This window comes from Vigna umbellata, chromosome 9, assembly GCF_029865625.1.
Source record: "Vigna umbellata cultivar VRB3 chromosome 9, Vumbellata_1.0, whole genome shotgun sequence".
NCBI classification, from domain to species: domain Eukaryota; kingdom Viridiplantae; phylum Streptophyta; class Magnoliopsida; order Fabales; family Fabaceae; genus Vigna; species Vigna umbellata.
This window is the reverse complement of record NC_142173.1, coordinates 46,691,994-46,816,240: the sequence shown is the minus strand read 5'-3', so window position 1 is coordinate 46,816,240 and position 124,247 is coordinate 46,691,994. Positions and strand designations below refer to the sequence as shown.

At 32.9% G+C, this 124,247-nt stretch overlaps 8 protein-coding genes and 1 pseudogene across 33 annotated transcripts; 4 read left to right on the top strand and 5 right to left on the bottom strand.

Moving 5' to 3' along the window:
• Positions 1-6,240: 6,240 nt before the first annotated feature.
• LOC124848948 (wax ester synthase/diacylglycerol acyltransferase 5-like) lies at positions 6,241-8,844 on the bottom strand. The gene is made up of 5 exons (XM_047326776.2): positions 8,601-8,844; positions 7,948-8,511; positions 7,514-7,867; positions 7,225-7,362; positions 6,241-6,671 (listed from the first exon to the last, which is right to left on the bottom strand). Exons 1-5 carry the CDS (start codon positions 8,784-8,786, stop codon positions 6,519-6,521), a joined length of 1,395 nt encoding a protein of 464 aa, XP_047182732.2. The 5' UTR covers positions 8,787-8,844; the 3' UTR covers positions 6,241-6,518.
• A 16,600-nt stretch (positions 8,845-25,444) lies between these two features.
• LOC124838528 (transmembrane E3 ubiquitin-protein ligase FLY1-like) lies at positions 25,445-35,184 on the top strand. 2 transcript variants are annotated; one of them, XM_047314155.2, is made up of 14 exons: positions 25,445-25,993; positions 27,001-27,073; positions 28,032-28,159; positions 29,118-29,233; positions 29,837-29,897; positions 30,732-30,798; positions 30,912-30,989; positions 31,388-31,545; positions 31,632-31,691; positions 31,892-31,985; positions 32,767-32,934; positions 33,683-34,011; positions 34,405-34,521; positions 34,781-35,184. In XM_047314155.2, the coding sequence occupies exons 1-14, from the start codon at positions 25,832-25,834 to the stop codon at positions 34,880-34,882; spliced, it is 1,713 nt and encodes a 570-aa protein (XP_047170111.1). In that variant the 5' UTR covers positions 25,445-25,831; the 3' UTR covers positions 34,883-35,184. The 2 variants fall into 2 exon arrangements, with proteins under 2 accessions (XP_047170111.1, XP_047170112.1); XM_047314156.2 differs by having other exon boundaries at positions 25,446-25,993; positions 27,004-27,073.
• A 1,573-nt stretch (positions 35,185-36,757) lies between these two features.
• On the bottom strand, positions 36,758-39,576 carry LOC124838527 (ADP/ATP translocase 3, mitochondrial-like). The gene is made up of 4 exons (XM_047314154.2): positions 39,448-39,576; positions 38,440-38,892; positions 37,555-37,926; positions 36,758-37,284 (listed from the first exon to the last, which is right to left on the bottom strand). The coding sequence occupies exons 2-4, from the start codon at positions 38,869-38,871 to the stop codon at positions 36,985-36,987; spliced, it is 1,104 nt and encodes a 367-aa protein (XP_047170110.1). The 5' UTR covers positions 38,872-38,892; positions 39,448-39,576; the 3' UTR covers positions 36,758-36,984.
• Positions 39,577-48,064: 8,488 nt separating this feature from the next.
• LOC148193704 (uncharacterized) lies at positions 48,065-49,430 on the bottom strand. The gene has a single exon (XM_088099801.1). It carries the CDS (start codon positions 49,428-49,430, stop codon positions 48,102-48,104), a length of 1,329 nt encoding a protein of 442 aa, XP_087955927.1. The 3' UTR covers positions 48,065-48,101.
• LOC124838880 (protein ANTAGONIST OF LIKE HETEROCHROMATIN PROTEIN 1-like) lies at positions 49,324-56,544 on the bottom strand. Of its 23 annotated transcripts, none has more exons than XM_088099807.1 (8): positions 56,530-56,544; positions 55,683-56,301; positions 55,249-55,385; positions 53,777-55,073; positions 52,881-53,284; positions 51,539-52,554; positions 51,221-51,446; positions 50,654-51,120 (listed from the first exon to the last, which is right to left on the bottom strand). In XM_088099807.1, the coding sequence occupies exons 6-8, from the start codon at positions 52,121-52,123 to the stop codon at positions 50,693-50,695; spliced, it is 1,239 nt and encodes a 412-aa protein (XP_087955933.1). In that variant the 5' UTR covers positions 52,124-52,554; positions 52,881-53,284; positions 53,777-55,073; positions 55,249-55,385; positions 55,683-56,301; positions 56,530-56,544; the 3' UTR covers positions 50,654-50,692. The 23 variants fall into 23 exon arrangements, with proteins under 23 accessions (XP_087955948.1, XP_087955949.1, XP_087955951.1 ...); XM_088099805.1 differs by lacking the exon at positions 56,530-56,544 and adding an exon at positions 56,382-56,453; XM_088099806.1 differs by lacking the exon at positions 56,530-56,544 and adding an exon at positions 56,412-56,428.
• Positions 56,545-57,073: 529 nt separating this feature from the next.
• LOC124838879 (squamosa promoter-binding-like protein 3) lies at positions 57,074-59,068 on the top strand. 2 transcript variants are annotated; one of them, XM_047314591.2, is made up of 2 exons: positions 57,074-57,523; positions 58,530-59,068. In XM_047314591.2, exons 1-2 carry the CDS (start codon positions 57,216-57,218, stop codon positions 58,768-58,770), a joined length of 549 nt encoding a protein of 182 aa, XP_047170547.1. In that variant the 5' UTR covers positions 57,074-57,215; the 3' UTR covers positions 58,771-59,068. The 2 variants fall into 2 exon arrangements, with proteins under 2 accessions (XP_047170547.1, XP_047170546.1); XM_047314590.2 differs by having other exon boundaries at positions 57,076-57,532.
• Positions 59,069-64,078: 5,010 nt separating this feature from the next.
• On the top strand, positions 64,079-78,800 carry LOC124838877 (putative E3 ubiquitin-protein ligase RING1b). The gene is made up of 10 exons (XM_047314586.2): positions 64,079-64,406; positions 64,563-64,605; positions 67,334-67,392; positions 76,532-76,613; positions 76,758-76,878; positions 76,978-77,019; positions 77,309-77,815; positions 77,922-78,029; positions 78,156-78,383; positions 78,462-78,800. The coding sequence occupies exons 1-10, from the start codon at positions 64,133-64,135 to the stop codon at positions 78,492-78,494; spliced, it is 1,497 nt and encodes a 498-aa protein (XP_047170542.1). The 5' UTR covers positions 64,079-64,132; the 3' UTR covers positions 78,495-78,800.
• Positions 78,801-82,733: 3,933 nt separating this feature from the next.
• LOC124838872 (zinc finger CCCH domain-containing protein 2 pseudogene) lies at positions 82,734-84,369 on the top strand (annotated as a pseudogene).
• Positions 84,370-87,444: 3,075 nt separating this feature from the next.
• Positions 87,445-117,531, bottom strand: ALA2 (aminophospholipid ATPase 2). Of its 2 annotated transcripts, none has more exons than XM_088099553.1 (25): positions 117,432-117,531; positions 115,728-115,950; positions 113,565-113,778; positions 111,928-112,044; positions 111,660-111,752; positions 105,893-106,067; positions 105,627-105,793; positions 104,856-104,960; positions 104,457-104,554; positions 100,439-100,581; positions 99,634-99,730; positions 99,386-99,495; positions 99,137-99,301; positions 93,780-93,934; positions 93,621-93,701; positions 93,333-93,453; positions 91,975-92,081; positions 91,538-91,669; positions 90,906-91,059; positions 90,444-90,561; positions 89,696-89,869; positions 89,524-89,575; positions 88,960-89,087; positions 88,535-88,685; positions 87,445-88,026 (listed from the first exon to the last, which is right to left on the bottom strand). In XM_088099553.1, the coding sequence occupies exons 2-25, from the start codon at positions 115,850-115,852 to the stop codon at positions 87,694-87,696; spliced, it is 3,315 nt and encodes a 1,104-aa protein (XP_087955679.1). In that variant the 5' UTR covers positions 115,853-115,950; positions 117,432-117,531; the 3' UTR covers positions 87,445-87,693. The 2 variants fall into 2 exon arrangements, with proteins under 2 accessions (XP_087955679.1, XP_087955680.1); XM_088099554.1 differs by lacking the exon at positions 117,432-117,531 and adding an exon at positions 117,283-117,425.
• Between the last annotated feature and the right edge of the window lie 6,716 nt (positions 117,532-124,247).

Sequence of the window (124,247 nt, the reverse complement as noted above, 5' to 3'; positions counted from 1 at the left end):
CAATATCTTCAGTAATTTTTTAATATATTAAGTAAATATTATAGGAAAACCTTTTAAAATGTGAAAAGTATCTAATGCTTTATTTATCTAAACAGTATAATGGGTGTTTAAAATCATTATCTTAAATTAAAAAATGTGTGTTGTGAAGCACGAACGAAATCTATATTGGATATCCATTTAAACTCGCCCAATCAATTTGAACAAAGGAAGTAGGAAAATCTTTTGGTGATATGCACAACAAGTAGTTTAACAGTTTAACAAGTAGTTTGTCAGATCTCCATTTTTTATTATTGTTTAGTTTTTATCAATTTTTTAATCAACAATAACTAATAAAAAGAATATATAAAATATAATAAATACATTAAAAATATAAATATAAAACATTCAAATACTAAATATTTTTTTCTAAAAGAAATCACATAAATAAACCCAATCCCCCTCCCCTTCAAGACAAAAGTATTTATGACCGACCTGAAATAATTAAAAAATGTTATTTATGCATATATTTTATCCAGTGACTAACTAATAACATTGAGTAGATTTAACATTCTATGAGCAGTATATTTTGGTAGTTGAAGTATAGGTTATGGTTTTAATTAAACCGCAATGCCTTTATAAAAATTGTAAAACTGTGATCATATTTTAATAGGTTACGTTTTTTATAAAATTATTTATCATATGAGTTTATGAAATGAATGGAAAGTATAGTTTTTTGTTGTAGTAGTTTTTCTCCAGGAAACAAGCATTAAGATGTGGTTAACATGATAAGATGACCAATGGTGTGTTAGTGTGGAGGTATTCAAACCTAAAGAAATATGTACGTTTCCCCCCTCAAAATGATGAAGGGTGAATTAGAGGGAATGGGGCATGCTAGAGAGTTTTTTTTTTGGTAATTTTGATGATGTTTAATGAAATAATATTTTATATATTATAAGAAGTTAAAGTTATATAAATTTTTCACTAATTTTTTTAAAATTTTATTATTAGTTGGATAAATATGATAAATAATTGAGTGAAGGATAAACAAGATAGTAGGAGATGAGAGAACTAGAACATTATTGACAGGGTGTATCATTTCTTGTATATATAGCACAAATTTATCCAAATTCCCCCAAATAGACTCACTATTCTTTTATCGTAGACTCAAAAAGACCTAGGTTTTCCTGTTCCTTTAATTCAGCTACCTCTTAAACACCACTCCAAACTTTTTGACTTTTATGTCAATTTCTTTGTTTTACATTTAAAACTTAGATAATTAAATACGTCACTCATGACATATTTCTGTTAGACATCCGATGATATATGAGTGTGTATAGCCATATTTCTATTAGACATATTTCCATTGATAATGATATGTAAGCTTGTATATACATATATATATGCAAAATCAACACAGTAACCCTTTTCAAATTAGTACACTAAAAGGTTTTGGTATTGATTATATTTTACATTATATTTCAATTTTTGAGTCAAAACATATTAAGGTACGATAAAATATGAGAGTTTTTTTTGTTTCGGTTATAAATCGAAATATAAACTTTGATATTAGACTTTTGTTATCTTAAGGTAGTTGGTGTATTGGAGAGGAAAAGGCTTCAAATAGATGTCTCTTCTAAAGAAGTTTCACTATATCATGGGAGAATCTTCATTATTAAAAAACAATATTTTTTTTCACCTTTTATATCAACTATATGTAAAAATTAATTATTAACGAGGTAAAAAGTAATATATAACATCGTTCAGAATATTAGAATACAAACTAGATAAATATAGAAATAAATTATACAAATATATGTGTATGTGTAAAACAATATTTTTTTTCACCTTTTATATCAACTAATATATAACATCGAAGTAATATATAGCATCGATCATAATATTAGAATACAAACTAGAGAAATATATAAATAAATTATGCCAATGCGTGTGAGTGTTTGTGTGATGATAGTATTATTCTAATATGATATATAGTCATTAAAAACTATTCTAATAAAGATTAATTAACCTTAAATTAACCTACTAATACAATAATAGATCCATTTGTATGATATTAACGCTATTTATAATACAAGTGGGTCATATATGACTCTTGAATTATTATAATCAACAATGAGCTAGGAATATATAGAGGATAAGGTAATGGAAGAAGCATGTATGCGTTTCGTTATACCGGGGGACTCAAGTGTTATTATGTTATTATTTTTATTTTGTAGATTAATTTGTTATTTTATGTATCCTACATTAAAAAATGTGTTAATAAATTAATATTTTGAGTAAAACATGCTTCTCGGTATTTTTAAATTATTTATATACTTAAATATTTAAATATTTTCTCTTAAAAATGATAAATCATGTTAGGAATATGAATGGAATATAAGGTCGACAATGTACATCAATAATGATTTTTATATGTGTCGATACAAAAGTATATATGGCCTAAAATCGTAGAGTGTAGACATGAATGTCCACACCTTTGTGAGGGGCCTAAAGATATATAGGAAAGTTTTTATACAAATTGTCTCTTCTTCAACATGTGACAGTTCCTTTTCATTATCTACGACCACGGTTAATTTTTTCACTGTAACTAAAGTGAAACGTGGCCTTTTATCACCTACTAGGATGATCACATTTCTGACATTAAAAAATTATAATACATTATTTTTTAAAAACAATATATTAAATTATATTTTTTTAGTAATTTAAATAGTGAATTATTTTTTTCTAAAATATTAATAATTAGCTAAAAACATTTAGAAAGAAAAAAGAAAAAACAAAACATGTAACATCAAAAATTTAAACTATCAATAATACTATCAATAATCCCATCGTCCAGGTCATTTCATTATCTTCCATTGCCTCCACCCTGCGGTACAATACACACTCATCAACAAACAACATAAAAAACACATAATTTTGGCACTGATTCATCCTTTTTGTTCAAAATAATGTTGGATACACACTGATTTCAAGTTCATACTGCAAAAGAGAACTAAGAGTGAAGAGAGAGGAGCATTTCCAGGTTTTTATTAAATTTTTAAACAGGACAAAACTAGGGTTTATGAGTTTCAGGGGGTGCAGGAAGAAAAAGAAAAATTCAAGAAGAAAGGGCTCCTTGTCATAATTTGGGTGAATCAGTCCATAAGAAATAGAAGCCCAAACTTAGATAATGAGCTAATCACACTGTCCCATTAGGCGTAATTAGTATTTGTAAATAGGAGCTTTGAAAACCGAAGTAAATAATAATAATAATAGTAGTAGTAGTAGTAAATAGCAATACATGTATTTAATGTCTGAAAGAGTAAGTGTAGAAGGTACAAGTAGTGAAATGTATGTTTTTTTTTAAAATTTGTGGAATCTAAAGTTCAATCTAAACCCTGGCTAATCCCAACTAAACACCAGATGTAAGGGCCAAGTAAATTTATAAAAAGGGCCATTGGGCCCTATGTGGGGTAGCTGGCCCATCTCTCTAAGTCAATCTGACCTTAGGAAAGAGCTCAGCAGATTCTAATTTTCTGAGCTTCTCTCTCTCTAAAAAATTCAAGCCCTAACTTTCTCTGCCTTCTCTCTACCAAATCTTGAAATTTGACCGGTGCATTGTCATTTAGGTGGTGATTCTGCGTTCCCGGAGTCGAGAGCTTCGACTTGAACCGATCGGTTTCGCATTCTATAGTGGGTAAGTGGTTTTGCCCTTTTCCTCCACTGTTCTTGAAATTAGGGCATGCGATTTTGCTCTTGCATGTCCCTTGTGTATTCTTCTTTTCATTCCTTGCCCTATTCTAGCTCTAAGAGTTGTTGGTTGTCACCAATGCGGTGATCTGTAGGTCCTGTTGGGTTCTCCGCTATGTGGGGTCCTGTTTAAAGTATTCTAGCAAGCTGTACTGCTCAACTTCCAGGTAAGGGGAGCTAGTTACAATTTTAGATGATATATGATATGCTTGTCTGATTTATTTTGCTTTTTACTGTTCTGTTATTTTGGTGATGAACATGTTTAAATTGTGTTGGTTGAAAATGAAGAAATTGTGTGATCATGCTGTACTGATGTTGATATGAACTGTGAATTGGATGATTAGGAACTGGTATTGATACAATGATGTGATAATTTTGAATGCTTAGAAGAAATGAATTTTGTTAAATAATTTATTAGGACATAACCATGTGAATCATTGAAGTTTATAACCTATGAAGAGAACTAAGGTAGTCACAATCTGAATTTTGTATTTCAAGTTGTTAGGATCAGTTTAGATAACTTGGGTAAGTTAATTGTGACTCATTAGGAGTGTTAAAAGTGTTAAAAATAATTTATAAGTGGTAGATTCAGAATTGAGTACCTAGGTTGATGAAATTGAGGGTTTAGAGTTTAAATCAACATTAAATCACTAGATAATAAGATTAGGAAGTATTAGAATCAGCTATACAAGTTTATTTCGTCATACGGATCAAGTTTGGAGTGTTAGAAACTCATTAAAGTGTCTAAGATGAACCAAAACCAGAAAAATCACGTTGCTGTCAAAAACTGATAAGAATAATCGATTATCTCACTTGATAATCAATTATTTTAGTCAGAGAGTTGTATCCTCTTCAAAGCTCTCGCAAATAATCGATTATCACATATGATAATCGATTATTGTCGTTGGAAAATCATCCAGGACAGTTTTGGGTGGTTTTTAGGGTTCTGGATGTGCGTTTTGGATGTTCTTTAGGTCGTTTTAGGGGTTTTGGACCTTTCCGGAACTGTTGGTCATGGTTTCAAAGTTGTTTTCCTTGTCTAAGTATAAGTTTAAGGGGTTTTGTGTTGTTTAGTGGTTCTTCTTGGACTGTTATTGCCTATTAATGTACATGGAATGGTTTCATGTGATTTTTGATGACTTATTAAGTTGTTTGTGGTCTTTTGAAGTATAATTAGTATTATATCTATGTTTGTATGCAATGTAAAAGTGAAAGTATGTGATTTTTGAAAAGTATGATGGATTGACGTAATTCCATGATCTTCAAGGAGAAGATTCATGGTGGTGCAGTAGTGTTTAGAATGATCTACAGGAAAGCTCAGTCTTGGGGGTTATCCTGACGCTCAAAATGGTCTTTCATTCTCAAGTAGAGAGGATTGAACCATGTGGTGAGGAGTAGCAGGAGGTCTTAGTCTTAGGGGCTTCCAGTATGCCTCAAGGCCCGGAACAGGCTAACCTCGTGAGTGTGGTAGGGTGGGGAACCCAAGTTTCATAAGCCACCACGAGTGCATGACCCGCCATAGCTCGGTAATCATTCTAAGTCCGGACGAGTCAGGTCTAGTTTATGACATGTTTCTTGGTATGATTTAACTTGCTTGGCTTAAAGTATGTATTTGATGAAATTGTTTATTTTAAAATGGTATGCCTGCTTGTAAAAACTAGCTCACCCTTGCTTGCTTGTGTTTGTGCATGTTGTATGTGTTTTCTTTTGCAATGATCATCCAATTGGATGTGAGCAGAGACGAATGAGGTGCCTCTAGAGCAGGCTTTGGAGGAAGACGATGTTGTTGCTTAGTCTCCTTAGAGTTCTATAATTGTTTCTTTTTTTGGTATTTGGAATTACTATTCAGTTGTTATGAATCCACCTGTGATTCTTACCCTTTTGAAATACTTCATTTGCTTAAGTTTTAAATTCTGCCTCGTTTTGGGATGACTGTAAGCTTAACTTTATTTACAGTCTACTCTACATGTTCTCTCTTATATAAATGTGGACTTACTATGTTATATTTTCATATATAATTTGGGATGTTACACCAGATGCGTGATTCAGAAATATTTCAAATAACATGTGTTGTGATATATAATTTGAAATTGATTATGAGGAAATTTATGAGATGAGAAAAAAAATAATTGAGTACAATTTGATATTCTTGAGTAGTGATAATTATAAATAACTTGTGGTCATCATTTTATTAGTTAAAGTACAATCTTTTTCTTATACCTATATTTTTTTATTTAATCAATATAGAAATTTATCATTCAAATTTGACATGTCAAGTACTTTTACAATAATATACAGCACATGTAAATATTCTAATATTTACACTTACATATATTGCTTGAAATTATAATTATACCTTTTCTTATTCCTTTAAACATTTTGTTTGCAGTTTGATTCGTATAAAAATATTATTTCAATCTTTTTTATTTTATTTTACTCATTTCACTATGGGCATTTTTATTTCTATAATATTTTTTTATTCTGTTAAAATAGAATAATAAAAACAAAATCATATAAAATATAAAACCAAACAAATTTATATAAAAACCAAAATCAAAATACAAATTTATCTCAAGGACAAACATAATTGATTCAAATATTTATTGTTACTTTACAATACAATACAAGTAACACAATACATCAACTACTACCAGTCATGCATCACCTTCCTTGGAGATTCTTTATTCATTTTATTGTTTATTTTTGCTTTAAACTGTCACACGTCACGCCACCTTCAAACTATGATACGAAACATTGTAGTACGACATAACTATGATGCTTCGATCTATAATCTACTTTTTAGGTAAATTTTTTGCTGCTTCCAATATCATCTGCAGAGATATCTCGAAACATGACTTGAGTTGGTATTCATCTATGAAGCCTTCTTCTACTCCAAATCCAACTCTTAAATATCCCATGTAGCTTGTTATAGTCACTGTCATACTCTGTAAATCCATCACAAAATATGTTTCACAACATTAGTACCAATTCACATAGGACTAAAATTTAGAGAATACAACATCCTCTTAATCATGCACCAAACTTTATATTATTATGTTCGAATAATTGATACTATTATATTTTATTTATTTTTATTTTTATTTTTTATAAAATTTTATTTAATTAATATTTAAAACAATTCGGAGAAGGATAAGTTATATACTTTTGTTTATAGAGATGAAAATCAGATAAAAGTTCAATCCTACTAAATCTGAATACGAAAATAAAAACAATTTTTTTCTTAAAAGATATAGTTCAAGTCATTTAGTATGGAGCAAGTATAAGATATTTGAATTAGTTTAGTGGATATATTAAATGCATCATCTAAAGAAAGATTGACCTAGCAAATAGTTAAAAGTTATATTTAATACCTACAATATTCACTACAATTTTTTATTTTGTCTTCCAAAATACCTTAGTTCATTTCTTAAAAGTAGGCCAATTTCAATCTTTTCATAATCAATTCTTTCTTATAGATTCAGTGTATGGGAGAGAGACCTGAGATAAACCAACAGTCATGAAGTAGAAGCCTTTGATTGGATGATTAGCCAAAGTCACTTTCTCTGCTGGCCCTACCATGTGTGATATGCTCAAACTTGCATTATTCATTATCTTATACATGTAGTTCGTAGCAGCCTACAACACCAAGTAATTAATACAAACAATTCTGTCATTACTAACTTTAACTAAATAAAATAAGACAACATTAAACTTGATTAATAATGCTCAAACTTACAATATTGATTAAAGAGAAATGATGCATTAATTAAACACGATTATTTCAAACCTGTGGTCCTTTGATTTGGTTCAACAAGCGTAAAAGCACACCAGTCATTGGTACTGCCAAAGAATTTCTCTGTCTGTTGATACTTTTCTTGGCATCTAACACAAACTCCAGTGGGTTCAATTCTTTCTTATCACTTATCATGGGCACTGGAACATGCATGAAGTGGAATCTGTTCCCCCAAGGTGCCTTAGAATTGGTAGCATGCATCTCCTTCGCTGATATGTAAGCCCTAATATTCCTGGTATTCAGCAGCACCAATGCTGTAGTCTCAGCAGTTCTTGATCTGTGATTCTTTGCCTTCATGTACAGTTGAATGCCAAAGAAAATTGCACCAACCAACACATCATTTACGCTCTACATGTGAAAAAAGAGAGTCAATGATATAATGAAACAAGATGAAAACAACACTTGAGAAACTATAAGTCTGAACTTACCACTTTGAGTTTATTTTTGACTTCTTTAATGTTGTCCAAAGAGAGGGAAACATTTACTATACTCATAGGGCGAAACCCTACATCTTCATGCCCTGACCTTAATGGTGTCTGTTCATCTGGTATCAGGCTGTTTTTCAACAAACTCCAGCCAAAATCAAATGCACTCTTGAACATAGAGGCAGTTTGAGATAACTGTTTTGGCATGGCATTGGTGCTTGTTGATGATTTGCTTGAAGGAAATTTTATTTGAACAGAAGGATTATCAGCACTTTCTACTATCGAAAGGAAAGTTGTCATGAAAGAGTAGCCATCTCCAAGTGCATGATGGAGCTTAAATATAAAAGTTCCTTCACATTTGCTCGTTGGATACTTAAATAAATGCAATTCCCAAAGTGGTTTATCTTCTGGAAACTGTTCCATAGCTATTTTTGACATGTATTCATCAAAACACTCGTCATATGATTTGAGTGTTCCGTTGGTGGACGTAAACTTAGGAATCTTGACGTGATCCTGTAGGTTAACATCAACTTGTTTCCAAACCTTTTTCCCATTCTTGTCAGCAACCTGTTCAAGTTATGCACTAATAATATCAGATGATATTTTTCTTTCATGTAATATATAGATATAGATACATAATAATAAATTATACGTACCATGATAGAAGAGAATCTGGAGCATATGGGAAGTAACTTGTTCTTAAGCAGAGGTTGAACTTTTGAGTCGTCAATTGGAATCTCAGATTCAGCAACAGCAATGACAAACACGTTTATCAGAGAGCTGCTGAAGTAATCTGCCATAGGGCTCAGAGGCACTGGAACATCTTCTTCAAAGCAGTTCATCTTTTTTTCTTATATTTTTGTTTTCTTTTGCAAACAAACCTAATGTTTCTGTAAAATAAACAAGGAAAGCACGAGTCTATTTCAGAGTCTCACGCAGTCCTATTTATAACCATGCACTGCATGCTATCAACAATGGAGCATACACCTATCAGCCATGCATTTAATGAATTTGGACTAATTTTGAAAAAAAATTCTTCTAATACAATTATATCATCTACCTAACAACATTCAAACCTTGAAAAACAATGTTCATGTATATATTAATACATAACTAATTTTTTTTAGAAAAAAAAGGAATTCACTGTGCTTTATTTGGCTAAAAACATTATATTATCAGAATAAATCTTTATTTGTAATTTTAAAGAGTTATATTATTGATTATAACCACTTTTTTATAATACTTTTACAAATTATTTTTTGTCAAGTCCTTTTATTTTACATGTTTTAACTTTTTAAAAAACCTTATATAATTTCATTGAATATTTCTCTAATATATATATATAACTGTTGGCACTTTTTTCTCCATGAAAGAACAGGACAGAAATTCCGTATCCATGTTTGGATGTTTGGACGTGTGGATGGATTAAGCTGAAGCGCACATGTATTTCAAATTTCATGTGAATCATCACATTCACATGTTAAGTAAAATTAAGGAACTCTAATTTTATTTGGTAGGTATGGAAACATTTTTTTTCATTGACTCATGTGTTTTTTTTTAGTCCACAAACTTAAGTAAAATTACAAGATAATATATTTATTTGAAAAAACATGTATGTATTGCAACAATTTCTCACTACCATATTTCATGTCAATTATTAGATAATCAATTTTGAAAATATGGTTGATTAATTTTAAATTGTTTATAAACTAGTGTGTATAGCCGGTGTTATGCACGAGATTTTTTTAATAAATCTGATTTTAAATTTTTTTTATTTAATCTTCTTTAATATTTTAGTATGATTTTGTAATTGTTTATAAAATATATATATATATATATATATATATATATATATATATATATATATATAATTATATGTAGAATTAAACTACTTTTTCTTTTTATAATTTATAAAAGAGGATAAACCTATTTGGTATACTACATCTATTTGGTATCTTTATTTTTTCAATTCCATCCTTTTAATTACTATATTTTAAATTTAAATAATTATTATGTGAGAATCATTAAAAACGCACCCAAACCCCTTTGAACGGACGTCAGGTGTCAAGCTGAGGGAAATCAGATAGTGGAATGCAGGTGTCAGCAGAGGAGCGGACATTCGTTTTAAACAAAACTGATTTTTCTGAAATTCGTGTCACACCCTCTGCATGCACTCTTCTTCTCCAAAACTCTGATCTTTCATTTTTCCTCCTTCTCTCTAAAAAGCTCTCCCTTCTCTCTACCAAAACTCACCATTTCTCTTCTCCGATCACCGTTCAGGCACCGTAGAAGCATTTCCGGCGTCCTGAGCTTCATTTTGAACCGAATAGTTTCGAGTTCTGAAACTGGTAAGTTTCCTTGTCTTTAGCCATTCGTTCTCTGGTACATGCAAACCAACTTTTGTTTGCATGTTGTCGTCTTGTCTGAGCCATTGTTGGTTTTTCTGTTGTTTGGTTAGATTGAAGAGTTGTTGAGCGTCGAGAGTAGAAGAATTGTAGTCAGCCGAACCATATTTTGTCTAGGACGATCGTTCACTCTCAGAGGTAAGGAAAGCTTATCTAATTTAATTGTATGTTTGTTTGCACGTTCGTTGATAATGAATGCATGTTGCTAAGTGGTTAAATGTATATAAAGTATGAATGCTGATATGCTTGTTTATATGGAATATGATTAATTAGTATGATATGGATTGTACAAGTATGAAAATTGATTATGATATGAATTTATAAAGTTACGAAATTTTGTATTAAGAAATGAGTTGGAGATAAATGAATCCTGGATATGAAATTTCCCTATAATAGTGTACGTTCGTCATTGAAATGTCATTGACCGTTCGGTAATATTAGTAACCTTAGTTAAAATTGGATTCTTTCATTTGGAAAGAATCCTATTTGAGGACGAGCGTCTTAGTGTGGTAATACTATGCTTGAGCGTTCGGTCAAGCGTAGTTGCATCTGAGTATTCTGTGATGAACTTAAATGTTGTAAATATATGTATTTGTATATTTTAGTTATTCTTAAACACTATTCCGATAAAATCTTATTATATTTATCAAGCTTTCTATTATAAGTCAGTAGTGTTTGGTCTCAGACCAAGCGCTCGTGCTGAGTATTGCTCGGTCTTACACCAAGCGTTCTGGCTCGCTTCTTTATAATCTATCTGGAGGAAAATAGTGTTCGTCCAACTTCAATAGAATTTCCCTCTACCGTGTTTGGTCATTGACTGGCATTAGGTTTCTATATGTGAATTATTCTAAGTATGGTTCTTTAAACGTCTTGACGTGTCTACATTCGTTGGTTCCGGTCTAAAGCTTTAGTACTTGACATGTTCTTTGAAGTGTTGGTTTGAGCTCACGAGAGTCAGTTCATTTAACTGATTCATGTTGTAAGTAACGTTCGTTCTTGGGTTATATAATTGTACTCGGTTTCTTTCTCAACCTGACAGTAACCCTCTCGGTCTTATTCTATTCTGGAACGGGAGACTTCTCGGTCTCGTTCCAAGTGTTCATCCTCGTTCTAAGTGAGGATTGAACGTTCGGTATTTGATGTCCTTAAAATCGGTGAACAAAGATGAAATTAAAATGATGGATAATGAAAGATGAAGAGAATATAATACAGTTGAAATGTGTCGAGTTATGGACGAGCGTTCCGGGGAGGAACGACTCATAAATGAATATTGGAATTTGTAATGTATGAATGTGGTTATGCTAAGCTGGCGGTTCATCCTGATGTTCCGTGAGTACTCGTCCTCACGTAGAGGGGAGTAGGTCATGTGTGGGAAGGGCAGGAGGTCCTAGTCCTTAGGGTTACTTTGGACAGATAGGACTAACCTCGGGTGGCAGTTGATGAGGGTATTCCAATTACTACATCACCCGGGTGCACGAACGTCGTAGCTACACAGATTTCATACAGTCTGGACAGTCAGTCTAGTATTAGGCCTTGCTTGAAACGTATGATGAAATATATCTTATGTGTTTGAATGTGAGAAATGTATGTTTATACTTGAATTAAATTATATAAGCTTACCCTGTGTTTTTCTGTCCTGTCTTGTTTGGTACGTCTGTCTTTGTCATTGCAATGATCATCCGTGTGGATGTGAGCAGAAGGAGACGAGCTGCTGGAAGAGGTACTGGAAGAAGAAAATTTGGTAAAAGTAGAAGTGAAGACTGAAGAGTAGGACGTTCGGTCAGTAGTTTAGTATAGTAAGGTGGTCGTTCGATCACCTCCCCTTTTGATTTTATTTTAACCGTTCGGTATAAGTTTTTGTAGACCGTTGGGTTAAACTTTCTTAACCTGTTTAGTTAATTTTGTAACTCTTTTATGTAAGGTCATTCGGCCATAAGCGTTCGCTCTACTCTAGTGTAAGACTGATCTGAATTATTATTGAATGTACCCCCTGTAACTTCTGAAATTCTCTGACTGGCAGAGAAGTTGAGACGTTACAGGGGTATATGCCGCGGTTCGCCAGAGAACCGCGGCATATACCCCCTGTAACTTTTCAAATTCTCTGACCCAGTCAGCACCTGCAATAAATTGGCAGGGTATATGCCGCGGTTGTGCAGAGAACCGCGGCATATACTCTGTTATTTAATTTTTTATTCATACGTGGCGTCAAAGGCAATGGTTGACTGGGGTATATGCCGCGGTTCCCAGTAGAACCGCGGCATATAGGTTCGTTTTATTTACAAAACTGCCACCGCGCACCATTATGCTGCGGTTTTCGTTGAACCGTGGCATAATGTGCGCTGTAAAAACCCGATTTTTTACTAGTGTGTGATTATTCTACTATATAGTTTTAAACTGTATTTTTGGGATGTTACATATTCATAATGAAATAAAGTACTTTTAAGTTTTAACATTTTAGTAACTACTCACTAATGATAAAAAATAAAATTTATAATGACTTATTAAGTCAAGTGTAATCCATAAATATATATATATATATATATATATATATATATATATATATATATATATATATATATTTGAATAAATATTTTACATAAAAAATCTTGGTCATCTTTGTCCTGACATAGAAGTTGTTAACAGGAATTTTAGCCTCTTTTTTTCAAACAAAATATATTCAAGAACTTACAAAGTACAAAAAAATTATGTAATTTTTGTTTTCAAATTTACTAAAATAGTGTAAATTTTTTAAAAAATTATAAAAATAGAGAAATCATGTCAATTTAGTACGATTTTATTATAAAAAAATTATATCAACTTGATATCACTTTGGTGTATTATTATTTTTTAAAATTTTAATTGAATATATAGATATAAACTAAAATCATGTTAACTTGATAGATTTGAATGTGTTATAATTAATTTTAATTTTAATTAAAATTGTGTCAGTTTGGTACAGTGATATAAATCATATGTTTCATAAGATAAAATTATATATATCTATGTTCCATAAAAAATTTGTTACAATCTATCCATAGCTATAATTTGAAGAAAAATGTCCCTATAACGTAACTTTAAATTAAAAATAAGAAAATATGTAAGTTTCTTTTAACAATTCATTAACATGTAAACTTTTACCCTGTCAGAAATATTCAATGTTAACTACATAGAAAAATCAAATTTTGCGTAATCACAATATAGTTGACATTAACCCATAAGGCATAATTAAAAAAAAAAAAAAAGCAACGAATATCAATGTAATTCTTAATTTCTTTTTAGTGTTTTTTTTTATAGAAGGTGGTGATAGTTTTAATTTAGAAAATATTTGTATTTTGACAAAATGTTTTTGTGATTCATATCTACTTGTACCTTTAAATGGGATTCTATATGCTGTCCACGTATATCTTACCTGTAACTAAATATTCGGTTAGCATTTGTTGGTGTACTATTGATGACTAATTAATGGTTTATGCATTTTATTCATGTTATTAATTATAGTGGACATGGCGTATGCATTATGTGTTCTTCTATGAGAAAAACTAATACAAATCACAACATACAATCTTATATTTTATTTTTAATGATGTTATTCCTATAATTGTATATTTATGTTTCAATTATTTTTTTCATTTATGCTGTTAACTTTTCTTTACTTAATTTATTTGACCAATTGAACATTAGAAAATTATTGTTTTATTTTTAAATTTAATTTACAAATCTCATTTTATTTTAAAACTTTTTATTACACTTTCTTTTTTAAAATTCAAGGGAAAAATATTATCATCATTGTTAATTAATTATCTATAAATAATTAATTTAAAAAATTAAATAATTTTTAAAAATATTATTTCTATTTGGTAGATTATTCTTGATTAAGATTACAAATATATTTAATTTTATTTCCTAATTGTACTCGCGTTTTCTTATTTTATTTCATTTTTCCTGTAATTCAAACCAAACTGTAGAGTTCTCAGGATTTTGTTATTTTGTAAGCCTTTAAAATTTGTATCTTTTAATTGGTTTTAATTTTGTTTTTTTATCTTTGTCAGTAAAAAATAGTGCTAATTGGTAGTGTGATAGACTGTAGAAATTTGATGACACAGACACATGCAATGTTTTTATAAACTGTATTTTAAGTTTCTCATTTGTTGATATCATCAATAGCATATTACTATGTTAGCGGTCATATAAACAGATAATAAATTTTTTTTTGTTAAAATAACATAAATATATATTAATAATCTGAATACAATTTTTAATATACAAATTTCACATTTGTTTCGTTAAAATTCATCCACTTAAAAGAAATGTTGACCAAAATTATAGCGGGAAAGAAACTTAGCTACCCTAAGTTTGTCTCATACACACACATCTATTTCATAATTAATTAATATTATTGAGAATGAGAGACGATAAAATAAAAAAAAAGAAAGGTACGATTCTAATATAAATAACTTTGAAATGTTCGTAGAGACGATAAATTTCATGATGAAAAATAATGATTGGGATCGAACTCTAAAACGCTAACATGTGAGAGTTTGTTTAAATTTAAAAAATAAAGTGTTTTAAGTTATAAAATGTTCAATAGTTTTTATTATATATTTATTTATGATCCTTTCGCTTTGTTTTTCTTTTTTTAATGAGGAGGTTTTGATTAGGAATGTTTTAAATGTTATTTATAAAAAAATTATGTTTTTTATGGTTGGTTTTAAGGTGATGTAATTTTTTTTTTCATATTCTCCATGATTAGGAATTTTCTTCATATTTGTTTTATGTAGAGAAAATATCAAAATTTTGTAATATTTAACATTTTTTTTAGTATTCAATATTCTTTGATCTAATGGGTCAGTCTTGTTAAAAATTAATTTTATATTGATGTTGTTTATTTTTTTTTTGAAAGACGTATAAATAGACTTTTTTCTTATAATCAATGAATTCTTCCTTTTACTTATTTAGATGTATCAATTTTTGTGGAAACTCCTAAAAACACATTTATTGTTCTCTGTTTGGTTGATAAGATTCATAATAAATTGTTTTTGAATTGTTTAGTATGATGGAAAAAATTCATGTATAATCAATTTGATGATTGTTGGTTTGTTGTATTATAGCTTTCAGGTTTATAAATAGCCTATAAAGTTTTTTCTTAAGATGGAATAATAGGTTCAAAATTTTGTTTATACTAGGGATACTAAGAAGCACGAACTGTTAAATGGTCTAACTTGTGTGGTTATAAGGTAAATGGTAGTTTCCAAATTACTAATATTCAAATGGAAAATAAAACTTATCTGTTACATTTAGCTTGGGAGTTTACTTATGAAAAAATAACTTAGATTGAACTACTATGTATTTGATTTCTTAAGTCTAAGTATCATAAATATATTCATATGTATATGATGTTGTTCATGAAATTACTTTTTAGACACTAGGTAAGGGTGAGTGCATTAATGTTTGGAATGATTCTTAGTGTTCTAACACACACACACACACACACACACACACACACACACACACACACATATATATATATATATATATATATATATATATATATATATATATATATATAAACTAGAATAGTAGTTGTAAAGGAAATTTATTAATTTTATAAGTTCTAAATATTAACATGATTATTGATATGTGAGATGGCTTAATTGGATTAGTTATTATGATTTGTGAGTTGAGTGGATTGAATTAGTTATTAGTTGTTTTATGTTTTGATGACGAATATATTACTATTGTGTGCATTGTATGAATATGATTATTTCTAAGGAGAAATGTCATATTGTTTGGTGTAGTGTATATATTGGTATAGAAATTTCGACATGAAGTCATCCTAACTCTATTAAATTCTCATACTCATAAAGAATAAGGTTTAGGTGGTGAGAGTCGAGAGAGATTCCTAGTCTCCAGAATCAATATGAAATGTTACTTGACTTATAGAATGAAATGAAACTAACTCTTTCATGATGGTTTTAGGATAAAGATGATTGTTTTGGGGTATGAGAAATGTTGTTGTTGATGTTGAATTTAATGTGGAGTAAATTTATGAAAGGTGCAAGGCTTCATATGAATATTGACACCAAATGTATACGTCTTCGAAAATCGAGTTTTATAGATTTATTCCCATCTAATGTTGCATGATGAGTTAAATAATAAATATATGATTGAAACTTCAATTATATAATATGAAATGCATTATAGAACTTCATAAAAATAAATAAATTTACCATTCATTTTTTATGGTGTATTGGTTTTTACCTCGAATAATCATAATATAATATATTATATTATATATATATATATATATATATATATATATATATATATATATATATTTCCTAAAATATTTATAATAAAAAATTAATATTTTGAAATTTTACATTAATCAAATTTAACTGAGTCATGTACATATTTGTATAAAGTTTCATTATTCTTTTCATAAAATATTTGGTGATTCATCAAAAAAAATTTAATTAAGATCTTAAAATACATATAATTAAGGGTAAACTCCCTTTGAAATATGTATTTGAGTTTTTTTTCTATTTATTAAAGTAGAATAATATTAGAAAATCCAACACCGAAATTGATTAAAAATCGATGTCAACATATTAAAAAAAACGCGTTCCAAATTATCGTTAGTTAACCATCAATTCGTTGGTCAGTCCAACGTTGGAAGCTAGCATTATTTTGGAAAAAAAAGTATGAAGTCAACAGTATTTAAAAATCAAACTGATTTTGGCCACGTAAAGATATCATTATTCTAAGAGATGCTTATTGTATATTTTTGTAAGTATCTATTTCAAATTTTACTACTATAATATAAAAAATACTGAACATGTAAATTAAAATCATAAAATATATATTCAAATCACACCAAGTTTTACATTTAAAACAAATAAAGGTAAGTTTTTATTGAAACACTAAATTTAGTAAAAGCATTTTAACATTGACGTATTTATTGTAGAAAAACCTTTAAATTACATATCTTATAGAACTGACATGAACCCATTCACCAAACCTCTTTTTGGAAAGAATAAGTCTCCAAACCGTATTGCTAAAAAAGGCAAATGGTTAGTTTAAAAATAATAACAAAGGTATGAAAATAATATATTTGATATATAAGTATAAAATGTGGGTAGACAAACATTTCTAGAAGATCCATAAATTCATGCCTTCTAACGTCGTAAAATATAAAAAAGGGTTAAATATGTTTTTAGTCCCTAAACTATTGGTCGTTTCTGGTTTTCGTCCTTCTTTTAAAGTAAGGTACAATTTGATCCTTATTCTTTTCGAAACGTTCGTTTTAGTCCTCGAAACTTTGGTTTTAGTCCTCATTTTGTTGCTAAATGAGGACCAAATTTTTAAACGGTGTTAGTTTTCGAGAACTAAAACGAACATTTTTTAAAAGAATGTGGACTAAATTGTACCTTACCTTGAAAGAGGAACGAAAACCAGTAGTTTAGGGACTAAAAACATATTTAACCCTATAAAAAAAATGTTTGCTTTAAAAATATTGCACATTAAAAATACATAAAACAAGTGAAAAGATGCGTTAGCAATGAATACATCGTACTGTTGATGTCATTTCAATGAGACATAAGACCCACATAGGAAAAGTCTATCACGTGATCAAGTTTTGATGTTATTAAAAAAAAACAAATTCTAAGTTTTTTATATTAAGTTTGTTCTTTTTGTTGTATTAAAAAATGAAATGTGACCATATTTATTATACTAAACCAACTTAGAAATATGAAAATATATGAACTTTGTTAAACAATTTATTAAAAACATTTAAACTTTTACCATATTAAAAATTATAAGTGTAAACAATTTATTAAGACTACTTTTTTAGTTATACTAAAAGTCAAATATGAGAATGTTAATTTTCTAAAACAATTATTTATCCTTAGAAATATGAAAATATATAAATTTTATTGAATAATTTATTAAAAAATATGTAAATTTTTATCATATTAAAAACACTCAATGTCAACAAAATAATAAAAAAGGTCTTTTAAACTCATAATCGTTAACATAAACTCATAAAAAGATAAACAATTTCATTGTCATGTGTTTGTTTATCGAAGGTGGTGATGGTATGTTTAATGCAGAAAACACTTGTATTATGGAAAACTCTTTGTGTGTTCAATTTATATCAGTATATCTACTGTGATTTCAACTAAACTTACATTTATTGTAGAGTTTCCTGCTATTACATTTGAGATTTATTTTTATTTTTTACATATGTAATTGTGTTTCCATCTCTCATTGATAAGAGTCATATCAGAATAGAAATTATTTAACATATGAAAAATAACATTTAGGTAGAGTTGAATATCCTCAATTATTTTAAATCATGAAAGATTCATGAAAAAAAAATCAGTACATGACTCTTATTACAAGTTCATAAGAAAAGTACGACTATAGAATAAGAACACTTGATAAAATAAACAAGAAGAATTTCATAACATAACAAGATGCAACAAGAAGTAAAAAATAATAATTATTTAAAAATGCATAGTAAATATATGAAATAAATAAATGATACATTTAAGAGGTAAAATGAATCTTTTTAATTTAACGAGTTATATATTTTTTTCCATAATTTTTCATCAATTTATTTAGATTTTATTATTATTCTTATCTATTCTTGAATATTTTATAAAATATCTACAGAAATTTTCATTGTTTACTTACAATATATATATATATATATATATATATATATATATATATATATAGATGAATTTAAAAATTACAGATATTTTAATTAATTTCAGTTTTTATTGTTCAAAATTAAAAATTTAAACGTGCGTGTAAATGTTATAAATTATATAGTTGAAATCAGGATAAATATATCACTCATTCCTTAACATGTTTGAGAAGATTTATTAAGTTGTAGGGCGATCATGGTGAAAAGAAAAAAAGAACTTATGAAACTCATTTATAGTACGTCCTGGGATCTTAGAGATTTTTACAATTTTTTTTTCAAAATAAGTAAATTTTAAAATTATGAATATGAATAAATTGTAATTTAAAACATTATTTTCGGTAAAAAGAAATATTTTAAAACATATAATTTCTAATAAAATTCACTATCATTAGTTCATGCAAGATCGCTCAACTAATCAATGCATGTGACGTAGGAAAGACCTTTGTGGTGGAAAAGTATTCAGTGAACAATTGGAAGCTTACAACTTCCTTTTCTTATTAATGAACAACTGTTACAACCAAAACCTTTTTGTCCTCACTTTCGAAAATGGAAATAATAATAATAGTAATAATATTTAATATTTTTCAGATAGAACCTGCACAGAAAAATACGTAAGCACCACAAAAATTTGAATTTGTTTAAGAAATATATATGTAATGTTACTTCTGTATACAATATTTTTAAATATATTTTGTTAAATGATAAAATCGTATAATATGAATACAACTAACTAAAATAAATTAAAAATTATTAAATTTGAATTTATTGTTGTGTGGTCACTCTAATCCAAAAGACAACAACCACAATTCCACCTTTGTGACGACTGGTCAAAATATCTGTTAGCAAGATAATAGACTATCCTGTTTAATTCAAACGAAATTAATTATCATGATATTTATAACTATGTCTTGTAAATATTAATATAGTGAATTATACATTAGATTTTAAATATATTAAGTGTTTTGTGAGAAAAAAAAATTGGTGTTTTGAAAAAATGTTTAGTCGAAGGCATCGCCGTGCACTAAAATGAAAATCAAAAACAAACTTTTAACTTCAGAAAAAAATATAGGGTGTTACTCCTTCCACCACCACACCTTTCTCCCTCCACCTCCCCAACTCTTTATAAAAAAATTTTAATTACAAAATTAACCTTTTTACTTTTTAACCTTATTTATTTACTATTCTAAAATACTAAATTTCTATTCATATTCACTCACTCATTTTCACTGCCATTTTCACTGCACACCCCATCCCTTTGCTCACTTTCTCTCAGATCCGTTTCCATCCCCTCCAAGATCCGTTCCTACCCTCCAACTCAAATTCGTTAAATCTATAATAATATGTTTACTATTGAATTCTACATATGTGTGTATGCATCCATATGTCCAACATCACCCGTTAAAAGAAAAAACAAGACAATACGGTGCCCAGCCAGAGCGGATATATCTGGGTTGGTTCAGGGTGATACTCGTGAGAATAGTGATATTTGTCAATGAGATTTGTGTACCTAATTTCTGACAATGATATTCATGAACAAATTGTTCTTGACCACTATGATGCAACCGCCTAAAAACTCCAGATTAATTATAATGATGCAATGACCAACTCATTTTAGAAGTTTCCTTTTTACATGGGCGATGCATGTTTAATAAAAAGTAGATTAAGCACATGTTCCCATATGCATACAACAAAAAGATTACCTATTTCCAGCTCCAGTTCCTGGTCTTCATTGTCCCTTCTTCAATAGCTGAACCATTTTCCAATGCCTCAGCAGGTTCTGTTTCTTCATATTCCTCGGTCCTAGAGTCCTATTTAAGCAAACAAACCAACCAAAAAGAGAAAATGAGGAAGAGAACATTTTAATCACCTGTGGGGAAAGATATGAATATTGATATGCTATTAAGTACAAATAATAATAAAAAAATGAGATATATGAGGAGTGCTAGCAACGTTTTATCCTATATTAGGAAAACTTTATTGAAAACTATAAAATATTGAGTGAGGTTCATTAAATACGGAGTGACCCACCTTAAACATTGTAATGACTGAGGAACCAAAACGGAAGTCCACATCCTTTTCACCTTAAACGAATGTCGATATCCGTTTCACCTTAAACGGATGTCGATATCCGTTTCACCTTAAACGGATGTCGATATCCGTTTCACCTTAAACGGATGTCGATATCCGTTTCACCTTAAACGGATGTTGACATCCGTTGACGGATGTTCATATCCGTTTAAGGGTTTTCACGTTAATTTAGGATTGATTACGTACGTCGACGTAGTGCATCTTCACCCCCTTTGCACTTTCAAACACCACTGAGACTGAACTTTGTCACTGTATAACACTTTCTTCCACCACCACCTGCAACCTCTCACTCACCACACTCTCGTACCACAAAGAAAGGAGAAAGAATTCACACAATAAAAAAGTAACAATGAGAGCACGAAAGTATAACGTAAAAGAGGATGAAGAGGTGTGTCGCTACATGTGCGTAGAGGATTAGAGTGGGTAAGAATTATAAAATATTAATCCTAAAAGTAAAATTTTAGTGAAGGATAAAGTAGGAATAGAGAGATAGAGTGAGGGGTAAAAGAGGAAGGGGGAGGTGGAGGGAGCCAGCGGTGGTGGTGGAGGAAGCAACACCCAAAAATATATAGTCAACAAAGTTCAAAACCCCAAACAAATTGAGGCCCATTAACAAGCAAACTAGCCCAAGATGCTGAAGAACAAGCCCACCCCAATGCTAACAACACCCAGACCGACACCAACCGAACTCCTAAAACTCGTGGCGCCCGAATGTTTGGGCGGATACGGCGCCGAAGACGTTGGGCCTGATGGGCTAATATCAGAGCTTGGATATGGCCCATTTTCTGCAGCTTCCGTCGGAGATGGTGTTGGTGCCGGAGAAAGCGAGTGAGTGAGTTTGTTATGTCTGACGGCCAAAACGATGGCGGTTAGCTTCTGACCACGTTGGCAGTTTTGAGCGTTGCCACTGATGAAGAAAAAAGGACCCGATTTCACAAAAGTAAACATTGAATCACCACCGTCCATCTCTTGCATGGCGTTGTTAGTGTTGCATGAATAGTAATCCTCCTTCTTTACCACCAACACTGAATCAGACCAACTTTTATACTTAAACACTGCATGTCACCACCACCAAAAAGAAAAAATTAAGATAAAAAAATGTAAAAAATAAAATATAAAAAACACCGGTAAATTCCATTATTTTTATATAACGTTGTACATATAATTTGTGTAGTGTTTTAGGATTGAAAAGAGAAGTAAGTTTGACTTACAAAGAGTGTCGTTGACTTGAAACCTGTTTCTCTGAGCCCAGTGAGTGTAATCTTCTGAAGGGTTGGGGACCCAACGAACTTCAAATAATGTGCATGCTGTTGGTGAAGAAAATAGAATGGAGATAGACATGAAGAAGAGAAAAAGCCCAAGAAAACCGTTATTAGCGTACCCCATTGCCATGTTTGAGATGTTCTTTGTAGCAGAAGAAATTAATCTGAGGAATGGAATGAAAGGTTTGCATATAAGGGATATTTAATCATGTGATCGTTATGAATATATAGATATATATATATATATATATATATATATATATATATATATATATATATATATATATATATATATATCAGCATTCAAATAAAATCTTAAGGATTATTTAACATATCAGATGGATTTACGTACACTAGTATAGGATAAAAATAAGATAAGTTAAAAATAAAATTAATTATATTCAATATTCAATGTATATCATGATAAATATTAAATAATAATAAGATGGGTAGCCACATTCATAATTATAATAGTAACAACGATTAACATAATAAAAGGATATAATAGAAAATGTTGCTAACCATAATAGTGAGATAAGTGATGATAACCATAATAGTTGAAATAAGATGGTAAATAGATATGAGAGTGATAACAACATTAATATAAGTGGTAATTATTATGACAACATTAATAATAATCATGACACTATAATAAAATACTGATATATATGTTATTGGCGACTCAACTTGAAAATAAAGATAATAGTGTCAAAATTAATCTAAATATTTCAAAACAAATTAGGTATATATATAATTTAAAAAACATTATGAGGGTCATGGTTACCTTTGACTCCAGCATAGATCAGTCATTATAGTTTGCCACTATCTTTCTTGATTTGTTAATATGGATATATATAGTGACATTATTATTATTATTATTATTATTATTATTATTATTATTATTATTAATAGCAGAAAAAGTTGTATGATGACAATTTATTGTGCAAATGATGGTATGACAAAAAAAGTTATAATAAAAGTAATGATAATACTAACCATTCTCCTAAAAAGAATGATAAATACAAAAGAACATACATTATAAGAAAGAAACAAAACAAATAATTATATACCATATAGAAAAAACAAATAATTAACTAAGTTATATTATTTATTATCATAACCAACAATTGAGTCATAAATTTTTTTTTTTCCATTTTTGTAAATATGTTACAACTGCTTTAATAACTATTTTTGTTATCATAAATATATTATATTTTACTTTTAACTTGTATATTTTGTTTTGATTATAGTTTTATCAAAGTATACAACTTTTATTTTTAATCTTGACGAAATCATTTTATATACTTTAATATGATATATCCTCACATTATATATTTATTTGATTTATCTCCACTGAGCTCATAATTGTTTGTTTTTTAACAATTATTCCCATGAACAGTGAACGTTGGGTTTGTTAGGCAATGATAGGAAGCTTGAATTCATTTAGATTATTTTCATTTTGTCTGGAAGATTAAATATAATTAAATAAAGTAATAGGTTGTTGAAACCCATATACATAATAAAAATATACAAAAAAAAAAACAAAAAAACAAACAAACTTATCTCTTTAACGAAAATTCTCCATATATATCTTTCGGTAAACAAACATATGTACTTTAATCTACAACTAATTTTGACAAAAAAAACTAAGTGAAGCATTTTGTTTAAAAAAAAAAGGCATTACAAGAATAGACTAATTTCTACACATTACAAAACCAATTCCAAAATCTAAAAATATATATAATGTTAACAAAAGTTACGATAAAGTTAAAGAGGATGATAGAGTCGTTAATTGGAAAACAATTTATTAATAAAAGGTAGAAAAACCATTCACACATTCACAAAACAAATGAAAGAAAGTTATAGTTCTACGAATTTCCAGATGAAAAGAAATATATCAAATTATATATTCATTCTCTTCTTAATTCCATCAGACAAGGACATACAAACAATCGAATTACCTGCCATATTGTTTGTTTCGTTTGGAATGATGAATATTAATGACAACACTTAAATCAAGCTTTGAAGTGAAGAATATCCCAACCTAGGTTAGTTAGAAAGTTAGGCCAATTATACTTTTTGCAATTTTTCCCCTTATCGTAATACTCAACAAGAAACAAAATTAATGTTGTACCTCAATTTTTATTGGGTAAGTGGCACATTGTATTAGTTCTAACCAAATCATCAAAAAACTATGTCTAGGGTTTATGTTGATCTAATAAGTACAAACTCATGTTTTTCTATTCATGTTTTCCTTTTTGGTATGAATCATTATTGGCACTATCCAGAAGCTGAACCAAGGAACCATTATTATATAAGAAACACAGACAGAGATAATTGAAGTATATAAAACTCTTTGATTAATTATGCAATCCATTTATTACAAATTTTGAATCCCATGTCATAAAAAAAATAACAACAAGGACGTGTATTATTGTATAATCATGGATTGCCAGATACATGCAAAGGTAGCATAACATTTTCTTCGGAATTTGTTTTTCAAATTACTGATTCCATAATTCAAATAATGATTGATTATGAACGGATTATGATCTATGACTTAACCTACCTTCACATGTGATAGCAATATTATTATATGAATATTTTATAATACGATATTATTCTAATTTGAGTTTGTTAGCAAGTAGTAAAAGATTATTCTAAATAAACAATTTCGGGTTTTAAAACCTGAATATTGAATTAAATTAAATACATATTCAATGGTATATTACATTGAGATCGGAGCAATCCACTATCCTTTTTTTTAATAGAGTAGTTATTTAAAAATACTGAGAGAGTTGAAAAAGATAATATAAATATTATTTTCAGTACAGAGTCTGAGAGAGGTGAAAAAAAAAACTTAACAAAATAAACTATTACTTAATAATAATAGTGATACTAAATAATAACCACCAGGAAAGTAAGTAATACTTTTTAGCGCGTGCAAGGAATCGCCTTAACAAAGAGCGTGATTGCTTCTGTTCTAGAGGACCGTGAGCCTTTTTTACTAAAAAACCAAAACCCAGAAAACTAGTTAACAACCAACTCTGGGACAATCTCTTAGAAGAAAAAATTTGCTCCAAACCCAAATCCCAAACCATAACTTTTTAATTTTTACTACTAGTGATTGTTGATTAGTACAACTTAAGTTAAATTTGGTGCAAAGCTGAGTAGTGAAGGCATCTTTTTTGCTTCAAAAATTGCATTTGGTGACCAATTAAGTCGTTGGTCTATCGTTTTCTCTATCTGATCAAGCTCCTCCTGACCCTTTTGACTTCTTCTGAAGCAACCCTTTTATTGTTGCCTCCTTTTTAAGCTATTTGCTATGGTGGGTCTTGGGTTTTTCCCCTGGGTTCCCTCTGTTCAGCTTCGACTGAAAAGTGGGTCCTTGAATTGGAGTTGAATTTTGGGGATTTGATATGGTTGCCACTCAAAGATTGGAGTTTTCTTTGTGCAAGAAGAGGAGGGGGCTTGAATTTTTGTTTCAGATTGCAGTTGGGTGGTGGGTGGTTCTACTGTTAGTTAATCCTGTGGCGGGTCTCAGACCCTTGAGGGAGAGAACTAGGTCCTGGGATGATGAGGTTTGTTTAGGAGCTTGTCTTTAATTTCAGTTTATTTTAATGAGTATGTTAATTAAACAATTAGGGTGCACGTGCATTTGATTTTTTTTTTTTTGAAGTTGTAATGTTGAAGATGTGTGCCTGCATTTTAATTGTTGTCAGTTGGAGATTGCATGTGCTTCTGTTGCTTTATGCAGTTGTGATTTGTGAATTAGACTAGACCCAAGGAACACGAAATTTGAAACTTTGGTTCTGTTAAAACTGATGTTAATTGAGCGTGTTTAGAATGTTTGAACCTGGGGAGAAGAACGATAGGTGTTTATTAAGTTTGTCAGAATGTTTATAGATGGTGTTGGAAGAGAATGTGTGAGGAGAATTATAAGGAAAGTGCTGCATTTGCAGGGTACTTAAGTTTTATTTATAGAATTGTATGCCAGTGTGTGCTTTATGTATGTTTTTTGGGGCTTTACATGGTACTCTTCTCAGAAAATGGTCATACGTTTGAATTTATCTTTCATATGTAACTCATAAGGTGTCCAGAGATGAAATCTTATCTCAAATATTATTATCCCCAAGACCATTAATTATTGTATCGATATATATGCTATTATAGATTTATATATTGGGCAATCAACAATCAGCAATCATAATTGGTATTGGGCATTTTTAAAATTTCTTTTTCTTTCCAGAATACTTTCTGCTCATTTTTGTAGTTAAACAATGTTTTCAGAACCTGTATAAAAGGTAGCTAAAGAACATTGAATCTTGAAATAAAAAATAAATAATGCATTTGCAATCAGGTTTATGGTAAAGAATGGAGGATATTGTTGTCACTTATTTATTTTTCATTACGTCCGAGGATTTTCACTCAATTGTTCTTTAGTTTTACTGATGTTAATTTTCCCAAACCCTGACTTAGGATTAAAAATGATTTGAATTGACAAATTGGGGTTTTTATGATCGAGTCAAAATCTGATTGAAGGTGAACTCACTTCATTTGTATGTTATTGACATGTTACCTTTCTCAGCAGCTGTTTACAAGAAAGGACGAGAGCAACTTAGGTCCTTTTTCACAATGGAACATAACGGGAACTTACAAAGGTTTGTATTCATTACTAACCTTAGTGTATGTGTGGTTTTCTGTTATATTCGAGTTGTAGCTTTGGTCGGTTCATGTTTCATGTAAGTACCATGCTGAACATATGTTTCACTGATGTCTGTTCAGAGGATTTATGATTGGATAACGAACTAACTCTAAGCTATCAAGAAGTTACTAGTTTATAATATCAGAATTAAATATATTTTTGGTCCCTTAACTTTTAATAAAAATTGGAATTAGTCTCTCTTTGAAACTTTGAAACAATTTAGTCTTCCATCTTTAGTACGGTGTGAATTTATTTCTTTTAACCAAATTTTGTTAACTTTATTTGATGTTTCAAATGCATTCCTCAGTTAACATTAAAGCAAAAATGTCAAATGGTCGAAACAACTCAAATGTTATCCTGAAACGCGCTTGAAACATCAAATAAACCTAACAAAATTTAAAAAGACTAAATTCACACATTTATAAAGTTAGGGGACTAAATTAGGCCAAAGTTTTGAAGAAGGACTAATTTCAATTTTCACTGGAAGTTAAGGGACAAAAAGATATTTAACCCATAATATTATTGACCTTTAGAAAACCTTATCTGTGTCTGCTTTATATTTTGAATGAGTTCATACTTTAATTGTCTTTATTTTGGGGTGCAAGCATGTTGCTAAATGATATGGTTACCTTTATGCCTGTCTTTTACATGTTCTTAATCTGCTACCATTGGACACAGTATAATAAAGGCAGAGGAGGCAGCATCCATGCTAAAACTAGGGTGCCTGTTGCCTCAAATTAACTAAATGAATTTAAGGCATTTGAAAAGTAATTATGTGAAATTTACTGAAATATGCCTCATTTCTAAAAGGTGTCATTTGATTTAATTTCCTTTGTCCATTGTCTTTTTGTGGGATAAATTTATAAGTTTATTGAAGTCTGAGGATGTTTGTATGTTGACCACTTGAAATGCAGGGACTTGGAAATTTTTGGATACCACAAATGGCTCTTCCAGATTTCCAGACATCAGAAAAACAAAGGGCAATTCTGTAATTGAGTTAGTTAGTACTCCGACAAAGATAAGTGGAGTGCATTACGTTCAGGTGAAATGTTGAACTATATTGCTAATTTCACAGGAATTTGCCTTTCATATGTTGTATATTTTCTTATTTGTTCTACTACTTGAAACTGTATTAATTTATTATTCATTTATTTGAAGTATTAATGGCTTTTGCATTACGCTTGAAGTTATTAAAGTTCCTGTGTATCTTATCATTTTGTAATTCTGAAGAACTAAAAACTCTTCACTCTTATATTATTTCATTTAGTAAACTGTAGTTTCTGCCATTGTGAGGTCAGCTTTTTGTGTTTTTATTAGGTTGTCCTTCTATGGTTGCTTAAGTGTTTTTATTGAATGGAGAGGGAGTGTTATAAATTTATAACACATGATAGACACACTTCCTTAATAAGTCAAACATGGAAAAGGCTGACCTCGATTAGAGTAACTATCTATATGTTTTCTTAATGCAGCAGTTCTGATGATAATGAACTTTGTACACTAGTTTGTTTGAAAATGTGAGTGTGTGACATTTGATTATTAGTAAAACTACATCTCTGATTTTGTCTATACCTTTTAGGTTTTCATCTTTTGCTTTCTCTTTCCCTAGTTTCATCTTTTCATTTAACATCACATCTCTAATTTTGTCATTATAGTGTGTTTTACACTTTTTTGGACAAGTATCTGTATTCATATTTAATAGAGGTTAATAATCTGTAGAGATCTTAGCTATCATTTTGTTTACTGTGTCAGTCTCAGTTGCTGAGCCAAGTGTATTTTTTCATACTTCTGATACATACACAAACACATGCACAATAATCTAGCCTGATCTCTATATTTTGAATATCTTAGAGCAAACAATTGACCCTTTCATCTCATTATACAATAATATTGTTATTTTGTGCAGAATTAGAGTTTCAATCATGTCTTTATTACTGTTTCTGTAGAATAGTCCTTGTTCTTCTGTAACAGTCTATTATTTTCTTTCGTTTGTTTTTCATTAGGGGGTGGTTATATTCCATGATGTGTTTGACAATGAATACGATGTCAGTGGTGCCCAAGTCAGAATAGAAGGTGTATACATATGGCCTTTTAGACAGCTTCGAATGGTTGCCAACAGGTAAATTTCATGGATATCATCAATGTGATATGCAGACCAAATTTATATTGAGCTCAAATTGGTTTATAAATTTATATTGTCTCGATTGTTTAAACTTAAAACTTCTTGTTGTCCAAATTTGACATTTCATTTTGAATCAGTTTTTGTGTTTTGTTATACTTGTTTAATTTTTTTATTTATTTGATAGACAAATTATGTTTGCAACGAAATTGATAGGCCCAGTTCTGTTGAACCTGCTGAGGGAGATGGCCTGAGGCCATTGAAGGTTTTGTTAGAAAAAAATGTAGGCTAAGCAGTTACATTTTATGGTGTGACACTTATCATGTTATATAGGTGATATGACAGACCTGCAGGAGGTAGTTGATTGATGTGTCTGTTTGTTATTTGTGGAAATTTAGGAGGAAATTCCTCATTAGGAGGAAACTCTTTGTAGTTGATGTACTTTTCTCCAAATCTGATCTATAAACCATTTTATGGCAGTAAAATATAACTATTTCTGTGTGTTAAGTCCTTGGGTCTAACTGAAATGCCTATATTTCCATACAGTAAAACTTACAATATCTGAATGTGCTGAAGAATATATCTTGTTTCCTCATGTTGCAGTGGAAAAGAAGGGGAGTTGAATCAGAATGAAGATTACATTTTATCTAATCCATATCATCTGGTAACAATGTTATTTCTTGCATCCTTGATCTTTTAAATTTTATAATCTGATTGCATTACATGGCTTACAATAATCCTAACAGTACTTCACTTTTGGTGATCAGTATCTGTTCCTGTTTTTAGATATTTTTTAACTCTTTTCATTGATATTTCCAAGTCCTAGATTTCAAGGACAATGGATAGGTTCAATCCAAATTTTTTAATCATTTTCACGGGCTTGATTTTTTGTCATAAGCTTGCCAGTTAATGATGATCTTTTCTTTGTTGGATTACTCATTTTCTGTCAAACATTTGATGCTGGAATGGAAATCAAAATATCTATAATATATCCATCTCAATACCCTAATAAGATTATCTTCATATAAAGTGCAACCTTGCAGTTTAAAATTTCCAATAGCAACATTATTTAAAATTTCCAAATGTTAGAATCCTTTATCGTCTTAAAACCTTGCTTAAGAATTAGGACCATATTTGGGTTCTTTAAACTGGACATGAATGATATATTTTATGTTGTACAGCTTTTCTTCATTTAAACAATTTCATTTGAAGAGAGTAACTGGTTGTGAATCCTTAATATTTTTATGTGAATTTGAACAAAAATGGTCTTTCATAGTGGGGCTTTCATAACAATATGCAAACAGATTGACCAGATTTGCTCCATTGATGTTGTCCTTTTCACTATTACTTTGTGTGTCCTTTTTTTTGTATGGAGGATTTCCCTTATCCTTCAAATTACTTGTACTTTTCCATCTTTGACTAAACATTTGTCTTTTATTATAAAAAAAGTTAGCAGTCAGAAATACTTATTTGCTTCGTATATGCCTTTTGTACACAGCTTGGAGTTTTCTCATCTCAGGTACTGCAAGATTCTTCAAGAGATAAAATGTGGAGAAGAAAACATTGTAATTTTTCTTAATACCAGTATGCCTTGAAGGCGAACCCACCCCACTTCTTTTTTATTTATTTATAGCTGTAGTTATACTATTGACTTGCTATTTTCCCGTATTTACTGCAGCTCTGATTCATGATGCGGAGAAACATTGTAATATCGAAATTGCTGCTCAGGTTTCACGCTTGCCATCATCAAATAACGGTACTTGTGTTCTCCCTGCCTATGAATACTTTCTTCTATAATAGTAAGGAGACTGTCATATACATGGATTAGGGATCTCTTTTACACGAACAATTTTCCTTTTTTGTATTCTTTATCTTGTTTAGAAGGTTTTCTTATCATCTTCGTAAATACTTTTTTCCATTTCTAATAGAATAACTTCTATTATAACCAATTTTGGTCTCCATAGTATGAGTGTAACACTATTATGAAACACGTTACCAGATTTAATATTACCAACTGCTACGTATATGAATGTAAAATTATATGTACATTACTTAGTTTTAACCACTTTGTATCCATTGAGTACATTCTTCTTGTGGATTAATTCTTTTATATGGTTCATTTGATTTACTAAATTTCTACTTTATTTCCTACAGAAGTTGAACATGATCATTTTCATTTAGAAGGGTTAATGGAGAGCCCCTCCGCGGATGATGATGGGGACTGCTTCTCACCATTACTGCTAAATGCAACGTCTGTCAAAATTGAGGTCTACTATAACAAAGCAGTGAACTATACCTTGATGGTTACTTTTGTATCCTTCAATCATGAATATTCTTACAGCTTTATGTCTCTGTCACAATCCATTATGGCGTGAGCTCCTTAATATACATATATCAGGTTTCTTTCTTGCAAGTCCTTCTATTAATTCGTCAAATGGAGCATAGCAGCACTCAATCTGTAAGAATTTGCTTTGGATTTCTTCTGAAATTTCACCTGCCGTAGGTTTAATATTTAATGGAATCAATATAAAATTTTTCAATAGTTGAGATGAACGTACCAAACAATATTTGAAAGTTTACATGCCATAGATTTCATAAATTTGTAATTATGTACATGTGATTGTAGAAGATGAATATGATTCACATATACCTTTACAGGGTGCTGCTAAGGTTTCAATACTAATGATTGGTCAGCAAGCAATTATGGATGCCTATCTTTGCCTTTTACATCTCACTGCAGGAATACTAGTTGGTAAGTTATGAATTTCACAACTTGAGGTTGTTCTCCAGACTATTCCCTCTCTCCCCTATCAAACATATTGAAGATCCTTTCTAAATGGAAAAGGGCTCTTAGTATCTTTACTGTGCCCTTAATTTTGTTGACTTAACCAGCAGGCTCTAAAAGTAATTTACCTTGTGGATACTCATTAGTGTAAGCATCCCAAACATTCATACCTGAAAACTGGTCAATTCCCCATGCAAAGAAGATTCTAGTTTGAACAATCCAATGCCTCCACTTTGTTATACCATATTTGCACCTTGTAACTAATAGAATAAAGAGAAACTATATTGAATTATTGAAAAACTGAAATGTAGCTAATCTAAAGAGACTAACAAACTGTAACTTACAAGGAGATAGTTACAGAGTATAACTGTCAATAGTCTTACAGAAATATAGACGTTATATTTACAAATACTCCAATCTTGACCAGATCTTATTACTCGTTCTTCAGTCCCTATTCCGACATTTAGTTGTAGTTTACACATTACCGTATACAGCATCTAAAATTAATTATTGTATGTTCCATTTTAAAAGTTCAACAATTTTTAGGGGTGGGGGGACAGGGATTGTTCATGGTATGGGAAGAAGATTATTGATGCAAGTTGAGTAAGTTGTGCTGTGTTGCATTGGTGGTTGTAATATGTAATGTCCTAGTACAATTAATTGTCATTGTTCATTAGTGATTGATTATCCTTCTTTTGTAATAGTAAGATTGTTTGCTGAATGGTTGTTGCTGCCTCCTGCACTGCAGAATCCTTGTTTAATGCTTTTGCAACTGCTGCATTTTTCAAGTTTGTAGTCTTCTCAATATTTGAGATGAGATATCTCCTTGCAATCTGGAAGGCAGGTAGGCCTTTGAGTAATGGTGAAGGTTGGGAAACAATGAGGCGAGAACTTTCAGTTTTATACAGTCGTTTCTGTAAGTACTCATCTAGAATTAAATTTTCTGTCCTGCTAAATAGTTGTCTGATCTCCTCAACTTGAGTTTTCCTTTGTGATATTAGCTTCCTGGGATGCATAATCAAGTTTTTCTGTTTCCTGGGTTGTTGAGCGTTGATAGCCACTCTACTTACAGCCAGTCAGCTCTAAGTTAAACTACTTTTATTGCTGTTTTACTGATCAAGATTCAGTTACAGCTTTAGTTTATTTTTGACACCGGAATAGAAAAACTATGATGCTTGCTTAAAATTATAATAATTTCATGTTTTTTTTTTCATTTGAATTGCTCTTTAAAATGTCATTAAATAAGCAATAAATTTAATGTATTTTCATACTATTTATTTGGGCCAACATAAGTATTGAGAAGCTATGGGTCACCAAGCACTATTTTAGCTAAGTAATGGCAAATATCTCTCATAGTGCAGCATATACTTTTTTTTATTCAAATTAATCTTATTTATACCTTAGATTCTTGGTGTTCTCATAACCAAGTTTCTCCAACATATTCTTTGTATTAATATCTCTGAACTTTCGGTTTTTTACCGAGCCAAATGATGTCATGCAGTCTATGTAACCGATCTCACCTACTTTGTTCTTGTTGGTTGTATATTCCACTGTAGAAGAATGCCTAAGAAATCTAGCTATTTGTTTCTTGTTGTTTCAACTAATGGAGATAATTTCTTATGAAAAAGAGGGCCTCAAATTTAACAGTTTAATTTCTTCTGCAGATGGGATCTTGTTGGGAGGCATTCTACTCATGTATGAGTTCCATAATTATTTGAGACCTATTCTTCTTCTTATGTACTCTTTCTGGATACCTCAGATAATCACCAATGTTATTCGCGATTCGCGTAAACCCTTGCATCCTCATTATATCTTAGGGATAACCGTCACTAGGCTGGCAATCCCATTATATATCTTTGGTTGCCCTAACAACTTCATGCGCATAGAACCAGACAAGAGCTGGTGTGTTTGTTTGGCTGTATTTATTGGACTTCAAGCTGCAATTCTCCTACTTCAGCACTATCTTGGGTCACGTTGGTTCATTCCTCGTCAGGTTAGGCTCAACTACCTCTTTTGAATACTTTTATAACCAATTAACCATTAACGCACTCGCAATTCTTAATCATAGTTGCCTCTTCTAGAAGTCTGATCTTAAACCGAGCATAGCATAGCATCATTTGCTTCATGTGCCAAGCCCCATTGGGAAAATTCCTGTTATTATATACTTTAGCTGTAACCGAGGTTTTGGTTAATAATTTGAAGCATTTCATAGACATCCTTGACCCTAAGCATGATTATGTTGCAACCAGTAAGAACATTGTATTATCCTCATCATATAGGAATCTGGTTCTAGGCTTTCCTGAGTGAATTTAAATCATCATCCAGTATTTTGTTTTCTCTTTTTCATTCTGAATTTGCATGAATGTTTTATCTTCATGGCTTGCAGATTCTCCCTGAGAAATACAGCTATTATAGGAGGTTTGATCAGGAAACAAGACAGGCTACAGACTGTGTGATTTGCATGACAGCCATTGATCTTTCCCAGCGATCTAATGATTGCATGGTAAGTGATTATAAATATAAAGAATAAATTACTCAGACACTTCCTCTGGTTTCTTAATATTGCATTCCATATCTTTTTAACCCTTATAGTAACCCTTTTGAAATACATTACACTACACTTCATGTTATCCAAAAAAACATTAAATCCTGTAACACTAGACAACTAGTGTGCAATCTCAAGAAACATGAGGAGTGTATATAATATAACCATAATTTTGTCAATTCAAATAAAACTTTTACTAATTGAGAGTGTTACACAGGTGACACCTTGTGATCATTTCTTCCACTTTGGCTGTTTGCAAAGATGGATGGATATAAAGATGGAGTGTCCAACATGCCGGCGCCCATTACCCCCTGCCTAGAGACCTTTCTTCACTCTCTATGTCAATAGGATCAACTGACCCTGCTCAACTTCATAGTCTAGTATATCTTTAAGTCACAAAGTTTTACATTTAATATCACCACACAACTGAAATCACACGGCCTTTGGTGCTCAACCTTTTTTCTTCTCATGTTCAGGACTCAATGTTTCTTCTGCTCATACAAATTTTGTAATTTGATTTTGCCACCTTATCCCAGATGCCGAATGCATGTAAATAATTTGGAAGGGCCTTGAACATTAATTGTATTTTTTTATCAATACAAAAATTTATTTTTATTCTTCCTTTGTGATTGTCCAACGTTAAGTTAAGGTGGTTTTTCAGTCGTTTGTCGTGTCTTTTTAGTCCATTGGCAATCCTCAAATTGTTTCCACTTGAGTGCATGATTGCATCATAAATAAATACATGATTAGTTTTCCTTGGACAGAATCCAGAGTGTAATTAAACCATGTGGCTGAATCAAGACATCCATAAACTGTATAAGAGCATTTTCAATAGAATTTTTTTATGACGTTTCTTTATTAATAAAAATATTATATTAATATGGATCCAATAAACAAATTCTTTAAAATAAAGAAATTTTCTTATATAAATAATTCTTTTTCGTTATAAGGAAATCATATTTCATGAGATCCATATTAAAATATGTTTATTGATAAAGTTTTTATTAGAAAATTTTATTAGATATGCTTTCACATTGGTTTGAAGTTTAATATTTCAGTATTTTTTTTTTAATGCTTATGTATGATCTATATTAATAAAGTTGTAATAAAAAAATGAATGTAACAAGCTAACTGGTGATAATCTATTTAATTTCATCCTTAGTTACTCGTCATATATCTTTCTTTTTTTCTGTTGTCTTTTGTATAGACACTTTGTAATGATATCTACAGGACAAGTCTTTATCATAATGTTGTTTCTCGTAGTTTACATCTAAATAACGTTTACCCTTAAACACTTTATTACACTTCCTTTTTGGTGATAACTCTCCGTTAGTTAAATCTCTAAGTTGTTAAACATTCAAACATTGGGGAATCTACCATAAAAAACTAATCTTTTAAGGGTGGGTTACTCAAGTGCTTCTACGCTTATCAATTAGTACCAGAATTGGTTGTTGATATCTTGCAAAACATGACCTTGGAGGATAATCATTAGTGGATGGTTTTGAGCAATGAGAGGTGAGTGAAGTGTCACCAAGCAGCATTAAATGAAAAATTGTCAAGACTTTGACTCCCAAGAATAGTGCTAAAATTTTACAAGTAATCTTAATTTACTATATTTACTCCCAAGAATATAATTTACTATGTTTGATGGATTATTTAAGTGTTTTACTATCTCACTTGATAGCTAATTTTTGTAGATAGTATTAGAAATACAGTTGCAATTATAACTCATTCTGAAGCTTATATTCAATTATAGTTTTAAGTCCTTCGTATGACTTCATTGTTAATCTTCTCTTATTTATGAAAAGTAAATTAACTATATACGAATTAATAAGGGAAGCTAAAAATATAATTGAAAATATAATCAACTTAATTTTGAAGTTTTATCTTTCAAAATTAAACAGATAAAATATATGAATAATACAAAAAGAAAGAAAAGGCAGAAGATTTTCCCACGGAAGTAATCAAAGAAGGCTTCTCAATTCCTCAACAATTGTTCACTGATAGTAATATTTCCCCATTTTGACAGAAGAAACTCACATAATCCAAATGAGGAAGGAAATGCTGCAGGATTGTATTGTAGGGGTTAAATTTGTAGAACCAAAGCCACTGTAAGATAAAAACGCAAATAAATTTGAAGGTGCCAAAGACATGCAACTTCAATTAGACCCTTAAAACCTTCAACACAAACATGAACAAATAAAACAGTAGACTTCAACTGCATCAACCAAAATGTCTGAAAAAAATTACACGGATTATAAGCTTAACACGTAATATCCAACTAAAATTCAAGTTTGCAGGACTAATTTAAAGGCCCTACATTCGGGGAAAATTCAAAACCGTTTTTCATCGAAGTTATTCAAATGCAAAAGGGAAACGACATCACTGCTCCAGATCGTTATTGTCGTCATTATCTGTATCTTAACCTCCACCTCCAGAACCATATTTCTTTCCGAACACGATGAGCTGAAGCTTATCATAACCAGCAAGCACTCCGGCACCTGCAACAGCGCGTAATATGTTTGCACCGGCACCTTTAAAGAGTGACTTCGTACCCTCTTTTGCGATAATTATCTTGAATGCTTCCAAAGAACTCTTGTATTTTACAGCTTCTCCAGATGTCATCATCATCCTTCTACGCACCGTATCAATGGGGTAAGAGGCCAAACCAGCACCTATAGTGATTCCCCATCCCAGAAGAAAACTTGCAAAGAAGCTATCCTGTTAACCAGAAGAATAACTAACGTAAGTAAACATAAGAACATGTAGAATTGCATCATTAGGAAACTGTTTAAACCAAATCTGGTTAGGCATATCAACAAATATCAAGGAACCAGAAAACTATCAGCATATCTGTAGCAAGAACATTTAACTCAGTTGCTTGTATCACAAAATAAAACTGAAAAACATAAATCTATACAAAACTGAAATGAAGTATTTTTACCCAGGTAATAAAACAGACGAGATTTCAATTTCAAATTTTATATTTACCTGCAGTCCACCGACCAAGACAACTGGTTTCAAAGAATCATACATTCCAAAGTAAAGACCACGGTACACTATGATTCCAACACACGAGATGTTGAAACCACGGTAAAGGCCAGCAACACCATCAGACTTGATGGTTTTCCTGTAAACATCAACCAAACCATTGAACTGCCTCTCACCACCCTTCTTTGCAGCCTTTGCATCATTTGCCAGACGAGTTCGAGCATAATCCAGCGAATAGACAAACAAGAGGGAGGAAGCCCCAGCAGCCCCACCGGACGCTAGATTCCCAGCAAACCACTTCCAGTAGCCATCTTTATCCTTTTTGAAGTTGAAAAGCCTCTTGAAATAATCCTTAAAAGCAAAGTTCAGAGCCTGAAAAAAAAATAACAAAAGAAAGCATTACCGATACAGTAATAACAAATAGATACTGCAGACTAAACAGCAAAATGTCAAACATAAATTTGCATCCATCACATCAAAATCAAATAAAAGTAACAGGAGGGATGCAAATTAAAGAGAGCTAGGACTAGAAGTATATTCTAAAATCCTTTCCCACAAAGCATAAACTACTCTGAAAACAGAATGACACTATGAACAACACTTCAGAAGGACAGTGTGAAGAACAAATATGCAGAGCCACTGGGTTTAATGTGAAGTTCAAAAAAAATTTCTATCCTGCATAGATCCAGGAAAAATATACTGGCACATATGTAGGTATGAGTTTTGTAAATGTGAAACAAAAGGAAAATAAAGACACTACAGAAGTACAACATCATAGACAGTGTGAACAATATATCAGATGTCCCATGCTTAATATTAAAAAATAAATAAGTAAAAATCAAACAACCTAACCTACATTCCAACTTCACAGGAAAGAAAAGTCACCTGAGTAGGGAAGTATCTGATAACATTAGCCGTGTTTCCTCTCCAAAGAGCAATCATCCCTTCATCCTTCATGGTTCGGGAGAAACAATCACCAATTCCCTTGTATGGTTCAGACAACCGACCACTCTTGATCATTTCATCCTGGTTTTGGATGAGTAACTTGACTCGCTCGATTGGAGCTGCAGCCGTCTTGGACACAGCAGCTGACACTCCTCCCATGAGGAAATCCACCAAAAATCCAGACACCCCTTTCTCAGCTGGCGCATGTGCTGTGACTGGAACCAAACCCAGAGACTGCACGCCTCCATTGAAGTAACTACCACTGGTAGAAATGTTTCCGGAGTGATTAGGAGCAAGCCTGGACATAAAGTAAGACTGTCCAGATAACTTCTGAACTACAGATGGATGCCGTGAATGCAATCCATCCGCCATCGCTGCACTTCAAACGGTTACCTATCAACATTTAAACAAAAATCACATCAGCAGTGACAGAAATTAGAAAGAAAAAAAAAACTCGGGTACGGTTGATTCCCTTCTCATTTCTCAGATTTCAAAAGTGTTCTCCGATACAATTTAATGTACTCAGCAAATCCCATCCAAAAATCTATCAAGATCTTAAAATTGTTTCCAAAAAAGATTTCTAAAAGAAAATAGAGATCAAACAAACGATTGTCCTTTCTAGCAGCCTTGCTATGATTCATTCACTTAACCTACACATCCAAGATCTACAGATACAGACAGATAAATTCTACATCTATAAAGAAGATCAGAAGCAAAAGAAACAAAATCCGGAACAATTTTAAGTTCAGAGTGAGACACTGGTACTTCAAACCGAAATGATTGGTTATAGCTTACTATCTAAGCGAACATAACGAAAATTATAGAAAGATAAACAAAAAAGAGGGAATTATTAAGCTTAATAATAAAACATAAAATAGATCGAAAATAAAAGAATGCAGATCTTAAAGAGGAAGGGGAAAATGAAGTAGAAAATGGAAAGAGAAATACCCAGAGAAGGGTTTGGAAGGAGGCTTCGTGTCTTCCTCTGATCGTCAGCGAATGGAAGGAGACCACACTCACCACCGAATAAATGGGAGTTGTATTAGGGTTTTATTTAATGACTATTTTACCCTTCCCACCCTTCAGTATCAAGATAATATTTTTTTTCCAGTTTTTAGATTAACTTTTATATATAATAAATATTAAAAAAATCCAAAATTCTAACAACACAAAGAAAATAGGTGAAAAATGAGTACAAATAAATTTTATTTAGTTTAAAATAAATAAGTATGGAAACAATTAAAATTGAGACTGTCTTTATATATTAGTAAAAACATATGGGTTATATGTGTTATTTTTTTTATAATAATAAAAAATAAAATAAAATTATTATTATTGTTAATTTTATAATTATAAAATTTAGTATAAGTAATTTTTGTTTTTTTAGATAATTTTTTAATTAAAAAATATTAAATCGAAAAAGAAAATTAAATATATAAAAATGGAATAAAATTTGAAGATAAATATAGATAAATTTATTATTAATTATGCATATATCGTTATTTTAAAAATTATTATGTAAAAGATTATAATTGATTATATTAACAGCATAGTTTTTTTTTGTCTTTGTATTTAAATATAATTTTTTATTTTGGACAACATAAATAATAAAAATATAAAAAAGAAGACTATGCTTAAGAATAAAAACACATAATTAATTATTTTCCCAACCAATCAATAATTTTGCAAACAAGTATATTATGTTACATTTTCAATCATTTTTTAATATTTTTTTCTCCTCATTTTTATGTGGAATTTTTTATTTACAAGCTATCTTGAAATGTTGCAAACATAGTCTTAAAAATGTTAGATACATTTGTTGCAAGGTTTTAATGTAAACTGAAAAAAAAATCACTGTAAATATAATTTTCAAAGTTTTTATTATACGGTTTATTGATAAATGTAATAAAAACTGTTAAATTTTAAAATACTTATCAACTAATTATATTTGTGTGTATGTTTAGATAATTTATGATGAAAAACTCCAATGAAAAAGTGTGGACAAGTTAAACTTAAACTATTTAAATAAAATATTTCATTTATATGACATTGGTATATATAGACATACACCAAAGATAGTAATTATTATGCGTTGCGTTGTTTCACAGCACTGCTGAACTTTTCCTCAAGTGAAGTCTACTCTCTTTCTCAAGTGAAGTCTACTCGCTTGTGACAGAGAATTCAGCAACCCAAATATAAGTTATTTTGTTTTAGGCGTGGTAAGGTTTAAAATCGAGAATTTTTAATTTTTTAATAAATTTGTGTGATTTATTAAGTATTTAATAATTTTATATATTTTAATTAGATTTTTTTTATATTTTTTTATTAATTTCCTAATGTGACTATTAAATTATTAATGTAGTTGTTATCTTATCGTAACAACCTTGTCATTCTATTTATTTTATTATTTTATAATTTTATAATTTATATTTTTATAATTTTATAATCTTATAATCTTTTATTTTATTATAAAATTTAAAAATAATAAAATAATATGTGATGACAATTTAGTAAGACCACATGACAAGATAATAATAACTCACTTACATTATGGTTAATAGAAATTTTAATAGTAAGATTTAATGGAAAAATATAAATTTATTAAATATTCAATAGATTGTAAAAATGTATTAGAGAATGATTTGAAAGTTATAAAATTATAATTTTGGAGCAATCAAAAATAAGATTAATTATGCTTTTGTTCCCTAAATTATTAAGTCTTTTTTTTAGTTCTTTTTTCAAATTTTTTATGTGGTAAATGACGTGTCACGTCTCCAACCTATTTAAAACATGTGTATTATTAATATTGACACGTGAAAAATAAAAAATTGAAACAATAACATAGTTGTTGAAATTATGATTGTTTTGAATCAGATTTAGGAAATTTTAAAGAGATTGTCCAAGGTCATTCAAAAATTTGCATGGTTGTTTACACAAAAGGGATTTAACATTTGAAAATTAATGAAAACGATGAAGAGAAAAAGATGTAATTTCTGGAGTTCGTACTGGGGAAGAAATGTAAGTTCATTCTTTTGTCTTTATGAGAATGGAGGGTGGGATTGGGGATCTAGGGTTTATGCATGTAGGATTTTTCATTGTTGTGAGATTGTGGTTGAATTATGTGATTAATTGGTAATTTAATTTGCAAATCAGTTTTGTAATGTGATGAAATATGAGAGTAGAAGATTTGGTTCTACGTGGAGGAGCATTGGTTCGAGAATGTCGCAAACATGTGATCTTATTCACAATTAACATCAAACGTTTGTGTCTAGGTGAACCAGCGATAACGGAAAGAATCTAGGCAAGTTTCACTCCCTCATTGGTCGTGTCGATCTCCAAGCCATCGAAAAAGAAACTAGTAACCCCAATATGAGCGACCTTATTCTTATCTACATTGGTCGCATTATTAGAAGAGACAAATCTTAATGTCAACAAGGATGAGGCATCACCATCATATCCCCAACTGCCCTTTCTCGAAGACTCCTCAAACTATTACAAGTTGACGGTCGACATTATTACCTAAAAAGAAGATGAACGCTCGGTTAGCAAAGAAGATTGAGGAAAATGGTGAAAATGGTAGGGAAGGCCCACCCTTATTTATAGCAAAACGACCTCCCTCCCGTCGAACGATATTGACCGTTGGATCAAGCCAATATCCTATAATCCAGGTTATGTGACCCTGCGGATTCCCTCAGGCACGAACCATGAAACGTTACACACCTTTTTTCTAACAGTCATTTTTTTCCAATTGTTTAGAGATTCCTGGACGGTGGAGAACGAACAGTCTTAGGTGTCATTGATACCTACTAGACTGAGCAACCACCGTTGCATGTTCAATCACAAACCCTTTCACCAGTTATCGCAGGCTCTGGTTGGGGTGCTTGTGTACCATATGATCGTCTAGTTAGCAGTTGACCAAGTGGTCAACCCTAACATCTTAAAGCAGTTCACCTAGAAACTGAACATTCATTAGCTAAGGGAGCAAATCGAATGGTAATTCACCTAATGACGATCAAACTCAGATAAAGTATGTTTACAGGTAAAATATATTTATCAAATGATTGGGTCGTAATTAGGTCAATGCTAACTAAAAGCTTATTTTGAAACCTATAAATACAAGTTTAATGTAAGGAGATAGGTAATTGCATCTATTGCATTGTCAAGAATTAACTCTGCTTATCGAACAATCATCTACTTACTTAAGCATCGAAGTACCTTTTGTAGGTAATTCCGTCGCACGGTCCAAAGGAGTAAAGGAGCAAAAATTGTGATTGCAAAGTAGTTTAGAGGTTATTTAGAGCTTAATGTACAAGACATTAGACATCAACTTCGCTCTCGAAACAATGCATGTTACCATTTCCTTCATTCTAACATGGAGTTGCATTAAATTGGCTCGTAATCAAATTGCTTGATCAAATTGCTTGATCAAATCACTAAATTTTACACAGGTAGCTTTGCGACTTGATGAGTTTTATCACAAGTTCATTAAATTTGCTTCATTTATTTACATCATGAGATAACGAAAATAAGATATTTAATGATGTTTTGTTGATTTAATGATGGATCCATATTATGCAACCTTCTTACATACTTTCATTAAATTTATTTATACCTTTTGTAAGGCAGAGGCAAAAAAGTGAAGAAAAGGTTTGCATTTTTGAAAAAGAGATCAAATCAAATGAAGAAAATAATAGAGAAAGAGTAAAGGAAGCGATGGAAGAGGTATATAAATATTTACTGATTAATTATTTATAATATGAAATATTTTTATTATTTTATTTGAAATTTATTATTTAATTTTTTTAAGTTTCGGAGATATGAGATTGAAGACTAAATTGATGAATTTGGTTAAAACTTTTCCTAATCCAAAAAGGCTAAAAATTGTACGGCATAATAAGTTACGTATAATAATAAACTTGTCTTTTACCGTTATTTTGTAAGTGTTTACTCTCTGAAAACAAGTATACAACTTAAAATAAGTACTCAAAAGAATTTACACATAATCGAAATTTACAGAGAACCTTTGTGTTAACTTTTTGGCAAGTATACCAAATCGTTCCAAGTAATATAGAGTAAGTTCAGAGCATCGTTATCCCAAATGACTTGTACAACACATGACAATTCTTCCTTTTATAACTCAATTAGACATCAAAATGCACAAAACAACACAAGAAACTTTTTTTGATATTTTATCAAACAGTTGGTGTGCAAAGAATTTATATTTAAAAGAAACTTCGTTGGAATTGGGTTTCATGAATCATATGAAGATAAAACTATGTACAATATATTATTATTTCTTCAAACATTCACATCAAGGCATACTAGTCTTAATCCCTTAGCAACTAGTCTAAATTTATATATCAAAATGTTAATCTCTCAGTCAATTTAACATACAATTTGCAATAAGTCTGATGCTAAGAATGACCAAGTTATTGATTCTATCCCTAGATCCCAAATCACTTAGGTGCTTTATCTATGTCAATGTTCAAAATTACTTTCCAGTAATCAGAAACATTCAAATAACATTATATTTCCATACAATGATAGTAAATTCAAGAAAGAGCATATGAACGAACAACGGTATATTTAACAGGAAAATTACATAGTGAGTTCATTACATCCAATTCCAACGAAAGAAAAATTTTACTACTTCATTACTCTGTCCGAAACTTCCCCCTTCTCTCTTTTTGTCTGTCTAGAACTTAAAAGCCAATTCTGATTTAATTAATTTGCTCAGCGCACAATTAATATGCGTTGAGTGAATAATCAACTACATATTCTTTAATTGTCCATAATTCACTCAGCGAATTATTTTGGTGCGCTGAGCGAATAATCATCTTTTTAGCTGAGCGATTTAATGTTGGCTTAGCGAGAAACATCTGACAACACTCCACTTTAATGTATACATTCCTGTACAATTTACTACACACTTTCCTACTTCCTATTACAACTTTTTCTTTGAGAAAACACATTATTTCATGAATAAATACAAATTTTGAGTTAATTAATAAGTCTGAAAACATGTATTTTTCATACTTAAAACTTCGCTATGTGCTTTGGGTCATCAGAGTTTATGGGAGTAAAGGTTTGAAACATAAAAGCACATTAAAAGAACGGTGGAAATGGCTAGAGGTTAGTTATTATTATTTTTTTGCATTAGTTTTACATTTGGTGTTAGACCTAATATTTTCGGGGTTTGAGATGTCGACATTAATGAGATGTTGGGCATTGTTTTTAACGGTACAAAAGTTCGAGGAGCATTGACACTACGGCCCTTTGAGACTTTGCTGAAATCGCAAGTTAATATTTGTTTTTTTTACTCACATAGTGCAAAACAAATAATTATGGTTGGACATAATTAAAATGAATAGTAACCACTATTTCATTTTTTAAACCTTTTTTGTTTTTTCTTGTACAACCAGTTCGCTTTTTCTTTTTCAGAGCAACCTGATTTGACTAATAGTCTTACCATAGAAAGAAGGTCAACCTGACCCCAGGTAATCACAGCTTTCTTCCCCTCAGGTCAAAGAGTAAGAACTCGCTTTCGAGCTAACCTTACATGGAGCTACCTGCCAACAAGAGTTCTCATTCACGGCTAACTAAGCATTCGTTCGGAGTTGACAAGGGAGAGGGTTTCCTATATTATGTTGTGATGGATAGGCTGGCTGCACTCCCTTTGAGGTAAGAACAGTTCCTTTTGATTCAATTTTTTATCCTCTCAGTATAGTAAAGAATTGATATGATATTCTCTAAAAAGAACAATATCATGGACAATATTTAATTTGTAATGTCCAATGTAGGGTTGATCTTGTACGAGGACCAAGACCAAAAAATTATTGGAGTACATAGTAGTATATTAGTGCATATATAATTCACAATTCACAAAATAGATCTTGTTTTCAAATTTAAATGAGATGTGCATGTTGATTTAATGATGGATCCAAATTATGCAACCTTTGTACAAATTGTAAATAAATTTATCGATACTCCTTTGTGACAAAGGCAAAGAAATATAATAGAGAAAATATTCACTATTAGAAAGAGTTCAAAACAAGAAAAGAAAATGATGAATCTTATTGGAAAGAGTTAAGATGAGATGTATCACTAGGGAGACACAACACCAATAAAACTTGACAAATTAACATCACTCTCTACCTAAAACCTTAAAGCAATGGGCTAATCGGTCTTTTAAATTATATAGTGTTCCATTTTCTCATTTCTATCCAATGTGGGACTTAAACTTGCACTTAGATTCTCACCCTCTAGAGGAAGCATTTCCAACCATGAGTACTCCTTTATATTGCCTTTCATCTCAACAGGACATGCTTACCTGAAATTTTTGTTAGGAAGATTTTCGATAGAGAGATCATATTGTACTCGTGTGAGCTAGTTATCAAAGACTAATCTGACTCTAATACTATGCTAAATATAGTGAAAAACTATCTATGAGATTAATCCCTTATGTTAAATATAAACATAGGGTACTCTATTTATAATAGAAGAAATATAGACTAAACTCAAAATACAAATAAAAAATAATATTAAACTAACTTAAAATAAATTATGGTTAGTATAAATTTATATTTATTACAAAACAAATAATTATGGTTCTATACAAATAAATTTAGATGATTATAAACTTAAAATAAATTATGGTTAGTATAAATTTATATTTATTACAAAACAAATAATTATGGTTCTATACAAATAAATTTAGATGATTATAAAGATACTTATATTTAAATTAATTGTTCTTGTTTATTAAACATATAAATTAATTGTTGTTGTTTATTAAATATATATAAATTAATTGTTCTTGTCTATTAAATATATATAAATTAATTGTTCTTGTTTATTAAATATATATAAATTCATTTTTTTTGTTTATTAAATATGTGATTCTTCTATAATAGTATTAAAACTAGGGTTAAATATGTTTTTGGTCCCTTAACTTTCAGCGAAAATTAGAATTAGTCCCTCTTCAAAACTTTGGACTAATTTAGTCCCCAAACTCTAAAAATGTGTGAATTTAGTCCTTTTAACCAAATTTTGTTAACTTTATTTGATGTTTCAAGTGCGTTTCATGATAGCATTTGAGTTGTTTACACTGTTTGGCACATTTTTGCTTCAACGTTCACTGATAAATGCATTTGAAACATCAAATAAAGTTAACAAAATTTGGTTAAAAGGACTAAATTCACACATTTTTAAAGTTTGGGGACTAAATTAGTCCAAAGTTTTGAAGAGGGACTAATTCCAATTTTCGCTGAAAGTTAAGGGACCAAAAACATATTTAACCCTTAAAACTATTAAAATGAGATGTTATATATATAAATTAATTGTTTTTGTTTATTAAATATGTGATTCTTCTATGATAGTGTTAAAACTATTAAAATGAGATATTATATATATAAATTAAGTGTTTTTGTTTATTAAATATGTGATTCTTCTATGATAGTGTTAAAACTATTAAAATGAAATGTTATATATATAAATTAAGTGTTTTTGTTTATTAAATATGTGATTCTTCTATGATAGTGTTAAAACTATTAAAATGAGATGTTATATATATATATATATATATATATATGAAATATATATTAAACAATATATAAAAAATAATATGATGATGTATTTGTTAATAATTTATATTCAATGTATGATTTTAATAAAAAAAAATTATTTTCATTTTTTAATTGTCAGACGTCAGAAATATAAACAAGAGACTATACGAAGTATGTAAGCATATGCATTAACTTTAATATATATCTTTCAATAAAATGTTTTCAGTGAATTTGAATTCTCTAGTAAGAGTTTTTTGTTATTCTTATAAAAGAAACTTATTAGAATTATATGTCAGAATAAATTATAAAAAAAAAACTTGAGATTAAAAAAGAATATAAAGAATTATTAAAAACATAGAAAATACTATAAACAAAAAGGGTTATAGAACTATAGATACAAAAACTTTAATTTCTTCTAGGCTTTGTTCTCTTTAGGTTAATTGGGGGAGATGATTTGGGGGAGATGATTTGGGTGGATTTGAGGGTAATTTTGTAGTTGTTTTTTTGAGTGGATTTGTGGGTAATTGAGAGTGGATTTGGAAGTAAAGTTTGTGAGAATTAGTGTAGGATTTGATTGATGTGATAGATTTAAAAAAATAGTTTAATTGTTAGAAATGAAAGATTACCAAAATGTCCCTAGGTATAAATATAATATAAAATGTAATTTATTAATGTTATATTTATTTGTAAAAATGTTTATATAGAGACAAAAAATATAAATAATTTATAAAATAATTAAAAATTAAATTATATAAATTATAATGCAGTATAAAATGAATTTATTTTTTCAAAATTTAGTATTTGTTTGTAATATAATTTACTACCAAATCGTAAAAAAAAATTTCGAAAGGTAAGTGAGAGTGATTAATGTTAAAGAAACAAATAATTAAATGAAGTTATAATATTCAAGTACGTCAAATAAGTGGCAACAATTTAACATACAAATATATGGAGTAATAGGTAAGGTAATATATCAAACACACAATTCAATTTAAGGGAAATTAAGTAATGTAATACATAATCGGAATAAAAATTAACTTAGTCATCGAAACGGTGAAGAATCTTGTTAACATTGTGATTGAGGTTAGCAAATTGACGGTTCATGTCCAAAGAAAGGTTTGCCAAGTTATCTTCAATATGTTGAACCCGGACCTGCATTTGTTCCATACCCTGCATTCGATGTTGCAAGTCTTGTACACCTTGCCACATTTGAGTCATCATATTAGGATTTGCTGGAAGTGGAAGAGGCTGCACAGGGTATTCATGATGGTATGTTTGGTCTTCTTCTTCATCATCAGCATGATCGTGTTGCCAAACACCGTTGACATTAACAATATGCATCCTCTTCAAAGAATTGATTGAAAAGTGATGTCGGGACCCTATCTGAGTGCACGCGTCGACATCAACATGAACTCCACAATATTGCAAGATCCGTGTGATAAGGACACCGTATGGGAGGGGTGTGTCACTGGCCTTGCATTTAAGCATATGCTGCATGATGTGATGAGGCCAATTGATAGCTATATTATTTTTAAGCACCCATATCATAAAAATATCTTCCTGCAATAACCTAGCAAAATTCCCAGGTCGTGGAGTCAACATATGCACAATAACATAATGCAGAAGCCTGTCATTCATATTCAAACAACCAACTGTTAAAACACCTTGACCACCCTCCAAATCTGGTATAACCATAGTAGCTAATGCCATGTCACGATCATATGGAAAGTCCTCTGGGATATTTGAATAACACAGTTTCTTACCTTGGTACTTCAAGTTAGCTACATTCAACCAATCAGCAGGTTTCAATCTAATTCTTTTCTTGTTCACCTCACTGATCAAATATCCATTTCCAGATATCTTCATATTGGAATAAAATACTTTGATTAAATCTGGATAGTAGGGTCCCTGCAATGTAAGCAAATCCACCACCCCTTGAAATAGAAGATGCTGTTGAAAATATAACCCTGAACCGGTAAATGATTCAAAATTCATTATCTTGGGAACAACTATACTCCTTGTATAGAAATCTGCTGCATAGTTTTCCATTTGATGACTGTGCGTGAAGAAACGACTCTGATCTAATTGTTCCTGAACTGATGGTCTTACATGGGCTGCATCTTGTGCCTCAGTGAGGGTTTCTTTTCCCTTACGACTTTTTCTTGGCCTTTTGGTTGATGATGAGGCCATTTCAAAGGTTCTTGAACAAAGTAATACATGAGACAACAACAAAGTTAGCTTATATTTAACAATAAGAGTGAATAAGAACAAATCATTACATCGTAACCATAAACATAATTTTAAAATCACAGATGGATAAAATAAAGATAATTCAACACTTAAGGTGACTAAGACATCAGTACACATAATGATAATAATAGTAGTGATATACGCCTTCCTAACAGTCACCGCCCGATATCATTTTACATAATTTATTTCACCGCTTGTGTGGTGGAAGTTCCATCAACCTCTTTGTACATGTGGGGTTTCCACATAAGAAATCATAACATTGCTCCAGCAAATTTTCATCAGCAATGTTCATAGCACTAAGCATTTCATAAATGTCCGCCTCTATATATGTGTAATTGGAGTTGCGACGGAGTATTTGATTTCTGTCTTCCATAGCTGTTACTTGACGCACGGCTGCATCAGAGATCACACCAAAATGAACATTTGATGAGCTAAGCACACCAGCAAAACCATTCAGGCTGGTCGTCAACTTATCAAATTGAGAATCAATAACATCGACCATAGGTTCCTTTCTTTTTGAGCCGCGTGAAGATGAAGTACCACCGGATGGGACAGAAGGCACAGATTGAGTCTGTCCTGGACTATATTCATCTACAGATGGAGGAGGAGATGGTGGGGTTGGGTCTCTATACCTCGTCCAATCAGGCTGCTCTGGAGTGTACTCAATATTTTGGTTCAAATCAACACTTACACGAGGCCCAACTCGCTGTCTTCGTGCTTGACGAGCCGTTCGGACACCAGAACCTGTAGCTCGATCAGCTGCCCATAACTCAACCATTAAATCATAGTGTTTTATGCTATTAACTCTCCACTTTGCCGCAGTTGACCTGGACTGAAACATGTACAACAAACAAACTATGAAGATATGACTTTTAATAAAAAACGACATAAATGTTAGTGTTGGTATAAATACCTGAATCAGGTCCATCCAAACTTCGTCCTCAGCATGAAATTTCATACTAATCGGGTTCCACGCAAATCCACTTAATCCAGAAAACAAGTCATGTACCTCACGCCATTTATCTTTCAAGACTTTCTGATGATTTTTTACATTATTTTTCGTAACTGCGACATACCCAGAGCTATGAAGATGATCAACTATGTTGCTATATGCCTGGGATGTCCAGCTACCGTCAACCCTATTACCGATTCGTGATTCCTCAATCATACAGTGTAGAAGATGTGCGTCCATATCCTCTGTCCACTTCATGAACTCTCTAATAGGAGCAGAGGACTCCATGGCGGCTGCCTTACCTCTATTCATTTTAAACCTATTTCAAGAACAAATTTATAAGAAGTTAAATAGAAACATCCTTAATATAATGTTGTTCTCATACACATAACATGAAATAGTCATACAATGCATTAAAATACAATAACTACGAGTTTGAATAATCTCGCCACATATGGTCGGCTATAGAATCCCTAATATTACTACCAATCCTATGGTCCTCTTCTCTATCTTGAGATGATGAAACATTATGGTCTTCCATTTCATTCAACTCATTATCAACTTCATCAAGTAATGAGTCATCGTTATCCACGCCACGAAGGAAGTTGTGTAATATACAACAAGCTAGTATGATGTCTGTCATTGTCTCCAACCCATAGTGTGGTTCAGTGCCACTTGCAATGATAGGGAATCGTTTTTTCAAAACACCAAAAGTTCTTTCGATAACATTTCGCAGAGATGAATGCCGGTGATTAAACAACTCCCTTGCATTTTGGGGTCCTCTGCGTGTATATTCTTTGAGGTGATATCTTACGCCTCTATACGGAGTCAAAATTGTGGTTTTCAACATGAATCCTGCATCACCGAGGTAGTATTTTCGTACAATTTTATATAGAGAAAGATAATTAGTCACTCATACAAATAAAATCCTCGACATCGCTATGTAAACACTGACCTTGCGGGATAACCAATGGGTCATCTCGATCAAGAGCATTTTTTAAAATTCTTGAATCAGATGCAGTGCCTTCCCACCCAGCAAGAACGTATGTGAATTTCATGTCAAAATCACACGCCGCAAACACATGTTGTGTTGGCCAATCTTTTCTTCCTCGAAATCTCGCAGCTTCACTTCTTGGCACCTTAACCCTAACATGAGTACCGTCTATGGCCCCTAGACAATCCTAAACAAAAAAATCAGAACTAATCATTTCATAACATGAAATTTTTACCATCCTTGGTTCAAATAACTTTTACAATCACAGGGAATAAGTACCTTAAAGTAAGGATAAAATCGATTGTTGTTCAACACATGTGGATGTACCTCATTTCCTGATGGTTGAATTAGAAATTCAGATTCTAAACTTAAGACAGCGTCTAGGACATTGTGAAAGTGTCTGCTAACCGTCGAGCCTGACCGATGCCAGAAAAATGCAACACTTCGATTCTTAACATTATGGCCAATTATATGAAGAAATTCAGCAACTTGTTGTTCCACGGTCGAACGAATGGCATCCTTAACTAACTCTGTTGATCTTAGTCTCTCACAGAGATTAATAAATGCCTCTGGACCCATCCTAATAATGTCGCGGCATCGATTAGTGTGAACAAGATATGACATTAATTGCTCCCTACGACGATCTCTATCAGGTAGGTAATTGCTTACACTATTGCAATAAGTAGAGTACATATTCAAGATACTCAACGCGTGTGTAACAATGCATAACATTGTTAATGCCGCCAATGAAGTGATTATTTGCAAGTGTTGACGAATCATTGCTATAATATTGAAGTTTACACCAACCACATCGTCATCTACCTCTTCACGGTCCAAATATGATAAATCTATAATTTCTTCCATCTAAATTAACTTAAACAATTAAACATACTACAATAAAAGTTTAAAATTCATATATTAATTAAATAAAATACAAATATACATTAATACATTAAACAAATGATTATAAAAAAAAATTAAATAACATAATACCACAAAAACATTTTATATCTTTCTTATTAACTAGGTACGTATACGTATAACAAATTAAATTATTATTTGAAATATTAATACGTTAATATATTTAATAAAATACAAATATAAACGAACATAAAATATATCAAATAAATAATCTTATACTCCTAAGGTACACATGTCCATAACTCAATGAATCATTCAAATAATTATATTATAACCAAATGTAAAATACTTATAACCTCTTCAACACGTTCAACACCTATATCAGCACACTTGAAGATGCTTTCAGCAACAACTAAGCAACCACAGAGGCACCTCTTTCCAATGAAAGCAAGTAAAAGAAAATTGGGTCAATAAATCATACTTCTCCTATCCAACTCATGACACTTTGCTTTCATTTTTAACAAAGAAAACCAAACCAGCAATTCATTTAATTTATTTCATGCAATAAATTTGAAAACGTGAAATCAACATTGTCAAAGATTCACGTAGCATACTCTTTTAATATTTGTTTAAGAAAACATGCTCGGGAGTTCTAGCCTTTTGGTGTCAGTTTTTTGTTAGATCCTTACAAACAATATGCTTTTTTGGGAATGATTTTGATAAGTGGTAAACAGTAGTACATGGCAAGGAACATACTCACATACAACTTCTTTTTTTCTTTCACACAAACTCAGAACACCCTGCTGAAGGTATGCTGCAAAATTTACACATCACAGATCCTTCAACAACATCATAAAATATAGGTACTCACTCCCACAGTCAAATCTTTGGAGGTTTTGTAAGTTTTAACATAACAATCTTAAAAAAAGTTTGTTAAGCATAACATAAAGCATACATGATAAGCAATACAAGGATTGATGCAGCTTGGTATGAGATTGTATCCACTAAAAAACGCCTTCAGTTCTCGCTTCCAAGACACCAGGCCCTCGATTTGTTCGCCCCCAATACCCCAGAGGCTTTTAATACCACATACAGTTTGATCGATACAGAGGAACACTGGCACTTCCTAGGTCCTGCTTTTGCTTTTTTCAACAGCCCTGGGAGCTGCAAGTTGGCACAAAAAAATGTAAATTCAAACAAGATATGAATAGACTAAATTTTCTAGTACGTGTAACTCAGGGACATTAACAGAAGTTGAAATCAGATTTCAAACAATTGTGACAGTAAAATGAATTCAACTTGTGTTTCTATGATTATCTACTGATTCACAACTTTTATAGTTCACATTCATTATTTTTTATAATCATTTTCGTAAAATTTGAAAAAATTGCTCACTTCTAACCATATCTGGATTCTGAACATGTTCAAGCATTTTTGACATCAATGCAAAATAAACACATTGGGTAGAAGCTATTTGTTTTCAAACTTTATTTGAACTAGAAGTCTTAGGACTGTAGGTGTAGCCATAAGACTACTTTATTACTAACATTATAGATATAACTTCTTGTATTCTTGCTACCACCACTGCACAATTAATTTCATTATTTCATGCAATACAAAAAGATGTTGTGCCTTCACCTCCACCACATTTCGTACCTTTGACTTCCAAATCTCCACCACCTTCACGCTTCTTGCTCCACCACGATAAACACCTCAATTCCCAGTGAACACCTGCATCAGAAACCCACTGTCAGACCAAGATAGATCACCCAGTACCATCCAATCCTCATATAATCAGTGCATATGGTTGCTTCTCCACCATTGTTTCAACACAACTCTATCTTCCCTCTCCACCTTCTTATCTCTCACATGGCCTCCGCCACCCTCACCTCCTCCATAACTCCCTGCAATGCCAATCAATAACAACCATTACAACATAACTCTTGTTAACCACTCAAAACCACTCACCACTACCATACCTGTCCACTCCGGTTAATCATCTCCTCCTCAGTGGCGTCGAACAACAACCGTCGTGCACCCCATAACCTGCTCCAGACACCGGCCAAGCACCCAACACAATATCACTCATTTTTCAGTCAACAGTGTAACCGGTTAACTGTGCCTGTAACCGATTACATGACGCAGTGTAATTTTCTCATACAGACGTAACCGATTACGTCTAGCGTGTAACCGGTTACGAAGCCTCCACGTCCACTGTTCATCATCTTCTCCGCCTCTCACGCACGACTTTCGTCTTCTTCTTCAACCCTTTGCTTCTTCTTCACATCACCACACACTTTCTGATTCTTCGTCCCATTCTACACACCTACTAATGCAAACGAACACATACATGATAATGGCTTGAACTTACCTCACCACCCTCTTCCTCGTCTCAGCAAATCGCAAGATACTTTGAACACCAGCGACCACTCTCCACACATTCGCAGATACCTCTCAAACTTGCAACCAATTTATTATGCTTCTCCTCCCTCAATAAATACAACCACACCTACCCACTACCATGCGCGTATGAGGTCCTATGGTCAATGTAGCTTTCATATTCAACACTGCACTTTGACTCTGATGCAGTGCAGGAATCTTTGCTGTTCATTGCTTTTAGAACGCAAGGTAACATCACTGAGCCTGTGTAAAGCACACGAATATTTCTAAAACCACGCCAAGCCATGCACTCTCGTGGTTCAACAGTGTTTGATCTGCAGTTTCTGAGCAACGTACACGCTTGGAATTTAATTGATGTCTGAAGGGCACACTGGACTTTTTACATTCAATCCACGCAAATCTCTCCAATTTTACGAGTGATGAAAACGGGGTGTATCCCGCAAATCCGTCCGTGAACATCCTTCCATTTCAGCTCAAAGGAACAACACATCAGCCGCAAATCGTCGCTCTCAAATTCGCATGAACAGTAATTTCTCTTCATGCGAACACAGGCCTAGTGACACACGAAGCCCAAAGTGTTGGACAAAAGAGACAAAACAAGGTTTAAGAAATATGTGATGAAAAGACTAATTATTAATATATATTAATCTCTTCCTTCAGCAACAAAATGATCATCATGACCGACCCAAATCATGATGGTTCATGATATTGAAACACTCTTCAATTACCTGATTAAGCATCCACTTGAAGCCCATAACTCTTCAACAAGGTCTCAAACCATCCACTAACATTGATATTTGCATTGTCAGTATGCAAAAAAATCCGATAGGTTGTGAGTAGTGCAAGTAGGGTGCTTTCCATTCTTCTACACTAGAAATATGACATGAGTGTTGATGACTCTCTTTTCCAATAACTTGGTATTTACACAAACTCTTATTGGTTTCTCTAAATTAACTAAACAAATGTATAGTCCACATGTTGCAGCCATGACTAAAAGTACCAACCTCAATGTTGATGGAAAATTCTTAGTATGTCCATGGAATCCTCAAAAATGAAGTAGTCACCACATGTCACAATGAAATTGTAAGCTAATGTGATTAAGATTCAAGACAGAGAAAAAAAAATGATGATAGCAATGATTGATACTGCCTAGTTTTCTCACCTTCTCCAGGACAAATAATTGTTGAATCATGTTTGGAATGAAGACAACAACAAATATCCCTCTTCTTGAGCTGACAAAAGTTAATTCGAGAGCTGAGCAGTGGCGAAGAGCGAAATCTAGAGCGGAGAAGAACGGAACTGAATCCGGGCGGAGCAAACACGCTGTATTTCGAACCCTAGCTGAGGCGCCACAAGGAGGTGCTCGCGGCGGCTACTACGGAGAAGGAATGGCCAGCGACTGTCGCGCGGCGGTTTTGTCGACGCTGATGGTGGACGAGGCGTGGCATCTCTCGACGCTGAAGGCCTGGTTCACGAGGGTTTGGAAGTGGTGGAGCACGCAGTAGTGGCCCGTCGATGCAGGCAGCGGTGGGATCTCCGGAAATGACATCTTAGAGTTTAAGTGTTGCGTTGAGCGCGAGAGAGAAAGGGATGGAGGAGCAAGCTATTCTGAGCAGGCGCACAGTGGCCGTGACGAGGCTCGCCGGAATCTTCGCCAGCGTTTGAGCGCAGTGAGGGGTAAAGGAGGAAGCCTGATGCGTTTGTTGTATGGAGTAGAAGAGACCGAGTGTTCTGTTCTGTGTTGGCTTTTGTGTGTAATGATTGCGGAGAAGAAGAATAACCTGAAATTGGGAGAGAAGAGACAATCAAATTTTTGGAGGAACGGTTGAAAAAAATGAAAATTAGCTTTTAGATAATTCACCAGGTTCATCTAAATCATGTTAAGTTGTACCAGGTTTTTATAATTTCTGCAAAATAACTCTTATTAAATATTTTTTTTATCGAAATATCATTCTCCGGAATATGATATGATATGCACTTGTCTGGGGAAAGATTTAGAATATTATCACCTTAAAAATATAAATTTTGTGATCAGCAATTTTAAGTGTGTAATTGGTGAGATTGTTGCAGTTGATTTTCTGACAGATAATTATATATACATGTGCATCTTCACTTATGCTGTAACTACGTTTTTAGCATGAGTATTCCTATGTAATCTTGAATACACCTGTCGCTATCATTATATATCTTTATTTTCGTGAGAAAAAAAATTGTTTTTCTGGTGTAACATAACATGTGTTCATTGATATCTCATCATTCATATATATGTGTTTGTGTATGCATTTGAATGAAGATTTTTAACGTGAAAAGACTTGTTTATTTTACTGACAGGACGTGTTGAGGCTCAATGAACCACACAAGAACATCATCGTCTATTCTTCTGTCACAACTGTCACGATCCCGCCACTTTACCACAATTCTCACACTCCATCTCCTTCATTCAATGATTCCACTTGGTTTCAAAGTGAACATAGAAAAAAAAAAGATTCATTTGGTTTGAGTCTCTTTCACTTTTACACCCCTCACCGTCTTCTAGTTCCATGTAACACCACGTCGCAAGAAAACAAAACCAATAAGGGAGGTGGTGAGGAAAATATGGAGCACTTTGTTGTGGTGGTCCTCAGTTCTCTCTCTCTAACACTTTCCTCCTTTATATAATTCCTTTGCCATCACCCTATTGCAGCCATTCTTCCATATGGAGGGGTTGGAGCCAAAGGTGGTGATGAGGGGTGAGAGGTTGAAGAGGGATATGGTAGATTGTGGTGATAACCAAAAAGGGTACGTGGAGCTTCGGCAGGAGAAGAAGAAGAAGAAGAAAGGCGAGGAAGGGAAGAAAGGGTGTGTTAATGGTGGCATGCTGTGTTGTCAAGCGGAGAAGTGCAACGCAGATCTGCATGAGGCCAAGCAATACCACCGGAGGCACAAGGTGTGTGAGTGTCATGCCAAGGCTCAGGTTGTGCTTGTTCATGGCACCAAACAACGGTTCTGTCAGCAATGTAGCAGGTTTGGGAGGTTCGACTTTTGTGTTTTTAACCTTTTCTCTCTTTGTAAAAAGTCTAATCACGTCAATCAGAAGCTAAGTATTTCTGCTTCTGTGTATTCATGCATCAAACGTTGAGAGAACGTCGGATCCACGTTTTTCTAACCTGTTACAAACACCTATTAGGTTTGCTTTTCCTGTTTCATGGAGGTGTTTTGTTCTTGCTAAGTTCTTTTGATGAAAAGAAAAGACAAAACTTACTGCTTATATGAGTTTACATCAAATACTTTAATTAGTATTAAGATGGAATTCTATATCTCTGGTAAGAGAATACCAAAATAACCAGAAAACTGGATCTGAATTTTGTTTTAGAGGGAGTCGTCTTGAAATTCAAGGTGCATGAACTGTTTCCATCTTTTAAGTTGGATAGTTTGGAGATATTGGAAGCAAATCGAGTTTGAGTAGAATTTGTCGTTTTAATGATTTTTGAAGTTGTATGTGTTGAACTCAAATGATGATCTAAAAATTATTTAGTCACACTGGAATCAAAGACTTGAGTGTGTGGTGTTAGAGGACTGTTCCCTTTCTATTATGTTGAATTTAATGTAACTTCAGTTATCAAGATATAGACTGATTCTGTCATGTTGAAATTGTAATCAAACTCATCTTACTCTGTGAAGTGATTGTTTGATGTCTTCTGAAAGACAAGCTTTTGCATGAGCCTACTGAGATGTTTTACTTTATGGAATCATGAAGTTCAGAAAAGGATAATAATTTGGATATGTTAATATGCAAAGTCAAGGATACTGAAGTTTATATTTGGCATATGTGAATCTGTACGGTGTGTTTGGAGCAATAACAGTCTTCTTTTTCCTCTTCTGAGGTAAAAGAAGAAGACAATTCTGCTACCAGAATTTCGCTATAATCTTATTTGTTCTTTCTCCCTATTTGGCATGTCAAAATTGGCTAGCAAGATCATGTTGATGTTGTGTTTATGTATCTGATCTGAAATAAGAAATTGTTATGCAGATTCCACGAGTTGTCAGAATTTGATGATGCAAAAAGAAGTTGCCGCAGGCGTTTGGCTGTACACAATGAACGGAGGAGAAAGAACTCTTCTGATCAATCTCAAGCAGAAGGGTCAAGCCACCACAAAGGGTCAGAGGTCCCTCAAATGAAGGACATTGCTTGTGGTCAGGCTAATGATAGGGGAAGAACTCATATAACGATACAAGAAAATTCTGCTTACAAAAAGTTTCAAATTAGATAAGATCTGCTTTTGTCCTTAAGTTGCTCTCTCTCTTCTGTCATCTTGGTGATGGATTGGTGAAACAGTTTCTGTGTCACATTCACGCTGAAGATTGCATTTAGATAAATAACTTCAAAAATAAAACTAACATAATGGTGTTGCAGTAAATTATGCACTTCTTCCCATTATGTTCAACCATTATGCTTGACATATCTTAACATAATACTCTATGGTTTGTGCTGCATGCCTTGCATTATGTGCTAAGCAGCGAAATTTTTTATTTGGTTATATTACAAATTACAATAACTGATACTACTAACATTGGTTCTTTTGGTTAGAGAAAATAAAGGTACATAACATGTTTTGTCACCTAAATATAGCTTTGGCCTACACTAGGTCAAGTTGGCTATGAGAATCCCTTTTGTCAATTTGCTATGGGATAAGATATGTGCCGAACGCACAATGAGATCAATTGCTTTTGCATGCTGAAAGAACAAAGGAAAAAGATGGCCATACTATAGAATAATGCCCTTTTTATTTCCCCCTATTGATTGATTCCTTTTATCCCAAAACTGTTGATACAAGCAAAAATAGAACTGTACAATCATTTTTGTTGTTGATTAAAATCAAACTATTTTTTATTCTAGGAGAGAGAGTTTCATATAAAGTTAAAGCATTTTCTTTTCCTTAACAGAATGAGCTTAGTGAAGGAGAATTCCATGTGCAGTCTCCAACTTTGAGAATCCAATCCAGGGAAATAACCTAAGTGCAGATAACATATTCCATTTATTGTGGGTGAAAAAGTGACTTCAATCAAACGATAATTGGTACATAAATAGTATCACTATTATGAAAATGATGTTTCAAAATTGACGTAACCCAAATGGCTGAAACTTGTAGCAACTGAATTTCTCCTATCTCATTGTATTGATTACTTTTTCAAATTAGGGAAGAAATTCACATGGTGTTGGTCGTGAAAATTTGAACCCCAAAACTTCCATTCCAACACCACCACCAGAGTCCCCATTGTTATGTTGAATTATATTATATATATAAGAATATTTATACTATATATACTATTTATAACTTAAAATTTTGTTCTAAATATAAACCCAAAATATTAATATATAATCATTTCATTTATTAATATTAATTTTAGCAATATCAGTATTACGTACACTGATTTTTGTAAATAATACCGTGTAATGGATGTTAAGGTAGAAACAATTAATATAATATAATAAATACTTTTTATAGTAATATATTAATTATAATAACAATCTATGGTAATATAGTATTATATTATTACTGCTATTATTGTTATTAAAATAAATATTATTACTAATAATAATTGTATTGTTATAAGAATAATAATATTGTTTATATTAATTTTATTATTATAATTATTATAGCTAACATATAATTAGTTTTTTAATTTAATTACTAAGATGAGGCTTTCCTACCAAGACTAGAGAAGCCGACCACTAGACCCTAACCAACTTTTGCCACACCATCTGCACTGTTTACCAGTTAAAAAAGCATTATAATTATATAAAACAAGGTGCTGGCATGTGTAATCCTCCGTCAACATGGCATGGTGTAATCTCCACCGATAGTAAAACTGAATTTCATTCAATGAAAATCGGTTATATACTATGTCGTTTACTTGACATGGATATAAAAAGTGTTGTAGTACATATGGATAAAAATAAACCAGCAAAAAAACAATGATGTGTTCAGAAACAGTATGACGATGAAACGTGTAATGTGAAATATTTCCTTTTATTTGTATTTGATTTTATTTTAATTCTAATATTTCTTTAAATTGAAATAATTTCATTCATCTCTAAATTAAAATCAAATTTAACTTTTATATACACCTACCATTTTATAAACATCTACGGTGATATCACAAGTTAAAATAAATATATTTAAAATTTAAATAAAATTCATTGTAAAATTTTAATTTAAATAAACTTAATCTAATTAAAAATATTTTTAACAGTATTAAATATATTTAAATTTATATTTTACATTAAATTTTATTTAAACAGGTTAGATTGACCTGCTATATTTATTATAATGATATTTTTAATAAGATTAAGTTTATTTAAATTAATATTTTACATTAAATTTTATTTAAATTTTGTTTTTAAATTTTAAATATATTTATTTTAATTTGTTATAAAAATATTTTAAAATTTTATATTTGAATTTATAATATTGTCATTTTTTAAACCAACTCTAAATTATTAATATATAAATATTTGAAACAAAATTTAAATAATTTTCAATGTATATATATTATATAAAAGTTAAATTTGGTTTTAATTTGAAAAAAGATGAAATTGTTCCAATTTAAAGGACTAAAATGAGACCAAATACAAATAAAATGATTAAATTAATATTTTTCACATTACATGTGTCATTGTCATTGATACATCACAGTATCTCTTTCGTGTCACACTGTTTCTGACAGGATCTTCATTTGACATATGACAATTTTCTTTTTTAAATAAAAATGAAAAAAAATTTTAGTTAAAGTCGTCAGTTTTGTATTAACGAAAATGACAAAATTCCATCACATTTAAAAAATGAGGTTCAATTAAAACAACTTAAAATTTAATTATTGAATTGAAATTCCTCTGTGATATAAACTCATCAAAACATAATCTTTAAGTTAGTTTAAAATTGTATTAAAATATAATATAAAATCACAAAATGACACGTAAATAGTATTAAAATATTATAAAAAAAATGTTGTCAAAGTATCATTATTTCTGTATACCTAGAACTGCAATAAGTACGCATAAGCCATTATTCATTCAAAATCACAATTGCAAATACTGAAATTTGTGAGAACTTAGCATGATAGATCAACATCTATTCATGATTTTTTTTTTATATATAGAAGTACCGGATGTGATGTTTAATTTATACCTTTTCCTTTATATAAGTGGCTGATTTGAGGATAACACTTTTAGAATTTTTTAATTTTGTTTATAGTAGTTGAATGGATTCAAATTGATTTATTAAATAATAATTAGTAATTCAATAATTAACATTAAATGGTGAATCAAAATTTATCAATTAATTTATTTTATTAATTAAAAAATGATATATTAAAAAGGTAATTAATGAAAGAATTAATCATACAGTTTAATTTGTATAACCGGTACCATACTGTTAACATTAATAATAATAAAAATATACCAAATGCTAATTAATTATTACAACACTTTTTTTTTTCAGTAAATAGAAATATAAATTCGTAAATACAAATTTTTAATTCAATCAAAACGTTATGTTTCAAAATAGATGCTAAGATATCATTGATTGTTAATATACATACATAGTACATGGTATATAATATATAATATACATATTATATTGTTTGTGTAAATATGTATAATTTCTATAAATATCTAACACACATATATATATATATATATATATATATATTATAATCAAAAAATTCATTAAGAAGTAATTATTTCTTTAATTAATATTAATTGTTGCGTCAAATATTAATATATATATATATATATATATATCAATTAATATGTAAATTATTAAGATTAAATAATACATTTTTTGACTTTAAAAATGTAATTAAATTCAATTGAAATAATTAAATTTACAATTAAATATACAAATTAATTTAAATTAAAATGGTCTGATGCAAGTGTTCATAATTGATCTCCAGCTGAAAGAAACAACAAAATATTTTTCAACAGAACATATGATAAATCCAAGAACAAAATACATGTAGTAAGTAGATAGATTAATGTAAATTAATATTCTTAAATACTCTCAAGATAGTTATGACCTTCCTAAAATAGTTATGAGCTGAAACCAATTACTTCTCAATTTATATGTTTTTTGTTTTCATTCTCTTTAGTATGAATATAGATTCCATATTTTTTCTTTAACATTGTTTTAATTCAAAGATTACACATTAAATATATATGATTTTAGTTAAATAAATATATGCAATTAAAATTAATATAGACATTAAATTTTAACTTATTAAAAAAAATAATAAAAAAAAATAGAAAAGACTCCTGTATGCACTAATATATGAAATAATGGTAATTTAAACTCTTTGTATATTATCAATAATCAATGTTAGTATGTCTTATTAATATGACATACAAAATTTATTTTAACAATTTATTTTCCTTTACATCATAAATTGCACTAACATAAACAAAACTTAACACCCAAGATTTGTTGGATGCACATGCCATGCTTTTCAGAGTAAGGTTTATATATATATATATATATATATATATATATATATATATATATATATATATATATATATATATATATATATATATATATATATATATATATATTTGATTAACTATATCTCAAGTATAATTGTGAAAATATTTTTCAAGTTAAAAGTTGATAATTAAATAATTTTCTCCCTAAGCAAATTTTTTTTATTTGGTTTAAAGTCACGACACTAAAACTTAATATCAATGTTAAATGAAAAACACGACGATTTTATAGTTCACCGTCACCAATCTCAAACCACTATAGAGGGTCTTTTTTAGAGTAAACTAAATATAATTGACCTCTCCCAATAAAATATTAATATTTTAACGCATACAATTAATAATTAAATCTTAATGAAAAACATGTTTGAGAGATTTATTATTATTATTACTTTTAAATGAATCATTATTGAGTTAGCTTTGTATCATTCTAACATTAAATTAAAATAACTCACATTCTCCAAACCTAATCTTTTACTTTCAATACAAAAAGTGCATTATTCTTTCCAAACCAAGAAATCAAGCTTCCATGGCCTAATAAATCCGGATCCAAACCAAAACAAAAATATATTATCAACTTTTGAAATAATGATTTAAACAAGTCAACCAATGTAAATTTAAAATTAATAACAGTATATAAGTCCATTACATAGTTAATTTATACATTATTTACTTAAATAAACAATAAATGTTACTCTTTCTCCTAAATAGTCTCCCAAATAAAAATATAAATTTTTTCAATGTTAAGTATTCTTTAAAATATTGAAAAACCTTTTGAATTAGATAATTTTATTAAACATTACTTATCTAATTAAATAATTTTATTATTTTTCTTGTAGATAAATAGAAAAATTAGAGAGGTAGAGAGAGTAATGTACATGGGAGAAAACTGATGGTGCATTTAATATTAATAAATAAATAAATAAATGCTATTATTAAATAATAATAATAATAATAATAATAATAATAATAATAATAATAATAATAATAATAATAATAATAATACAAGACAAGCAAAATCTCAATCTCATTCTTCTTGTTCTTCTTCGGCAGCACACATAGCAAGCATTTGCGAATCCCTCTGTCTTCAACCAGCAATGCCTGCCCAGAAGCGCTCCCTACCCGACTCCCTCGACGAAGGGGACACTTCGCACCACAACCTCTTCCATTCTCGACATGCGAAGCAACAACTGCAACAACATCAGGACCAGTCGCACGAGCACGACGCGGATCACCACCATGAAGAGGAGGAACAAGAGGAAGAAGAAGAAGGGGACGGAGAAGGAGAAGAAGATGATGACGAGGAAGAAGAAGAAGACGAAGAAGTAGAAGAAGCGGCGCATGATAACGACGGCAAGGAAACGCCACAGGGTTACGTGTCGTTCTCGTCCTTTTTCTTTTCGCTCCGTTTCTTCGTGTCTTCGTACTATTTTTGGTTCCTCAATTGGCTTTTCTCAACTGGGTTGCGCTTTGTTTCGCCTCTGCAGTTCTTCACGTTCTCAAGTTTTTTTCTTTTCTCTTTCGCAGATTCCGACGAAACCCCATCTTCTGGCTCTGAAGAAAAACCTGAGTACTCATTCGTTCTCTCTCATACGACCTCTCTCACGTGCATTGCTTTGAGGCTTCTGTTATGTGTTTCGTTGCCTATTTTTTTTAGATTCACGTTTTTATTCCATGCTTCTGTTTCCGGATCGTGGCAGCATGTCAATTTTGCCTTTTCTATGTTTCTTCCTTTGAATTTGAACTTTTGTGTTATGGGATGTTATGGGTTTGCTTTGACGGTGTAAAGGGGTGATACTTGTTCCTGTTGTTTGAGTTGGGGTGTCTGAAATTTTCTGAACTCTCCCATTTGATTTTTTGTTGTTCGTTTGCATGTTTGGATTTTTGTTTTGTTTACGTTTGAAACTTGCTCGCTGCTTGCCTGCTCAAATGATGTAATTGTTTTAGCGTAGTTTTTTGTTATTGGATATATGATTCCTTGGTGTCATTTTTCATAGCGTCGGGTTAAACATCAATCAGCACCTACAATTATTTGTCATTATTGCTACAGTTGCTGCTTTGGAACTTTATTGTTTTTTTCCCAGAAGCATAGAGTACTGTTTAAGTCATGCCCATCAGAATGTTCTAAGTAGCCATATATAAACTACTATTGCGTTGATTTGTCCGTCAAGAGTTCAAAGTCAAAACTGTTTGAGGCATTGTCATGGTACCAGTGGTCAACTTTTGAATATCATAGGTCAGGTTTTATTCGTGGTTGTAGTTCCATTGTGATCCTTGACATTATTGGAAATTGCATACGAATTGAATCATGGAGGGTCCAAAAACCAAGATGTTTTCATCATAGACTATCTCTTACAATCTTGATAAAGACCTGCGTTTGGTTAGTAATTGTTGCTTCCCAGTAGCTGTATTTCATAGTTAGTCGTGTTGCTTAAAGTGATTGACTTGTCCTCTGCATCTCTTCAATGTTTATCCAAGTTGCCAAAGGTTAAAGGCACCACACAACGGGGCCTTGAGGCAAGATTGGCTAAAGTTACTATGTTTCACCAAAGATAGGCACCAATATCTAGCATTATTTTTTCATTTAAATTAACACCAACCTGTTTGTTGCTCATGACTAATAGCCCGAGATTCTTACAAGTGACAGACAACTGGTTATATTTTAACGTTCTGGCAATGGTACCCCACTCCTTAAGCATAACATTTTGGAAGCTAGATTGTTGGTATACTCTGATTTTTCTCCCTTGTTAGTTATTAATAAAGTGCTAAAGGTGTGTTGGTATGAAAAGGTGTGTCCAAAGCGTGACACAAACAAAAAAAGGCCGACTCCTCTGTATCTTGATTTAGTTCCTTATATAGAACACATCTTTGCCATGTGCCTTTTGTAGCAGGATTACATTGTTTTTCTTCCAGAAAACTATTGGAATTCTTATTAGTTTGATCCTTTATCATATGGTTGACTGATGGCATATTCTTGATTTTGTGGAGCATTTTAGGATGACTTCTTTGTTTGGATTAAATTGTTCTCAGCATTGTCAATAATATGTTTTTTTTTTTCAGTTTTCATGAAGTTTTTGTATGGATGACTTGAGTACACCAGATAAAAAGAAAGATTTGGTTATTTTATATAGGGATTGATTTAATACTTGTTCTATTGCAGTTAATCATCTCTAAAGTATCTGTGCATAAAGTAAGTCTCTATATGTTAAGTGAATTTACTTGGAAACACACTAATTTTGTCAAAAAAAAAATTACATTTTGATCATATCTTAATTTCCATATAATTGGAAATAACTGTTTTGTTATAATTGCTTTTACATCCAAAGTGATTTTTAATTGACTAAGTATAAAAGTGTTTCAATTACGCAAGTGTTATTTAAATAGCCACTATAGTGCTATCGCATGGTTGAATATTTGAATCTGCAATTGCAACTCTGGCTACTATTGCTGCTGTAATTGTTGTGGTTGTGACATATGTCCTGCATCCTCTTGTCATCTTTGATAAGTCTTCAACTAATTAAACTTTTGAGTCAATATAATGCCAATTTTTATGTATTTTTGTTTTTCCTTGTATACTTAATATTAGTGCATATATATTTGATATATATACCATACATATAAACTGTTATGTGACTTCTGCCATATGCCTGCAATGTTATCTGCTGTATGATATATTGGATTATCAGCTTTCTGTCATTTCTCGCAGTCTGCAATTGATGACATTGGTTTACACTAACAGTGTAACCAATTAAACTCTATATTAAATTCTTAGTTGCAATGGCATTAGTGTTGCTCTTCCAATTCAAGTGTGTGGAAAATACAATGGTACTGTGTTTTTTTTCCTTGAAGAATCATTTCATTTATAAGTTCATTGGAATATAAAAGTTACTTTGAGTTAGGTCTAAATCCAATTTCTAAGATGGTACCATCATGTCCTAGCAAGTTTTGTTAGGTTTATCATGTTACCCACTATTGAGTTGCTATTGGACTACTCACAAATATCTAGTATCATGCTTGGGATGTCCAATCATTGGCCTGAGAGTGTGTGTTGGAGATCTTACATCAATAAGAGATATGGTCAAATTATAGTATATGTATGAGTGTAAATCTCACTTTACAAGTTGATTTTCAGATGTTAAATTAAGCTTAAATCCACTTTCTAAGGATTTTCTGGGTCACTAGGGATTTGAGATTTTTTTAACTACCCTACTTTTAGGTGTATGTTACGTTAAATTGTTCTTTCTATCATGTTTATGTTAATATATGCTTATTTTCTTGTACTCTTCTTTTGTTTGCAGATTTGTGTATGTAGAACTTTTGGAAATACGTAAAGATGTCCAATGTCCAATTTGCCTTGGTATGCTTTTTGTTTTCCCTTTCAAGATGACATAATTAGGCTATTAATTAGTTGTGATTTTGCATTTGCTTAGAGATATTTGGTAGGATATACTTACCATTATCAGTTTTTTGCAGTAATGATACATTGTGAGTTGGAAGTAGTTAATGTTTATTAAAAGATCCTAATGTGTGGTGGAGAGTCTTTTATACTAATGCTACTTATATGTTTTGTTAGGAGGAGAGAGTTGGGGTAAGAGTATTACATAGGTTATTTTTCATACAAGACACTTGGAGATTTCTCATTGTTCTTAATGGATTATTGGGTGATTTTGAAACTACTATTGGTCCTTAATAGTTTGGTATTGTTAAAATCTTGTATATATGTTAACATCCTATAGATATAGTAACTGTAAATAAATATCAGGATCAATTAGACTAATTATATATTTATGTTTTTAACCCAAAATAGGGTGAAATGAATATCCTCTAATTATGTTTTCTCCCCTATAAATTGAATAGTTCCATTATGGTCTAAACATACGAAATTCATCATATGCCTTGCCTTCTCAGTTTCTCTCTTCTCATTATGATCCATTGCTTACAAGAGTAATTTTTTTAGTAACTATGTATGCTTGGATCGTGTTGTCAAGAGCCACTAACTGTTTGTATTTGACCATCATCCAAAATAGGCAAATGAGAATGAATCAGCGCATCATAAATAAATTGAAGGGCACTCATCTTGGTCTAAAAGAGCATTGAGGCCAAAGCATTCTATGTTTCATCAATTGAAACTGAATCGTCAACAATTCCCTTTTTAAATTAAGATCTGCACCTATAACCTGGTTGACCAGTCTTGCTATTTCAAAATTCATAGGCATTTCAAATTCTATTGTTCCTAATCGGGTCTATATAGTTAATTCATGAATCCTTTTGGACATAAGAACATTGTAACTATTAACATCAATATTCTTAAACAAAAATGGAAATCATGTACCAACTGTTACCAGGATCTTTGGGCATTTCTGCTCCTCCAAACTACGAGTCTCATCTCTGTAGTATAAGATTTGCAGCATTAATCGTTATAATGTATGTAGTGGCACCATTTGCTGATGAAATTTGGATAATGTAAATGCCTTGTAGATAAGGGAAAATCATTGGGATGTGGTTGATAACAATTGCAATCTATCATGTTGGTTGTGGTCATGTACCTAGAGGATACATTCATAGACACATGATCATTGTATTCTGCATTGAAGTTTATAGCGAGTGATTGTCCCCTGGATAATTTGTTTAGTTGGTCCGAGCTTTTCGTGAAATTGTTGCTCTTAATGTGGCTGATCAAATTGCAATGGTTGTGTTTGACCATCATTCAAAATAGATGAGTGAGGATGATTGGTGTTCCATAAACCAAAAGGCACTCATCTTGGTTCAGGAGAGTATTAAGACCAAATAACCATATACAACTTCCTTTCGGTCTCTCTGTTTTGTCAATTAAAGCATAACAACCAACAATTCCCTCTTCAAATCACGATCTACACCTATAACTTGATTCGTCATTCTTGTTGTCTCCATAATCTTAGGCATTTTAGGTTCCAATACCCTCCACCACACCACCAGTGCCATGGAAAATCCCTAGAATGACAGTTCTGATAAACCATTACAATTTAATCAACCGGTTTTAGAGTGATAGGTTTGCAAAAGGCTTGGACCAACTGAACAAGTGCTCAACAAATAATACTTGTTATAAACTTCATAATAGAATACAACGACCATGTGCACATGGGCGTATCCTCCAGGTACATTGCCATGACATGATAGATTGCTATGTCTATCTACCATATCCCAATAATATTGTCTCAGCTAAGAGGGCATTGTCTCAGCTAAGAGGGCATTCACATTATTCCAATTTTATATGGCAAACAACATCACCAAGGAGATTATAGGGACGGTTGTTGTGAATCTTGTTTGTGTAATTTTTCCAAATATGGTGAAGATAGTTACTAGTTATTGAACAATTATCACAATCATTTGGTTGATATCGCTCAAAAGAACATAATACAAAGATGAGATTCTTCAATTGGTGGCACAGAGACGACCATAGAGCTTGATAACACTTGGTTGTCTGATTATCATTGTTTAAAAATATTGACACTAACAATTACAGTGCTTCTGTGTCCTATAGGATTTGGGTGTTAACTGTGAAAGCTGGCTTTGAATCATTGAAACATGAAATGTATGTGAATTTTGAAATAGCAAGACTAATCAATCAAGATGTGGGTGCAAATATTGATTTGAAGAGGTAACTGTTGATAATTCTGCTTCAATTGATGAAATAGAGAGACCGAATGGAAGTTGTATGTGGATTTATGGTCTCAATACTCTCCTAGACAGAGACGAGTGCCTTTCAGTTTATTTATGATTCACTAGTTAATCCTCACTCACTTGTTTTGGATGATGGTAGTTAGTGGCTCTTAACTACCTTTTCCAAGCCATAATTAGTTGCACACACCTATAATTTTTTTTAGGTTCTTTTATATGGTTCCACTAGAACGTTTAAGGTTCCCCATCCCACTTGTAGTCACTTAGAAGATCAAGAGAGCTGGGAATCAATCAACCAATCTCAAATCTACCGCCACCTCATGGGACAACCTAATTGTACAAAGGCTCATAGATCTCCATAGAGAGGCAACAAACAACAATGATTTACACCTTCTGTTAGGTCCTGGGTTTGAAACCTAACAAGAACACAAACAGTAGGTAGAAAATGTAATGGAAGAATGGGTTCTATTATCGACAGCGATAGAAATCTCTGTACAAAGAAGGGTTGGGAGCATAACGTCCCTGGATTGGGAGCATAACCTCCCTCTTCTGGTAAAAGTCCAGACTTTACAAAAGAATACTCAATGATCCCATACAGAGTTTGCAGGAGTCTATTTATAGCTCTAACCGCTTTGACCCACTCCCCCTTACAACAGAAACCCTTCCCAAACCGAAACCAAACAATTCCCCTGTTAAACCCGTTTGGTATGCCCCTGTTACCGTTCGGCTCCCAACCTAAACTCCTTGTTAAACACGTTCGGCATCCTAAACCCCCTTCTATCCTATCATCCTATGTCCTAACACCTTCTTAGTGCACTCTCAACAGCTAGGTTGAGGGATATTTGGAGACCTCATATTTGCTTAACATACCATAACAAGCGTCAAGTAGGGAGATAGTTGTAGTGATGGTTGTGTCATTTTTTCTCTTGTTGAATGTACTAAAGACGTAACTTTTTGCATAGTAATTAGTAGGATTGGTAGATTTTTGCAACTGAAATGCTGAGATTGCAGGAGGATTTGTTACTGACAAATCCAGTTTTGTAACAAATATGCTTTTAACCTAATTGGTTACCATGGAAAAATAATTGTTGGAGATCTCATATTGACTTGAGATCTGACCAAATTATATCATATAATTGGGGCACAAGCAAAGACAATGAACAATGCACACTACCACCTCCTCTCGATCTCCTTCACATTTTGGTACCATGATAAATACAACCTCCTCTTACTATTGGTAGTAAAAGATTTTTGCATTAAATATGTTTTTGGTCCCTTAACTTTCAGTGAAAATTGGAATTAGTCTATCTTTGGAATTTTGACCCAATTTAGTTCCTTAACTTTAGAAATGTGTGGATTTAGTCTTTTTAACCAAATTTTGTTAAGTTTATTTCACGTTTCAAATGCATTTGAGTTGTTTACACTGTTTGACATTTTTTATTCAATGTTAGTTGAGAAACGCTTTTAAAACCTTAAATAAACTTAACAAAATCTGGTTAAAAGGACTAAATTCACACAGTTCTAAAGCTGAGGAACTAAATTAGTCCAAAGTTTCAAAGAGAGACTAATTTCAATTTTCATTGAAAGTTAAGGGACCAAAATCATATTTAACCCAAGTTTTTTTAGTTCAAGTTCTTTGTGTTGAACAATTTTCTCAAAGTTAGGCACACATAGGGGTTATTATTGGCTATCATCCTAGAGTGTAGCAAATACATGTGACACAAAGATAGATTTATATTTGACTTTGATACTATCTTAAAAACATGTTTTATGTCCTACATCTATCTCACACAATCAACATGTTTTATGACCTACCCAAGGTTTATAATCTTTATGTAAGTCATATATCTGATCAACGTGAGATTAAACCACCACCTTTGAGGTTACAATTAAGATAACTCCTAAAGAGGCTGCGATTAAGGCAAGTCAAGGGTGTCCATAATTAAGGTAGCTTTTCAACAAGTTGGTTACTTATATTTGTTGTGAGGTCACACAAAATATCTATTAATTTGTTTTTCAACTTTAATTGCCAAATTAAATGCATTGGTCATGATCCATATTCCTTTAAGTTTCAACAAATCTTTAATGACCATCCTAGAACCTCTAATTATTTGGTTTTGTCTTGTATAAATTAACCTGGGCATTGAACAAAAGTATTCCATGTACTCTCACTCATTGTGTTCTTTGCTCTCCTGTTGACAATCCCAATATTTTGGTACAATGTTTTGTCATAGTTTGGACGTAGGAATTGTTGAAGTAACTACTAACTACTTCACAATTTCCCAAGTTTTAACATGTTGCGATTTTTTACATTGTTGATAATATGGTAATTGCTACCACCGTTGTTAGGGAGTTGATTGTATATAGGAGGAGGGGTAAAGTTACAGAGCCTAACTGCCAAGGCAGTTAGGAATAGTTCTGTTAAGTGCTGTTAGTAAGTGATATAAAAGGGGGATTAGTGGTTGGTTGGGATTAGTTTTGAAGTGTTATTGTTTGGCGGGAACTCTGATAGTTCTTTGGAGGGAGGTTAAGCTCTCGGGTTACGTTGTATCACCATTCTTGTGATTCTTTTCAATAAAAGGAGGGCTGTATAATTCAGATAAATTGTCTTTGTGTGTTCTTGAGTGTCTTTCCATAGGTTCTTGATCCCAAGAACCTATCATTTGATCCCAGACCAAATGATAGGTTCTTGGGATCAAGAACCTATGGAAAGACACTCAAGAACACACAAAGACAATTTATCTGAATTATACAGCCCTCCTTTTATTGAAAAGAATCACAAGAATGGTGATACAACGTAACCCGAGAGCTTAACCTCCCTCCAAAGAACTATCAGAGTTCCCGCCAAACAAGCACCGCATACCATCCTGAGTCGGATGGCCAGACTGAAGTGGTGAACAGAATTTTGGAGGGATATTTGAGGTGTTTTTGCTCAGAGCAGCCGAGGAGTTGGAAGTTGATGCTTCCTTGGGCTGAGTACTGGTATAATACCAGTTATCAAAGTGCAGCCAGGTGTTCCCCTTTTGAAATAGTTTATGGAAGAGCACCTCCAGCTTTGAGTCGGTTTATTCCTGGGGAGACAGCGGTGGAGTCGGTTGTTCAAGATTTGATGACAAGGGATGAAGCTTTGAAACAGCTTAAAATGCATTTAAGGCAAGCACAAGAGGCGATGAGTAATCAGGCAAATAAAAAAAGGAAAGAATCAGACATTAAGATAGGCGATTGGGTCTATTTAAAGATTAGACCCCATAGACAATCATCCATGCCAACTCGCTTACATCCGAAGCTATCGGCAAGGTATTATGGACCCTTTGAGGTATTACAGCAGATAGGGAAAGTTGCGTTTAGGTTGCAATTACCAGAGGCAGCCAGAATCCATCCCATATTCCACGTTTCCCAACTGAAGAAAGCTGTGGGGGAGAAGAAAGTGGAAAAAGAGCTTCCAGCTGAGTTACAAGCAGATGGACCAATGTTTAGACCAGCCAAGGTGCTGGACAGGAGAACTCGACAACTGGGAGCAGAGGAAATACCACAAGTTTTAATAGAATGGCAAGAAGGGGGACAAGAGAGTGCTACATGGGAAGATGAGGTGACTATACAAGAGCAATACCCGGAGTTCAACCTTGGGGACAAGGTTGTTGGAGGAGAGGGGAGTAATGTTAGGGAGTTGATTGTATATAGGAGGAGGGGTAAAGTTACAGAGCCTAACTGCCAAGGCAGTTAGGAATAGTTCTGTTAAGTGCTGTTAGTAAGTGATATAAAAGGGGGATTAGTGGTTGGTTGGGATTAGTTTTGAAGTGTTATTGTTTGGCGGGAACTCTGATAGTTCTTTGGAGGGAGGTTAAGCTCTCGGGTTACGTTGTATCACCATTCTTGTGATTCTTTTCAATAAAAGGAGGGCTGTATAATTCAGATAAATTGTCTTTGTGTGTTCTTGAGTGTCTTTCCATAGGTTCTTGATCCCAAGAACCTATCAACCGTGTTGATGCCCCTTTCAATTTATGTTCCAATAACTTAATTGGTTGAGATATTATGGAATTTCTATGTAATAAAAAATGTTCTCAACATTATGAATGCAATAAGAAAATTTCTAGTGTATAATTGCACATGGAAGCATAACAAGTTGGTAGTCAATCGATAGTCATTTGCTTAAGAGCAATAATCCAAATTTGGTGGTATCCTTTGATGAAAGTCTCTCTGTTGTGGTTGTTTATGATTGCCACATTGGTTAAACAAAAAAAGGACATCACCATTGTGGTGGGGGCTTAGGTATTATAGTTGCCTTAAATACTGCATTGAGTAGTATGAGATGCTTAGTTGAGTACTGAAGTGGCTCAGTTCTTCCATTTAAACAAAGCTTTTAAAGGGGTTCTACATTCCTTATCAACTATTATTTATGTTGGTTGCTAGAGTCTCAAAGTCTTACAAAGTGGTTTAGGTCCAACTCAACCTTATAAATTTAACCTGGAAGGTGAAATTTGCATTTACTTATATAATCTTTTTTGTGACGAGGAAAAGACTAGGATGGAAGAACATCAAGAGTCCTTACAAGAAACATGGCCGGAAGAGAAAGAGGAGGAAGAGTTAGAAAGAGCCTATGAAGGAAGAAAGATAAGAGCAAGACTAAGAGAACTGGAGATGGAGATTGGAAAATATAGTATAGAATATGTAAATTTCTTTTGTGAAAATGAAACTCTCCCACGGTTTAAAATACTTTGGAATTAAAAGTTTCCCTTAAAAGGATCTTTCTAGAATATTCCCAAAGAATATTCTAAAAATGGTCCTTGAATATTGTGATTAAAATTCTTCTAAAGAAATGCTCCTTGTAGAAAGTTCTAGAAGCTTCTAACATATTCTAGAGCAAAGTAGTTAAGTGCCATAAACTAACTTCAAATACTAGTAGTTAGAGCTAGATTATGCACCTAACCATCTCATGATTACAACCAAGGAGTTGCAGCTCCTAACCTTAGTTGTTCTTAGGAAGCCAAGAAAAACTAGATGAACCACCCTAGGTTTGTTGTTAACTTGCTTTGTACACTTAGCTCTCTTTTGTACATTTTTGTTAGCTTCATAAGCACACTTGTCTAGGTTCTTAAGCATGCTTGTGGTCCTTATAAATAGAAGGCTCCTCTATTGTATTAAGATACATGAATATGATGTTTTCATTAAATTGTGTAGCATGAGTTTTTGATTCTCTTGGCTTAGGTTCTTTTCATGGAGAACTTCTTCAAGTGGTGAATCAACCAACAATGCACTTAGCTTTGGTGTCTTCACTATAGTTGTCATGATTTGCCACTCTCTTTCCTTTCCATGTTTGTCTTATTTCTTCTTTGTTCTTCATGACTATCGAAACCACCATGGATCCATTCCATGAGTTGTTCAGTGGTTCAAATCCTAGGATGATCTTATCATTTTAGTAGTGTCTCTAGTTAATGTGAGACTTGGGTTTTTTTCCAATACATCCCCTCCTATCCAACACTATTCCAACAATGCACTTAGCTTTGGTGTCTTCACTATAGTTGTCATGATTTGCCACTATCTTTCCTTTCCATGTTTGTCTTATTTCTTCTTTGTTCTTCATGACTATCGAAACCACCATGGATCCATTCCATGAGTTGTTCAGTGGTTCAAATCCTAGGATGATCTTATCATTTTAGTAGTGTCTCTAGTTAATGTGAGACTTGGGTTTTTTTCCAATACATCCCCTCCTATCCAACACTATTGGGCTTGGCATGAGTATAGCACAGTGAGTGACCCATATAATGGATCTAGAGTAGACTTTGATACCATCTTACAACGTGGTTTATGCTTAACTGAATCCTACAAAGCTAGCTTGTAAGATGAGTATATTATATATATATATATATATATATATATATATATATATATATATTCTCATGTCAAACACTATTAGACTTGCTAAGTGTATAACATGGTGGTGGACCCTTTAAATGAATAAGACTATGATATCTTCTTACCAAATAGTTTTAAGCCTAATGAACCCTATATTATCAACTTGTAAGGCAGGAATTGTTCCAACTTATATATTGTATTTTGATATTATTTCCATTGATGTGAGACTTGGGTTCTTTACCAATAGAAATGGTTACTTACAAAGGGGCCGACCGAAAAAACTGAGTGGAGTGTAGTGGATTGAAGTTGCTGAGATGCAACTGACAAGGGTGGTGTTGTGATGAAGATTTGGGTATTATGAAAAGTCGAAGTTCCCCATTCTGTTATATGAGATGCTCAATTAAGTAATTAAAGTAAGGACATATTTGATGATGAATCAAAAGATATTCATTTTATGGCCAAACAATTACACCTCAAATGCTTTTAATAGAATGCATTATAATAGGGAAACTAAACTTAATGAGGAAAACTAGTAACGTAATCTGAAAATAAAATCAAAACAGAAAACTAGGAAACTAACCTGATTTTACAATTCTTGGACCTGTGTTGCCGTGTTAAATTTAGGTATACAAGTTTCACAGCTCTACTCCGTAAGTGATTCTTTGAGCTCTTAGTTTGTACACTGATTTGGTAATTCCTAGAAGCATGCATTGCTGTGTAAAATGTTTTGCTCGAAAAGAAAAACTGTCAAGATAAAAAAGTAAATCTCAGATTGACTGAAAAGATCATATATTTTATGTACTGTACTTTCACTGGATGTGGTTTTTTCATGCACTAGGTGTTTTTTCTTCAAGTTAACCAAGTTATGATTGGCTATTGATTTGAGCACTTGTAGTCCTGGATTTCATTATGAAAAGTGTTTTTGAAACTTTCAGATCACTTCATATCTTGCTTGTTTGCTGAAGAACTAACCACTGCTTGAACAGGCATTATCAAGAAGACAAGAACTGTCATGGAATGCTTGCACCGCTTTTGCAGGGAATGCATTGACAAATCAATGCGACTGGGGTAGGCTCCATGAATCCATTCCAGGCGTTTTATTTATTTATTTAATATGCCGCCGATAATTTCTGGCTAAGTCCTTTATGATGCTCATCAGAAAAACACCTTATACTCTCTGTAGCCACATTCATCATTTATGTATTGTCTTAGGAATAATGAATGTCCGGCCTGCCGCACACATTGTGCCAGTCGCCGTTCGCTGAGAGATGATCCAAATTATGATGCCCTTATTGCTGCTTTATATCCAGATATTGAGAAGTACGAAGAAGAGGTATAAGTTGACCAGTTTATTACTTCATTTTCTACTTTGATCACATAAAGGTAAAGCTTTCACATTCCACTAATGATACTGTTCACTATCCCATTACAGGAGCTAGAATTTCGTGAAGAGGAGAAGAACCGCAATAAGCAGGTGAATATTTATTGATTAAACAAATATAAATTAAGCATAATTTCAATATTCAAATGTGTGTAAAATACTTAAACTAGTGATAAATCGCAACACTTTTACTGATTGATGTTGAGTGATTGACAATCTGTATGACTGCCACGAGCCCATGACATATTAACTCCTAAATATATATCTTATCAATGATCATTATTAAAGGTTTATTCTTGTGCCTTACTAATTTTAAATCTTATCATTGGTCTGTCAACATTATCTCAATTGTCAAATCTCAGCATTCTAGCTTTTCTGACAGATTCAAGCTTCAATAGCAAAAGTAGTTCAACGACAATCAGAAGCACTTGTTAAGAGACGGAAAGATACACCAGGAGTATTTCTAACAAGATCACAGCGTAATCAACGAAACATTCATTCTAGGAGACAAAGTCAAACAATTGAAGGATCGGAAGACAATGAGGAGGACAACGACAATAATGAAAAGGATTCATCTTCAGCCGATGAACGAAGTACAGAACACAGGCAGAAAAGGCGAAAGAGATGGGCTAGAGTTCGCCCCTCTCAACCCTCATCATCTATGGCAAGTCCAGATGGAGGCAATGATAGTGACATGGATATAAGTAGAGAAAATCGTGGAATTTCAAGGCAGGTGTCAAAACATAGAAAGCTTACTTGGGGAAGAGGTGGTTTCAGAAGTCACACACGACATGGCAGTGGTGGTGGTAGCAATAGCAAAAGTTCTCGCAGTAGTCGATTGTCTAAGTTTGTTGATCATCTAAGAAGCTTGGATGAAAACACTAATGAGGTATAGGTTCTTACCTCATTCCCTCGTGTAATAGGTGACAGATATTACTGTTGAATGCTTCAATTCTTATTTCAGTTGAATATAAAGATGCTATATTTTTTCACAGTTTGACGTCCGTCTCATGCTTGTTTCTCTTGATCATCAAAATACACCAAGTTTGCCACAACCTTACCTTTGCTGTCGACCAACTTTGTCTGTGGAGCACCTTTACGAAGTAAGATCCTCTGTCCCGTGTTGATAAAAAATAAAAATGATTGCATAGTATGCTTCTGTTGATGAGCCAGTGTTAGTTTTCTTGTAAGAATGATAATTGTCTAACATTTTTATGTATTATACATAGTATGTTGCTCGTCAGACACCTTTTCCAGTTGAAGGAATCGAGATACTGGCAGTCAAAGGATGCCACAGCACAAATCGTGACAAGTCAGCTGATGAGAATTCAGCCCTCATATATGATGAGCTATCGACGCTGGTTATAGAGCCACACAAAGATGAACTGGAAATTTTACAAGAACACGAGACTCTGGCAGGGCTTAGATCCAAATGCATATCCAAGATGGGGCATTTGGTGAGTGTTAAGGTGGTTTTCTCCCTTAATATTACTTTAGGTAACAACTTAATTTCACACATTTTTCTGCTGTTTCAGATTCTTGCATACAGGCGGAAGGAAGTATCATAGTCTTGGCTTGATTGGCGGACATTTGACATTAACAGTGTCATAAATTTCTTGAGTATGTACATAAAAAGATGAGTTCCCTGTTGCATCCTAAGAAAAGAACAAAAATAATCTTTAGCATACTAATTATAAGAACCTTCCAAAAGGTTATGCAAGCATTGCGATATCTTTTGTAGTCTAGATTTACTTTCTAAAATACTAGTTAGGTTTCCTGCTTTACTTCATGTCCTGATCTATCAATCAGTGTGTATCCAATCTGTCATTGTGAGAACTATCATAGTCTTAAGAAGTAGTATTTATGGTGGCAAATTCCGTCTTCATTGTGGAAAATGAACATTTTATCCAATGATTGGTTTTGTTAAATAAAACATTAAGTCATATATCACAAACTGGTTTGGATACAGAAGTAAAATAAGAATGCCAACTTCAATGAAAAAAATGACGTTCACAAAATGAGACTAAGTTGTTTCAGTGCCTTCTATTCCTCTATGTTGATGTTTTCATCTATATTACTGTCATGGCTTAAACACAATCAAATGTTCACCATCAAAAGTTGTGTCTATCTACATCGCTTGTAAATTGAATATATGATGACAGTCAATGATATGAGTAGTAATTCTTATTTTTGGTTCGTAAAACACAGCAGAGATAATTGACTCCAAAAATTTTGTTTAGAATAACGCCAACTATAAATAGATTATGAAAAAGAAGCATACGTGAAATGATGTTTTTGTTTCAACCTTGTGCTCCTACAAATATAGCAGTGGGATGGGAGCCTATGTCCTTGAAAAGAAATTAAAACTTTCAAGGGGAAAGTCAAAACATGGAACAAATAGTGTTTTGGTGGTGGAGAGGAGGTACAAGGAAGTAAAATATGAACTAAATGAGATGAATAAGAAGGTTTGAGTATGAATGCACGAAGAGAAAGGAGTCACAAGACAAATTGAAGCATGTGGCCATGCATTGAGAATCTCTGTGTAGACAAAAATATAGAAACAAATAGATTATGGATGGTGATAGAAACTCTAAACATAGTAACATAAAGTGGCAATGAAGGCTGAAGAAGGTGATAATAACAAATACATATTTTTTTAACTGATGTAATTCTATATAGTTAATTCAGTTTGAAATTTATCATTTAAAATTCTTTAAGATTTATGACTATTTTAAAATATAAATACATATTTTATGATGATATATTAAATTATATATAACATTTTTTTATAGTTATAAATAATACAAATATAAAACATCACATACAAAGAGAGTTTAATAACTTTATGCAAATTAAATTTTGTTACTTTAATGGTGAGATGGGTTAAAATTTAAAAATAAAAAGGGTTTGGAAAAATACAAGAAAATGTACAATTCTTTTTGACATGAAAAAATGTTGTATTTGAGTTTCTCCAGCTAATTATTTCTGGGTAGATTCCTGAACAACCACACTGCTCTGCAAATTTCTTCTGACATGCCATGGAAGAAAACCTTATTCTCAGGTGATGCCAAATCCAAATTATTTAAATATTCTCCTTCAGACTAATAGACAAACATTTTCATACTAAACTTTTAGTTCTTCTCTCACTATGGTTTTCAATTTTCTTCTCAAAAAAATAATAACTCATGTTACACCAATTTTCACTGTACAAATTAGAACATCCTTCAGCACTGTTATTATTAGATGCTCAAATTCTTTCTCCATCATCCTCTATGATTCCTCAAAAATAAATTGGGAGCAAATGGTATGGTAAATTACTTTATCGGATTTTACATGTTTAATAAACTGATTATTTTACAAGCTAATTGCTAAATGTAGAATGATACAAATGTATGCAATAAGTAAGGTTTATTGTATAAATAAAATTTATAAAAATGTGTTATTATGTACTTATTATTTTATATTCATTAAAAAAATAATTAAAATTTTTAGTGTTTTTCTTTTTGATTGTATATAACTTTTCTTATATTTTTATTTAAACTAGTTGAACTAACGAGTATTAATCAAATTTGATTTTCATTAATTTTTAAAAGTTCAAATTTTTACTTTAACCATAAAAGTAAATATTAGTTGCTTTAATATATAATTTTTATTATATGTAAACAACTCTACTAATTTTACTTTCTACTGAACAATTCTAGAACCCTTCATAAATAGACTCCATTATTGACCTGACTCTTTTATATTTAATTATTTTTTTCATATTCATTTCAATTTAATATATTTGTAATGAATTGTTATGTTTTCTACTATCATAAATACACTGTTACCCGTTCTACTTTCTCCATTGTTTTATTGGAGATGACGTTATTTGCAATCAATGAAATGAATGAGCTTCAACTTCTCATAACGTCAGTTTCAAACTATTGACTCTAATAACATGTTAACAAGTCAACAATGACATACTAATTTATCACTAACATCAGTTAAATAATATTAAAAATTTAAATACAAGACGTGAAAAGAGATTTATCAGCTTAAGATAAGTAAATTTTAATTGGAGATTCACAGGTTGTGTGAAGATTCTATTTAATACTAAGTCTTCTAAAATGAAATATAGTTAGCATTAATTATAGAGATATTGTTAATTTGAGAAATGATGTGTTTAATCACAATTTTTCTTTCTAAAAGGTATTTTATAAGCTAAAAGAGAACAATTTTTTTGTATTAATCCTTAAATAATGTGGGATTTTTAATTTATTATTTCTTAATTAACCTAATATGTCTTTAAGGATAAACTGGTGAAGGAAGCACTGGATTCCAAAAGTTATTGATATGTATAAGTAAAGTATTTTGAAGTGATATTTTTAAATTTACAAAGAAAAAACAACTTACTGACAATTTAATATATTACTATTTTAAATATATATATTTTTAATTTTAAATTATTAAAGGTAAAAACTATACGTATAATTTTTTTAATAAAAAAAGAATGAAAAGAATCAATATTTGACTACATAAGTTTAAAAAATGATGACTTTTCTTCCAAAAAAATCAATTGTGTTTATATTTTCCAACATGAATAATGACAGTCTTAGTTAAATAGATAATATTACTAATATTCCTGAACAAATTAGAACAATGTTAGAAATGAATCAAACTGCTTGAACCCTTCTCCTGAAACCATTCCAACATAAAACAAGGGAGAATTATTAATTCATGAATTTAACATGTATTGTGAGTTTTGAGGGAGTGGTTGAGAAATCAAAAGCTTTCATTATATCTAATTCATCTTGTGTATATACTGATTTCCTAAACTTCAGGTTTTGAACTTTTAGTTTAGGAAGTGTCAGTTATGGTTTCATCAATTATGTGGATTGATTATTCTTTATTGAAAAAGAAAGTGCAGAAATTTTTTAAAGCAGAAATAGGCATTAAAGTTTGGTCTCCTTTTTTTCCTCAAATTCTAACTCCCAGATGACCAGGGAAACTCAAAAGTTGTTTGCATTCATACAATTCAACAGCTCAACAATGATGACAAAAACCCAATTTTCAATTTTCTAGGATAGACATGGATACCTCAGAAACCAGTGCTTGTATATGCTTTCTCTATTAATTATCAGTTTTTGTGTTAATTTTCTGGTCATTATTAGTATGAAATGATGAAGAAATGAGGCTTTGTGTCCATAGGAAGAGATAAAACCAATGACATGCTACTGTTTCTGGTATGAGCATAAAACCATGACACTATGGTAATAACATGATGATGGTAAAAAATGGTAGCAAGATTTTGTAATTTATTCAAACAGTTTAATTTTCAATAGGTGCAGTGAATTGCATTGCAGGGTCTAACCAGTACAATTCACGGTTTCCCATCCGTCATATATATGTTATCACATCTCTTTTAAGGTTCAACCACTTCCCTTCTTCAGTAGTTGAACCATTATTTTACGGAGAGAACGTGAATTTTCTTTGTATCTCTCTTTTGTTACTATGTCAGACTCATAATCACACTTTTATTAAGTGTTATGGGAGTGCTAAAACCTCTAATGAAATGTTATGCATTGCTTGGTTCTTCCGAAGAGACAATTGGTCAAAAATTTTATGAACACTTCTTTTGAGTCAAAGGAGAAAGAATAAAGAGAAACAAATGCAATGAAAGAAGAAGTGGAAGAAAGTGAGGTAGATGGAGCCCTCTTAACGTGATCTAGAATTTTCATGTTAGATGTGATGACAGCATCTCAAAATGGGATGAGATATCAGTAACTGAGAGAAGCTGTAAGAGAATTACACATAGCTAAAATTGGTGTTCCCAATGAATTATGAAACTGCCACATACCCTCTTTTGCATGTTCATCCCAAATGCTACAATGCCACGCACCTCCTTCACTGTCCCTACATTCCATCCTTCTTACCTTTTCTCTCTCTTCTCACTTTCTCCCTCTGCATCTACCCTATATAACTCACAACACCCTTTTCTTTCCCTCAACATTCACTCACTCTTTCTTTCTTCTTATTCCCTTTCTCTTTCATCATTCAAGGTTCTCAAAATGAGCAGTGTCTGTTCCGACCAGCACAAGTTTCACCCCTCTCGTCAATTCCTCTCTCCCAACAAAACCCCCAGAGAGATTGACGTCCCTCCAAGGAAGCTCCTCACTTGCCGTGCTGCTGCTGCATGCGGTGGCTCTGAGTTGTTTTCTGACGACACCATGCTGCAAAAGTTCCTTCCTTCCAACAACCTTGATGACTCCGATGAGGATGACCCTTACTCCGCCGACCACTTCAGGATGTTTGAGTTCAAGGTCCGCCGGTGCACTCGCAGCAGGAGTCATGACTGGACTGACTGCCCTTTTGCTCATCCCGGAGAAAAGGCTCGCCGCCGTGACCCTCGGCGGTATCACTACTCGGGAACTGTGTGTCCTGAATATCGTCGTGGAGGGTGCAATCGTGGTGATGCATGTGAATTCGCTCATGGAGTATTTGAATGCTGGCTGCACCCTGCAAGATACAGGACAGAGGCCTGTAAGGATGGAAAGAACTGCAAGAGAAAGGTTTGTTTCTTTGCACACACACCTCGCCAGCTGAGAATTTTACCGGTAACTTCTCCTTCTTCGAATGACATTTCATGCAAGAAGAACATTAACAATCTCTTCAACCATGCTTCAAGATCCAACAACAACGGCTGTTGTGTTTTTTGCCATTGTGTTTCTTCTTCCTCTTCTTCTTCCACCGCTTCTCCAACTTCAACCCTCTTCAACATGTCTCATTACTCGCCACCGCTATCTCCATCCTCCTCCTCCTCCTCACCACCTCCTTCTCCCTTGAAACCCCGAAAAGGGGTTTCTGTTTCTCCAATTTCCCTATATGGTGCTGCGAATGTAAACCCTCGTCATGGGGTGGTGAGTTACAAAGAAGCCTTCGCTGAATTTGTGAACTCCTTGGAGGGGTTGAGTTTGAACGAGGGTTCTCCTGTTTCTGGTGCCAAAACATTGAACTTGCCTTGGATTGATGTTTCTCTGAACTGTGAGGAACAACAGCGACAACCGCTCATTGCTTCTTCTTTTGGCTGCGAAGATCAGCAGAAGTTTATTTTTTCACCATCCTCCACTCAGACACCCACAAATGTTGCGTTTTGCAGCAACAGATTCACAGGCAACAACAACAACAACGTTGTCGGTGCTGACTCAAATGTCCCAGATCTTGCGTGGGTAAACGAGTTGCTGATGTAGAAGGTGAAGATGGTGACGAAATTGGTAGTGAGATGACTCCTGATACAGTGAATGAAACTGTAAATACCGCGGAGAAACATAATGTGTCTCTGGAGTCTATTGTTATTATTAATTATTGTTGCAGTTCATTGCTTTCTGAATTTGTTAAGTTTGTCACAAATTATGTAATTTGGATTTCATCTTGTTCAATGCATAAGGGAATATTTTGGGTAATTGGTTTTGTCTTTCAAAAATGAAAAATTCTTTAGCTTTATTTTCACCACCGAGTAGTGAGAATTACGTGGTAAACCTACCCTCAACAAGCTAAATCTTTGGGATGGGAAATCATGATATTTTTGATGTTATGTTGGCCTTTACAAGTGCAGAAAGTGGATTCCAAGACATGGCAAACATGCAATCTTTGTCGTGGCAACACATCATCAAATAGAAACAATATTATAATGATCGATTGATGGATAATGATAAATCTGGGAAATTTTATATTCTTTGATCATTTGTTTTTTAAGTAGATGATGGACTTTGAGTTGGTGAGGCGAAAAACTGTTAATTGGTGAAGTCGATTGAAAAATAAATTTGAGATGCAGAAAAGGGAAATGAAAGTATCTTTACAGTTGTAAATTTAAACATTGGCGTCCTTTATTTAGTAAAGATATTAAATCTCTTTGATGGTCTTGTCCTTTAGCAAGGGAAAAGGGAAGAAATAGAAAACCAACTAAAAGCTAAAATCTAACAAGTTTTGCTATTTTATTGCTCATTAATTGCTTAATAAATTACTTTTATTTGTTAAACTTCTAACCCTTGTGTAATATATGAAAGGTTAATTACGTTGTTAATAACAATCAAGTTTATGGATAAGCGAAAAGTTACAAATAGCAAACAGATTCATCTCTATTCGTCTTCCATAACTCATTTGAATCGAATTAAAATGTACTACTTAGAATTGTACATGTTATAATTTCGATAGACTCTGTATACCTTAAATATGACAGAGAAAAATCCGCATACGTAATTATTTTTTATCTAGTCTGTTTTTTCATCTGTGTTCATTTACAGACAAAAGACTTTATAATTCAAATAATAAAGTCATTAACTGTAACTCGATTAATTTTTTCGGAGTTTCGGATCAGGTAAGCTTTTGATGAGTTTATATTGACATTTGTAGTAGTATTTAAATGTTTTGAAACATTTAGATGAACCTAGAAAACAATGCAATAAAAGAGATACATTTATGTATCTACGTTGTCCAGCCATATTTCATCCAAAAGAAGTTATTCTATTTTATACAAAAATTACGCTACCTTCTGGTTAAGTAATATTTACCTCAATCTGTATTTTTTTTTTATTTCTCTTTCAATTAAAGAAAACGTTAAGAAACACGGGTAGGAAAAACTAATTTTAAGAGAGAAGATTTAACCATTTGAAAGGATGTGATCTCGCAGGTTTTTTCCATTTGAGTAATAAAGGTGTTGAAGACTGTTTCATGATTTGACATGGTCATGCAGCGGAGGTACCTTCCGTACAATATATTTGTAGCTACCTAAGATGCATCTGTGTTCCCTCACACTAGTCTGGAAGATCTAAATTGTGAATAATTCTTCAAATCCATTTCTTAATCACTGACAGAAATTGGTTAATTATTGTTCTGATGCGGATTTGGATTTTAGAGAATGCAGGTTTCTAGATGAATTAAATTTTGAAAGAGATACCTGGGAAATGAATAAAGTGAGAAAGCAATTCAAAATTCACATAAAAATATAAAAGTAATTTCAAGTTCAGATTATGAAAGAAACAAGAAAGATAAATATATTGCGAAATATTTGAAAGTTTTTTATTATTATAATTCATTTGTGTTTAAGGGGTGGTCTTGGATTACTTTTGGACGCCATACCTGCACTGATCTACCATGCTGGTCCCACTGATAAAAAATGGCAGAGATGCTTTAAAAACCCTTTAATACTTCAGTTAATTTCATAGTGAAATAAGATAAAGATGCAGACAAAAATGTTAAAAGTAAAAGCCTGCTACGCTGAGGTGAGACCCCTAAAATGGAGATGAGATGAATCAAGTGAAGGCAGTGTGACATAGGTAGTAGGGTGGCACTTATGAAATTCAATTTCATGACTATAATTTTGAGATCCAAAATGCAGGCAATTAATACATTATAAGCCTTGTTAACTAGCTATTTTTCATGCTAAAGAAAAAGGACACTGATTCATAGTGGAAACTTGGACAGCATAGCATTTGTTGATAGCGTCTTAGGATGCAACCATGCAGACTTGTTCGAAAGACAGCTAGGGTAGGGTTATGGGTAAGGATTCATAGTGTTTTGTTTGGAATAACTCTTATGGCGGGATTTGCTGGTTTGTAAGCTTATGTTAGGTGGTGATGCATAAACTTACACCACCATATGGTATAATAAAAGGAAACAACCCATGTTAAAACGACATTATAATCTTTGAAATTTATAATAGTCTTTGCTTTCTTTGTCAATTTTTAATTATAGAAGACATTAAACGAGCGAGTATAAGACTATTATAACTCATGTCATGCATGCAGTTTTCTTGACCCACAGAATTGTTGGTATCTTGTAAATGAGTGCTGTTTTGGTGATGGAGCAATTTTATGCATACAAAATGTTTAAGTTACTGAGTTTGACATGCACTTTGATTTACTTGAATAATGTATTCAATTGAAATAATATTTCAAACTGTAAATAAAAAGGTTACCCCCAATTTCTATAATGTCAAACAATTTAGTTCCAGAAAGTTAACAATCATTGCCAACTTGATGTAATGGATTTCTCGATTACCAATTGATTTAATCCCCAACATTTAAAACTAAATTAACTGATGCTCAAAAGACATTATCAAGAGTATTAATTTCATTATTTCATGGACAACAACAACGAGTAATTGTAATTGCAGAGACTAATTAATTGTTTACTCTATTATAATCATCGCTTACTCGCCAATAGCCATGCAATTTGCAGCAGGGTTCTGACAACGGTTGGTGAGGAGCATACTTTAGAGGATTAAGTTCTCCTGAGGTAAGCATTAAAACTGTCACTACTTCTATTCATCTGCAACCTGCATATCAACATTTAACCTCAACGAATTATCATTTTCCAGATGCTTCCACTAAGGAAAAAAAAACTACGAATTTAGCATTCATTGACCTGCCCACTTTCTTGATAGCCACCAGTTGTATTACTCTTTAATAAATGCAATATAACCCCCTAACTGGAGAATATAAAGTGCAGAATGTACTTCAGTGACGAAGAAATCAAATATGTCTCCAACCAGAAGTTGGGGAAAAATAAATAATAGTAATATAAAAACAATCAGATAATCTATTGAATCTTGAAAATTCATTTCCTTTTCGCTTTATATCGACAATTATCTAATGGCACTTCAGAGGTGCCCAATTTACAAAATAACATTAGTATACACGTAACTGACAATGTACTTGGTTAATTTTGATCGAAAGGGATATACAACTAAGATGCGGCATCTGGTGCTCATCCAGTTGCTCCTTAATCTCAGTTGTCCTTTCTTGTGTAGTTAGACAGAGATGATCTTGATTGTGACTGGAAAAAATCAAATGGTGTTCCTGATCCGAAAGATCTTCTGGTAGCATTCGGGGAATCTGACAACAGTGGTTCATACACAGGATTTCTGTTTTTGGGTTGTGTTATTGACAAGGTAGAAACATCTTTCTCTATAGATCTCGGCTGAGGCTCAATGGGGCCAAGAGACAAAATTGGCCCGCCCACACGTTCAGCTTGCTGCAATGTATTGATTTTGCTCGGTCTATATGTATATCGGAAGTACTTGATAGCTAGAATGGGACCCATCCCTGCCGCAACCATGAGCTGTATGGAATAATAGTTTCTATCAAACCATAATCAACGTATTTTAGCAAAAAGAAAATGTGAATGAATTTGGCTCCTCGCTAGGGCCATCGAACCTACGTCGATTTATTTCACAGGCAAAGAAATAGATGTGTGAACTTTATTAAGAAAAATAAAGGAGCTCAATGCATATAACGTTAATGAATTTGGCTTCTTGCGAGAGCCATGCAATCTATGTTAATTTATTTTACAGGCAAGAAATATACGTGAATTTTATCAGGAAAATATAGAACTCAATGCCGTACAGATTTGGGACAAGATTCCTGTAGAATGTTAAATTTCGTGATCTAACACTGCTGGAAAGGAGAACATGGAAATAGCATGGACGTGTTTAATTTGTTTTACTCGAAATAAAAAATAGAAAAACAAAATCTTGAATGCAATCCTGATGAGAATAGAAAGGAAAGAGAAAGAGCAAAATTGAGAGTGAACAACTTCATTAAGGTGCAAGAAATGAGAAGCTACTTACAGATACTGTTATCCAATATGACGGCTGATGACACAACTTGAACATAATTGTATACATCCCTGATGAAGGAAGAGCGCTGAAGATCCAGTTAATGACATAAAAGGCAGCCAAATTACCCCATATAGCCATATGTTGCAATATAGTAAAGGAACTGTAGGCATAAAAAATAAGAGTCAGGTAATCAAACCAGAAAAACTTCTCCAACGAGTTGAAGCAAAATGCTTTGAACTATAAAACGACTTTTTTCCGGAATTTCTATGCCAACCAAACATTTGCAACCAAGCCAAAAAAGCAATATTCCTCCCCACCAACTCCAGCACCACCAAAAATTATACACAAGATAGTCCTTTCAGTTCATTACAAACAGCATAGCACTCTAAGTCGAGGTAACAGTTGTATCAATGGCTACCAATATTAAAGCTTACTTGGTCTCCATTGTCACTACAAAAGCCTGTAACCATATGCAACCCGAAAGTGCAACCATTGAAACCTCTTCCATTTCACTTTTATCATAAGCATAGGCATGTATGCTTATCACAAATACAACTATTGCCTGCAAATTACAATCAATACCAATGATAAATGACCAGACACATATACTAAATAATTTTGAAGTAGAGATAAATAATTAATAGAATTGAAAGTTAAACAGCAGAATAAATATTTATACTGCTTTTTTATTTTTTCCTTTTTCAATTATTTTTGTTATTCACTTTAATATTTATACATCCTTTTTTAATATGTGACACTCTTTTTAAATTTTTATTATTCTTTATCAATTTAATAGCTGCTTTAACACCTAATTACTATACATTTATATTAATTTTCTCTTTTCCACCTTGCTCATGCATAGGCTGCTAAACCATCCACCGTATGCATATGGCAGAATTCTGGCCCAGCGATAACAACACTGGTTACGACTCATGATTATAAGCTTCCTATAAACTCATCATCTTATAAACAATTGATTAATATCAAATAAAACTCACATGGAACAGAGATCGCCCAAACCATCCAGCAAATGTACTAGGATTCAGAAGCCTGTTTCAACATTTCTAGTCAAATGCTTACCCAATGAAATGGCCATAAAAAATTTTCCTTTTCCGGTTAATTGAAGGGATATCCAGTTGTAATACAACAAAAAGCAGCACAATTACAAACCTTCCCGCTTGGCAGTAAAATAAAATTTGCGGATGTTGCATTACAGTTTCCTCACTAAGATCTTTGTCAAGCACGCTGACTAGAACAGGGACACTGGTGTAGAAAACATTGTAAGCCATCAAGCTAACAGAATTGAAGAGGCTAGTTCCAGAGACACCTGAAATAAATGAAAAACTGGAGATGCAACCATCAGTACCTTAAAAATTTGAGAATAGATCAATATAAAGAAGATTGGAATGTATTTCATGCATCACAACATTTTAATAGGGACTTATATTATGGGATGTCTAAGTCCCACAGTGAGTAATATGAAATGTTTGGTGGAGTCTGTTTGGTTCTCCACCCCCCTTAACAGTTTAAGTGGGTTCCTCAAATGTTTGACTGCTTAATAATTTGGTATTAGAATTAATTGTTGATATTTTGAAAATGATGGGACTTGGGTACTGAGTTACCTAAATCTTACATCCAATAATGAGATGTTTAGTGGAATATATAAGTATTTGATTTGTGTCCCTTAAAAACTAGCTTTTAAGGGTAGATTCCTGAAATGCTTGGGTGATTATCATAGTCATAATAACCACAAGAAATAGAATGGAAAAACAAAAGACATTGTTTTCCTTTTTTTCTGGGCTAGCTGTGGGTGTTTCTGTGAAACTTACTGTATACAGCTACCCAGCTCATACTGGCTGGGGACATATGTAATGTTTGTTAGGAAAAAAAAATTCAAGAGCTTGTCAAAGAAACTCACAAGATTTGGATGAAGCAAATCAGTAGGGACTTGTAGAATGAATATTGAGAAAGAAATGCTGTGCGGTTGTATGAGTAGCGGCCATGGACCAGAATCAATCTCTTCAGGAATCTAAACTCTGAAAATGAACAGAATAACCATAACATCAAAGAGATGAAATCTTGTAGTCATAAGCAACTAGAAAGAATGAGAAACAGTAATCTGCCCTGTCTTATTCTTATTCCAACCACTAAAAAATATTAATTAGTAGAAGAGCTTTGAATCAAATTATAGTCAAGAATAATAAAGAAAAGTCATTGATATAGGTTTATATACAGAACAGCGTCAGAAATTGAACCATATGTGTGAAAATAAATATCTAGCAAATTCAAAATACAAGAAACAGACGGTAACTGGGGAACTGTGTTGAAGAACAGTATACATATCATATGATTGCACCAGCAAAGGAGTAAAATGGCTTACTTCCAATACTGTAATCAGCTGCTCTTGCTGCCTGCAATCCTTCTCTGCCACTGATACCCACACCAATATCAGCTTGTTGTATCATCCTTACATCATTTCCACCATCACCAATAGCCAATGTTCGATAATCACATGATTTTAAGATCTGAACAAGCTGCAACAAGAAATAGTATACAAGACAAATCAGAGTCATTACTTTCTGATAAAGTAGAATTGAATAATACAAATAGAAGTACCATGTTCCCATTAGAGAAAAACATAAGATACTGGTCATCTCAGCCCCCGTCTTATTGCAATAGGTTAGTTAATTAAAAGGAGCCCAGACACCCCTTATTAACATGGATGGCAACTAAAAATGAAGGAATGCAAGGCTTAGCCCTTTTTTTTTTATCGGCAATGTTAGTTGTTAGTATTTGTTACCGGGGGAATTGTATCCATAACCTCTCCCACCCTCCGTTCCTTCCAAGCCCTTCAAACCAACCTTATATCTCCAAATTGTTGGGGGAGTTGAATCCACAACCTCTCCCACCCTCTCTTCCAACTTTACCACTAAGTCATCCTTATAAAGCTTAGCCTTACAAAAACAGAAGCAACATATTATTGTAAGCAGATAAAATGGTGAAAACAAAAACCTGTGCTTTTTGTGATGGTGTCACACGACAACATATAGCGGTCCTCGACAAAACTGCCAGCTCAGTGAAAGCTTTACGGTAGTGAGTAAGTGCAATCTCAAGTGCCCAACCATCAACAACAAAAGCCACATCCTGTTTGAGAAAAGAATGATCAGATGAATTCCAAAACCTTTCAAATTATCTTGATCTCACCATATGCTTGCAAAAATGAGTTCCTAGTTAGATTACCTGATGTGTCCGTACAAGTTGCTCATAACTCGATTTATTTTATTTTAGATATGAAAAGAAATTTGTTGGACAAAAGAAAGGGATAGAAAAGGTGCAAGAGCAAATAATAAGATATCCTTCAAAATAGAAACCACACAATAAAAAAATGAACGGTAAAGAAAAACAAAAATAGTGGATTCTAAGATAATACAGAAACTAATAAGCAATACCTTGGGTTCTGAGGTAGTTATCCGCATAGTTCGTAGCACTCTTTCTAAACTCCTACAAACCTCTTCCTCTGTTTTTCCATCAATTGATAGAAGCTGTCCCTTTGGTTCTGTTAGTTTTTGGGAAGTGAATTGTAAGAATAAAGGCTCCTCAATATAAACCTTCCAAAGAAGGATGTATAATACTAATCAAACAATAAAATTTAATGCAATTTGTGCACATAAACAGACAAGCTCTTAAAAAATGGGACTATGATCAACACATATTTAAGTTGAAGTTGAAACGGTGGTGTTGTTTATGTTGGTAAGCTAAGCTATGAACCTTTGAAGCATCCAGAATAGGACTTTGACATATTTCAAATTCAAAGAAAATATATTTCTAAATATTTCCTTATTCGAATCTTTGCATAATTTCAATTACCAAAATTTTTATCAGCTGAAAAGAAGTTATTTTATCCCCATCAATTGATAGAAGCTATCCATTCAGTTCTTAGTTTTAGGGGCAGGGAATTGTAAGAATAAAGCCAATTCAGTATTACCAACATAAATTAATAACCTTTCAATTAAGTATGAAGAATGCTAATCAAACAGTAAAAAGTATTCTTTTTTATGTTGGTAGCCCAAGCTGTTAACCAGAAGTCACACATTCAAATAAGGTATTATATATATTTCCTGATTTATTTCATTCCAATTATCAATGTGTTTTCAGATAGCTAGTGATTAGTACAATTTATAAATAGTGTGTCTGACTACGTTTGGGAATGATCATCATATTAAGAACTTTAAATTTCAGTGCACAATTAATCAGTATTTACATTATTAAATTTATGTGGATCTTGAATAGGATATTAAGATACTTTTAAATTCAGGTGAGGTATTCAAGATACTTCTTGATTTTAAGCTATCACATTACATCATTCCATTATCAGTGATGTCAGATAGATAGTAATCATCAAAATGCATAAATGTATGCTTTTCTGACGTTTTGGAACAATTGTTATATTAAGTTTTATGATTGTTTTAAACCTGTGCACAATTAATCAGTATTTACATTCTTTATTTATTAAAATTATATGGATAAAAAGTGTAATATATAGTTCATAAGTGGAAGCAAACTTCATTTTCTAAGTTGATTTTGTGAATTGAATTAGGTTTAAAGTTTACTTTGTAAAATGGCATCAAAATTTATTCTATTGAAAGTTGTTAGACCTATTGAGTCACCTATTATGGGACTATCCATAAATATTTAATGTCACGCTCAAGATGTCCCGTCCTCAGTATAAGAAGAAAACAATAGTTGTACTATTTGCACATCACTAAGAAGAAAACAATATTCTACAACATGATCTCAAATCAATCACCTGGGGAAATAAAATTACATGACAGAGCGATTTGTATTGCTGTATTCTGCTTATCTCCAGTTAGCATCCAAAAATTTATTCCAGCTTTTCTTAGAGTTTCTATCGTTTCAGGCACTCCATCCTAAAAGCAAAACATAAAAATAAATCATAATGGTCATCACATAAAATCACTGGGGAAATTCTTTAATTTTTTCCATTTCATCTAAAGTGGATGGGATTCAGTAAAATTACATGAATTTAAAAGTATTATCTATGAGTTTGTTATCAGCTAGTACAGCTAATTTTCACCTGTAAACGATCCTCTATTGCTGTTACACCAAGAATTTCCAAGTCATGTTCTACTCGTTGACAGACCTCAGCTACTCTCCACTGTGAAAGATATTAATCTGAGAAATGGAGCTTTTGAGTAAAAGTACGTTAAATAAGCCATAAGTATATGCCATTTACCTCCCTATCAACCAAAGTGCTGCTGGCCTCTTTAAACATCAAAGACCATTCTCTATATTCATCTTTTTTTAACTCACGCCAACCCAAACATAATGTACGCAATCCCAAGTGAGCATACTGCTCCACAGCTTCAATGAAATGTCGAGTCTGCTGCCCTGCAATAATCAATGGTGTCAATGGTGGAGCAGTGGCCCCCCTCCCCCTTCACCCCAAAGGAAATAAAAACTCGATAGCAGGTAGTGGTATTGAGATGACAGCTATTCTAATTTTTTTGGGTACTTATTCCAATGTTTTAGAACACATATACATACATACATCCATCCATACATACATACATACATACATACATACATACATATATATATATATATATATATACATATATACATATAAATATATATTCTTAGTATTATATTATTTCTAATTATTGTTAGTTAGCGTATTGTGTTTTAATTCATTTTTATTACTATTATTTTAATTTGTTATGCTTTATTATGGAAAAGTTCATTTCATTTTTACTTCTTTTTCTCTTCTAGAAATACTTCTAGAGAAGCTTTGTTACGATCTAAGGTAGGGGTAATAATAAGGGTTGGAAAGTATATGAGCAGAGAGAATATTTAGTATAAGTTAATTAGAGTAAATAAATATAGTATAAGTTAATTAGAGTAAATAAATATATATTTAGGGAAATATTCAATATAAGATATTTATAATTAAGGATATATGCTAGGATAATATACGGAGAGATATTTATATTAAATATAGGGATATTTATATTAAATATAAGGATATTTATATTAAATGCAGATAGAGGAATATTTAATAAGAGATGGGCTGGAAATAATTAATATAAATAAAGTTAGAGTCTAGGGTTAAAGGTATGCTGGTGATTATTGAGTTTTGTGACAGACATTATTGTCTTGTGAGGGAGGTTATGCTCTCAAAGTAATTGAAGGAGGTTATGCTCCCAATTATTGTTTACCCTTGTTTATTCAGATATTACCATCAATAAAAGAGATTCATTCATCCATTGTTATTCGTTTATTGTTCTATTACGTGTGTTTATTGTTCTATTACGTGTGAGAGAGTGTGCAAGGTTGTATTTGGCTAGTTTACGTACTCAGGTACGTAACAATTGGTCCGACCTGCCGGATCATCATGGAGGGAAGAGTGAATGTCATTGAAGGAAGATTGGAGGTCATAGAAATCTCCATGGGAGGACTGGAGGCAGCAGTCCAGGAACTGGTGAAGGTGATGGGAGAGCGAGGTCGACGACATGAGGGAAATCCTGATGGAAGTCAGGGGTCTGTCAATGGGAGAAGGAATGAGGAGGACGAGAGAGAGGGCAGCAGGCTAGATGGTGGACACCGAGAGGAGCAACCATATTGGAGGAGAAGGGTAGACTTACCCATCTTCGAAGGAAGCGATCCTTTGAATTGGATCAATAGAGCGGACAAATTCTTTGAGCTACAAGGAGTGTCGGAGGAAGAAAAGTTGCACCTAGCCTATATCAGCATGGAGGGAATCGCAGGACACTGGTTCAGATTCTGGAGGGAGAAGGCCAGGAACCGTTCGTGGGCAGGATTAAAGGAGTCAATGGTGATCCGTTTTGGAGGAAGAAACCGGGGAACCGTCTTCGAGAGACTGGCGGCCTGTAAACAATCAGGAACCGTGGAAGAATACATCCAAGAATTTGAAGTCTTGGTCGGCCAAACGGAAACAATGCCCGACGCACAGCTGATGGGGTACTTTATGGCAGGATTGCAGGAGGGGATCCGTAATCAACTCAGATTACTTGATCCGCGGGAGTTGATGGACGTTATGAGACTGGCAAAGGATGTGGAAGAGTTCCAAGGGGGCGTGAAGGCTGGGAGCGGAAGTGTGATCGAGAATCAATCTGGAGAAAAACCGAACGGGGTGGATACGCGACTGGAGCTCAGTCGCCCGAACCAAGGCCGAACGGTAACTGTCGTGGAGAGCCGAGCGGACATCACGGAGAATGTGGGGACCGGACGAAAGGAAAGAAACGTGAGGGATCTACCTTATGAGGAATATGAAAAACGTAGGAAAGAAGGAAGGTGCTTTAGATGCGGCGAGCGGTTCGGTCCTGCGCACCGTTGTCCGGACAGGAGTTTGAGAGTCCTGATATATGCAGAGGACGACGAAGAATTTCCACCACCCAAACCTCCAGACTTGAATTGATGAGGAGCCATGAGATCAAGCTCCCCAATCCAACCTTGGGGACAAGGTTGTTTTGCAGCGAGGAGTAATGTTACGATCTAAGGTAGGGGTAATAATAAGGGTTGGAAAGTATATGAGCAGAGAGAATATTTAGTATAAGTTAATTAGAGTAAATAAATATAGTATAAGTTAATTAGAGTAAATAAATATATATTTAGGGAAATATTCAATATAAGATATTTATAATTAAGGATATATGCTAGGATAATATACGGAGAGATATTTATATTAAATATAGGGATATTTATATTAAATATAAGGATATTTATATTAAATGCAGATAGAGGAATATTTAATAAGAGATGGACTGGAAATAATTAATATAAATAAAGTTAGAGTCTAGGGTTAAAGGTATGCTGGTGATTATTGAGTTTTGTGACAGACATTATTGTCTTGTGAGGGAGGTTATGCTCTCAAAGTAATTGAAGGAGGTTATGCTCCCAATTATTGTTTACCCTTGTTTATTCAGATATTACCATCAATAAAAGAGATTCATTCATCCATTGTTATTCGTTTATTGTTCTATTACGTGTGTTTATTGTTCTATTACGTGTGAGAGAGTGTGCAAGGTTGTATTTGGCTAGTTTACGTACTCAGGTACGTAACAAGCTTGTTCAAGCAGGCCTTTTACTATTTATTATTATCCGGTTACTACATTACTACACTATACATACCACACACATTTGACTACTAAAGCTATGGAGGAAGAGCTCAAAATGATCAAAGAAAATGACAAATGGGAGATGGTGGAAAGCCCTCAACACAAACAACCTATAGCATTCAAATGGTTTTATATAAACAAACTTAATGCAAATGATTCTATAAACAATTACACAGTACGATTAGTAGTCAAAGGATATGCTTATGTGTTTGGAGGTAGATTTTTCAAAAACATTTGCTTCTGTTCATTGATACAATCAGAATGATGCTTGCTTTGGCCACACAAAAAGGATGGAAAATGGTTTGGGTTAATTTATCATAGTTTCTAAAAATGTTGATTACATACTTGTGACAGGGATTGATGAGAAACTAATAACGGAGTTCAAAGTTGAAATGAGATACTTTGGTTTATTGTCCTTCTTCTTGGGAATGAAAGTGAAGCAAGATAAAGATGGAGCTTCTATATGTCAAAAAAAAAATGTACAGGAAATACTAAAGAATTTCTGCATGGAGGACTAAGCATTGATACACCAATTAACCAGAAGAAGTCATTTAGCAAAGATGATGGAACCGATAACATAGATGAACATTATTCCAAAAGCTAAATTGGTTTCCTAATGTATCTTACTACTACGAGACCTCATCATGTTTGCAGTAAGTATTCTTTCAATGTTCATGCACAGTGCTGGTGATGTTCATTCTTGAGCTGCCAAATGAATTGTTAGATATATTAAAGGCTCTTAGATTATGGTGTGATGTCCTCTCGTTCTCATGAGTTTAAGTTTCATTGATACTATAACAGTGATTGGATAGGTTGTGTTGATGACGTAAAAAGCACATCTCGTTACTGTTTTTCTTTTGGTTCTGGAGTTTTTTCTTAGCACTATAAAAAGCAAGATTTTATAGCTCAATCAACTACAAATGTAGAATATGTAGTTGTTGTTGCTGCAGTGAATCAGACTCTTTCAATCAGAACAATCATGACAGATTCGTATGTGGAACAAGAAGAAAGTATACAGGTTTTTATAGACAACCAGCTTCAATTTCAACTGCCAATGATCCAGTGTTTTATGGAAAAACTAAACATTTTAAGAGAAAGTTTTTCTTCAAGTGAAGGAGAAGTGAAGTTACTATACAGCAAAACAGAGAATCAAAGCGCTGAAATTATGACCAAGGCACTTTCAAAAGCTAGATTTGAATACTTGAGACAAAAACTTGGAATTTGTAGTTCAAAAGTCAAGGAGGAGTGTCGAAGAAAAAGTGTTGGAATTAATTAAGAAACAGAATACATTAATTTTTTTATGTAAATTTATTTTAAATAAAAGTAATATTAACTAATAGGATAAATATGTTTTTATCCTATTTTATAGGCATTACCTTTTATCAGTTTATTATTACCTGATAGATTTCTTGTTTTACTCATGTTCTATCAATATGATGATTTCCATATAAATAAAATAAAGCCTTCTGCATATACATTTCTTGATAAAAAAATATTCAACAAAATTCACTCTTCTTACTGGTACCTCTCAGGGCCTTCTTTGCACATACATTAACTACCTAGGGGTTCCTCTTTATCTTTCCATAAATGATGCAAAACTAATCACTTCTATATATAATCATATAACCCCATCAATGGTCTCACAATCAATCCTAAACCCAGATAACGGAAGAAGATTGAGTTAGGCCTTAGAAATCAACATAAAACTAACTGATATAACACATATACAAACCCAAGGGTTTGCTCAAGAGAAACAAGGCATGTCTTACATTTGATAGGTCACGAGTCACTTGTCTCTGTAGGGTGAGATGAAGTAGATGTAAGTTCCATTGTAAACTCTCTTTAAGCCTCAAAAGCTTTCCTTACCATCGATTGAGGTGTCATATCCTCCCCTAAATTTTAAACTGTTCAATTTGGTTGCGGTTGTAAGTCCTAGACACAGAACCAAGTTTTCCCCTTTATCTAATGTAGATCTTTTGTCAGCCTTTAAAGAAGATGGGCCTTGTAAAAATTCACAAGTTTATAGCCAAAGCCAGACCTTATAATATTCAAGTCAGATTTAATTAAAAGTCATTCAATTAATCTAAATCATATGATCAATTCTGATCGGATCAGATTTGAAAAGTTAGTTACAATACATGCAAACAGGTCTAAGGAAAAGAATGGGACGGTAAAATAAAAGAAAAGAACTGACAACATTTTGGCACCAATATTTGGCAAGGATTGTAAAAGTAGTTACAAGTTACGACAATAGCACATGAGTATTTAATCTCAATATTTCACTCCCTGCTCATCTGAAATCATTATACTGCTCTCTGACTCTAAACCAACAGCTGGCCATATTTGTGAGAAGAAAGGAGAAGTATAAAGAATCATGAATTGAAAGAATATCCCTGTGTAAACATTATTTGAATACCATAACATACAATTGAACAGGAAACATAAATATCCTTACCCGCACGAGCAAACGGAAGAATAGCCTCATCTGCTCCTTTCGACAATAGAAGGATCTTTCCATTTTGGCAATCCTTCAATACTACTGACATTCTTTTCCTATCAGAGGTGAACTCTAGGATTTCCAGGACTTCATACTGAAGTATTGAAGAGTTGAAGTTGACTTCTGAAAAATTACAAAGAGTGATTAAATGAACTTATGTAACCAATTAGCCAGTTATGCTTTAAAAAGTAACAGCAAGCACAGTACCAAGAATATTTCCACTCTTATTAAAGTAAATCATATGCAATTGAGCAGCAGCCTGAACAAGGGCATCCTCATCTTGAGACTGTGCTTTATACAAGATATCTCCAGTTTTGCTAAGTATGACAACAAGAAATCAAGCACAAATTAATAACTTCCTAGTAAAGGCTTACTAAAAATATCCCAACCAAGAAATTTGTTAGCCTTAACAGTTGTCATATCCGGTGTCCTAGCAAAGATAAAGGCAGAATTACCTTCGCGTAGGTATGACAGTATTACATATTGCCATAATTGTAAGAAATCGTACAACATCTGAAGAACCACTGGACACAGCATTGATAAGCTCTACATCTGCACATCACAAGATGTAAATAATCATGTGGTTAAACTTGAAATCTGAAACAATTAAAGATAAAATGTATCTTCAGAAAATAGTCAGTGATTAAAACAAACAATGAGTGTATCCAGAAGCAGTAAAGGAAGAAAAGGAATAGAAGTGAATTCACTCGTGTTCATAAGAAAATATGAATCCTTTCATGTTCATATAAAGAAAACTAAAATTACTAAATCTTAGTAAACCAAGGATACCATTGGAGCTGTTAAGGCTGGAAATCTCACTACCATAAGTATGAGAGTAGGCTGCCTTGATTATCGATTTTGAGAAAAGCCATTACACAATTTTGTTATGTTAGAACCAAATAAGTGTCCGCTGCTTTTGCAGCATCTTGAATGTGTACATAATATTTATATATTTCAATTCAATTTATTTAGTATACATGTGCCCTTCGGTATTGTTGTTGAAGGAAGCAATATATGTAACCCTTTTTCCTTGGTAGATGGAAACAGCACAATTCAGTTTAGTTTTCTTAGATCATTATATTCACAAGATCCATGGCACTAGCCATGCATAAGATACAATACACGCTCAAAACAAGAAGCCAACTCATTTAGACAAATTTCAATATATCTTCCACACATTTTCTATGGTAAAGGAAAAGTTCAAATACAACTGTTAAATGTTAACAAGGCAAAAAGAAAAGTTTCCTCAAGCAACCATACCCTTCAATGCATCTCCATTTTCATTTCCGTAGAAATTGCCACCAATACAACATCTTCTAAATATCATCTTATTCTCAGTAAGTGTTCCTGTTTTGTCAGTCAAAATGTACTCAACTTGTCCCAGGTCCTCACTTATCGCTGTACTGTCATATATAACAAACATCATTAATAAATAAATAAAGAAGAAGTGTGCTTCTATGATAGTATACTGTGTTATTAGACTATTCTCTGCTAGTATATTAAGAAGACTCAGCATTGCGTCGGCACCCTTTAATAGTTAGTTAGTCAGCTGTTATTCGTTAGGAGAGCTGGAGTCTGTTGTATAGCAGTTAGATCTAATTCATTAGCTTGTACCTCCAGCTATCCATCTTTCGTTATGTTAGGACTGCTGGACTCTAGTGTTAGAACTTAGTCAGCTGTTATTCGTTAGGAGAGCTGGAGTCTGTTGTAGAACAGTTAGATCTAACTCACTAGCTTGTACCTTGAGCTATCCATCTTTCATTATGTTAGGACTGCTGGAATCTAGTGTTAGAACAGATAGATATTGTTGTAATTTGAGATAATATCTTTAGAATCTTCCTAATTAGAGGAAATAAATATATAATTTTTTATTTTATTTTACTTTCCTAGTTTCCCTATTTTCCTTTTTAGGAGAATTAGATTATTACAAATAGAGAGTATCAGAATGTATTTTTTATGATTGAAAATAATAAATCAGTTTTATTTTCCACTTGGTATCAGAGCTTGTCTGATCTACTTCCGCTGTCTTTGTTGTCCGCCGGTGGTCGGCCGCCATGGCCGCCGCCGGCCCCTTAAAAATCTCTTTTTTAACCAGTACCTTTGTACCTTCAATGGACAGTCCTACTCCAGTTTCCGTAGCCAAGTTTATGCTTATGATCCTTAGATCAATTGAGTGTCTTTCACAAGAGCCACCTAGAATCTTCATGACCAACAACAAGTTGGTTTCCTCTTATAACAGCTAAAGAAGTTGTTCTTCCATACTTTGGCCCAGTAAAACTAGAATGGGTCCTTCTCTAATGCCCAAACTTGGCATTCTCATTGGCTTCCATTCATATGCACCCAGAATCAAAGAGACCTAAAGTCTTCTGGGAACCCTAGAAAAGCAATTGCCTCCACCGAACCAGCCGTCGCCAGCCGCAACCCAATCGATCTCCACTGTCGATAACCGACTGCCACCGCCGGCCACTGTCCGCCGCCGACCACCGTCGCAGTTTCGACCGGTGACCAGCGAATCTGGATGGTCTCTTCGAGCACGATCTAACCCTAGTGGTCGACGTCTCAGACTCCTCCGCACGCGCCGTCACGCGCCTCTTCTCTCCGTCAGATCTCATGTGTGTGTTTGTCACGCGCCGCTGTCCCGGTGTCGGAATCACACCGCGACGCTTCTGGTCGACTCGCCGGACCTCCTCTTTATTATGACCCTCCATAGCTTCCATTGCTACCATCTTTGTTGCTTCACAGAATCTTCATCTTCCTCGCAACACACTTTCGCGACGGGTTGACGAGGATCCATCTCAGCCGCGAGGAGGAGAGGGTGTCACCTCGCGTTTCCACTTCGCAACTACTACCCTTTGCTGTTCTCTCCGATGCAGTCAACCGCCACCGCTGCAGTCAGCCGCCGTCGCTGCCGTCACAGTCAGTTGTAATTCCTACCTCTACTGCTTCCGCTATTTTCTTCTCCATCCTGAAAGGTGCCATCCAGTTGCACCTGGAAATTGATTCGCTAAAAAATTGTGAAGAAGGCCTCCGATTCCAAATCTGTAGGGGGGCCTTAGCCTTCCATTTTCCCTCATTGTCCGTTTCCCGGACGTTCTCAAAAACCACTTAGCTCCAGAATTTACTTCCTGACGTCCTCGGGCAATGAGCCACCGCTAACTCCATCGTAGTCGTCGTAGTCACCAGTAGCATCGTCAAAGCCGGCATCTTCAGCATCGGGGAAGGAAACGGGGTTGTTGTCAACACGGACAAAGACGCAATTGGATTGGGAAAAAGATGGGTCAGAGGCGTCGCTAGCGATGAGCTGGAAAGTGGCAGAGTTCTTCTTGTCAATGAACTTCTTCTTCCTCCCTCCCATTTTGCCTTCCGTTTGACGAAAGGAAAGACACTAACAATTACAAAGTGTGTAAGTGTTTCGGTAACTTCTTGGGCGGCAATGTTTGTTGTGTTTCTTCCGTCATCTTCTTCTCCATTGAGAAGGGTTCTCTGCCTTCACGGGCTTTTTGCCACCACCAATGGATTTCTTCTTCCTCTTTCTTGTGCGGCACTGAGTGGTGCTTCTTGCTGACGTCTCTACCGCTTGTGCCGCCGAATGCCCTAACACATGTGGCCAAGCTTGTCTCCACAATTGTGATTCTCTCTTGCAAGTGTGATGTCCCCGTTGGCCTGTGGCATGAAGGAGAGTCTATTTCTGTAGCTGTAATGTTTCAGTCAAGAATTCATCAGCCTTGTTGGCGGGTGCTTTAATGCCGCTGTCGCTGCAGTCAGTTGATTAACCTCTGCAGTTTGTCGTTGTTGCCTCCATAAGCTGTCGTATTTTCTTTGGTCAAGATTAAGAGTGTCTCGTGAAGTGCACTAGTCGTCGTTCTTGTTGTTTGCCGTGAGGGAAAATGTTTTTCAGCCCCTGCAGAAAACTTTCTTTTTGGGCTAGAGTTTAGCCCGTACTTCTTCTGATACAGTGTTAAGTATCACCTTTTTGGAGTAGTCCAGCACAGAACTTTGGACCTCCAACCTGGCTTTGGCCTTTTGATGCCATCATAAGTCCCAATCTTTGGTGTTTTTTGGTTTCTGCCAATGCTTTGTTATAACAGCTCACTGAGAGTTGTTCTATGAGACCGCCCGCTGATTTAGCTCGTTCGATGTTAGGGGTTTCAGATTTGTCCCCAAGTACGAATCAGTTATCACCAGTTCTTCCACCTTCACGTTCTGTCATTGACGTGCATATGTCGTTCAGTCGTGAAGGGAAGAAAAGTTTCAGCCGCCGCAGGGTAGTTAGTCCCTGAAGGTTTGTTGTTGTTTTAGCCGCTGTAGGGTGGTTAAGTCCCTATAGGTTTGTTGTTGTTAGCCACTGCAGACAGTTCAGTTCCTGCAGGTTTGTTGTTGTTCAGGACAGTAAAGTCCTTGAAGACTCGTTGTTGTTAGGGAAGTTAAGTCCCTAAAGGTTAGGACAGTGAAGTCCTTGAAGGTTCATTTTTGTTAGGGCAGTTAAGTCCCTAAAGTTTAGGACAGTGAAGTCCTTGAAGGTTCGTTGTTGTTAGGGCAATTAAGTCCCTAAAGGTTCATTATTGTTCAGGGTGGTTAAGTCCCTACAGGTTTGTGGCTGTTAGCCTTTGAAGGCCTCCCATCATGGAAATCATGTTCTTGAAGTTTTGTTGTTGTTCACCACTATTGATGGCAATCCAGTCCTTATAGTTTGTTGTTGTTTGCTACTGCAAGTCATCATCCATTTTTGATGGAAATTTCCCTCGTCCATCGCTGTGCAAGTTGAAGTTTCATGGTGCTAGTTCGCCCTCGTCCATTGCTGTCCAAGTTGAAGTTCCATGGTACTAGTTCGTCCTCGTCCATTGCTGTCAAATTTGGTTTATTGACGTTCTCTACAATTGAGTTTGACTATTCCAAGCTTGGTTCATACAATCTTGTATGATCCAGCTTGAGGGAGAGTGTTGTAATTTGAGATAATATCTTTAGAATCTTCCTAATTAGAGGAAATAGATATATAACCTTTTATTTTATTTTACTTTCCTAGTTTTCTTATTTCCCTTTTTAGGAGAATTAGATTATTACAAATAGAGAGTATCAGAATGTATTTTTTATGATTGAGAATAATAAATCAGTCTTATTTTCCACTGATATCTTAACCAACTAGCTTGCACCTCATGCCATTCGATTATAAAAATACTTGAGTTTTGTAACTCAATCCTTAATAATACAAGACATTTCACAGCTTACAAAATTTATCTTATTTTAAATTCTTTAATAATAGGATCATTTGGTTACTTACTTTGTTGCATGGGATGGAATGCTAGTCTCATGGTCAATCATCTGATTGTCCCAGTCAATAAATTTTGCATACAAGCTCTTCACCAAATCCAGAGATACCTGACAGACACGGAACAGTTGGCTCTATCAAATTAGAAAGTTACCCTCAATATATTTACTCAATTTAAAAGTTATGAAGTTAAATAACAATAATAATTGGCATTAGCACTAGGATTATCAACCGAAAATCCTATGTTTAATTAGAACTTAAGTTTCAATGATATTTTCATTTAGTTCTTAAGGTCATAAATGTTCTTACCTTCAAGGACTTCCACTACGCTATCTATATTATGACTGTTATCCAAATGACAAGCATGTTATATATAATATAATGTACGCTAAATCTATATCATCAGCTTACCTTAATTGAAATGGGTATCATGATGGAACAGAGAAGCTCAAACCGCAAAGGGATGACCAACAGTTCATACCACGGACCTTCATGAGGGTAAAGAACATACCATTGCTTTGAAAAACAAAAGAAAGAAAAAACATGAGAATTCACCTACATGATAACACGGAAACTTCCATAGAATTATGAAAGATAAGGCATCAAAACAGAACAAAAGTCTAATATCATGTTTTTGATTCCCATCCAAAGCAGGAACGCAGAACCAATATAAATATGCTTCTGTTTATTTTTCTCCACTTTGACATGGTTTTGAGAAAATGTGTTTTTTGGATGATGTTCCAAACACCCCATAAAAGTAAGATTTCAGGGGAAAAAAATCCTTTAATGAAAAAATAGCATGATGACACAGGAAATTACAAAAGAAGTGGTTATTCTAAGAAAAAGAAAAAAGAAACCATGATGCCTGAGCATTCATTGACATAGGGAGGGACTAAAAAGGTTATGAGGAATATTTCCTAAAATAAACCAAAGTGTGCTTACAAATAGTAAAATTTACACCCAACTACATAATTCACATGAAAGTGCAAAGGAAGCAACCAGCCAAGCCGATATGCTCTATGTTGAAACAAAATCAAAATTGCTAAGGGTGCATGCTACTACCATAAAAGGGAAATATAGCAAACTAAAAATAATAAACACTGGTGAGCATATCCTGATAGGTACAAGATTTGATACAATTATCATTGCCCAAGAAACCTATTTTGAGAAACTGTATCATACCTTCTTAGCTTCTGTCTCCTTCCAAACATTCCCTGCTATGCCAAGAACAAGAACAACAACTATTTGGAATATAAAAATAGCGCCAGTCAACTTGTCAATCATGGCGTCCATAGCAGTGAGCTTTGGTTCTGGTATACCTCTACTCATGCCCATTTTGGTTTCATTACCTGAAGAAATAAAATACATGCCAGATACCAAAATTTAAATTGTTTCTGAAAAAGTATTCACAGTTCCAAGAATTTAATAGATTGTATATATGGACTTGCCTGTATAGACAGCCACTCCACAAGCCCACTCTGTGTTTCTCAAGTAACATGACTGAAGAATGGTGTTTTTAATGGTTAAAGGGCATATATCATTATCAATAAATGGGGGAAACAACCGCATATTTGCATCAAATCTCCTGATATCTTTATCTGGACAAGGACACTCAATTACACCCTAAACACAGACACAAATAAAGAATAGTGTAATTAAGTAGTTGTCATATATTAATAATTAATAATTGAGAAAAGATTAAGATATAGAAGATAAAGTGATTCTAATAAACTAAAAATGAGTTCATTCACACAAGGAACTGTACAGTTGCTAGTTAGCAATTCATACAATAGAAGCAGTTATAACACAACTGTTAGGTTTCTAATTAGGAAACTCAACCACAATGCACTCTCACACACACAGAACACCAGAAAGAATGAAAAAATGTTGTTATTCACAAGTAATCTCAATGTACAATGAATGTCACGAGAGCATAACCTCTCTCAACAGAGTTCCTAGAACCTGTTATGTATCTTACAATCACCAAAAGTCCTCTACCCTTTTCTAATAGAGGTATTTATAATACCAGCTTTTCCCGCCCACTTACTAACAGCCACTTAACCGTTAAGATAGTTAAGTCATCTAGTTCTCTCCCTCCTCTTGTAAACTAACCAGGGTCTACCATTACCCACCGCCCCATGTTCAACCTTGTCCTCAAGGTTGAATTCTGGGTATTGATCACGTATGGTAATGACATCCTCCCATGTTGCTCCATCACGGCCTCCTTCTTGCCACTCAACCAGCACTTGTGGAACTTCCTCGTCTCTCCTTTTTATTTGCCTTCGGTCAAGAACCTTAGTAGGTCAATAAGATGGCCCTTCCCTTGCAGATCTTCAGGCAGCTCCTTCTCCACAGTCCTCTCTCCCACAACCTTCTTCAATTGGGAAGCATGGAAAACCGGGTGTATTCGAGCTGATGTTGGTAGCTGGAGTTTACAAGCCATTTTCCCCACCTTTTGTTCAACCTGATACGGCCCATAATATCGTGCCGCCAGCTTAGCGTGCAGTTTAGATGGCATCGATGTTTGTCTATGTGGCCTAATCTTGAGATATACCCAATCTCCCTCTTCAATATCTGTTGCCCTCCTTTTTTTATTGGCTTGTCTGACCATGAGCTCTTGTGCCCATACTAAATGAAACTTCAATTGTTTCAAAGCTTCGTCTCGTGTTTGTAATTCTTGAGCAACTGCTTCCACAGCCATTTCCCCTGGGATAAACCTGTGTAATGATGGGAGCTGTCGGCCATAAACCACCTCGAAAGGAGTACATTTTGCAGCTCCCTGGAAACTGGTGTTATACCAGTATTCCGCCCAGGGTAAAATCCCACTCCACCCCTTCGATTGTTCCGAACAAAAGCAACGTAAATATCCCTCCAGAACTCTATTTAATACTTCTGTCTACTCATCTGTTTCTGGATGGTAAGTCGTGCTCATTTGCAGTTGAGTTCCTTGTCTCTTGAATAATTCTTTCCAGAAAATACTCATGAACAAAGGGTCACGGTCACTTACCACCGAAGCTGGTATTCCATGTAATCGGACCACTTCCCTTATGAACACATCAGCTATGGTGTGTGCCGAATATGGGTGTTTCAGTGGCACGAAATGGCCATATTTGCTTAAGCGATCTACTACTACCATTACTGCATCATACCCATTCGACTTCAGTAGTTTAACTATGAAATCCATGTTGATTTCTTCCTACACAGCATTTGGAATGGTAGTGGCTGCAGTAGACCCTGAGGGGAAGACGTGAGATACTTATGCTGCTGACACGCTAAGCAACCCGCCACATAATCTGTCACTGTCTTTTTCATTCCCACCCAGTAAAGTGACTGGGCCACCCTCCTATAGGTTCTGTATATCCCTGAATGTCCCCCAGTCTGGGTTAGGTGGAACTCGGCTAGCAGTTTTGGAATCCACGTTGACTGAGCTGATACCACCAACCTTCCTTTGTAATGCAGCCTCTCATTTTCTAGCGTGAAAGGAGGGTGAGTCTGGGTCTTTCTTGATGTCTTCCATTATCTTCCTCAGATAAGCATCCTCCTCTACCTCCTTTGTCACCTCTTCAAAACTCTGCCAATAGGGTTTGGACAGCACCTTCAATTCTTTCTCCCCCGATTCCTCCATTCTCCTGGACAGGGCATTTGCTGCTCTGATAGTCTTGTCAGCTTTATAAACTATTTCGAAATCATACCCAAGCAGTTTGGCCAGCCAATTCTGCTGGTTTTGGGTCGTGATTCTCTGCTCCAACAAATATCGCAAGCTCTTTTGGTCGGTGTGCACTACAAACCGCTGTCCCAACAAGTAAGGTCGCCAATGTTGTATGGCCATCACCAGTGCCATAAGCTCTTTCTCATAGATTGATTTGTTTAATGATCCAACCGATAAAGTTTTGCTAAAATACGCTATAGGCCTCCTGTCCTGTGTCAAGACTGCTCCGACTCCTCCTCCCGAGGCATCACATTCTATGTGGAATGGCTTCTCAAAATCGGGTAATATCAGTACGAGTGTTGTGGTCACTGTCTCCTTCAATCGTCTCATCGCCTCTTCCACCCTCTCATTCCACTTGTACTCCCCTTTCTTCAATAATTCGGTCAAGGGTTTAGCCACCTTGCCATAGTCTTTGACGAATCGACGGTAGTATCCCGTCAACCCAAGGAACCCCCTCAATGCCTTCACATTCCTCGACCTTTCCCATTCTACCACTGCTTTAACTTTTCCTGGATCCATCTCTACCCCCTTCTTTGAGATCAAGTGGCCTAAGTATCCAATCTGGGCTCTTCAAAATTCGCTCTTCTTCTGATTGGCGACCCAGCAATTCTCCTCCAACCTCCCCAGCACCATCCCTACATGTTTCATATGCTCAGCCCATGTTTGACTGTAAACCAGAATATCGTCGAAGAAGACTAAGACAAATCTCCTTATGTAAGGTTGCAGACACTCGTTCATGGCACTTTGAAAGGTCAATGGGGCATTGGTCAAGCCAAATGGCATTACCACAAATTCATAATGCCCCAAATGTGTTCTAAAGGCTGTCTTCGGTATATCTTTCTCCCCCATGCGTATCTGGTGATATCCAGATTTCAGGTCCACCTTAAAGAAGTACCTCGCTCCTCTCAACTCGTCCAGCAACTCTTCTATAACTGGGATGGGAAACTTGTCAGGGATCGTGGCGCGATTCAAGGCTCTGTAGACCACACAAAATCTCCAAGAGTCATCCTTCTTCTTCACCAGTATGACAGGACTGGAGTATGGGTTGGTACTTGGCCGAATTACCCCAGTTTGTAGCATATCCGCCACCTGTTTTCTATCTCATTCTTTAGGATATGTGGGTATCTATAGGGTCTTACATTTATCGGGTCAACTCCCTCCTTTAGGGGTATCTGATGTGCCATACGTCTTTCGGGTGGCAACCCATTAAATTCTTGAAACACCCCTGCATGCTGGTTCAACAGTTCATCCATCTCCCTTCTCTGGTCCTCTGTTATTCCCTGTTGTTAATTTCCCCATCCCCCTTCTCCATCTCGCCCAATTCCCAGACAACATCCATGCCTCTGCCTCCTTTATTTTTAATAGCCCATCTCCCTTCTCTTGTCCTACCAAGATTTCGAATTCTTTGATAAATTCGTCCACCGTCCCGGTCTGCTTGATGGTGGTCAACCTTTCAAAAATGGTTCCCCTGCTTCCTTCCCCAAATCGCGCTACCAGTGCTTCCTTCAGCCCCGCCCAAGACTAGTTCTTGGCCTTCTCCTTCCAGAAGCGGAACAATTACCCGGCACTGCCCTCCATACTTATGTATGCCAGCTGCAATTTCTCATCATCTTCCTCTACCCCTTGTAGGTCAAAGAAACGATCGGCTCGGTTGATCCAATTGAGTGGATCCGGACCTTCAAAGGTGGGCAATTCGACCCTCTTCCTCCAATTCGGAGGGTGCCCGTGTTTCCCGATTCTTCCTCCCCCCTCGTTCTCGTCTTGCTGTACATTTGCATTGACCGAAGACTGACTATCCTCCGTCTGGTGCCGTCGTCCTCCCAACATCCTCATGATTTCCTTCAATTCTTGACAAATCGCAACCGTATCTTGGCGTAGCGCTCCCGTCTCCGCCTTAATCCCGTCAACTGCAAGTTCTACCGTCTCCAACCATCCCTCCATCACATTGAATCTTTCGTCAACCCTTCCCTCCATGTTAATTCTCTCGCACCTCGTCTTGGATCCGGCAGGTCGGACCAAAATTAGGAAACCCAACCACAATGCACTCTCACACACAGAACACCAGAAAGAATGAAAGAATGTTGTTATTCAAAAGTAATCTCAATGTACAATGAATGCACGAGAGCATAACCTCTCTCAACAGAGTTCCTAGAACCTGTTATGTATCTTACAATCACCAAAAGTCCTCTACCCTTTTCTAATAGAGGTATTTATAATACCAACTTTTCCCGCCCACTTACTAACAGCCAAGGTTGTCAAACTCGAGAGTTTACGTAAACTCGTGAGAGTCCAGTAAACTCGACTCGTAAACTCGTAAGAGTTTACTTTGTATGAAAAAAATATAAATAACATTCTATTATGTAACACTTTATTTTAACATTGCAGTATGCAACACTTTATTTTTGAAAAAAATAAAAGGAATGATGTTGTAAAGTGGTGCAGTGCCCGTAACATACTATTATGTTGCAGCTGGAAAACAAAACAATATTTAAAATACGTGTTGCTGTTGCATACCAATGAACCCCACATAAAATTATTAAAAAAATATTTGCTGTAGTACAGTGCCCGTAACATCAACTTTACTTAAAATCAATAAAATATTATAAGTTGCAGTGCCCGTGAACTCAACTTTACTTAAAATCAATAAAATATTACAAGTTGCAGTGCCCGTGACGTGAACCCAAAGTATTGCAGTGCCATAAAAATGTTTAAAAAATATGTTGTTGGCCCGTGACATCAACTCAACTTAAAATCAATAAAAAAAATCATGTTGCAGTGCCTGTGAGTGCCAGAAAGTGTTTAAAATATATGTGAGGGAGGCAAGGTCGAACGTGATAGAGGGTTTGCACTTACAAAACGATGAGAACGAAGGTGCGACAGAGGCAAGGTCGAACGTTGAGATCGACGGCGCAACGGAGGCTGAGTTCGAAAGTCGAGATCGACGACGCGGCGGACTGCGAACCTGATGGACGAGAAAGCGACGAAAGGCGAGATCGAACGAGATAGAATGCGAGAGTGCGAGAAAGAAGATGAACAGTGAGTGAATCTTTTATAAATCCTAATCTGATGCGTCCTAAAAACGTAGCCGTTTTGCGTTTTCAAATTTTTTTTCCAAACTCGCAAAATCGGAACCAAAATCGCGATTTTAGGCGAGTTTAGCGAGTCAACAACCAAGTCTACCGATCCTACTCTAAAAACGAGTTTGCTTACGAGTTAACTCGAAAGCATTGTCTGAACTCGTAAACTCGGTCGAGTTAACGAGTTAACTCGCGTTTTCGATAACCATGCTAACAGCCACTTAACCGTTAAGATAGTTAAATCATCTAGTTCTCTCCCTCCTCTTGTAAACTAACCAGGGTCTATCTAACTACTTAAAGCTGATGATAGTTGTTTATGCTAGCAACCACCACAGGATTACAGGCATAAGTTGATCTCCGAACATCATTCAAATATCTCCCAACACAATTAAATTTTACCAAGAGTAGTTACTGTAGATAAAATCTTACCTTAATTTTGTGCAATAGTTCAACATCTATTCCCGCACAAGCAGAAGGTATGACCCGTGTCTTTAAATCCGTTTCACCATCCAATGCAGCTGTCTGAATAACATGTCACATCATAACATCCTTAAAATGAATATAATGAAATGTCTCCCCCAAAATGAGAGAAAGAGAAGAAGATTTAGAAGAAACATAGTGGAACTACATTCCAATTCCCCCCTGCAATGCTGCAGAGAGAGAAGACCAACTTTAGCATGTTTCACAACATAATTACCTCTACATAGCAAACTCCTTGAGGATCAGAGGTACCAATTAAAACAAGGTCACAAGGCACTTCATCATTTTCACGTAGCCATACTATATTACCTACATGAATATCCTGGGCTTCAATCTGCAAAACCACCAAGAGAACCACGCCCACCCAAGAAAAAATCATTAGATCTACAGACATATAAGAACACACCATATAATATCAAATGTTAAAGCTTATGTAAATCTTCCTTCGTGTTAGGATATTTATCCTATTTTATCATCATTATATTGTGTCAAGGGTTACCCTACTTATCATGATTATATTGTGTTAAGGGTTACCCTATTTTTTCATGATTATATTGTGTCTAGGATTACCCTATTTATCATGATTATATTGTGTCTAGGGTTACTCTATTTATCATGTACTTTTGTATCAATTCATTCTTATAAATAGAAGATTGTGAGAGGGATCAATCAAGCCCTCTAGAATTATTTTACAGTTTAATTCTCAAGTCTTCCTACAAGACATGAAGCAGACCAAGGTGTATATGGGATATGAAGTAGAAGTTTGAAGTTTATTCAGCTTCAGCTTTTCTAAAAAAGAAAGAGGTGTTTTTATTATGTAGCTTGCTTTAAAAGCTCTTTTCAGAAGCTCTTCGTGTTTTAAGAAAGCAATAAAACATCTTCATTTTTTAAGAAAGCAATAAAACAGCTTCTTATCTATTATCATAATTTTTTAGACATTTTCAATAAAGCACTTTTTCACTAAATAGGCATAAACAAACAGACCATTTATTTAAATGGCAGAAGCAGGTTTCAGGCCATGTCTAGTTAGAATCACTATCACTGTCATACAATGCTTCAAGCAAGTGTAACGAGTAATCCTCTAATAGATAAACATGACCATTGGTTCTTACAGTTAAATAAAAATGTTGTGTCAAAATGTGCTCAAACATCACATCATATTTTGGCAAGAGAGGTAACAATGAACATGACACATAAATTTATATGGCCAATAAGTACATACATAGACTAGAAGCTGCATGCTGGAGTTCAAATAATCTGTAGTTAGGTGAGAGATACAGTCATTCATTGTTGCCTACGGCCTTATTCATTAGAATGAAGAAACAATGGTAAGCATCCCATGTCTATGTTAGACCACTAACCCTTTTACGAACCATGCCTTTCTTAAAAACTAAAGGTTCTATTTTGCTTTATATGTATAACTATAAGAATATAGAGGAGAAAATAACTATGCAATTAATCATTACAAGAATGAACCAACCAAACATGCACTAGTCTCTGACCTTTTAGAACAAAAAAAAAATGGGAATAGAAAAAGAAAATGAGAAAAAGGAAGACCAGGAATGTCAAAAAGTTTGAGAAAATACACATGTATCCATAAGTAAACTGCTCAAACACAAAAGTATACGTAGAGACAATACCTTGATATTTTAAAAACCATGAGAGCTACGTCATACCTTTTTGCATAGAATTTAGATTAAAGTTAAAACCATCAACTGAAATAAAAAAAAATAACAATATCTTGAAAAGATAAACAGATTATACTATACTGTAAACAGATTATTCAAGTGATGATGATCAATGGCTGGAAACATAGCAAAATATATATTCAAGAAAATTAAATACGTTTTATACATGTTTCTTGATGCCCTTCTTCACAACCCAGACTTCCTTCTCATTTGCCTTTTTGTCTGAAAGATATCTATTGTAATCATCCCAAGCCTCTTTTGATGCAGAGACAGCAAAAATAAAGATAAGCGGACCCCATGTACTGGCAGGATTTACTGGAGTAATGAGAGGCCATAACTGTAGGCAAGCTATCAGCAAAAAGTACTGATTCATGAACCGGCTGGAAAAAGGAGCAAAATCAGATGGATTAAAAGATCGTAATGTTTAATTAGAAAATTAACATGAAATTTTAACACCAAGGAAAAACTCATTTTGTTTAATAAAAATAGGTTCCTTGATCATGCGTACACTTAAGAAGGCTTGCACAGTAAACAAAACAACTGTGAGTGTTATACTTCTGTTAGACAATGTTAATGAGTTGGTTAGCTGCAACAACTGTTGGTCTCTGTTTTATTTAGTGTATCTGTTTGTGAGGTAGTTATCATAGTTTCTCCTCTAATTAGTGCAACTGCTTTAGGAAGAAGGTTATAACTAACTTGTGACTGAGCTCTGTCTATGTCTATATAGTTTTCTGTAAATAGAGTCTCAGTGTCTTTTGTACCTTTTAAAAAAAACAAACAAACGAAATCAGTGTATCAGTGTTTTCTATCAACAACCACAACAAAAAATAAAGAACAAGGCTGAATCCCTATAATATAGGAAGAGTGAGTTACACAAAATGTCAAATTAAAACTGTCTGGATCCTCCACATTAATGCCATTGTCCACTAATCTTCTGAACTCTCCCTTCCTAGTGTTAACTATATGATGGTTCATGCCTAGAAAGTAGAATCTATAAAATCACATAAAATATCCAACAAAATAAAATTACCTCCTTGTGACAAACTATCCGATTAATGTGTCTTATGACACATTGTCACACTTTGTGACTTATGACAAACTATCAAGTAATCACAAAAGCTTTCTTAGGCATCTAACTACTGTCACCATCCCAAAAACATGGAATAGTATGGACTGAGAAAAAGTTATGAAAGTTGAAATGGTTGCTCTAGAAAATATAAAACTTGGGAGTTGGTGGATCTACCAAAAGGAAAAAATATTGTTGGATGTAGGTGGATGGCAATGGGGTGGAGTAGGTATGGATTTGCCTATCTCATCCCATCCCAAAATAAACACCATCCTCATCCCTGAAGTAAAACTTTACCCATATCTCCGTCCCCATACTTAACACGTATAAAATTTTTGTCTCATCCACTATTAAATACAAGACAACTTAAAAAGGTATAAGGCAAGGTTAGCAGCTTAGGGACATACTCATACATATGGGATTGATTTACCTTGATCACCTATTGAAAAAATGAATATTGTTAGAATTTTATTGTCTCTAACAGCTAATTATGAATAGAGTTTGCAGCAATTTGATATCACAAATGTCTTTCTAAATGACAATCTTGAGGAAGAAATTTACATGGAGGTCTCATCTAAATTTAAAGCCAAGGAAGGAAATGTGTGGAAACTAAGGAAGGTACTCTATAGATTGAAACATTCTCCTAGAGCATGTTTTGACAGGTTTACTACTACAATGAAGATCATGGGTACAAGAAAAGACAAAGTGATTATGCATTGCTTATTAAGCATTTAGCCTCAGAGGGAGTTATCACACTAATTGTTTGTATAGAAGATATAGCTGCATTTGAAAATGATCAGACATGAGCAAAGCCTCAAAATAAGGTTTGATAACAGAATTTGAAATTAAGAAGTTAAGCAAATTGAAATATTTCTTGGACAATGAAGTAGCTCATTCCCATCATGATATTTTCATCTCCCAGCAAAATTATGTGTTGGATTTATTGGCTCAAAATGGTAAATTAGGATGTAAACCAGTAGAGACACCTATTAAACAAAATCACAAACTTGGTGAATCAATTGAAGGTGTAATTGTGGATTGATCGACAATCTTATCAAGGTTGGTTAGAAAATTGATGTATTTGTCCCACACCAGGACCGACATTGCATATGCAATAGCACAGAATATCCAACAAAACAAATATCAAAGAATATACAAGAGAAGATCAAACAGACGAACCCTAAAGGTGTGCAAATGCATGTGCAACATATCATGACACATATTAAAAAAATGAAAAACAAAGAGTGTTAGGAGAAAGATTACCTGAACTGTTCCCATAAATTTTTTGGAAGAAAGTTTAATACTGTATATTTTCTGTTTGATATACGATTATCACAGTATATATCATGAGATGATTCATCATCATCAATATAAACATAACGCTTCATTGTTGAATTATGAGCATCTGTCTGTATAGATTATCTTCTACAGCTTCATTGCAATGTTCAAGTAAAACAATTTTGAAGTAACCTCAACCAGTCACATCCTAAAAGAGAGAGAGAAATCAGATTTGCACATAAAACTTGTTATCATGAAAAATAAAACCAAGAAACATCACCAAACAACATCAAAGGATTGAATCCAATTCAAAAAAAGTATTTCTACAACTCTCAAGATAAACTGAGCATCTCAATACGCAAGCCACACACAAGCATATTATATATCATGTTATTCTTGACATATCTAAATGCAAAATACTATCATAATATCCAGCATGTAAATCAAAATATGTTGAATGTAATACCTTTATCTTATGTTAGTTAATTTATGCCCAAGCACAAGTGAATGACAAAAATCATCAAAAGAAACAGGCCATTTAACATGAAAAAGCTACTGAAGAATAGCTTCCAGAATCCATAGCATGCCATACCATATCACATAAAGCACTTTTAATCTTTTTTTCTGGAGGAAACAAATTACAAAATCACTAGACTAACCATGCTGTTGAGTACATGCTGCCAACACACTAGGTTGCAGCATTAAAATAGCAAAATATAAATTATTTTCATTCTTTTTCAATGTTCCAACTGTCGTACACTGAGGAAGATTTCCTAAAAGACTGAAAATTGTATGCTAGCAGAACAACAAAAAATTCTCGAAAATGAAACTAACCCCGGGGATCGGCTGGACCAAATCTCCCCGAGATTGTATAGCACCAATTTTAACTCGGTCAACAGGGATGATTACAATAGTAATACGAAATGTTTTCAGTGCTCATCTCAATTAATTCCTATTAAAAACCTCAAACTTCCTAACACGAACAAAAATGAAATATATAGCGAAACCATTTTCCCGATCCTAAGTACATATCAAAGAAATCAAGGAAAGTACCAATCCGCAATGAATCCACGAATATTAATATGATATAGGAGTTTTTCGGAGCTCATCTCAACTAATTTCAATTGAAAAACTCAAACTTCCTAATAAGAACAAAAATGAAATCAATAGTGAAGTAGTTTGGTTCATCCTAAACATGTATCGATGCATTTGAAGGATGTGTCAATCAGCTATGAATCAACGAATAACAATATAAAATATGAAACTCTTTTGGTGCTCGTCTCAACTAATTCCTAATCGATAAAATCAAGCATCCTAACATGAACGAAAATGAAACTAACAGTGAAGTCGCTTTGCTCATCCTAGACATGTATCAATGAAATTCGAAGGACGCGCAAATCAGCTATGAATCGTCGAATAATAATACGATATCAAACTTCCTCGCCGTTCATCTCAACTGATTCCTAATTGGAAAACTTAAAGCTTCTAATGAATGAAAAAGAAATCAGCAGTGAAGTCGTTTTGTTCATCAGAAACATACATAAACGAAATTTGAAGGAAGTGTCAATCAGCTATGAATTCACGAAAATGGAGAGCGATCGAAAGTCGAAGCTGAAATCGAAATCACAGCCCTAAACTACGGGTTCGCTACGCAGAGAGCGTTGGGTCTGAGATTATCAGAGACCGTACCTGTGAACAAACGACCTTGTTTCCTTTCTGTTCTGCTCCGATACGTAATAGTATACGCGTGATTCGTATACAATACATATGATCCGATTTCAAATTTTCGTAATGGGCTGTTAGAGTGAATAATATGCTGTTTGCAACTCCATAGTTTCTTTATACACCTTTTTCTTTCATCTTAATGCTTGCTGAAACTTATTTCAATTTTTTTTATTTGTACACTTATAAAAAAATATTCCGTAATAGATTTTAATTTCCTTTGAAGAAGTAATTCTATAATAATAAATATTATTATGAAATAGTTTAGAATATTCCATTTAAAAATTATTATACATTCTGAAATTTCAGAATATTTTTTTTTATGATACCTTCAAAAAGTATAATTGTAAGTTTTAATACATTTTCGATTCTTTTTAAAATTGTAAAAATTATAAGTATTTTCTTCGTCAAACAATTATGAGTATTGAAAGAAATTGGTTGAATGGTTCTTCTACTTTATTCTGCATGATACCAAATATACAACTTAATAATTGGTTCCATGTTGTATTCGGACCAAATACAAAACGAAAATGTTCTAGTTTCTAGTTGACATTTTCACGTGCCAAATATTACGCAACAGATATTGGATGGGATCTACTTTGACTTAAATATATAATGGAAACTCTGTTTTATGTTTATATATTTGTTTTAAATACTTTAAATATTTTAAAATTTCGATAATTAGATAAAAAATACTGATTAGTTAATTTATTTTTGATACTAATTGTTTATATTTTGAATAAATTGATAAATAAAAAGTGAAAAAAAAAATACATAATACATTTAGATAATTTTATGATAACATGTCGGACGTAAAGTCTTAGGAATTCTTGCATCTAAAATTTTTCACCTGTGAATTTGTTAAGTTAATAATCAAGATAGATTATCACTTTCGACATGTTAATGAGCTTTATAATAAATACAATAAAATATAACAATAATAAAATATGAGTTCAACTTATATAAAATATTAATTTCATTCCAATTTAACTTTTTAAGAAAATTATAAATATTACTTTTAAATTATATTTAAATATTTTATTTATGTATAATGTGAAACTTAAATAAAATATTACAAAATAAGTAAAAGATAATAAACAGTATAATAAAATAAAAATAATATACTAAAATTTCATTGGTGAGTTTTTCTTCTTCTTCATGGATCAATTTATAAAATTGAATTTCAATATAAGTTAATTTTTTTTGGCTAATTAAAATAGCTTAAATTAAATTAATAGTTACACTAATAAAAAATTTGTAACATGTCATTTTAATAATTTAAAATTACTAAATGGATGTGATAAAGGTGAGATAATAAAGCGACCAAATTTAACATAAATATAATTATTATATGCATCAGTTAAATATATAGAAGTTATATATATATATATATAAACTAATATATACTAAAACTTTTAAAAGATAAGGAAATTAAATATAATATAATTTTAACCATTCTTAAGTTTTAGCATCTCCCTTGTTATGCATCGGATCAACTAGAACATCTTTATATACTCACACCATTAAAGTGATCATTAACAAAAAAAAGAAACAAACAAACAAACAAAGACAAAAGATAAGCTAATGTACCAAAAGAGTTTTCATAACATTTATATAGATTTTAACACACAAACATCCATATAAAAAAATCGTAACACATGCACTCATAAATACTAGACTTAAACATCCAGATACATGTATTGATGAAAAACTATGACGACAACTGTACTTGATGGTGAAACAGCTTGCCCACCCAAACTACCTCACAAGGTTAATTCCTACACCACCTATAGTTAAGGAATCAAACCATAGACTAGGACCTCCTGCTACTCCTCATGACATAACCCACTCATTTTCTACTTGAGATTTGATGATTATTGGAGTATCAATATAACCCCAAAACGGAATCACTACATCAATACATTACACTACTGAACGCCACAATAGAATCTCTCGCTCAGCGAATTATGAAGAAAAGAGTTCCAAACTTGTAGGGAAAAGTGTCACTCAGCACCAACAAGCGTCGCTCGACATCTAGAAAACAAAGAGGTCATTGACTTCATAGCGCTCAAAGTCCTAGAGCCTAGTGTCTCTCTGACTCTACAGCACTAAGCGCCACTCGGGGTCGCTCAACACCACATCAGAAACCAACAACTCTAATTCTTAATATGTTTGCACTCAATACCTGTCCAAATGATTAAATTGGTATTCTTAACACTATGATTGATTCAAAAACATGTTTAAACCTTATATTGGATATCAATTTGATCACTTAGCAATGACTCAGTCCATCAGATCAAACAAACAACCACCACAGTCCAACCACTAGTTTAGCATACTAAAATACCAGATTTCAACAAAACAAAAAGCGAACCAAGTCTTAAATAACATCAACACAAACTTCTAACTTCAAACTCACTCCAAGAACAATTCCCACGAAATTTCACCTGTCAAACCATCAATTCTAAGTCAATTTCTAACCAGCACCCTAACCTATTACCAAATCACAATTCAGTAGCAATATCAACTAATGATAACCTCAATTTCAACAATTTAGACAACCAAAATAAATACCATTTAACAATAAATTGCATCATAATTTTCTCATACCAGACAATAAGATTTCATACCAAAATCAAACAATTATAAAACAACACAATGGAATTTCAACAAGCTCAAATACCCAAATTCGGCAACTCGGTTCATTTAATCAAACTTAAGTATACCATCTCATATTATCAAGGTACCGAAAATTTTAATACAAGGTATTTAGCTTCCTTTACCTAACAGATGACTAAAATGCTCTAAGAAGCTTAAAATAGCTCCAAACACTCAGAAAGCTCTATCTGCTATTGTGAACAACAGAAACACGATCAAAATACATCGTTAGAACCATTGATCAACAAAGACTTAAATTGATGACTCAAAAAACACATGCAAGATGAGAAAGACCCACATGCAACATATATGAGAAAAGACCAGAGAAAATAGATTGAAACTTAACTTACTAAAAAAGAGAAACTAATTGATCCAAATTAAAAAGCTCGTCGCAAGAATTAATCCTACGAACTCGGTTCTTCAATGAGACGAACAGAGGAGAACTCTTACAGAAAAGTCATAAAACTCTAAAAAAAATGGTTTATAAAAAGATTGTATTTTAAATTAATGAAACTCGTTCATAATAAAATTATTTAAAATAAAACTTTTTAATATTAAAATAATCAAATCTTACTAATTTTAAACCATTACCACTTTTAAAATACAAATTTCTAAGTCCTTACAAAAGTTATTGGTGACGGTTAAAATAACATTTCCTCCCTTAGCTACCATCATTACCACTTATTTCTCCAACTCCACTATGTGCCTCCTCCTCCCACTTCCTCTTTTTTCCTCCGCTACCACCACCGCTTTCACCACTATCGTCATTCTATTGCCATCCTGTTCCATCGTTGTTGTCACTCCACTGCTCCATTGTTGCATTACCTTTGGCTCTTCTTGTTCTTTTTATCCTCCTTTACCTTTTTCATTTTTTTTTCTTTTCTCACATATATCTAATTAATTTATACGTATTCATGTTTAAGGAAATTTGACACCTGTTTTATCAATGTATTTATTGTTAATTTTTTTTCTATAATAAAAAAAATTCTATTTTATCAACATATTTTATTAGTAAATTTAAAAAAATTCAATTGCTTACAAATATTTCAACAAATCTTATCATGAAATGGTCAAAGTTCAAAACAAGAAATTTAACGTCATTTTATCAATGAAATTAATCAATTTGTTGATTATTCAAATTTTATTTTGCTGGAAAAAAAATCGTTAATAAAATTTTATTAGTAATTAAAGAATTTTTTTGTAGTGGATAAATAAGATATTATGAATAGATTTCTTAAAATTATAGAACATCAATTCTTGAAAATTTTATTATAGAAACACATTCTTATTAAAATACATATAGTGTGTGTGAGGGAGAGGATTAAATCGATTTATTATGACTATATAAAATGACTTTAAACTCATGGCAAGAGCCAAGATTAAATAAAGTAGGAGTCACTCTGTATATTTATTTATTTATAGCCTTTCCATCATTGTCTTTATGCTTTATTGATGAAGGGTTGATCAATCAAATTACAACTATGATTCCAACTATAACTGTTTGCACTAAACTATTAATAACTGAACTATCTATGAACAAAACTACGCTTAACTATATTTATTATCACTAAAGCAGTTCACTGAATGGATTAGTGTAAGAGTTTATTTCAAATGGTTAGGTTAACTTACTGCTGTTCAAGTCTCTTTCTAATGAATTATAGTAATTCCATATATGTGAAAATTTGACTTTCTTTGCTTCAAAGTTTACTAATTGTCAACAAAAGTGATTTATCATTTTATTTTATATTTATAGTATGTTTCAATAATCATTTTTAGTTTACCGCTAAATGTTTGAATATATGATAACTATTACGTAAGAATACAGAATTTAATATTTTTAATAATTAAAGTGCTATATTTTATTAAATATTTTAAAATTTTAACAAATCTCCACAAAACACTTCAAATTAAAAAACTTACTTTTAAAACTTTTGATTAACTAGTTAAGTTCATGAAAATAATTCAGTTCAAGTTAATCTTAGTTCAATGAACTTTCCAAATTATATTTTATTCAATTTAGCTTGATGAAGTTATTATTTTTAATTCGCTTTTACTTTCACAGTTGAACATAAACCTCTCAAATTTAAACTACTGACCAGTAATTGCTAACCTAGTTGCATATTAAAAAATTCCCGAAATCATATACACAAAAGGTTCTGCCATGTGAATGAAACCGATCATTTCTCGAAAATTTTATCTTTATTTTTTTTCAAATTTACCGATAGTTCATCCTCTTATTCCACTTGAAAAACAAATCCATTTATAGATCTTTTAAAACATACATATATTTATAACATCGACGAATATTTAAAAAAGAATTCTGTAAATTTTTAAAATGAAATTTAAATGAGATTTTAAAAAATATAAAATATCGTATAAATTAAATTAAATATAATTAAATTTTAATTTTAATTAAATTTAATATAATAATATATAAATTAAATTAAATTTAATAAAATATAAATTTTATTTTATTTTTAATTTTTTCAAGTAACTAATATTAACAAATACGAGTAATATAATATTTATATCGAATCTATTTTAAAGAAATATTAAAATGTATACTACTTATGAATAATAAATACTCACTTTATTACATATTTTATTCACAAACGGTATCTTTTTTAATCATAATTACACTCTGACATTAGTGTAACAAATTATTCATTACATTTTGTTTGATTATTATTTGAATAACCGTGAATAGAACCTTAATACCTACCAATTTAGTCATTTTCCTCTCTTTACCCTTACAAATCCTTTACAGAAGAATCTCTAACCACTTTTATTTATTTATAGGTTGCTTGTAAACTAGATCTTGGAATCCATTCCTAGTCAGAGATAGATAGATATGAATGGCTTGATTAACTAAATTTTAGAAATTTAAAAATTCAATGTATTAGTTAATTAAAATTGAATAAGATGATGAATGTATAAGTTAAAGAATTCATAAATTTATTGTTTTAAATTCTTTAGTTAAAATAATGTGTTTCGGTGTACATTTGTCCGGTGTGTCTTTATTGCTCCTGGCTGTCTGGGACGCTGTCTGGGACGCCTGCTCTTCTCCAATTGTTGTTCTTCATACTCGCCAAAGGAGGGGGAGGTACCTGCAAAGATACTCCGACGCTCAAGTCAGATGTGAATTCTGGAGCCTCAGCTCTCAAGAGAATAATTACGATACTGCTCTGAAATATTATTCTAGGGTCTCTAGAGCATAAAGAGAATGTACCTGGACCTTGGTCCTGTTACTGTATTTATAAGCAAAATAAGAAATAACCACCTTACCTAAAAATGTGGTTAGTGGCTTTATAAATATCTTAGATATTTTATGTAATAAATATAATATTTAAGATAAAATATCTTACTACATAACATAATGTTTTAAACATTTATATGAATTTGTTTATGGATTATTTTGGTACCAACTTTTCTTCTTAGGACGATAATATTAAAAGGAAGAATCACAACTAATATATTTGTGTTTGACATTAAACTTTTCATTAATTTGAATATTTTTAATTATGTTTTTATTAGATTTTTTATTTATTAAATATTAAAAAAATATTTTTAATCAAAGATATGTTTTTTTTAATTGAGTTGTTATCTTCTCTTGTTATACTGTTTGTTTTCATATTTATAAAATTTTATAATTGATATAAAACAAGTTACAACTAATATAAAATAACATTTTATTATTTTTATCCTATTAAAACTTAATTTATAATCCAATTGATGATTCACCATGTTTTATCTTTTTTAACCTAATTTTGGTTTTCAGTTGATTAAGTTAAATATGAATTCACATGATATATAAGTTAAAATTTTAAAAAAAATTTAATTTTTACTTTTTTTTAAAACAAGAATCTGAAATTCTAAAACTTCAAAACGAAATGGAATATTGCTTCTATTTATATTTGTCTTTTCTATCACTTTATTTTAATTCAGTGCGTCCTACTGTTAAGACGCGCTACCATACAATAAGTCAATATTCATATCATACTTAAAACAATAAAGCATGATGAAAGCTTAGGTGGAAAAACTTATTCCTAACTTTAAACAAAATGTTTTTTTTTTCTCTTTCTAAAAAATAGAAAAAAAAATGTCTAAATTAATATATCCTTAATC

Bases quoted from the DNA above. Each gene is read 5' to 3' on its own strand.
- ALA2 (XM_088099553.1), bottom strand. From the start codon at position 115,852: ATGAAGCGTTATGTTTATATTGATGATGATGAATCATCTCATGATATA. The intron at 106,068-111,659 runs GTAAGATTTTAT...GTCTGTGTTTAG, and splicing joins AACTATTGCACAAAATTAAG to GGTGTAATTGAGTGTCCTTG. The intron at 104,961-105,626 runs GTATGATACAGT...TGTTTTTCAAAG, and splicing joins AGGAGACAGAAGCTAAGAAG to CAATGGTATGTTCTTTACCC.
- LOC124838879 (XM_047314590.2), top strand. From the start codon at position 57,216: ATGGAGGGGTTGGAGCCAAAGGTGGTGATGAGGGGTGAGAGGTTGAAG. The intron at 57,533-58,529 runs GTTCGACTTTTG...ATTGTTATGCAG, and splicing joins CAATGTAGCAGGTTTGGGAG to ATTCCACGAGTTGTCAGAAT.
- LOC124838528 (XM_047314155.2), top strand. From the start codon at position 25,832: ATGGTTGCCACTCAAAGATTGGAGTTTTCTTTGTGCAAGAAGAGGAGG. The intron at 25,994-27,000 runs GTTTGTTTAGGA...TACCTTTCTCAG, and splicing joins CTAGGTCCTGGGATGATGAG to CAGCTGTTTACAAGAAAGGA. The intron at 30,990-31,387 runs GTACTTGTGTTC...TATTTCCTACAG, and splicing joins CTTGCCATCATCAAATAACG to AAGTTGAACATGATCATTTT.
- LOC124848948 (XM_047326776.2), bottom strand. From the start codon at position 8,786: ATGAACTGCTTTGAAGAAGATGTTCCAGTGCCTCTGAGCCCTATGGCA. The intron at 8,512-8,600 runs GTACGTATAATT...TAACTTGAACAG, and splicing joins CCAGATTCTCTTCTATCATG to GTTGCTGACAAGAATGGGAA. The intron at 6,672-7,224 runs GTCTCTCTCCCA...ATGGATTTACAG, and splicing joins TGACTGTTGGTTTATCTCAG to AGTATGACAGTGACTATAAC.
- LOC124838527 (XM_047314154.2), bottom strand. From the start codon at position 38,871: ATGGCGGATGGATTGCATTCACGGCATCCATCTGTAGTTCAGAAGTTA. The intron at 37,927-38,439 runs GTGACTTTTCTT...TTTTTTTTTCAG, and splicing joins TCAGATACTTCCCTACTCAG to GCTCTGAACTTTGCTTTTAA. The intron at 37,285-37,554 runs GTAAATATAAAA...TCTGGTTAACAG, and splicing joins TCTTGGTCGGTGGACTGCAG to GATAGCTTCTTTGCAAGTTT.
- LOC124838880 (XM_088099807.1), bottom strand. From the start codon at position 52,123: ATGGAAGAAATTATAGATTTATCATATTTGGACCGTGAAGAGGTAGAT. The intron at 51,447-51,538 runs GTACTTATTCCC...TTTTTTGTTTAG, and splicing joins GATTTTATCCTTACTTTAAG to GATTGTCTAGGGGCCATAGA. The intron at 51,121-51,220 runs GTCAGTGTTTAC...TCGGTGATGCAG, and splicing joins CCCATTGGTTATCCCGCAAG to GATTCATGTTGAAAACCACA.
- LOC148193704 (XM_088099801.1), bottom strand. From the start codon at position 49,430: ATGTGTACTGATGTCTTAGTCACCTTAAGTGTTGAATTATCTTTATTT.
- LOC124838877 (XM_047314586.2), top strand. From the start codon at position 64,133: ATGCCTGCCCAGAAGCGCTCCCTACCCGACTCCCTCGACGAAGGGGAC. The intron at 64,606-67,333 runs GTACTCATTCGT...TTTTGTTTGCAG, and splicing joins GGCTCTGAAGAAAAACCTGA to ATTTGTGTATGTAGAACTTT. The intron at 78,030-78,155 runs GTAAGATCCTCT...TATTATACATAG, and splicing joins CTGTGGAGCACCTTTACGAA to TATGTTGCTCGTCAGACACC.